At 34.3% G+C, this 144,179-nt stretch overlaps 4 protein-coding genes across 5 annotated transcripts; 1 reads left to right on the top strand and 3 right to left on the bottom strand.

The window, feature by feature from the left end:
* Nucleotides 1-47,974: 47,974 nt before the first annotated feature.
* Nucleotides 47,975-50,712, bottom strand: LOC149416922 (uncharacterized). The gene is made up of 4 exons (XM_089640686.1): nt 50,205-50,712; nt 49,720-49,854; nt 49,394-49,501; nt 47,975-49,285 (listed from the first exon to the last, which is right to left on the bottom strand). The coding sequence occupies exons 1-4, from the start codon at nt 50,257-50,259 to the stop codon at nt 49,146-49,148; spliced, it is 438 nt and encodes a 145-aa protein (XP_089496812.1). The 5' UTR covers nt 50,260-50,712; the 3' UTR covers nt 47,975-49,145.
* A 313-nt stretch (nt 50,713-51,025) lies between these two features.
* Nucleotides 51,026-52,526, bottom strand: LOC149416921 (uncharacterized). The gene is made up of 2 exons (XM_089641348.1): nt 52,303-52,526; nt 51,026-51,600 (listed from the first exon to the last, which is right to left on the bottom strand). The coding sequence occupies exons 1-2, from the start codon at nt 52,524-52,526 to the stop codon at nt 51,330-51,332; spliced, it is 495 nt and encodes a 164-aa protein (XP_089497474.1). The 3' UTR covers nt 51,026-51,329.
* Nucleotides 52,527-64,485: 11,959 nt separating this feature from the next.
* LOC149416920 (transmembrane protein 192) lies at nt 64,486-83,310 on the top strand. The gene is made up of 5 exons (XM_089641062.1): nt 64,486-64,932; nt 65,031-65,273; nt 70,119-70,398; nt 71,955-72,106; nt 80,551-83,310. Exons 1-5 carry the CDS (start codon nt 64,894-64,896, stop codon nt 80,671-80,673), a joined length of 837 nt encoding a protein of 278 aa, XP_089497188.1. The 5' UTR covers nt 64,486-64,893; the 3' UTR covers nt 80,674-83,310.
* A 3,789-nt stretch (nt 83,311-87,099) lies between these two features.
* On the bottom strand, nt 87,100-132,141 carry LOC149416919 (uncharacterized). 2 transcript variants are annotated; one of them, XM_089641060.1, is made up of 11 exons: nt 131,909-132,141; nt 124,180-124,215; nt 105,149-105,358; nt 104,225-104,337; nt 103,397-103,536; nt 99,119-99,280; nt 94,017-94,224; nt 93,320-93,473; nt 92,301-92,432; nt 91,229-91,537; nt 87,100-89,789 (listed from the first exon to the last, which is right to left on the bottom strand). In XM_089641060.1, exons 1-11 carry the CDS (start codon nt 131,975-131,977, stop codon nt 89,505-89,507), a joined length of 1,818 nt encoding a protein of 605 aa, XP_089497186.1. In that variant the 5' UTR covers nt 131,978-132,141; the 3' UTR covers nt 87,100-89,504. The 2 variants fall into 2 exon arrangements, with proteins under 2 accessions (XP_089497186.1, XP_089497187.1); XM_089641061.1 differs by lacking the exon at nt 92,301-92,432 and having other exon boundaries at nt 131,909-132,139.
* Between the last annotated feature and the right edge of the window lie 12,038 nt (nt 132,142-144,179).

Below are 144,179 nucleotides of genomic sequence, written 5' to 3'. Positions count from 1 at the left end.
ATCCAACAATAAATTCACTTTCCAAATATAGCGAAAACGATAAATTTAAATTTAAAAAACCCAAGATAGTCCTCCGGAAGGAAAAATAACCTGCCTACAGCCGCAGTATAGTTTTTAAGCTCTTTTTCAACACCACTATAATAATAAAAATAACAGTAAAGTATCTAAAGATAATCAATTATAATTATGTTAGAGTCAGTAAACTCATGTTTAGGAACTCTGTAAAATAAAGTAAATCAAAAGTCAAAAGTCAAAGTGTAGGTCATTCCCTATCCGACCGTTGAAGAGGACACGCGTGAATAATTAGAGCTAGAAAACCACCCCTCAAAATGGACACCACTGCTGACGAAGCCCGCAAGTGGTTGCATTACTATAATCACATGGATGCGACAGTGTGATGTTGCTCGGCAGCTAAACTTAAGACGTGTTTCCATTTGATGGGTTTTCCAAAGTTTTCGAGAGACCAGTGGCTTCACCCGGAGGCGTGGTTAGGGGGACGACGCTGCACATCCAAAAGAGACGATCGCTTTATTATCTTATAATATTTTGCCATAGGCGCAATTTTTCGATACCATGTAATTTTTTAACGGCCGTAAAACTACTAAATTTCCGCAAATTTCAATATTTATTATTATTATTAAATTTGGTATTCGATTCTACATGTCTAGTAAAAAACATTTTAAATTGGAAAATCTAACTAAATTAAAATGAAATAAAACTGGCCTCGCAGTCATTGGACCCTTTTCGTCCAAATTACTTTCAATGAACTTTTTTATTTATGGATTTTGTTTTTAGTCTGTAGTAATCCGTAGTACTAAAGATTTATTAATTAAATTAAGAATATATTCCCGTAATGTTTAGTATTTTGAATCAGATATTATTTAACATTAATTGGAAATGATATTGGTTCTAAAAGTTCCGGTAAAATTTTGGCTGTTCATTTTCTAAAAGTTTATAAATAAACATACTAGCATGAAATAAACTAGCATACTCTGGTTGTGAAGAGAAAAATATATGGGAACAATATAAACAGCAATGAAAAAAGACAAATAAACAAAGAAACAGCTTAGAAAAATCTTTCCGAAAAGTAAAAAATACTATCATCATTCGTTTTAACAACAAATTATCGAATAAAATATAATTTCAACCTATTTTGTTTACAAATAGCGTAGATCAATTAGTCCAATGACTCGGATGACACACATATCGTGCAGGCGGTGGATGGAAAGATGGCAAGGTCGGATCGGTGTGAATACGCGCTTCAATAACATCTTCGTCACGGTACAGATATTTTGTTATTCCAACATGACCGCGAACCTCGAATCGAGAGATGTCGAGCGGGAATCACACAATGACGATATATTGAAATACATACATATGACAGATTTACAGAAGAAAAACATATGGTTCTAAAAACTAATTACAATAAAATATTTTCTTTTTAACGTAACTACCCAATTCATTATTGATTGGTAGAAATAATTTGTATTAGGCGATTTAATGTGTAAGTTCATTGTTATTGTATAAATTAAGGTCTAAGTTGTAATATGTAAAAAGTTGTAATAAAAATCCTGTTTGACAAACTACTTAACTGTAGTTTAACGGGATATATATGAAATAAATAAAAATAAAAATAAAAAATAAAGAAAAACGTTTCTCGTGTTTGAATTGGGGAGAAGTGCCATTACAGTATACATAAGGTAAAGAAAAGAAAGAAAGTTTTTTATTTATAAAGTAAGAAATAAACAAATTTATATAGAATGATAAAAAAAGTATAGATAATGAAATGGACTAATATAGCAGTTACTAAATTAGATACACAGTAAATGTAAATAAATTTGAGAATATAGATGTAGTAAAATAAAAATAATATTTTTACATTTCGATTAATAAGTAAGTGGTAAGTACATGAAGTTATTCTATTCAGTTGGAATAAAGAGGAGCTGATAATATGATTTTCACGGCCAAAAGTATTTTTGTTATTTGTTTTTGGGGTATTATGCCGTGTTGCGCTAACTCCTTCTTTAGCCAACGTTTCGGACAGCATTGCAGTGTCCATCATCAGGGCAGATGTCTTATTTGAGGTTGTGTTAAAATGTGAGCTTAAGTATGAGGTTGTGATACCGTGTTGCCAGCTCCAACCCTCTGAGCTAACATTAACGTATCATTTTTTTTATTTAAAGTGGTTTTCTTCGTTTAGCTCTGGTGTATCCGTCAATTACCGGATACCAAGAACTATTACTATACACGCTGATTCGCACCACCACCCAGCGCAGAAGAGAGGACTTATCCATACATTGGTGACCCGAGCGACCAGAATATGCGAAGAACATAAAATCGGAGCGGAACTTACGAAGCTGACCGATGCACTGGAGCGTAACGGCTACCCAGCAAGTCAGACAAGGCAAATCATAAGAGCCAAATCTGCACCAAACGAAGACAGAGTTGAACAAGAGTCGAAAGGCTGTGCCTTCCTGCCTTATGTGCACAATGTGACAGACAAAATTGCCAAGCTTTTGAGAAAGGAAAATATCAAGACTGTCTTCGGAACAACAACAAAGATACAGGACTTACTGAGGTCTGCAAAGACTAAGTTTCCTCTGGAAACAGATGGAGTGTATAAACTCAGCTGTTCCGGATGTGACAAGGTCTATGTAGGCCAGACAGAGCGGACTATCTCCAAAAGAATTTCGGAACACTTCAGAGCTTGTAAACTCGGCCACCCTGACAAATCGGCAATTGCCGAGCATTTGATTGACACCGGGCATTACTTTGGATTTGTTCCTGAAATCCTGGGGAGACCGAAAACTTATAGAGCACGGCTGATTACGGAGGCCATTGAAATTCATAAAAGACATCTGCCCTGATGATGGACACTGCAATGCTGTCCGAAACGTTGGCTAAAGAAGGAGTTAGCGCAACACGGCATAATACCCCAAAAACAAATAACAAAAAAAGGAGCTGATAATATTGCAAGAGTAGGTACATAATAAATTGCGACAGTAAGCTATTAGTAGTTCAAATGCTTATATAATATTATGTTAAAAAAGAAAAATATACATATTTTTTTTGTAAATAATTGATAAAATCAAATAATTGATTATATTACTGTATGTAATATTAAAATTTGCATTTGATCAATTACTACTAATATGTACATGTAATCAAAAGATACGTAAAAATTCGTTCTATGAAATTAAAACTTATAATTATTATTGGGTTGATCGAGTAGTTGTTTTATTTGTGATTTAAAGGCTATACATTTTAAGGCTACAACGATATATGACGTTGATCACCACCGAGTCCCTCATTATAATATTATATTTATATATATATTGTTTGTTTTTGGGGTGTTATGCACACATCTTCGGATCAACCGGATCTGCCCTGATGATGGACACTGCAACGCTGTCCGAAACGTCGGCTAAAGAAGGAGTTAGCGCAACACGGCATAACAACCCAAAAACAAACAACAAAAATGGGGAGGACAGATAATAAAAAAACTCGGTAAGCTCAGTGGCCTAAAAAAAACCACGCTGGAATATTTGGGTAAGTTCATATAATTTTTTTCATAATTAGGTACCTAGAAACAATAACGGAAGAAATTTTTCTTCATTTTATGTTATTATGTTTAGAAATCAAACAGATATACATAAAGAATAATAACAAATTTACATTGCAAAATGAACGCACGATAAAATAATAATAATTTATTTAATTTAGTCGATTTATATAATAATACCATTTGAAAAACAACCATGCATTAATTTCTTTGCCAAATTTTTTTGAATAACGCAGCTGAACAAAAAAAAACGAGTGTAAAACCAATTTCAAATATCGCGCGCTTTTGCGTACCGAAGCGACGCACAGTGGTAAAATTTAACGAAATTTGGGACGTAGTTGGTCTTAAAAGGTTCCAAGGGTTAAGTTTTCCATTGTTTTATATGTTTATTACTAGGATTCTTATAAAGTGATCAGTTATTGTCAGTTCACGCATTAAAAATTGCTTGTGTCTTATATGTTTATTACTAGGATTGTTATAAAGTGATCAGTTATTGTCAGTTCACGCATTACAGATTTCTTGTGTTTTATGTTTTATTATAAATGGTCAATGCAGGTTTTGGAATTGTTCATTTTTCGAGTGAGTTCATTAATAAGGCTTAAAAAAAGGCCATGAGAGTCCTTATATATATTTTTTAGGGATGACTATTATCCAGAATAATGATGTAAATCTCCAATAAGTCAAACTTTTGATCGATAGATTGATACCATAGTTGATTCCTTTCCAAATAAAATGTCGAGACAATTTGCATTTATTATTGCGATTTACTTCACCTCGGCTTTTATTTCATTTTTATGTTTATAATTTGTCTTTGCGTAGCATTTGGTTTATTTTAAATTAAATTTGAGTAAGTATTTCATCCAACAAATTTCCAGGCGTGGAGATTTTTAGTTTATTAAGTTAAAACACGGCTTCGCTACATTCCGTCCATTATTTAACTGTTAACAAAATGTTTGCATTAATGAACACTTCTCCTCCACCCAAAGCGAATGATTCTAATTCTGTATTGTAAAACATTACTGTGATGTTATTGGAATGTTATTCTTAATATTTTGGTATAGATAACCTACCTTATATATTTGGACCCACCTAAAAATTTACTTAATAAAAAATGATTTAAAAATTCAAAATCGTTGCATAATTTTATTACACAAACTGTACAAATTTTAAGTACATTTCCCCTTCATATATTCCGGACCTCTTCAAGACCCGCATTAGTAAAACCCTCCTTCAACCCTGCCCAACCGGTTGCGATATTTATATTTATCTAACTAAGAGTTTAAAACAGTTTTTTGTGCCTCTTGTAAAATTTACCGGATTTTTGACAAATTTTACCAGTGTGCGTTTATGGGCGTAATTGGGGAGATATACATCTGGCGTTCGGCTTTCTCTGATTGGTTCTCAAGTCTTGCCAAGTATTCTATAACCCATCCCAATAGGCCGCGCCTCTTCCAAATTCGAAGGTCACCTGGACTATGAGATCGCCTTAAAACAAGTTTTAAATATTACGACGGAAATTCCAAGTATCGAAGAGTACTGATTAGGGGTGACAGTAGATCAATTTTACTGATATTTTTACAGTCAAATTTCCACGTCAGTGTTGGACAAGCTTTCAACTAGTTTCAAAATAACTTTTAATGGATCTAGATTATAAAATAATGTATTTAGACCAATATTATTTCTATTCAAAGATTATCTTCGCTACTGTTTTTTTAGCAGATGGTTTTTGAGCTGCGATCGTAAAGTTTTTAGCGAATGTGGTTTTTTAATTTAAGATTTCGTTGAGTCAGCGTAAATCTGACTATTTGTGGACTTACGAATTCCTTCAGAGAAATAATATAAAAATACGATATTGACGACCGAGTAGATCATCGCATTAAAATACTAACTACTATTGATATGATATTCACAGAGACGGAGGATGTGCAGCGGATGTCAACCATAGGATAGGAGTGGGATGGATGAAATTTAGATCCGTAACAGGAATTTTGTGCGACACGAAAATGCCAATAAAACTTAAAGGAAAGACATACCAGACTATTGTTAGACCCGCGATAATGTATGGCTCCGAATGCTGGACTATGTACAACTCCTACTCTAGGCAACTCGTATCAGCAGAAATGCGAATACTTAGATGGACGGCAGGAGTATCATTAAAAGATAAAATTAAAAGCTCACGCATTCGTGGTAGCCTGGGTGTCACTGACATAAACAGTAAGCTAGAGGAACGACAGTTAAGATGGTATGGGCACATAAGACGGAGTACACCAGACCACACAGTGAAGCAGGCAATGTCTATAGAGCTTCAAAGACAGTCATCCAGAGGTAGACCAAAGAACTCCTGGATGACCCAATGCTCCAAAATCCTACAAAGAAACGGCCTAGATGAAAGCGACACTCAGAACCGAAGAAGCTATAACCTGAGAACGAGAAGAGCCGACCCCAACAGCCTACCTAGGCAATGAGTTGGGATAGTGCTAGGAAGAAGAAGATTGATTTGATATTTTTTATTAATTCTTGGAGGAATAATAGTATATTTAGCTGATTTATTTAGCGCCGTTTTCGTGATAAATCACCCCAAGGGCGCAAATACTATATGTATCGAATAATAAATATAACTGGCTTACAACTAGGATTCATAATAACTAGTAAATCGCGTCTAAGACTTATAGCTAGTAACTTACGACTAAAGCTTATAATTGTTGTATATCGGAAAGGCGCAGGAGCTTTGGCACAAAATTGTGTGATCTACAAATATAACTTCAATAACAACGTTACTCATCATTTGATTGGTATTGTTTTACATGCATGCAGAAAACAGAATATTAATCATTCTTAGAAATAATTACAATAGAGAAATATTTCATACATGCAGTTGTGGATACGCAATTCCGATTTTTAACCGGATTACAAATAATTTGCAGAGATTCTCAATAAATTAGCAATACCTAATTTTTCTCCGTGTAAACCTACTTCTTTCCCGTGGTTGTAAGCAGAATGTATTAATCTCTAAATAGTATAAAATAAAGTCGCTATCCGCGTCTGTCTGTTCGTGCGCTTAGTTCTCCTAAACTACTCAATGGATTTTTATAGGGTGTTAAGATTTCAGGTACTGAAATATTAATATTGGTGCTTGTCACCCTAATGGGTGTGGCAACATTTATTTTGTGTTAGCGATTGCCGGGGCAATTTCGTATTGCCACGGATTTTTAATCCTTCTTCTCTTGTTACCATCCGTCTTGGGCGGGTCGTTTTTTGCAAAACGGCAGAGCTGCCAGGTTTTCACTTACATGTGGTTTATAAAACCGCGGAGAGAGATAGCAATATTGGGCTCACCGTACATGAGCTGCCCTACGGGTCTTTTTTATTGTTTAAATAAAGACCAATATTCAAGAGCTGGAGTTATTATTGAAGAGTTACTCCAGTCATACTTCCTTTGGAATCTGGTGGTACCACGCCGGATTGCTCTGTCAGGAGAGTGAAGTTGAGATCCTGAACATTGATCCATCGAGCCGGATGATTATTATTTGGATTGATCCATTTGAGACGGAAGATCATTATTTGGAGTGGTCCAGTCGGGCCTCATCATCATCGGGAGTGGTCTAGTCGGCGTCCTCATCACCATCATTGGATTGATCAAGCGAGCCTCATCACGACGCTCGCATGCACAGCAAATCAGGTTGTAGCCTTCCTTTCATTGTCCTTTCAAATTCCATTTAAAAAAGCTAAAAATCTGTGTAGATGCCACATTATTTCGTATTGATTATATCGAATTATATTCGGGTGTTCATAATCAGATGCTTTCAAAATAGCATAAATTTGTTGGTGATAATAATTTTTATTGTTGTATTCTGCCGAATAACTTTGCATCTGCTTACCTACATTTCTAGCCACGCGTTTGCAAGCTTTGTCTTTGCATGCCATAGTATTGTAATTGGTTTCTCTATAATCCATAGTGATCCATAGTATTATTTTGTTTACGTCAAACTGCCGTTTCGAGTTGTGTATTAAGTTTTTATCAGGTTATTATTATTATTATTATTTATTGGATAATTTGTATAGCGCCGCTTTTGTGAGATATCACCTCAGGGGCGCTTTACAGTTGATGCAGGTATTACAGGAAATATAAATATTACAAAAATAGAGTGAAGTTAAGTTAAGTAAAATGAAATATAGGAACAGGTGACACGAAGATAGAAGATGGAGACTCTGCAGCAAGAATCCTAGGTGGTGAAGAAACTGGGCCAGCTGCTGCGGCGAAAGAGTCCACCGCGTCCACCAGTGCCAGCACGAGGTTCGTCATCCGTCCAGGTATGTGTCTGCTGCTAATTAAGCGCTGTGTGTCTGCTGCTAATAAAGCCCTGACACACTATCCTCTCACAGATACCAGACCTTGGTAGCACCGCTGTGACGTTCTACGAAGATAGAAGATGGAGACTCTGTAGCAAGAATCCTAGGTGGTGAAGGAACTGGACCAGTTGCTGCAGTAAGAGAGTCCACCCCGTCCAACAACAGCGCCCAGGTATGTATCTGCTGCTAATAAAGCGCTGACACCTCACATAGATAGGAGACCCTGGCAGCACCGCTGTGACGTTTGGCAAATCCATCATTTATCTCCATGTTATCCTGTTCCTGGTAATTGTTGAAGTGGTGCATTCTGCTCGCAATAAAAAGCGACGGTCGGGTAATAAATTACCCTGGACTTTGTAAAAAAACTTGCCAGGGTCAAAACTTGCCCAGTTTCCGAGAATATTGTTGAAAACATATGGTGTGCATTTACCGATCGCCGCTCGTTTCTTATGTCCAATATTTTTGAGAGAATTTCCGAATATTCACTTTAAAACACTGCACTCAAATCACATATTATAAAGTTCTAATAATTATTAAGTTTATTTTTATTTAAGTTCAAATGTTGATTGATTGATTTTAAAAATAATTTCAAAGGGATGTTGCCTCATTTCCCTTGAAAATACTAAAAAAACACAAAGCGGTTGGAGGAAGCGTTAGGACGCGTCGTGTTGTGTTATTCGTTTCTAAAAAATGGAACTCGACAAGTTGGTTAGACAGCGCGGGGTGTTGAAAGGTTCATTAACGAGATTTGAAACCTATTTAAGCAATGAGAATGATATTAGGGGTAAACTTCGGTTTATGGGCGAAATTCCTAAAAAATAAAACTAGATATTTTTATACTAACTTTGGGCCGGGGAATCCGAATCTGGAAGAATTAGGTTGCGGCAAGCAATATTAACTGAATTACACGACTTTAAAATTTCGACGCACAAACAATTTAACTGGCCATTTTGAACCCTTTCTGACAATAAAACTAGTTATCTTTATACATCTTTATACTAACTTTGGGCCGGGGAATCCGAATCCGAAAGAATTAGGTTGGAGCAAGCAATATAAACTGAAATACACGACTTTAAAATTTTAGATGCAAACATTATACAACGCCATTTTCGATGCGCATTTTGACAATAAATCCATAGAAAAATAACCAAAGATATATAAAATTAAGTGTTGCTAGTAAGCAATAATATCAATAACGTAAAATAACATGTTTATAATTTCAGTAATATTTCTTATTCAAACAGTTAGATTTAGGTTTATTATCACGAAAGGTGAGTTTTTATTTCGTGGGAGACGAAAAAATATGCATTTTATATTTTAATTTTGCTAACATTAATTCATTTACGTAAAGTATTCAGATACATTTTATTCACTTTTGTATCACAAATCATGTTACACAAACCTAGCGTAGCCGCTTAACTACTTGAAAACTGGGATGTTTTCTTGCCTTGACGCGAGTAGGCGCTACGAAGGGGGCACTTTCTTTTCTATCACAAACCATGTTACATAAACCTAGCGTAGACGCTAAACTACTTGATTGGTGGTTATTGTGCCTATGCTTACTGAAAATTCATATGTATGTTGATTGTTTAGTTGGAATTTATATACTGAAGCGTCAACAAATGGTAACACTGTATGTAATATCTTTGGTTATTTTTCTATGGATTTATTGTCAAAAAGCGCATCGAAGATGGCGTTGTATATTGTTTGCATTTAAAATTTTAAAGTCGTGTTTTTCAGTTTATATTGCTTGCCCCAACCTAATTCTTTCGGATTCGGATTCCCCGGCCCAAAGTTAGTATAAAGATAACTAGTTTTATTGTCAGAAAGCGTTCAAAATGGCCAGTTAAATTGTTTGTGCGTCGAAATTTTAAAGTCGTGTAATTCAGTTAATATTGCTTGCCGCAACCTAATTATTCCAGATTCGGATTCCCCGACCCAAAGTTAGTATAAAAATAACTAGTTTTATTTTTTAGGAATTTCGCCCATAAACCGAATTTTTTCCGATATTAGGCCCAGCGTATTGTCGTCGAGATTAGATGCCATCAAACCTTCTCTGATAGAATTCTCCAAAATTCAGCTGGAAATTGATTTATTGAATAAATCAGAAGATCATGACGCGAGGGATTATTTTGAAGGTACATATTTTAATGTAATTGCATTAGGACAGGAAATATTATCAAAATTTAAGAATTTAAGATTTTAAGATTGAAAATGTCCCGATTACATCAGTGAATTTACCGCCAATATCAATACCTATTTTTTCAGGAGACAATCATAAATGGTTGACTTTTAAAAACTCGTTCATTGCCCTAATTCATGATAACAGTAAATTAAATAATGTTCAGAAATTTCATTACCTTATTAGTTATGTGTCCGGAGACGCACTTGATTTGATTAGTTCTCTAGAAATAACCGGGGATAATTATAGTGCAGCCTGGACGATGCTTATTTCAAGATACGAAAATGTCAGACTTATAGCAAATAGACATTTGAATTTCTTATTTAATGTTACACCGTTAAAACGACAGAATCATCATGAATTGCGAAATTTAATTGATCAAGCAAACATTCATTTGAGAGCTTTACATAATTTAAAGCTTCCAACAGAACATTGGGACACATTAATTATACATATTCTAACCTCAAAGTTAGATAATCACACACGTGGCCTTTGGGAATCCATGGAGTGCGATAAAGTTTATCCTACGTTCGAGCAGTTTAGCAATTTTATTTCACAAAGGTCGCAGATCCTGGAAACTATCCAAGGTGATAATGGTGGAATGCAACAGAAAGCGGAACCAGTTGCAACAAAACCAAAGTTTTTTAATTTTAAGGAAAGGAATTCTACGAACAAGGTTACGTTAGCGTCAAGCAACGTTAATTGTATGCTGTGTAATGACAGCCATTTCATTTATTTTTGTAAAATATTTGTTAACAAAGAACCAGCGGCACGAAGAAAGTTCGTTTCAGAGAGCAATTTATGTTATAACTGCCTAAAACCGGGGCACCCTTCAAAGGTGTGCAGGTGGAAGGAAAAATGCAGTGTTTGTGATCGAAAACATCACACTCTGTTACATATCAATACTGATAATGTACAAGCGGGTACTTCAACTGGCAAGGGTCAGTCGGAGGCACCAGTAAATTTAGCATGTCATAGCGACATGAACGGGCGAGAAATTTTACTATCTACCGTAATAGTAAAAATAGAAGACGCGTACGGTGGAACACACAAAATACGCGCACTTTTGGATTCGGTTTCAATGTCTAATTTTATTACAAAGGATACTTGTAAAAGATTAAATTTGCATTGTACAAAATTGAACATACCTGTTTCAGGTTTGCATAATAATTTAATTCATGTAAAGGAAACAGTTGACATTAAATTTAAATCATTATGTTCTCAATACGAGGATGAAATATCTTGTTTGGTATTAGATGAGATTTCTTGCAATCTTCCACAGACCGTGATTAACCCAAAAATGTTGAACATTCCAGACGGTGTCCGGTTAGCTGATCCGCAGTTTTACCAGCCAGCTTCTATTGATATGCTGATCGGAGCAGAGATTTTCTGGCAGGTGCTTCGTACGGATCAGATACAGTTAGGAAAGGGTAAACCTACATTGCATCGAACGGAGCTAGGCTGGATAATATCAGGAGCTGTACAGAGTCGTCATAATACGAGGCCAGTTAAAGTTTGTCATATTTCATTAAATTCTTTGCAGAACCAAATAGAAAGGTTTTGGAAGGTTGAAGAAACCGAAAATAGTAAGCATCACTCTCTGGAAGATAGTGAATGTGAAAGGATTTTCAAAGGCACGCATAAACGCGATGCAAACAGTAGATTTGTAGTCAACTTACCGTTTAAATCTAACCTATCTCAATTAGGAGATTGATTTAGTATTGCTAAAGGTAGATTAGCGTCAATGGGAAGGAAATTCTTAAGACAACCTAGTTTAAAGGAACAATACTCGGAATTTATTGATGAGTATCTTGCGTTAGGTCACATGACTGAATGTGAACCTCCAAAACGCGATGAAATTACTTATTATTTACCACATCACGCTGTATTTAAAGAAGCAAGCACAACTACTAAAATTCGTGTTGTTTTTGACGGGTCGGCTAAACCCGCTCGAGGGATTTCTTTGAATCGCGCTCTAATGATTGGGCCCACCATTCAAAATGATATATTTTGTCACTTGGTATTTTTCAGAAAACATCAATATGCAGTCACCGCAGATATTGCAAAGATGTACCGCCAAATTAATATCAACCCGGAACACAGAAATTACCAACGTATATTATGGAAAAGGGATGCGGAGGATTGTTTGAAACATTATACGCTAAACACGGTGACATATGGTTTGGCTCCTTCGCCTTATTTAGCAATACGTTGTCTGCACCAGCTAGTTAATGACGTTTCATTTACTCATCCATTAGCTAGTAAATCCCTTAAGGAAAATTTTTACGTAGATGATTTTCTTTCTGGTAGTGATTCCATAGATACTTGTCACTTGCTTAAATCCCAAATCATTAATGCGCTTGCTACAGCAGGCATGGAGATTAGAAAATGGAGGTCTAATGCACCCTCAATTAATGATTCTAAAGATAATTTGGAATTATTGCCAAATGAATCCAATGAAGCTAAGATTCTAGGATTAATATGGGACACCAAACTTGATGAGTTTACTTATCAGGTAGAAAACATAGACTCAAAGTTAGAAGTAACAAAACGTCAAGTTTTATCATTAATTTCAAAAGTTTTTGACCCTTTAGGACTGGTAGGCCCAGTAATCATTGTCGGTAAGATAATTAAGCAAAGATTGTGGAAGCTAAAAACATCCTGGGATGACAAACTACCCAATGACCTTTTATTGGCCTGGCAGACTTACACGCTGAGTCTCAGTAAAGCAAATCATATTCGGGTACCGAGGAAAATTTTCTGCTTCAATAAAAAATCTTTTAGCTTACACGGTTTTTGCGATGCATCTCAAGTAGCATATGGCGCTTGTCTGTATTTAAGATCTACCGATGAACACGGCATTCACCAATCACAGTTAATATGCGCTAAATCTCGTGTAGCCCCACTAAAAAATTTATCGTTACCACGTCTTGAGTTATGTGGAGCACAATTATTAGTTAAATTAATGAAGCGGGTGACGGCAGCTCTCCAAGTAACTGTTGACACCACTTTGTGGTGTGATTCGTCAATAACATTGGCTTGGATTGCAGGAGAACCGTACCGTTGGACTACTTTTGTTGCTAACCGCGTATCAGAAATACAACGTGAAGGTGATGGCGCTGGTGATGTGGCGTCACATTTGTTCAACTGAAAACCCAGCTGACATAATTTCCAGAGGAATAACATCTCAGCAGTTGAAATCATCTTTATTATGGTGGTCAGGACCACCATGGCTCACGTCCGACGAGGATAAGTGGCCACATTCTACATTTGATACTCCCACGGAGTTGCCAAAAACGGCGAGGATAGTTTTGGTTACTAGTAGTCCTGTCGATTGGGAAATATTTAATAATTATTCTTCATTAAGACGACTGAGGCGCGTAGTTGCTTATATGTTACGTTTCATACATAACTGTTCTAAACGAAAACCGATGCGGGTCGACGAGCTTTCTGTGATAGAACTGGAACATGCCATGCATGTATTGATTTTGAACGCTCAGCGATTCGCATTTCGTGATGAAATAGCTTCTTTGAGTAATGGAAGATTTGTATCTAGGCAGAGCAAGGTAAAGGCACTAAATCCTTTTATGCAGGATGGGTTATTGTGTGTTGGAGGTCGACTATCACAATCTGATATTACCTCGGTCTCTCAAAAACATCCAATTTTGTTACCACAAAATCATAAGTTGACTGACTTAATAATAACCCATCTGCATTATGAGAATTTGCATTTAGGATATAATGCTCTGCTCGCATTACTGCGTTTACGGTTTTGGCCAATATTTGGTAAAAACGCAGTAAAGCGAGCACTGCATAAATGTATTGTATGTTTACGAGTTCGTCCGCGCGAGTGTCGTCAGCTCATGGGTGACCTTCCTGCTGACCGATTCCGAATCCAAAGACCATTTTATGTAACCGGCATAGATTATGCAGGTCCAATTTTAATTAAGTCTGGTTTAACCAGAAATGCTAAGAGTGTAAAATTTTACATATGTTTATTTATTTGTTTTTCAACGAAGGCAATTCACCTAGAATTAGTGACTAATTTAACTTCAATGGCATTTATGAATGCATTGAAAAGATTTATAGCTAGGAGGGGTAAACCCTCACGACTCTTTAGTGATAATGGAACTAACTTTACAGGTAGTTATAGGGAACTTACTGAACTATTTGATTTTTTGAAGGCATCTGATAAGGAAATCCATAATTTTTTAGCCCAGCAGAATATTAGCTGGAGTTTCTTGCCTCCCCGCTCACCGCATCACGGTGGACTTTGGGAAAGTGCAGTTAAAATGACCAAGTTACATTTAAAAAAAGCCATGCGGTCAACTGTTTTGACATACGAAGGCATGAATACCATACTAATACAGATTGAGGCTTGTTTAAATTCCCGTCCTCTGACTCCATTAACATCAGATCCAAATGATTTAAACGCACTCACTCCGTCACACTTCCTTATAGGCGACAACCTGTTAGCATTGCCTGAGCTTGATATCCATCATCTGCCTACAAACAGGCTTAATATTTACCAAAATATGTCAACCGTTGTTCAATCTTTTTGGCACAGATGGAGCCGGGAATACCTAGCAGAATTGCAGAACCGAGTCAAATGGCAAGAAGGACGTCAACGCAGTTTACAGCCTGGTGACATGGTCATCATCAAAGACAACCAACTACCTCCGCAGTACTGGAGGATGGCGCGAGTGACGGAGATCCACCCTGGTCAAGACGGACGCGTCCGCGTCGTCTCCTTGAGGACGGCCAGAGGTGTCACCAAAAGAGCCGTGACACAGCTCTGTCTACTTCCCATGGAGGATCCTTCCTCCAACCTGGATTAAGAACCAATTACAACACTAAAAGTGATGTTATGTGTGAATCAAAATGCCGTCAGGCTCAACACTTCCTTTGGAATCTGGTGGTACCGCGCCGGATTGCTCTGTCAGGAGAGTGAAGTTGAGATCCTGAACAAGGGTTTTCACTATCATTTAGAAAATTTCTTCAGGAGATTTATGTATATAATGCATCCATATTCTATTTATAGAAAGTAGAGAAAAACCGATGTTTTGAAATCAAGTCGTAAAAAAAGTATTTTCGGGCGCTTAAATTGCTACATCAAAATAATGTACACCGGATTGTATATCTTAAAAATGAATTACAAAAAAGTCCGCGATGGCATGTCTATCTCCCAACAAAACCCCCAACAACGAAGGGTACACGTTAGCTAGTGATATTACAAACGTATTAACAGAGGATACATGTAATGAGATGATTGTTCAGTCCGATATCCATCTATTCCAACGAAGAAAAAAAAATGTAAATTACGACTGTTATAAGATATTTTTATTCAGTTCAGATTATTCCTCAATAAATACCAAAGTGGTTCAATAGAAACCACAGATTAATGTTAATTCCAACAAATATAACAATAAAAATATGCCGAATTATTTTAGCTCATGAACATAAGTGGAAACTAATCTTACCCCCCACCCCATACAACATTTTATCTCTAATCTCATTTTAGTTGGTACTTCAGATCTATTTTTTCTAAATATATTCTTTAATTTTTTCTCTATTCTCTTTACTTCTGTTAAAACGTAAATTAATTTATAAATTCAATTTCCCTTTACCAAATTACACCGTACTCATACCTGTAGCTAGTAAATGTCAGCTTATAAAATATTTACTTAGATTTATCAAATCGTAGAGAGCCGGAAGATTGCAAAGGGGCCTCCAATATTCAGGAAACGGCGCATACGGGCAAGGCAGGAAGGGTTGGAAATAATGGTGAAAGATAAGGCCAGTCGGCTCACTTTGCGAATAAGGATAGTTTAGAACACAATGGAAAACACTTTTATATGTTGTGTGCAACGTTTTAGCTGCCAAAAGTAGACGATGCGTTGAAAACTGATAAAAAAAGGTTGTGAGAAAAAAAGTATCTTCTAGAGCAAGGCTGCCCAACCCCAGGCCCGCGGGCCATAATGTGGCCCGCGAACGAATTATAAGTGGCCCGCGTGAACCATTTTCAAAAAACCCGCCAATCCGCCAATTTGAAAAAGTATCGCTATTTGGGCTACTCAGACCGAGAATCAGCGACGAAAATCTAACCTGTTGAACTTACTTTTTATACAAAAATACACCGGTTTTGATATAGTATTTTTTGCGTCCGAAATGGAATCTTGTAGCCACCCCCCCCCACCATGGAATTCGAAAAATTGCTGTGGGGAATCACATATGATGTTTTTGGGTGCGCGGAATTTTTTCTCAGCGAAGTTCCGTAACAACCCCCCCCCCCCCCCCATGGATTTCAAATATTTGGTGGGGAGCACTCATTTTGAATTTTTTTTGTGAGGAATTATGTTTTATAGAAATTCTCTAACAACCCCCCCCCCCCATGGAAATAGGAACCGTCAGGTATTCAGTGGCCTGCCAGTGATTCAAAATCGTTAATTTGGCCCAACTGTCAAAAAGGTTGGGCAGCCTTGTTCTAGAGATACCCAGCGGTTGGGTACCACGAGTTGTACAGCGCCCTTGGGGTGATTTTTCACAAAACGGCGCTATACTTATTATCCAATTATTACCTGACCAGCCATATCCCGCCACGCGTTGCTGTGGCTTAGTCTGTCTGTGCAGATGGAGAAAAATAGCGCGTGTTGCTTTTACGTCCAACAGATGGCGCTGTTTTAAAAAAACATTTTTTACCTGTCACAGGTGATATCTGTATAATATATGTATATAAAAACATTTACGTATTCTAATGCAACGTTGTGTCAAAATGTCGATGCAATCGGTGAAGACCTTGAGAAGATTTTGAACAAACGCACATTTATATTTTTATTTATATAGATTAGTTTGTTACGTTTATCACTGCGTCACTTGTACTTCCACAACTTACTTGAACATTCCGCACTTCTACTCTAATGCTAAAGGGTATGCAAGAATAAGATATCGAATGCGGCCACCCGCGAAAGCCTTGCAATATTTAACTAGTGCTCTACACTCGCGGCGCGAACGGCCGCGAAGGCCGCGAAACGCGAGTGTGTATCTTGTTCACGCCTTCGCAATCTTCGCATTCGCGCTTCGCGCCATTCCCCGATTTTTGTCGGTTTTTTGGCCCGCGACAAAGGGTTTGCGGCGAACAAGACTGAAGCTTTGCGAGTGTGGATGGACACAGTTCACGCGCGGATCGCGGCGTATATTCACGGCGTGAATTCACGGCGCGACTTCGCGCGCGAATGTAGAGCCAGCTTAAGAGTGAGAACGTGAAGCTGTTTTGATGCAGGTAATTTTATATTAGCTGCCGGAAGTAATTATGCGGTCACGTCCGCTCACGGCAACGGCGAACACGAGAAATGCATAAATAACACAGGCCTGCGACCAAATTGCTTTCTTTAAAATAATGGGTGATTCTTATGTATTTTAGTGCGCTGAGTTCAGAAATGTCCCCAGTTTTTTTCCAGCACGTAAGCATTTTCCGCAAAATGCATTTTTCTTTTGCCTATCTTAAGGCCTACCTTAAAGCGTATATTTATGAATATGCCGAAAAAAGTTGTTTTTCCTATTCGGCTTTTTATAGTTTTATATCAGAAACTATGAAATATGATAAAAATTAGTATATTTAACAGTATTAGTTAAGATTTGGAACTTCACTCTCTTGGTACAGAAGCAGAGAAAAACAATTTGAGCCAAATTTTTCCCAAGATGACGAACTTGTATATTGTTCTGATTTTCCCAAGGTGATGTCAATGTTTAACATTCAAAATGTGTCAGATGATTAGAGGCTTTTTATTGACTCATCAAAAAGAAGTTTAAAGGCAGTTTTCCTACACAACGGCAATAAATACGCTTCTGTACCAGTGGGGCACTCTGTGCATCTAAAAGAAAAGTATGACAACATGGCTTTTATACTTGATAAATTGAAATATAAGGAGTTTGGATGGCCTATCTGTGGTGATCTCAAAGTCATCTCTATGGTGCTTGGACAACAAGATGGCTATACGAAATTCCCCTGTTTCCTATGTGAGTGGGATAGCCGGGCAAAAGCACAGCACTGGAGCCAAAAAGTGTGGCCAACGAGAACTTTGAAGGTTGGAGAAAAAAATGTTCACTTTGAGTCTTTGGTTGATCCCAAAAAAGTGCTTTTACCCCCACTTCACATCAAGCTTGGACTGATGAAGCAGTTTGTCAAGGCATTGCCAAAAGATGGCGAAACGTTCGAGTACCTTGAAAAGAAATTCCCGGGACTGTCTGAGGCAAAGTTAAAGGAGGGTGTTTTTGTTGGTCCGGACATTCGGAAACTAATGAAAGACAATCAGTTGTGATGGTGATGAAAGCTGAGAAAAAGACGTGGATATTATTTAAAGAAGTTGTGATTAAGTTTTTGGGGAACAATAAGGACCCGGATTATGAAGAAATTGTAAATAAAATGTTGAAATGTTTTAAAACCTTAGGGTGCTCCATGAGCTTGAAACTTCACTTTTTGAACTCCCATTTGAATTATTTCCCAGAAAACCTTAGTGCCGAAAGTGAAGAACAGGGCGAGAGGTTCTACCAAGACATCAAAGAAATGGAACGGAGGTACCAAGGACGATGGGATGTGATGTGATAGGAGACTACTGTTGGATGCTCCATAGAGAACTTTCAGACCTCCCACACAAACGGAAAAGCTCAAAACGGAGTTTTGAGGGAAAAAATGTAGATATTATAAAGAATTATAAATCCTTATTGTATATACATATTATTTTTATCAAATTGTATTTAAAAATGTAAATAAACCACCAGTAATATATATTTATTTTTCATTTCAAAATGCATTTTTACCTATATGTACTGCGGGTTTTGCATAACTTTCATTTCCATTTTGCGGAAAATCCCTACGTGCTGGAAAAAAACTGAGGGCATATTTGGACTGAGCGCACCAAAATACATACGATTCACCCATTACGGTGAAAAAAACTATCAAAAAGTGTCAATTTGCAGGCCTGTGTAATTAGGTCCACCTGAGCTAAGAAGCGGCAGCGATAAAATCTAAATTAGAATAGGTCACGTGACGCCAAATCTGTAAAAAAAAATACCTGATGGCTAGTAAAAATATTTTATGACATTTATTAATTAGAAAGGGCGCCGGTTAATAGGATCTCGTACTCGTGAGCAGATTAAGCGGCGACTCTAGAATCGTAAAACCAAATAAGCAGTAGGTACCTACACGTACACCTACAAATAATGTAATACCAGCAAATAAATATATTTATATATATAGAGCTTAATCGTCTGTAAAAAATGGGCAGATGTGCAAACCAGTAGGCTAATTGTATGCCATGTATATTTTCATTCCACCCTAGGAAAATCTGACCCCTAGTGTGCCAATAAATCCACCGTGGATTTCCTAATAGCTCACCGCACCTTCAAAATGTTCCCAGCATACTAAAATATATTTTATTCACTTGGAAAGTGTAATAATATATATTAATATTATTCTAGCATGACGTTTCGTCACTTGCAAGTATGTTCATTTTATCGGTGAAAGAGCGCATCGCAAAATTCCACGTCAAATAACATAATTCCGTGTTTTAAAAGTATAGAAGGTACTGTATTCATTTACATGAAATCGTCATACGACTTATTTTTATTGCGAAGAAAGCTAATTTAGCTTGAAAATACAATAAAACTATTTTCGTATTTGTCTTGCATAATATTTTGTTATAGCATTAGACAAGTAATTTTTTGCTCTGCATATAAGTAGCTATCCTGGGAAACTTTATAGGATAGATAATGTATATATTTTTTAATAAATATAAAAACACATGATAAGGCGGTACAATTTACAAGAACATTGATATGTAATTAGTGATATCCAAGAACTTGATGTAGATTTTGTGTCAATTTTTATATTATAAGAAACTTTTAGATGGCAATAATAACAAAAGTTTAATGGCTGAGAGTAATTGGTTCAATTCACATGTTTGACTTTATAATTGAAAAATAGAGCGCCAGGTGATTTTTCCAGAATCCACCGCCAAACATGGAACCAATACAATATGAGCTCTGGGTGGAACATAGATTCTCTCTCTCTCGCAAGATCGTGGAGACATAAAAGAGTGGAAGTGTGTAGGCCCCATTATCTCCATGTGGTAGGTAATGTTGAAAAGACTCCCAAGTCTTGATAAATAACGGCTTTAAGGTTGCTGATAAAGCAAGTGACAGTGTACTAATCATCCTCGTGGCCGCCATTATTAAATTTAAAATAACATATTTCATGATCTATATCTATTTAAATAGAAAACTAGCACAATCATAACTCGATCGGCCGTGCAATTAATATTGAATACTCACATTTACTTATTTTAAATCGAAATGACATCGTCCCCCGTCGGCGTCAAACCAAGAAGTGCCTAGCGGTGGTGTCGGTCTGTGTTGCCTACGGTAACATAGAGCGATCACAATAATATTTTAACGACCAGTTAATATTATAAATAATTAATTTTATAGGAGGACGGTTGGTTTAATTTATTTATTTATTTATTGGACAATTTGTATAGCGCCGCTTTCGTGAGATATCACCTCAGTGGCGCTTTACGTTAATAACGTTTAATTAACTTTTTGTTAGAAAATAATAATTATTTTATTCTTGAATAATGATTTCATAACAACATCATTTTGCAAAAAACAAGCAAGTTATTACGAAAATAGTGTCAGCCAGACGGTGGGCGACTGTCATTTTACCCTGGGCATTCCAAGGGTTAAGTGGCTGACTACAGGCATACATTGTAGACCAGTGATCACATTAACCATCACTTACCGAAATTTTATTTTGAAAAAATAAAATATATGTAATTTTTAATCTTTTTATAATAATACTCCGTAGAATACATCCCACCGAATTCAAGCAATGAAGTGTACAGGTGCCTTAGTCAGGAAGTGGAATTCATATTAAAAAGGAATATAACCTTCCAAATGTTAACTGGGTGAACACAGTGACAATAATATCAGTGTTGACCATTGATGTCTAATTTAGTCTATGGTGTTGACATTATTCCTGGGTCTGAATCAGGCAAATATTATACCAAAAATATATATAATCGCACTCTGGACTTATGTTTTTCATACTAAGAGTCACTAGTATTTGAAGAAAGTAGTGAACCGCTGGTGCCCACTGATGCTTATCATCCTCCTCTGGAAGTTATTATTTCTAATAATAAATACATTATTAGAAATAATAACACAAATACATGTTAATGCTTATAAATTGTCTTTCAGTTACCATTTTTTTTTCAAAGCTGATTATGAGAAAATTTGTAATTATGATCACACATATGATTGGTAATCTGTGCAATCTGGTGATATCAATACAATTACTGATATTTTTTATGCTGTTTTGGAAAATTTTCTATGCTGTATGGAATATACATGCTAAGACTATATAGCATGTATATTCCAACTATGAAGTGTAATCCTGTACACATACCGAAATGGTATTATAAAGAACTTATAAATCTCCTAATCACCAAAAATATAAATTAAATTTAAAAAAAAACTCTGATCAGAATGAATTTAAAGATTTAACCCTTAACTGCATAGTGTAACACATCTGATATATGTAATTAGCTTTTTTAAATTTTTTTTTCATTTTGACATCTGTTGGTGGGTTTTGGTATTACAGTATTGTTTTTACATTATTTCTGCATAATAATGTTGTCGAAAAATTACAATAGATTACACACAATAATTTGAAATTTTGATTTTAAACTTGAGAGTTGGAGGTTACAGATTATGTGCATTTTGATGTCCAGTATTATATCAAAATATAGTGTTTTTTCGACGTGTTGGATCGTAATTATATTATTTTACAAATAATAAGGTACGTTTATGTGTTTTAAATATAAATTTTATATTTCTATTTTTGAGACCGATAATTCGTGGTGGAATTCCATTATAATATATTATAATAAAACAAATAAAAAACTTTATTCCACTTAATTTTATTTTGACCGTAACCGGTTTCAGCTCGTCAAAGCCATCTTCAGACTGGTACACAAAATTCTTAGTCTACGGTTTATATACACAACATATGGGGGAGGGGGGAGAGGGGTAGTTTATAGGGTTTTAATCAATTTTATTTGTTACTAAGTCGTTTAAGATTGTTGAATTTCTAAATATTTGGTAATTCCAGTAAGCTAATTATCTTGGGTTTGTAGCTTATTTCAATATTTATTAGGGAAAAAACCTCACAGGTAATATGCATTATTAATGACCTAATTTTATTGTCAAATCATTATTTATGATGGGATTATATTTGCTTTTTGAAAAGATACATGTTTACATTTGAGAAATTATTATAAGAATTAAGAAAGTAGGGACTTAGCAACTGATACTAATAGCTTATTAATTACAAAGTTACTTATTGAATGGGTACATGTTTACATTGAAATAGGGATGGTCTAACCTAACTACTTATTTTAATGTCGAAATTATTATGAAATTATATATTGAAATTATTATGAAATTTCATAATAATTTCGACATTAAAATAAGTAGTTAGGTTAGACCATCCCTATTTCAATGTAAACATGTACCCATTCAATAAGTAACTTTGTAATTAATAAGCTATTAGTATCAGTTGCTAAGTCCCTACTTTCTTAATTCTTATAATAATTTCTCAAATGTAAACATGTATCTTTTCAAAAAGCAAATATAATCCCATCATAAATAATGATTTGACAATAAAATTAGGTCATTAATAATGCATATTACCTGTGAGGTTTTTTCCCTAATAAATATTGAAATAAGCTACAAACCCAAGGTAATTAGCTTACTGGAATTACCAAATATTTAGAAATTCAACAATCTTAAACGACTTAGTAACAAATAAAATTGATTAAAACCCTATAAACTACCCCTCTCCCCCCTCCCCCATATGTTGTGTATATAAACCGTAGACTAAGAATTTTGTGTACCAGTCTGAAGATGGCTTTGACGAGCTGAAACCGGTTACGGTCAAAATAAAATTAAGTGGAATAAAGTTTTTTATTTGTTTTATTATAATATATTATAAATTTTATGTGTATTATGTATTTTGACAGTCTAAATTTGACAAAACGTTATTATATCATATATGTAACACTATGCACTGAGACCATATTTTGATATTTGTATTTAGTCATTACTAATTATAGCATGACGTAGTTTCAAAATGGCAAAGAGGGGTTTATCCAAAAAGGAGTTGGACGAAATAATCGGCGTTGATGAACAAATGTGTTCAACTAAAGCAAGAAGTTATATGAAACAGTACATGCCCATGAAACCCCACAAATGGGGTTCTAAACTTTTTGTATTGAGTGGCGTATCTGGTTACGCTTATAATTTTGAATTTTATTCTGGAAAAGAGAATTGCTTGACAAGACTTGAAAGTGAACCAGACTTGGGAGCCTGTGGAAATATTGCTGTGCATCTATGTCGCGTAGTACCAAAAAACTTGAACCACAGACTTTATTTTGACAATTATTACACCTCAATTCAACTTGTAAGCCATTTGGCTTGCATAGGCATTCAATCTCTTGGGACAGTTAGGAGGAATAGAATCCCTGAAAAATACTCCACGAGGAACAAGCTCAGAATTTAATGGATCGTATCAAGGCGTTGAAATGTCTAATGTTGTTTGGAAGGATAACAAGGTGGTCACATTACTATCGTCTTTTGCAGGGGAACTTCCAATGAAAACTGTTGAACGTTATGACAAAAAAAAAGAAAACTAAGGTCACCGTTAACTGCCCATTTGCTATAATAGAGTACAACAGACATATGGGAGGTCTTACTAGACAGTGTCATGGGAAGATATAAAATTGCGATGAGAAGCAATAGATGGTATATGAGGGTGCTATACTACTTAGTTGATATGACTATAGTAAATTCTTGGTTTCTATATAGAAGAGTACAAGATCAAAAAAATGCCAATACAAAAAATATTATGCGTCTCGCCCAATTTAAAACCCTAATTGCTCGATTTTTATGCACCGTTGACTCTAAGTTTACCAACAAACGAACTGGTCCGCCAAGTGGAAGTTTAGAGCCCGTTTTACAAAAGAAGAAAAAAGGCCCATAATTAAATGTCCCACCAAAAGACATAAGAAGCGATGAGGTATCTCATTGGCCAACATGGCACGAAAAGAGGCAGAGGTGTCGACTTCCTACCTGCAATGGTCTGACGTACTGCCACTGCCAAAAGTACAAAGTACCTCTATGTTTTAATAAGAACAAAAACTGTTTTACGGCATTTCATTTAAATTAATACTTTCCCCTGTTTTTATTTGTCTTCATTTTATAAGTCATAAATTAGTTCGCTTTATTCACTGATAATTATTTTTGTAACATTAGGTAAGAGCATTTTTTAAGACATGGATGCATAGTGTTTCACATATGATATAATAACGTTTTTCTCAAAATAAACAGAATTTATGGATAAATATTTTTTTAATTATTTTTCCCTATTTTAAATTTATAAAAAGAATGCAAAAATATATATATTTTTTTTTAAATAAAAAAAGTCATGCATTTAAGGGTTAAGAACTCCTTGTAGTCATTTTTGGAAATACTCTAAATCACTTAAAGAAGATGATTCTGATTTCCTTAGCATTATGCACCTAAATGGAAGCCATTGCAATAGTACTGATGGAATTTTTAACTTGTTTGGAAAACTTTTCAAAAGGTTTATTCAGCTGACTCGAATAATGCACCTATACCAAAAACTCTGAATAAAACTCTTGATATTTCACAGTGTAACTTAAGTCTCTCTGATGTAATAACTAAAATTAAATCTCTGGATAACTTTAAATCTGCGGGACCGGATAATATCTCCACAATATTTATCAAAGAACGCATCAAAGTAATTGCTCTTCCATTAACTGAACTTTTTAATCTATCTTTATCTGGTGGATTTTTTTCTGACAAGTGGAAAATTGGTGACTCCATTTTTCAAAAAGGGTAACAAAAGTGATGTTTGTAATTACAGACGATGTGTATCCAATCCACCATACCTAAACTCTTTGTAAACCTAATACTAGACAAACTAATTACACAAATAAAACCTATAATTTCACCTCACCAGTTTGGATTTATGTCAGGTAGAAGAACTCTTTTCAATTTAAATATCTATTAAAAAAATATAACTAATGCTTTCAAAGAGAAAAAACAAGTGGCCCTGTTACTGAATGATACTGGTTTTAAAAAAGCCTTTGATATAGTTTCCCATAAATTTTTATTTGGAAACTAGAAAAGCTTGGTTTACGGGGCAACTTTTTGGCCTGGTTTAAGAGCTATCTTACCGGTAGACAAATTTTTGAAATAAAATCCTCTCAGTCAGAAAAAATTAATGCAACAAGTGGAGTCGCACAGGGTTCACACCTTCGCCCAAGGTTGTTTATAAATTATATTACAAAAATTATGTATTTATCTTACTTTTTGCTGATGACGTCAAAATTTTTAGAATTGTTCAAAATATTTATCATTGTAATATTATTCAAGATAATATCAACAAATTGTTAATTTGGTGCAATGAAAACAGACCTTACTTACTATCTTAAAATGTCAAATAGTCATTTTTTCGAATAAAAATCCAGTGATCTTTAATTACAACATTGATAACAATGCTCCTGAGAAATCTCTACACGCTTACAAATGTTGGGATTTATGACTAGGTAAACTACAAATTTCATCAATAAAGTGTATTAAACTGTAATATTTTGCCTTTGTTAGAAGTCACAAGTTTTGTGTTTTGTTACTGTCTGTTTTGTTGTCTGACAGAAGGATTTTCACTGACTTTCTATATAAAATTCTAAATGATGCATTTGATAGTCCAGAATTGCTTGCATTGATAAGCTTTCGGATTCCATTACGTAATACTAGAAGTCGAGATTTATTTCAGAATACTTAAGGAAGGAAATAATTATACCGAGTCGGTGGACATCTTTAATTTATCACTTAGCAAATAGAAAAGATTGGTACTTAGACAGTTTAGTTATGTACTGTATAAATATATAATTTTTACTATTCACATATGAAAGCTCCTAAAAAGGCGTTAATAAATTAATAAATAAAAACAATAAAACAAGCGTTACGTGTTAGATCCGAAGGTTAAAGGTCGTAGTAACTCATTTACCTTTATTGTGTGTAAATTTGGAACTGATTGTGGAACAATTCAGACGAGTGGTAGAGTAGTGATCAAAATTATTTGAATTAATTAATAATTCAATATTAGAAATGTGTTAAAATTTTTGACAGATGTCGTATTTTTCAAGTTTACTAACGGTGTTCATTCGAAAGGTAAAAATTAATGATCGTCTTTAAAATTGACAATGTTTGTTTTTGAAGTCAAATATTATATCCCGTGATCCTTCAGGGTCTGCGCTAGTATGTAATGAAAAAAAGATCTAAGCGAAATAATTGATTACCATTGTGATTTTTTTAAATCATAAAAATAACAGTTATAACAATGGATAAAATCTATCGCCATTATCTGACTATTTACAATGGCTGTATTATATTTTTCTTCGTGAACTTTCAACGGAATGGGGTCTAACGGTTTTAAGCCTGAAGTTAAAAAAAACAATTAACGCGCTAATTCGCGGGTTTAAAATGCGTACGCAATGTAATGAGTGCAGAGTTGTAATAAGTAAAGGTTTCAGGTTCAGGTTCTGACGATTACGCGCCTTCTTTTCGTGGAAAATCGGTTACTTTTCAATAGCTTAAAATAACATTATTCATAATTTCGTATCTCCTCCAATCCCTGCCAATCTCGATTATATGCTGGTGTTTTCTCTTTTTCTCTCTCTCTCGTTCTTTGAACCATGATATATTACATTTATTGTATTTCAACTATAGTTAATATTCCCAATATCATTAATTTTCCGTATTATTTTTGAAATATTCTTCTAAAAGGCACGATAAAAGGAATATTGGAATCAACTAATAAAACTACAAAATTAATGAAATAATCAACTATGGTTCCCACAAATTACAAAATAATACAGCAGAAATATAATCGATATAATACCATTTCGATAAAAAGAAGTTAATGACGGAAAGTGCAAAAATATTATTTTATTAAATCGATTAAATGTTAGTAATTTAGATGATTGTGAACAGGTAACATACATCTCGGATCAAGAATGCAAAATAATTATATCTTTACAAAACACGTGTTTTCACGATAGCGGAGCGGAACTGCATAATATTTAATCAAAGATTGAAAACACAGTGCTTTTATATGGCGTGCTAGGTAATGGAAGTCTATATAATATAATAGCGGTCCAGTGCAGTTCGCATTCAATCATTTATGATTCTTCTGAGAACGTGAACTAGATATCTGGGTTATGAAATGAAGAATGAGACGACTGCTGCAAAATTCTTAAAGTCTCTCACGTTGATTGTGTGCGTATTGCACCGAACGTGTAAGTTTTCACTGTGTGCAATATGAGGTTAGAAGAATGTGCCCCTTTTCTAGGGCTAGCAAAATCACACGGCTTCTCACTAAGCAAATATAAGCTCGTGGAAACGACACAGATTCTTTACTTACAGTATTTTATTATAGACGAATGGAAATATCAAAAATCACACGATTTATCAGAACGCAAATAAAGTTTGGTAGACACATCGCACACATAATATTAACATACGGTTTTACTTCATACCATATTATTATAATATCACATGACGACGAATGTTAAACAAAGCAACAAAAAAACAATAAAAAAACTAAACCGTATAATTGGACTAAAAACAACATTTCAGTTGCCAAAAGACTAGAAAAAGATGACACAATATTTTGTTTATATGACGAGAATTTCACAACAATTTGTTTGGAGGAAGAAAAAAACGAGAGCAAAGTAGTGACGGGCATAATTAATTGAAATATACATTTACGAAAGAATAAAAAAATACCGCATGTTTCGAATTCGGATAGGGTACGGCCGAAGTATTTAGTAGTCAAGCAATTCAGTTCGTTATGTTAGAGTGTTATGTGTATAAAATTGCGATAGACTACCCGACTATTTACGAATACGGTGCATGGTTACGAGTTATAAGAATCTTTAAGTTTATTGTAATTCCCGATCATCCGTACGATTATTCTTATACCCAATGATGCACTAGCAATTTCAGTGGTATGAAATGCGCACTTACAAAATGGTTTTATAGCCAGCGATAATTATAGTGTAATGTATCACATAAAACCGTACCACAACCAAGAAGGAAGTGCGGTAGCATCGATACTTGTGAACGTCAATCGTCAGAATCATCAATTCTGTTTTCTCGAAAATCGTTATCATAAACGAAAAGTAGTTAGGTATAAAGTAGACATGCACAACCGGAACCATAAACCAGGGTAGTGAATGAATGCACCGTCGAAAATGATAGTCTATGCCAAGTTCATTGCAACTTCCTTTGATTTAGTAATCTAAAAAATGCACGCTTGCCGACATAAAGGAAGCAGTTTGATCACAGACATAGGAATTAATAGACGAGAAGATAATGGCGAGGGGTAAAATCAACTGTTGAAGAACGAAGGGAGTAAGGCTGACTGTGATTCGTCAATAAATCAATCTGACAGTAAATAGGCATCTCGCATTATAATATCACCATTTACTTCTTAAAAGTAAAATCTGCTTTAGAATGAATAGACATTTTTACATGGGAGCGCAAATTACTCGCCACGTTATGAACAAATTTGCGAAGTCCAAATTCGGCAAAAAAAATCGGTTCCCTTTTCAGAGTCGAATATTTCGTTTAAGTATTTAGTTAAGACACTTTTATAAATGTTCATAATTTACTTCCCAGCAACCAACCAGCTTTGTGTTTCGCGTCCAGACGTTTCTCGATGTGATAGTAACAACTGATTCATATTATACGATGTGAATATGCTTAAAATAAAGTAAAATAATGCTTATATATGGAATGTAATACGACAATTGGGTTTATTCTCTTTTTCACATCTATTTTTACAAGTTTTCATAGTACAAGTCAACATTTTGCCGTGTTATTTCGTAAAATGAACCGATGATGCCTCGACCATAGTTCGCACAAGAATGATGACGTCACGTTTTCAAATTTCACTTGAGGCCATACGCGAGCACAGCCGGCTCCAATGGAACCGGTATGGGGAGTGGGGATAATACGCTTTTAATCATTTAGGGCAGGTCTACTAATATTCATATGTCTATGTATATCAATATTTTTCAAAATCATAAATGCAAAAAGTTGTTGTTTATTGTCATTAAGACTGACATCATCTCTGCCATGTAAATGCCCAAACATAGAAAAAGTTTACCAATATACATACCTTGGTCTTACAATAGATGCCAATTTTAACTGGTCAAATCACATTGAAAATGTATGTAATAGATTAAGATCCATATTAGGGAAATTTTATCACCTAAAAAACTTTGTCAATAAAAATATATTATACTGTATATACACGGTGTCCGGAAACTCGTAGTACAAGCGGGAAACTGGAGAATCTACACCACATGGGGAACCCAAAAAAACATAAAGTTTTTTGATTTGAGCATTTTCACAAAAAAAAAAAAAAAAAACAAAAAAAAATATTTTTCGGCTATTTTAGGGTTAAAGTTTTTTCTGGTGTTTAGGGTTGAACAACAGATGTTTCAACCCTGCAGAGCAGAAATATTTTATGATTACACCGGGTTAAATGAAGGGTGATTTCAAAATAATGCTTCAAATCCGAGTTTCTTCATTTGTTTTACTTTCAAATAGTTTTAATTAGTTGGGTACTTTGATCTTCAGTAATATTTTATAAGAATTTGATTAAAAAAAAAAAAAAAAAAAATCAACTTCAAACTCGATTTACTCGATAACGAAAGCTCAAATCATAAAAAAATTTCCTACAAAATCGACTCCAAATGTGATGTAGATTCACCAGTTTCCCGCTTGTACTACGAGTTTCCGGACACCCTGTATAATGCATTAGCGGAATCAATTATAGGATACGGAGTAAATAGTTACGGATTAACGTATAAAACGTACTTAAATAAAATAGAACAATTACAAATCCGTTTCCTAAAATTGATATCAGGCAAAAAAAAATACAATTATGTGAAGGCGATTATAAAAAAATGTTTTCTTTGTGTAATGTGCTCTCTATACATAGTAGGATAGATTACCAACTAACGCTAGATGAATTCTGGAATACAGAATTCAAAAAACCTGTAAACCATAACTACCCTACTAGGCATAGAGAAGCACAAATGTTTATTATTAAAATATCGCAAAATGTGTACGGAGATAGAACAAAAAGACATAAAATTCCGGAATTGTTTGACTCATTACCAGAAGATATTAAAAATGAGACATGTCATTCAAAAATAAAAAACGAAAATTAGATCGTTCTACCTCCGTCAAACATAAAAACAATTAATATTGTGGTACCAAGATATCAAGTTGAAATTAAATATATTGTTATAAGCTAATAAATAGAAAAAGTGAGAGATTTCTTACAATTAAACTGATTGATCAGTTTTGTAAGATCCAAGTAAGAGAAAATAATGTACAAATAAAAAAAAAACTGAATAAACACATATAAAAAGATGAATCAAATGATTGTTTATTTATGCGTGTAAAAAACGGTAGTCGTAGGTAAATATTTACCTATTTGATTGCATTTAGGAAATTTTTAATTACGTAAAATGAAAATTCGCTTTCGTTCTTTGGGATAATTTCTGTTGGTGACATTTTCTTTTATTGGTATTCATGGTGTTGTTAAGTGTTGTTTTTAAAGAGTCAAGTTTACCAAAAATCTCGAATCTACGGACATAATACAATTAATTTTAAAAATGAATTAAGAAAATATGTGTACCTCAATTGTTGATGTTATATTTGTGATTATTTTTGCCAAATAACCAAATTTTTTATGTTTGCCAAATACCAAATTTTTGACAAAACACACAACGATATTAGTTAACTACAGATTAATAAATAAATGAGGCAGTCAGCTAGTGTCGAAAATTATGTTTAAAAATAGAGCAAAAAATACGAAATTTAATAAATCCTGATTGAGAACTTTCCTAAGTTAATTTAGTTTTTTTTTATAATATATTAAGGCGATGCGTACGTACGTACTAATGCAAAATCATGTGTTTTAGGTTTGAAAATTTGGTTGCCTAGAAATGTTTCAGATGCTTTAATTAAATACTGCGAGTAGAATACATCTTGGCCTTTGCAATAATCGAGTAATTTTAGATAAGTCTTTTTATAAGACCAGAAAAAAATAATGTATAAGGCCCATGAAAACTGCTTTAAAGTTCTAAATCTCCTACTTACGAACCCATTTTGGGTAATTATTTTATTGTATAATGTGGGAAATTAAGTTATTTATAAAATTAAATATTTATGCCTGAACATCCACAAAATAAATTAAAAGGCACTTTTTGGCCATGTTTTTTCCTTGCATAAATCAAAACAGGCGGACGGTGTTAAGCGGGAATTTAAACCTTATCGCCATTTACGTAAGGGGTGTTATTGATAGCGGCTCGATTTAAAATATTACACGACGTAGTGCATCGCCTTAACCCCACTCAAGACCTATGACATCTTATTTCTTTTTTGGTTTGTTTGTTTTTTTATTTAGTTATAAAATTACATTTTTATGTCTAGTATAAACCCTTTTAACTTATTTCTATTACATTTAGCCTAAATGATTTAGGGCCAGTTTTATAAAAGTCCGTTCGTTACGCTTGATACCGTTTTTGGTTTACCGTAACAAATATTTGGTTAACCGCCTGATTTTTCCGTTTTATAAACGTTCGTCAGGTTATCCGTAGGCCAAGTTTCGGTTAATGCTTAACCGAGTGATTTTGGCCAGTACCGATTTGTTGGCGCTCAAATGTTTTTTGACAGCTGTCAGTAAGTTAGTTGCATTTGGTTGTTGCCCAACCCCAACGATCGCTTATTTGGAACCGTGCACTATTTTAATTAAGATACCGTATTATATTATTTGCATTTGTGATATGGATTCATCATCGAGCAGTGAAAGTGAGGATTGGGCGTTTGGCAATGCTTGAAGATAGGGTTGCCATCTCTAAAATTTGGCAACCCGGACAAGAGGCGTGAAAACCCCGGATTTTAGAGCCCATAACCCGGACATGTCAACAGGTTTTTTTAAACACAGTCAGTGTAATAAAAACAGTTTAAAATGTCATAAATCACCTTTTTATTTATTTTCAGACCTTAAAATTGAATTTTGTCATCTTTTATCATCATTTTACTTTTACTATTTACTTTTGTTACTTTTATCATCATACAACATTACCAACAAGTCTAGTGTTGACGTATTTCTATGTCTACATAAAATTATTAAAAATTACCTAACAAAACAATAGTAAACTAAGTTTAAAGTGCTCTTTTCTTCTAAATCGTAGACCGCGCGTTTAACCAGATAATTTTTATTAAGTGGAGTGGCTTGTTTTAGTGTTTTTTTTTACCTACTTTCCAAAACTGCCACGAAGTGTCAAACTCTACCTACTGGAAAAAAAATCAACATTATTTTTCTCTTATTCCGCTTCACGTGACGCAATAGTGAATACCGATTACTATCTTATCCACTTAAAAATAACTCTTTGTACGTAAAAATCGCATAAAATAACATAATCATGAATACAAAGTGCATTGTATGCGAAAAAAACATTGACACTCCGTCAGATTTTATATGCTGTAGTGTCTGTGAAATGAACTACCATCTTGGCTGTGCGGATATTACTGAAACCTCACGCCGTAGTGCAAGAAGTTTACAATGGAAATGCAAGAAATGTAATAGTAAAAATGCTAAAAATACCAAACCAAAACAGACTAATAACGACATACTATTGAACAACGAGCAAGAACCGCCATCTATCATCAAACAAGCAAAACAGTCTACTCAACTGCCGAAATCTGCAAACCAACCAAACGACACGTACAACTTAACAACCACAAATATAGATGGCGCTAATGGTCCATTAACTTCTCAACTGTTTATTAAAGTGCTGACTGATTTCAAAACATCCATTATGAAATTCGTGGAAGACAAATTTGATTCATATGTACGCAAATATGAAGCTCTCATCTCACAAAATAACGAAATAATAAAATCTATCCAATTTATGTCAGATCAACAAGATGACCTAAGAAAACGTATAAATGTTATCGAAAAAACTCAAGAAATAGCCAATGAGGAATTAATTACACAAAAAAATCATAATAATATGCTACTAAGTACTATCTCTAAACAAGATGAAAAAATCGATAAATTGGAGTATTTAAGCCAAATCTGTAATATCGAGATAAGAGGTGTTCCGGAGTCCGACATTGAAAATAATGCAGAAGTACTCAAAAAAATTTCTAAAATTATCAACTACGAAAATACCGGCGTGCATTCTGTATTTACAAAAATCTACAGGCTGGGACCGAAGTTCTCCGACAAAAATCCAAGACCTATCGTAGCGACGTTCAACACCACAACATCGCGGGATGACTTCCTATCCAAATTCAAAACTTACAAAAAATCCACAACCACTATGACAAATAAAATAAATACAAGGGATCTAGGATTATCACAAGCCGCCAAACACATCTATGTATCCGATCAATTAACTCAAAAAGGAAAATTTTTGCTATCTCAAACAAAAAATTTTGCCAGAGACAATAATTACAAACACTCTTGGTCCACCGGAGGGCGCATTCTTTTGAGACAAACGGATACTTCCAAGATAATTTCTATCAATAATATTGCTGATCTGGACCGTGTTAAACGTCAATTACTGTGACTGACGATACAAGCTACTATGCTGCTATATCACTCCATTATACCAGACATTCATGATTGTATTATAAAATGCTTCTACCCGATATTCTATTATACTCAATGTGTATTCTTACTTTCCCTAATGGCTATTAGTATGTCTTCTTATATTATATTACATTGCTTTCGAACATATATATATATCTCATCTATTGCGAAAATACATAAAGACATTCCAATAGCATTTAAAACTCATAAACAATCTTATTGCAAAATCATATGCATCTTTTCATTCGCATTGTGGTATGTTTCGCTTGTTAATTTAGTTGCATCCTCGATGATAAATTATTTTCCTCACCAAACTAGGTCCAACTAAAACAAAAATATTTACCTTACTATTATTCAGTATATTGTTTATATATATTTTAATATTGTTAATTCTGTAAACATAACTTTTTTCTCTGATTCTTCCATGAGCCATACCACGAATTTCGACAAACTAACACATTCTCAAAATAGTGTACTCTCCTTCTTCTTAGTATTATTATTATTTAAATCGATTGTTTTTTGTTTTTGTTTTATGAATCACACCACCACCAGGATACCCTACATGAGATATAATGTATTTTTCTTTAATCTATCAAGCTCATCCATTTTTAACACAATTAGTGAGTTTATATTATGTAATCCCATTCTTACAGAAAAACTATATCTAACCAATATAAAACATAGTTTCATCCAGCTTACTTATGTTGTAATTAGTATATATAACATCACTAGTGCTCTACTTATCACCAACAATTTTTTTTTTTCTTTTGTAACTTTTAACAAAAAGAAATTGAAGTATATTTACTTTAAATATTTCCATCAATATACTAACTATTCTAATTATTGCTCTCCTAGCTCTATCATAAAAACAACTAAAATATGTATTAAATATCTTATCTAACAGCTAAACCATTCTGAAACACACACAATTACTACCATCCTTATTCTAATCTCAAGTCTTTTAATATCTTTTGAGAATCAAGTATATAATCTAATTATCACTACTTTCCTGGCAACTTTTTATATGAGTCATAGCAATAATAATTATATGTGTACTCAATATAAATTCTTACACTCCGAACTAGATTCCTCTGCTTCTATCATAATAGCCTTAAAAAATGTCTTATTTCATATTGTATTGCTCAATATTATCACCATACAAAAAAATAAGAAAACAATTTTTGTCATAAAAAATGAGTGATATAGTGAATAAACAACTATGTACAAGTAGGCATGTGTATATGTGTGTATGTATGTATGCATACATATATATATATATATATATATATATATATATATATATATATATATATATATATGTGTATGTATGTATGTATACATATATATTTGTATATCTTTGTATGAATATGTATGCATCTATAAATATGAATAAGTGTGTGTGTGGATGTATGCGTGTACACGCGTATTTACGCGCTCATACATGCATGTACACTTACACAACCAGAAAAGAGAGTTATGTATTTGATCTTTTCCTGCATAATAGCATGTCTTAGACTTCTAAATTTTTTATTTTTTTGTTTTTCTTTTATTTTTATTTCTTCTTTATTCTTTTTATTTTCCTTTTTTTTGTCTTCTGCTTTCTACTTTAACATTTTTATATTTTCTATTTCCATTATAATTCATTCTAATATTATCTTTCATACTTTAAACATGTATAAATATTTAATTCATATGTTAACACTAGACCTCACATACAAACTATATACCATTGGTCGCCACGAGACAGGCAGTCGCCTAGTGTGGTGATTTAATGTATCACATGTAAGAAAATGTATTATTGTATTATCATGTATTCTATAAATAAATAAAATAAATAAATTTTAAATGTACCTAACAAAACAGAATCTTATTACAGTTTGTTACACATTGTTTTCATAATCAGTTAGAATTTTTTCATTCAAATAAAACAAAAATTATTAATATACTCTGTTATAAAAACTAAACCTTATTAAAATATTAAACTTAACAAAATTCAATTAAATTTTTAAACAAAAATCTTAAAAATACTGAGACCATTTTAGTATTCAGTCTTACAATTTTTGAGGTAACTCATTTAACTGAATAATAATTATCTTCTTTAAATTTGTATCAGCAGCCATTTACACAACAAAATACCTCTTAACATAATATGAACTAAATTCAGTCTTCTTAAATCTTAAGCAACAAAACTGACCCTTTTTAAAGTTTAGACTTACTGGAATGTAAGTTACATTATTAATTTTTTAAAACATAAAATATCCAAAACTATTCTCATTTATATCACCTTAAATTTTAATCAACAGCCATATTACATTAACACGGGCATTAGCCTAGTATGGTTGTAAAAAAAACATAACAATTGTAATTTCAAGAAATCTATGAAATAGTAAAAAATAAAAATAAAAATTATACGTATTTTAACGTAATAAAAACAATCATAACTTTAACTACAAAAATGAATAGAAATTATAGCACTTGTAAGTACATTATTTGATTATCTAGCTATTAAAGTTTTTCCTCAGCCTCTTGCCTTTTTACTTTTCAGTTTTTTTGTATTTATCACTCTTTCCGATAGCTTTTAGAATATCTTCCCTTTCTAAAAGGAATTTATAAAAATCAATACAGCTGTATTCTTGGAAATTGAATTTAATTTTAATTACTGACGAGATTGTTTCTACGTTTAGTAAATTTCTTTCTTTTGTCCATTCTTGTGAAATTAATGATAATATTCTCTCCACGTTGGCATTATGAGCCGGAATGCAAAAAAAATACTGTGCAATTTTCAGCAATTCCGAATATAAATTCGCATTTGGTGTTTTAAAAAATTGTACCCAAAGTTGATTTGAATTTAAAAGCTTATCTTGTTCAGTTAGGTTTTGACTAAAAGCCTTTAAATTCACCCACTCGTCAAATAATTTTGCGTCGTCAATATCTATGTTTTTGTCTTTTAAATAAAGAACAGTGTCTTGAATAAGAGTCCATTCTGTGTTGTTATTAATTTTTGGCAAAAACATCCAGTCAAATTTCTCAAATTGTTTTAACGGTTGCATCCATTCTTCAATGTACGTTTTGATTTCCTTGTAGAAGTCATGCGAGCATTTTGTAAACTCTTGTTTCGTGTTTTCATCTTTATTTATAATACTCTGAACATTCAACGGCACGAAACTTTCCTTAATTCGGTCATCTAAGCTTTTTGTTATGGATGCAAGTATGCTTCTGGTTTCAAGGACTGAATTATCACTTTTCTCTAATTTCTGTATTTTTGAGTGAACGGTGTGCATAATTGAGTGTATGAGAAATAAGTATGCCTCCGAGAGAGGATTTTCAAAAAACTGTTTAATTAAAACAGGTGGCCTTTCTATGCTTTCAAAATAATCTTTTAATGGACGGTAAAGCTTCAGGAGTCGCTCGACAGCTGGAAACAGGCTTAGCCAACGCGTCTTGGAATGATACAGAAGCTGTTTATATTCGACCTCAGCTGTTTCACAGAATTCTTTAAGAGCTTCGGTTCGTACTGTATAAGTGGCAAAAAAATTATAAATTTTTAAGATGATGGATTCCACGTCTACTGGCAGTAAATCACATCCGTGGTGCACTGCGTTGTTAATGACATGGGCAGAGCATCCCACACCAACCATGTTTGGGTTTAGATTTTCTTTCAGCTTGTGGAAAACATTGTTGGTTCCATTTCGTTCTATTCCACCGAAGTTTGTATTGCAATTATCTCCAGCAAAAGCAATACATTTAGTCAAGAGGTCATGCTGGCGAAGCTGTGTTATTATCAGTTCAGTGATTGTGTCAGATGTCTCATTCTTCGTGATTTCTATTTCGAGCACCTTTGTAGTGATTCCGTTTTTTTTTACATCAAAATATTGAATAATCAACGGGAATAATTTTGTGCTTCCGTGATTACTAGCATCAGTAGCCACGCTGATGAATGGTACATTTTGTAAATCACTCTTCAGTTCTTCAACAGACAAAGGGCTTAGCACTCCGGTGGCTATAGCAGCTGCTTTTGTTCGATTGCATGTAACTTTTTTTGCAGTATCTGACCCCGAAAATATTTCGCGGTTAAGAGCACAAGTGCAGTCTAATGAATTGAAAGACATATGATGGCTTACTGTATGATAGACGAGTGCGCCTTCCGCTGCTGGAATAAGGAGGTCCTCCGCCGATGTCGATCTCACAAAATATGTTGGTATATTTGAAGTACTTGCTTGATTTTTCAAATTTGTTTTGTGTTTCTGGGTATTTAAATGCTCATTTATGTCTGTAACACCTTTGTTGGCGATTGAAATAATCGTGGAACAAATGGTACAAAACGCTTCCCAGTCATATTTTCCTTTTTTTAACATTGGAAACTTAGTTTGCAAATCACTGTTAAATGAGCATTTTCGCTTAGGCATTTTGGTATCTAATCTGAAAAGAATAAAAAAGTAAAAATATAGTTACTAGTTTCTAAACATGGGGTTAAATTATAACTACTACAGACTAGCTGGTGCCCGCGACTTAGCATACTTGAAAATCTGTAAAAATAATCGAAAACTCTAAGCAAGAATCTCTGTAAACATTTAAAAAAGCAAAATGATACCGCATTTTGACCATATTTTCACCCCTCCATGATTATTTTTGAAAAAAGTAGTCTATGTCCTTCCCTGGGATACAAACATTAATTATGCCAAATTTCAGCCCAATATGTTCGCGTAAAAAGGTTACAAACAGACAGAGTTACTTTCACATTTATAATTGAAGTGTGGATAGGATTCAGAATATTAAGATGAGCAGTGTCACACTACTGTACAGAATTAAAACCACGATATGTAATAAAAATCTCATTTACTTACCACGTGTACGTATCTACAACCCGCTTAACTGTAACGACGTCCGGACGTCCACTACCAAGCCAGTGTCACTGCGGAGTGCGAAGTGCGACTGCGCGGGCAGCGAAGTCAAAGTGAACACCGTACAACTGCGATGGGAAGGTGCGGGGGGACGGTGAATTTGACGAGTTGGTTCGTCGCGGCACAGTCCGTGTGTGGCGGGCGGCCCAAGACTTTAAATTTTTAAACCCGGACAACAAATGAAACCCCGCCCGGACGCTCCCCGGACGCCTTCTAAACTAGGACAAATCCGGGGAAACCCGGACGGATGGCAACCCTACTTGAAGATGACACGCCATCGTCGTCATCTAATAGCAGCAGCAGTGAAGACGAAGCTGCGGGAATACGCAGACGTCCACGTGTTTTTATGCATAGACCGGATTATTTTAATTATTATGCGGACATCGATTTTAAAATGAGATTTCGGTTGTCAAAGAGAACCGTGGCTTATATTTTAAATAGAATTGAAGCTCAATTAGTGCCGGCGACACATCGAAACCAACCAGTTACGCCCGCACAGCAGTTGTTACTGACACTGCGATTCTACGCTTTGGGATCAATGCTGCTAGCTGCTGGCGACTTCACGGGAGTCTCCAAGTCGACGGCATGCATCGTTGAATGGAGAGTTACCAAAATAATCGCTTCCTTGAGAAACGAGATTCAGTCACCCGGAGGAGACCAAGCAAAAACTTACCGCAACCGCAAAGGTTATTTTTCTTTGAATGGTGTGTGATGCTAAACTCGTACTTAAATGTGATGGCCAGGTTCTGCTCATGATTGGGCTATATTTAATAACTCTTCACTTAAAGGCCGATTTGAACGAGGAGAATTTGGTGACAAGACCTTAGTAGGTGACGTTCGGCTATCCACGAATCAAATATTTAAGGAAACCATTGAGCAATCCCGTAACAGAAGTGGAACGATTTTATAATGAGTCCCAAATTAGAACCCGAAATTGCATTGAGCGTTGCTTTGGTGTGTGGAAACGTAGGTTCCCTGTGCTATTCTTGCCAATAAGGCTTTCCTTATGCCGCGTTGAGGGGGTTGTCGTGGCTACTGCAGTACTACATAACATTGCAAGGAAGGAGACTGAAGATGCACCCCAACCTCCGGACCAACAAGTTCCTGTCAATATTGCTGCATTGCACAGACTGTTTTTTTTTTTTTTTTTTTTTTTTTTTTTTATTAATATCAAAAATAATATACAAAAATCAAAAAGTCCCAATAAACTACTTTAAAGTAGTTTGTCATTGGGTGCTTTTAACTTAAACAGATTATATCAAATGTATACATTCATATCATGAGAGGTGTAATACAATAAAAATAAAAACAAAAAACAATTAAAGCGTATGCAGTTAGAAATAGTTTGTATTAGAGTCTAGTACAAACTATTTCTTTCAGCTAGCCAATTTTTCAACAAAAATTTTCTTTTTATATTTGTACATTTTTTGATTTCTGCAGGTAACATATTTAAACAATTTGGTATCATGTAGTCTAGCGTTCTTTTTCCATATTTGTTTACATGCTTTGGTACGATTAGTCCTTCATTTAATGTAAATCGAGTATTGTAAGTGTGTTCCAGTCTATTTATGTACATAGGGCTATTTATGTGCTGAAAAATTATTTTATACCACATAATTGCTCTTACCGAGAGGATTTTCAGATTTTGATAAAGGTGTGGAACATTATGCCTTTGTTCATATAAACTTTTATGAGCTAATAATTTAACAAGAGAATTTTGAACTGCTTGAACATGATTTATATTTGTTTTAGAGGAAAATCCCCAAGCTGTAATTCCATACCTTATGATAGATTCAGCTAGTGATAAATAAATTATTCGAAGTGTGCATATTGGAACATAAAATTTTAATTTATATAATCTACTAATAATAGATCTCAGTCGTTCACAGACTTTATTTATCTGTAAATCCCATTTGAAAAAACAATCAATAATAACACCTAAATAAACATATTTTTTAACCAGTTCAATATTTTCACATGTACACAACGCAGGGATACCAACATGTAGGCAATCTGAATTGTGTGTTTTAATTTCGGGTATAATAGTATTTACCTTGGCATTGGGTGATCTAATGTGTATCAATTTAGTTTTTTTTGCATTTATGATTAGGCCAGAGTCGTGAGACCATTTTAAAAGTTCAATGTAATCTTTTTGTAAAAGTTCAATACATAATTGCAAATCACTACAAGAAAACACCAATGCAGTATCATCCGCGTACACAAAGTGTTTTACATGTTTAAAAATAAATTTAATAAAAGATACATAAATTATATATAAAATAGGACCTAATATGGAACCTTGAGGAACACCTGCTAAGATTTTTCTTTTTTTACTTAAAGTGTTCAAAAGCTTTATTTGCATGCACCTGTTGTTCAAATAATTTTCAAATAGCTTTAGAAGTTTCCCTCTTATTCCTATGATTTCTAGTATTTTCAACAATTTTTTATGGTTAATAGTGTCAAATGCCTTGGAATAATCTATAAATAAGACTAATACATGATGTTTATTATTTAAATTATTATTTATCAAGCTGGCAAACTTTTGAAGTAGCACTTCAGTGCCCTTTTTTTTTTGGAATCCATATTGGTTAGTATCAATAATAGAAAAATCTTCCAAATATTTTATTAATTTAATTTGAATGTATTTTTCAAGAATTTTTTCGAGTGATGGCAAAATACTGATTGGTCTATAATTACCCAAAATGGTGTGATCACCTCCTTTATAAATGGGTCTGATAATACTACATTTTAAATCATCTGGAATTTTTGCTTCAAATAAGATTCTGTTTACAAAATGGGTTATAATTGGACCTAATGTTAATATATGTTTTTTAATATCGCTCATTCTGATATTATCGATTCCAGGAGAAGAGCTTTTAAGTTGCTTCACAATGTTTTCTATATCAGCAATTTTAGCCCTAGGTAGGTACATGCTTTGAGGCATCTCCTCTGGTTCAAACCCAGTTGTCCTGTGATTACATTTATGTAACATATTGCAAACATTGTCAGAGAAATAATCAACAAAGTCATTTGTTACGCTTTCTTCGGTCCGATCTTTCATCAAATATTTGGATGCAACTTGGTCACAATCATTTTTACATTTCTTTCCTAAAATTTGATTACATTCGTCCCATGTTTTTTTTGAGTCTTGAAATATATTTTTGAATTTATCATTATAGTATGAGGTTTTTAATTTTATTAACAATTTATTTAAAATATTTCGAAAACACTTATATTCTTTTTCATAGTATTTGTTCGTTGGAGCATTTCTCCAACGTTTGTATAAAAAATCTCTTTTTTTAATTTTATAAAGTGCATCAGTAGATATCCATTCATTTATGGCATGCGGTCGGTTTTTTGATTTTTTGCTTATTTCAATTGTGCTTTTTTTATACAAGTCATCAAAATAATTTTTAATTTTCAAATAAATAACAGAACATTCGGTTTCCTTTAGAAGCGATTTCCAATCATAATTACAAATATGTTTATCAACCAGTTTTTGCGAAAGAATTTTAACTTTATTATAATCATTTGAGTTTAAATTATCTACCGAGTTATAGCGTATACTTATAGCTGTTGTGTTGTGATCGGCAATGTTATAGTCACATACACATGCGAAGATTGTACTGGTTAATCCAGCGGGCAGTTTACCGCTTATTCGCACGTAGAAATGATCGATACATGAACTATTTATTTTCTGTTTAACAATTACTTCCCTAGTGACGCCATCTATACATTTTTTCAAATAGTTATTTGTAAGAATATTTTCATAATTTATTATGATAGGATCATTTTTGTTTAATAAATTTAAATTTATGTCGCCGAAAAATATTACACTTTCATTTGATTTAATATTGTTTTCAAACACAGAGGATATTTCTGACAAAAATGATAGCTTATTTAGATTCGGGGGTCGGTATATTGCTAAGACATTTAAAGTGCTCTTATTTGGAAGTGTCAATATTCCAAAAACGTTCTCAAAAAATTTGGTGTCCAGAAATATTTGCGAAAAGGAAAGGTTATTCTTTATATATAACAAGATGCCTCCACCGGATTTTTGTTTTCTACAATAGTGATACGAATTGTATCCGGGAATATCATAAAGATTAACAAGTTCCGAACGAATTGCCGTTTCGCAAAGCATGAGTACGTCAACGTGATTTAAACAGTCTTTAAAATAAACATGAAATAGGTCGAAATATTTACATATTGACCTAATGTTTAGTTGAACAAAATTAAGTTTACTTGTATCACATTTCCTTGAATCTTGCTTTTGAAACCATTCACGCAGGTTATTTACTTTACAAAAATTAATATCATTGTCATCATCTATGAAACTAAAAGACATAATGATTTAAATAAAATATTTCCAAAAACATTCATGGTTAGATTATAGTATTGTTCAGTATAAGGTAGGTTTAATAATTTGCACCAGTAAATACATACTGTACATTTTCTACATGAAATATATTTTTTTCGTTGATTGTATTTTAATTGATAACTAATTGATAATTGATAATTAATTGATAACATGATAATTAATGGATAACAATAATTTATTTGTTTCATTCTCCATTTGGTAACGATTTGTAAGTAAGATAGTGTGCGTGATTTTACGCCGCTAAAACAAGTATTGAAACAGTAGTGCAGATTTAAATGGGAATATTGGTATTGCGGTGTATATAAACTATTATACTCTTTATTTAAAATATAATAAAATATTACACTTATAACATTCCGTATAAAAGTAAAAAGTTGAAATACAGTATTTATTAATAGATAATTTAGATGCAAGGCAATGGACATAATAGTATATGTAGAGTAGGTGTATAGAACGTATTTAAATAGTGTAGGCCTATAAACAATGATTATAAAATGTATTTTAATATTCTGTATCTGGTAAAGAAAAGTGTGTAACTTTTGATGTGTTAATTTAATATTAACAAGCATCTTAAAAGAAGAAAACTTACATATCACATACGCATGTAAATAAAATTGATTATCTTCATTAATTATCAAAATACTACAATATAACAAAAGATTCTTATTTAAAATATATTGTTGCATTTTTTTTGATAAGTAAAAATTAATATTCAATATTTTGTTCAGCAATTGCGAGCATTTTTTTATATACCTTACAGTTGTTTTTGTCATTTGCCCTATGATTAACTGGAAATGTCATTTTATATTTTTCATTTTGAGTGCAACAGTTTCTGCAGTTTGGTTGTTTGTCCTTGTTCCCGCATTCGCTGTATGTGTGGTCGAGACCGCAGTAGCTGCAAACAGGCTTTTCTTCCTTCTCTCTCTGCAGACATCTTGCAGCACCGTGTCCGAAGCGTAAACAGTGGTAACATTGCATTACTGGATTTGCGTCTTCAACAAAGATTCTTTGGTATCCGATTTTAATTTTATCTTTGTTTAAGAGTATTTTCCGGGTTTCACTCTCTACTTCAACCACATAGTTAGATGTATCATTAAATTTATTTTTAATTATTTTCTTGACGTTGAACACAGGTTTATGTTCCTTATTTTCCGACATAATTTTAATTTCTTCATTTTGTTGGATGATGTCACAAGTGAAATCTTCTTTATCATAATCATTAAATATTCCCTTGAAAATTAAAGTAGGTTGTTTTTTTGTTAATTCCTTAGTATCGACATCATTTATTACTTTTGAGATCTCCATTTGTAATTTCTTCGCATCTTCTTTTTTTAAACACTCGATGATGATTCTGTTTCGGGATATTTTTTTGATGCCTTCAATACATATTCCCAGTTTACTAGTTTTAATATGTTTTTGTATTTTTTTTAGAATCGAGTCAGAAGAGTCACTGTTTGTTTTAGGACTAATCATTAGACAATATTTATTTTTTGTATTTTTTTGTTTATTTTGAGGGTAATCATATGTTTTTTCTCTGTTCGCGATTTCTATTTTATTTTTATCTTCCGACATTTCAATTGCCAGGTGCCCTAATAATGATAAAATGTTTGTGGCTTTATTTGTCACAATAATTTGTTGGTCTTTACTGAACTTTTTACTGGAATCTTGCACTGCGAGAAGTAGTTCACTAACTACCTCCTTTGCTTCTTCCATGAATTTGTGTAGATTGGCCATATTTATTTTTTCACAAACTTACTCCACTTTACACTTTTACAACCAGTAGTACTGTACAAATATTGTTGTCACCAGTTTGACAGTTTCAGAATGTTTAAAATATTTATTTATTTTCAAATGTGGTTTGTAGAAGATATGTTACTAATTGATTATTATTTTTTATTCCAATCGATAGTGCGCACTTTGTTTAATTTAATCATCAGCTTCACTGTTTGTTTTTGCCAAAAATAAACACTTTGCGGAGCACTTAAATTGGGAGCAGAAAAATATGCAGCCTGTCACTAAATGAATGTATAATACCATGATAACCAACTACACAACTTCATTAATACATATTTTACTTGAGTAGTGCATCTGTCTGTACCTGTACTACTGGGAGAGTCTCGTTGGTATGAATGACACCAAATGTTTCCAAACACCGAAGCACTGAAACTGGTGTAGGTACTCGCACTTGCTGTAACACTGCCAATAATAACAGGGATCTTATTTTATACTTACCTATTACCACTCATTTTGACAATACATGCTGCAAATTATTATGCAGCCCATGTTTTTATTTAAAAAATACATTGTTACAGAACATAAAGGAAAATTCTCTACATACATGTTGCAAACTATTATGCAGCCCATGTTTTTATTTAAAAATACATTGTTACAGAACATAAAGGAAAATTCTCTACATACATGTTGCAAACTATTATGCAGCCCATGTTTTTATTTAAAAAATACATTGTTACAGAACATAAAGGAAAATTCTCTACATACATGTTGCAAACTATTATGCAGCCCATGTTTTTATTTGAAAAATACATTATTACAGAACATAGTTTTATTGAAAGAAAAATTCTCTACCTCAAGTACCCGTCGATAACCTTAAAAAAATTGGACATATTATATTTGAAACTTACTTCAAACCCATCTCCTCGTGGAGGTAGGTACTAATATTTTTATGTATTAAAATAAATCATCTTCAATAAACATATTTTTATTTTTAAAATACAGATGTGCAAGCAATAATACTATACAATGCTCTACCAATTCAAACAAAAAAATAACAGAAATTAATAATTATATAAAACAAAAGTAAAAACATGGCTGAGACAACGAATTGATATAAATATTGATTACACACATTGTGAAGATGATGTAAAATAACTTGAAACTAAATACAAATGTTAAAAAACTACTGTATTTAGTTTATTATTTCTTTGATGGGCGGACATAAGAGTATAACTGCAAAAGTGTAACTTTTCAGGAGAGCAAAAAAACATTATTATGAACCCAATTATTTTGCTACAGAACTCATATTTTGAGAAATGGGTTATTATTTACAGATTATTTAATCCATTTAAACACATTGGTGTTATTTATACAAATAATAAAGATATTCAACATATACTATTTGAACCATTGAAGATGGAACATAAATGTGTCCACTTATACTACTAGAACTAACTTATACTATGTGTACCACTCAATTATACAAATATACCTCAATAGAAAACACATGTAGTGACAAGGAACAAGTATCCTACGGAGTACCACAAGGCAGCGTACTTGGCCCAATCCTATTTCTTATTTATATTAACGATCTTTGTCACCTCGAAATAGACGGGGAAATTATAAGCTTTGCTGATGACACTGTGTTACTTTTTAAGGCCACTGACTGGAACACACTAATCACAAAAGCTGAAGTTGGCCTAAATATTACAAAAAAATGGCTTGACTCTAACTTATTAACTTTAAATATAGATAAGACTAAATTCATAACCTTTAGCATAAACTCGAGAGGCCAACCCGCCAAAAACATCTACCTTAAAATACATTCCTGTCACTCAGCGAGCACCCCATGCAATTGTCCTCCAATCACACAAACCGAAAATATCAAATATCTGGGTATATACTTCGACCGATATTTAAAATGGGACAGACATATTGAATCGGTTAAAGGAAAGATAAACAAGTTGATTTACTTTTTCAAAAACGTGAGAAATATACTGAACATATTTGATATTAAGAATATATACCTCGCAATAGCACAATCTATAATGGAATACGGCATTATTGCCTGGGGCTATGCCAGTAAAAAATACATAGACACACTATTTAAAGCTCAGAAAACCTTAATAAAAGTAATACTTAAAGTACCAATACTAACACCCACTTCAACCATATTTAAACAATTCCCAGTGTTGAAGATTCAAAAACTATATTCAAAACAAATACTTACTTTCCTTTACAAGAACCTAAACACATTTAAAACTTCTCAAACTTCTCGCAATACCAGAACAAGACATGCACACCAACTACTAATACCAAAAACCAACACATCCTTTGGACAAAAACACTACAGATTCCAGGCTATAAAACTATTCAATTCACTTCCAACACAATATAAAACATCTAATCTTACAGAATACAAAAAACACATATGGAACTGGCTACAATCCTGTTAATATTTAACTTTTTATATTTCACTTTTTTGGAATAACTATGGAAAAACTACTGTTATAACTATGGAAAAATCGATTTTATATTTTAATTTTTAATGTTTCTATGTGTAACCAACTCCACTGTATTGTTTTAGAATTATATAACTTTACAATTGAAAAAGTCCTCCACAACACAGGTGAACTCCTAGCGTGGAGGACAATATACTATACCATTGTTTAACAAATATATTAAAGAATAAATAAAAAAAAAATAAAAAAAAAATTAATGATATTAATTGGTCTACTTATATTACTGAGACCATCTTGTACTGTTTGTACCACTGAAAATATGACAGAAATGCGCATATTTATCTTATTAAAACCACTATTAAAAAAATATTTATTATTATTTTGTGAAATAAAAGTACAAGTATATTTGCATTTTAGTTTGTATATTTGTACATTTATATTTGTATATTTGCATTTGCAAAAATGTATTTTAGCACAGACATTACACAAAAGTATTATTCGAATTGTTCAATATCCGGCAATGGACATCACCATCCTTAAGATTGATACACGGGATGAATTAATGGTAAAAGTGCCAAAATATCCTTCTTCTTTTCTTTTGATATTATCATTATAACACTTGCCTGGCTTAAGTGTATGATTTCTATTTACTCGTAGATATGGTGTTGGCAAACACTGCTGCAAATCAAATGTGTAACTGACTACAGTACTGTCATTCTGGGCCCTCTCTTTGTCTGCTTGTTTGGAGACAAATGCAGAATCTGCTAAAATATGGTGATTTTTTTGCTCATTTTCAATATTTTTTTTCTCATTTGAATCCGCAGTTGTCTCAATTTTCATTTTGAGAACATCGCATAGATGGCATGTGTCAACTTTTGGCAACTTAAATTTCAATTTCAACTTATGAAATTCTTGAGAATATGTTTTGCGTGAGACAGGTTTTGCTGTCACGCTTTCACGATACGCATTGTACATTAATTGTATGTTTAAATGCGCAGGTAAATATTTTTTGTCGTTAGTTCTTCTGGTGTAGTGTGATTCGTAAGAGGGAAATGAATTTATGTGTTTTCTAACATTCTCCAGTTCTTCATCACAGTGTTTGTGGATTGGCACAATACTCCCTCTCTTGTCACCCTCAGTCAAGCCTGTCAAAGATTTATTTTTATTTTGGATGACTGTTGTAACAAACATTTGACTTTCATCTAATATTTTCATAAAGCAACCTCGGCAAACATTCCCCCTTTTCCATTTATTTTGAAAAAAAAACCATTTGAATATTTTCGATTTTTTATAATAACTTCATTGGTAGTTCGCTTTATTGGTCGAACAGTTTCCATAGAATCAATAAGACTTCCTACATATGCTACTCTTTTTGAGTATTCTCCAAGAGCGCAATATTCAGTAAAAAATTCTTCTCTGATAAATTCTGGGATGCGTTCATTACATTTCATACGACAATTAGGTAATTTTTTCACGCATCTTTTTCTCACAGTTTTACTCTTAAGGGTGGTATAAGATAGACCGGTATTCCTTTTTGTTTTCTTGTCTGATCTATATTTTCTGGTATTCATAACCGCCTTTGTATTACTATCAGTTTTATTTCCATTTTCTGGGGTGTTACAAATACTGATAACTGGTGGTAGTAGTAGATTTTGTGGTTCCGTGTGGGTACCTAATAAATCTTCACAGTGTGGGACATAGTTAGGGTCTTTATCAGTGTCGTCGCTACTAAAATCGCTATCATGACTTTCAAAAATGTTTTCGCTTACAATCATTTCCATTTGCTAAAGGGCATTCATTCATGAGAATGTCGTTTGAAGAGATAACTTCTACTAGAATGTCAGTTTCATTATTTAATGCGAGCTCCAAAACAGTCTGATGGTGTCCATCTAGAAAATAGTTTGTGAAAATTATAATCATTATGTATAACTAGAAACATACCCAAACAATTATATCGTACAATATCATGAGAAATACAAAATGTATTCACAACATACCTAAAACTTGTAAAAAATTATTGTCAGACAAAGGCATGACGTCATAGCTTGTTGAAGGAATATTCATAGCTTGTCGAGTGGGCTCCAAAGCAACCTGACCGTACGTTCCTATAAAAAAATAAGTTTATATAAATTAATATAATGTTATAATAAAACAGATCAAGCAAAATGAAAAATAAAATAATTCATAATAATTATGTTAAACTTATCCAGTATCACAATAACTAACATTTGATTTCCAATTAAAGATTTACGTATTTTATATTTCAATAAAAAAAATATATATGTATACAATTGGTATATTATAATATGTACATTGTACATACCTATAACTTGTAAAACACTATCGTCTGACAATGATTGCATTTTCTCATTGCTTGATGAAAGTATATGCATTGGCACATTGTTAGATTCAATTTTATTATTTAATGAGGAATCCAAAACACCTTCATCAGGAGCTCCTATAGAATATAAATTTACGATACATTAACATTAATCTCAGATAAAGAATAAGGCACCATCATAATATTATTTAAGGATAAAATACCATCATATAGGTACATAGGTTAGGTATAGAACAGTTAGGTATATAGATAAAACAGGTATTTCTCTATTTTATTATAAACATTGATATAAAAACGATCTAAAGTTGGAGAAAGCCATACATGAAATTAATTTAATCTCTATTTGGTATCTATATGATTAAATGTATTCCTAGGTATTCTACTTTTTTGGGGTTAGAATTTGTAAACTTTTGTTATTAAATTTACTGATATAAATAGGAAATATTATCCAAAATTTATATACTTACCACAAGCCTTGTTTAAATTTTTCATCATTTCCATAAAACGCCGAGATCTTTTCATTTTGTAATAATAATTAATTGAGTTAAGTAAATAAATAATCCACAGAACACTTGATGGTCACAATAGTACAAGTTCATAGGCACGCCTAGCGACATAAATCATTTAGAAGTATTATCGGTGGATGTAACAGTATAAGGTACACTTATACTTATGAAGCAGAAGAAATGTGTCGAATTACTTTTTGCACGTGTGTACCATCTAGTACAAGTACTTTTATTCTGTTTGAACCGAATCTTTGAGCTAAAGAGGTGATTGTCATTACGAGTATAAGTGATCTTATACTTATGAGCTCAAGTATTTTAAGTTAGTTTAATAGGCACAAAGTTGTTTATTTATGTTTTGAGTACTGGTGGAACAATACTGTTAATACCATTGATGCCGGCATACACAAGACACATTTTCTCATATAAATCGTTAAATGGTCAAAAATGCAGTTATACTGTTATGTCCGCCCATCAAAGATTTAGTATCAAGTTATCTTAACGTTAAATTTTAATTATTAATAATTTAATGTTAAAAAACTACCGCCTCAAAATAGGGAACCTTAGTGATGACGAAAAAAAAAAATTATATGTATATTATACTTACAATAATAATGCTTACAGAATTTTCGGAAAGTCATCGACTTATGTTGGATTCAGATTATGTTGCATTAGACGCGCCATACCAAACTCAAGATCCAATACTGGATAGGGTTATTGCCTATTATTAGACGCACAACATAAAACTAAGGTAGAAACTCTTCAAGTAGAAGATGATCCTCATTCATCACAAAAGTCATCAAGAGCAACAGGGGGTGACTGCACTTGTTCAAGACAGTTAAATGGGATTGTTGGTTTGTTACAATTACATGTATTGGAACCCTTATTCTTTAATTTATCTTGATAGTATGAAGCGATGGCATTATTTTTTGAAGCAATGGAATTATTTTTTTCTGATTTTAGATTCTACTAATTGTTCTTGTAAGGTTTTCCTGTTTTTTGACTTCAATTTTGTATTTACCGGAGTCTTTAGAAGTGTAGGATTCCAACAATTCCACTTACTGTTTCCAACAACCGATTCCACCGCTGCTATTGCTGTTGTTGCTTCGCCATTTGATGTTTGTCTACCTGGAGAGTTTCTACTGGAATCGTTTCTACCTTACTTTTATGTTGTGTGTCTAATGCAACTCCTGCATCTAACACAAGTCCTTGATCTTCGCTAAATTCCACCACCACATGGCCGGCGTCGTCATCCAAGTAACTCCTAGGGCCAACACAATTAAATAGTTTAATCATGCCAATAACCCTATCCAGTATTGGATCTGGGACGATTTTGGCTCCTTCCCCCCCGCCAGTAGCTCTAGAAAATAAAACAAACATATATAAATAATACAAAGGAGACTTTTAAATGATCCAAAAAACCCTACGCATAACAATGACGATGTAAATAGTGGGAAAAGTTATTATTGTTATTAGCAGTCATGAAAGAGTATTATGTGATGGACGGAAACAGAATGAACAGTTAGTTTCTTCCACAATATGTTAATTATCCGCCTTACATAGCAGCCATACCGTATGTCGAGAGATACGGTTACCGGTAGGGCTCCATTCTCCCGCAGTACTTGTGTTAGCATACGCATCCTTTACAAGTCGAGGATCGAGATGTCGTCTACGTAGACATCTCTCCCGCGTATTAGACTTTTTTACTAGCAGTCCGATCCATTTTTCCTAGTATTAACTAGATTCAGTCAGCGCACTGGCTAGTTTTACAGGTAAGCGGCACGCGGTCTACTCAGGGCAGCATACGTTCATAGAATTTCTAGTGACCTGGAACGCGGCTCCGAAATTTGAGACGGCTCCCTCCGCTTACAGCGATTGTCCTCGCACGGGATTAGAGGGTCGCTTTCGAGGTGTATCTCACATCCACTAACACCTCTACTGAATCTATACCACGTACTTAGGTTGGTGAGCACATAACACAAAATAAAATAAACAGTCCGTTTATCGGCACTGAAACTGAATACATTATTCAAAGAAAATCATATAAAAATAACATACACACCTGTTATTGGAATTTATTAAAGTTGCCCGTTTTTTGGCCGCCTTCTTTAGGTTGTCCCATTTTAATTTTAATTGGGAGACATCCCTGTGGATGCCCCCGTTTTCCGAATTAAACTTCTCCGCCACTTGGCTCCAAGTTGCTTCCTTCGAAGCATTTGTTATTGGGTCAATCCGCACCAAATCATCCAGGCCAGAGGTCGGCAAAGTGCGGCTCCGGAGCCGCATGCGGCTCTTTAGCCTCTTAAGTGCGGCTTCCGCGCAAAAGTTTACGGACAGGCGCGCAAAGCGCGCTCTACACTCGCGGCGCGAACGGCCGCGAAGGCCACGAAACGCGAGTGTGGATCTTGTTCACGCCTTCACAATCTTCGCATTCGCGTTTCGCACCATTCCCCGATTTTTGTCGGTTTTTTGGCCCGCGACAAAGGGTTTGCGGTTTGAAGTCGCGAACAAGACTGAAGCTTTGCGAGTGTGGATGGACACAGTTCACGCGCGGATCACGGCGTATATTCACGGCTTGAATTCACGGCGCGACTTCGCGCGCGAGTGTAGAGCCAGCTCAAGACGCGCCGATGGTATCGGCGGGTGACGACTGCGGGGTGCGCGGTGTGAGGGAGACTCTTCTCGCGTTTCAATAAGTCTGGTTGACGTTGGATAGCAGTCACCTCGCCAGTCGCGTTGCTACGGTCACTGTGGTCGGTGCTTGTCGTGTTTGTCGCGCACGTGTTACAAGGGTTTTTATTCCATCCAGCGGCACATTCTACAGGTATTTACATCATTAATTTAATATTTATTTGATATATGTATATGATAATAATTTATATTATAATGATATTTATTTAGTGTTGGCGGCGGAAAAAAATTATATTATAATATGATAGTTATTTAGTATTGGTGACGGAAAAAAATATTTTTGGGATTTTTTATAGGTCCCCATTTCACATGGCTACCAAAAAGAAGCAAAGAAAAACGTAAGATGAAAACCGTGAATTTAGAGTTGAGTGGACCGAGACTTTTGCGTTTATTCAAAACTTAGATGGCCTTCCGACATGTCTTATTTGTAAGGAAAAATTGGCGCATAGCAAGAAGTCAAATTTGGAGAGACTTTAAAAATAAACACACTTCATTTATCAATAAATATCCTGTCGGTAATGCAAGGAAGAAAGCAGTTGAAGAACTCCAGAAGACTCAAGAGACATCAACTTCTGTATTTAACAACTGGATGCAATCTTTCAGTAATGTTAATATGGCAAGTTTTGTTGTTAGTCAAGAGATTGCCAAGAGAGGGAAACCGTACACAGACGGCGAATACATTAAGAGTTGTTTTGTAAAGGCATCCGAAGAACTATTTCGGGATTTTAAGAACAAGGCAGAAATTTTAAAAAAAATTAAAGAGTTACCGTTGTCTGCCAAAACAATGAAAGATAGAACACTTAAAATGTCTTCGAATATAACCATCCAGCAAATCGAAGATCTAAAATTGGTTTCGGCTTTATCAATAGCAGTTGACGAGTCTTATGACATAAATGATACAGCGCAAATTTCGCTTTTTGTAAGATTTATTTCTCATACAGGTCCTAAAGAAGAACTTTTAGGATTATTGCCACTCAAAGGTCAGACGCGTGGAGAGGATATCGCAAACGCTGTAATTGGATGTATGGATAAACATCAAATTTCTCTCGAAAAAATTGTGTCGATTTCAACAGACGGGGCCAAAAGTATGACTGGCCATAGAAAGGGGTTTGTTGCTCTTTTGAAAGAAAAAATTAATCACGAGATACTTGCTTACCATTGCATCATTCATCAAGAAGCGCTTTGTGCACAGACATTTCCAAAAGAAATTTGTAAAGTTATGGAATTGGTAATTACGATTGTTAACTCCATTTTAGCTAAAGCTCTTAATCATCGCCAATTCAAAGAATTTTTAGTTGAAATGGAGAGTGAGTACGGTGATTTTCTGCTTCATAACAAGGTACGTTGGTTATCAAGAGGGAACGTTTTAAAGCGTTTCGAATCGCTGTTTCCAGAAATCAAAGCATTTCTCCTCGAGAAGGGTGTTAACTATCCAGAACTAACAGACGATAAGTGGATTCAAAACTTTTATTTCATGGTAGACGTTACGTCTCATCTAAATCAACTTAATCATAAACTACAAGGGTAAGGAAATACAATTTTTTCGATGTTAGAAGAAGTCGTTTCATTTGAAAAGAAATTATCCCTCTTTGCTGAAGATTTTGCAAGGGAAACATTGTTTCACTTTCCGAGTCTGCTGAAGCATCGCCAAGAAAATAATTCTTTCATTGACAAGCACTACTTCAAAACAACCATCTTAAATATGAGGGAAGCATTTCTCAGCAGGTTTCAGGAATTTAAAAACAGCAGAGCGACCTTAGCATTCGTCAAACATCCTCTTAATGCTTCGATAACAGATTTGAATTTTTCTCCTTTTGGCATTGACGTTGGTAACTTTGAAATACAATTGCTGGATTTAAAAAACAAGGAATTATGGAGCTCTAAATTTGAACGTCTTTGTGTTGATTTAGAAATACTGGAGAAGAAAAAATGTGAGCTTAGTTCACAACACAAGTAGTCTACCTTGAAAGACCTAGAGAAGGAAGACATGATAATATTCAACGCTTGGAATAGTATTCCCAACTCTTATGACCAGCTGAAAAAACTCGCTTTTTCTGTACTATCCCTTTTTGGTTCTACATATTCATGCGAACAATCTTTTTCAAGCATGAATTTCATCAAAAGTAAACTGAGAAGTCGTCTTATTGATGACAACCTGGAATCGTGCCTAAAATTAAGAACAACAACATACAAACCTGACTTACTCAAACTTTCGAAGGAGATGCAAGGGCATGGTTCGCATTAAGTACTTATTATGATTGTCATTGTCATGGTTTAATATATATTATTTTTAATCTGTTTTTTTAATTTTTCTTTGTACAATATTTTACGTTACTTAAATCTTACAAAACTGATGAATCAGTTTGATTGTAAGACATTTCTCATTTTTCTTGTTTATTTGTTTGTAATAAAATAATTATATCTCAACTTAATATTTTAATATGTAATACATCATAATTATGTAAAAGTGTAATACTAAATATTAAAATATTTTACTTATTCTTATAATGCTTTTGATAATAATATTCATAATGTACGATAGTAATTATTTTATTTTTAACAATGGTTAACAGATCTAGGTGTTTGGCCATAATATTATTGGTTTTGGATATTATTTGTATTTCACAGATATAGGTATTTGTTATAGTTCTAGATATTTGTTTTCATGTTCCACGGAGGTAGAATGACCTAACTTTTGTTTTGATTTTTGAATGAGATGCCTCATTATGAATTCCTTAATTATATATTATTTTTTTATCAACGAATAAAATGTTTATTAAATATGATATCAAGTTTTATTCAGTGTAGGTACCCGTAATTTAATAAAGTGCTGAAATTATAATAAATGATTGCTAAATCAAAAAAAAAAATTGGCTCTTATTTTTTTTTTTAAATCGTTGTAATGTACATATTTGGCTCTTTGGCAAATAAGTTTGCCGACCTCTGATCCAGGCCATGTCACCCACCATCTCAGATTTTGATGAAACTTTAAATTTTTAATCCTTCCATAGAGATAAGAAAATATACCAAATTTTACCTTCCTACCTCAACTCGTTTTTTTTTTATGGGTAGTTGAAGTTTGGGCAAAATAAGCGTTTTTACATATTCTGAGCACTCCGGAAGAGCTTGTACCTTCAATGAAAAAAAATTGTATCTTTGTCATTTATAGTGCAAATGCAATGAAAATTTTCAATATTATCAAGAAAACTATGCTGATTGCAGAAAAAAATAAATAAACCCTTTACATTTATCTACTTGACTTTAAAAAATTACCAAAAGTAATTTTTTAAGTAATTTTTGGGACGGAAAAGGTACTTTACAAAAAAGCAATATCTCGGGAAGGTACAGTGTTAATGAAGTAATTTTTTTTTTATTCATATCTACAAATAGCATAGAATCACATACAAAAATAAAATTCATGGCATTTTACTTGCTTCAATAAATAAAATCCATTTTAAACTTTTTTCAAACTTTTTGTAATTTTTTTTTATTCTTATCTAAATAAACATAGTACAACCTAAAAAAATAAAACTCCTGGTATTTTGTGTGCTTCACAGTGTAGAAACGTTTTTAAAATAAGAAATCTTTATCATACAGAATTGTTCTAGGTTTTTTTAAATCTAGATACAAAAATAAATAAAATCCATTTTAAACTTTTTTCAAACTTTTTGTGATTTTTTTAATATCTATTTTTAGTTTGTAATTGGGCAAGTTATAGTTTAGGTATATAGCTAGTAATATAGGTTGAATGAATGGACTAATATCAAAGAAACAGTCCTAGAGACAAGTCACTACATGGAAATGATGTATCTGCAACAAGAACAAGACAGAACATGAAAATTACTATCTGCCTCATCACTAAGTTTGCAGGATACTACATGCTTTGTTTCCTCTGACATGCTTAGTTCTGAGTCAGCTTCAAAGCAGTGATCATCTATATAAATACAGTAGTTGTTTCATGTTATGGTGTACGTTGTTAAAATGTCTCTAATCGAAACAAGTTTAGTTAAATGTAGTGTGGGACAACATAATGGTACTGAATGTCACAAAAAAAGTTATACTAAGTCAGAGAAATTAACGAGTGTGGATTTGTTAAGTGAATTTGAAAAAAAGCTTATTCAACAAAGAAGTTTTGTATCTACAGACTTGGTTTTCAACATTTGTGAGCACCACAGAATATTTAACTTAAATAAATATGAAACATTTCAAAAAGCTTGTTTTGACCCGTTCCAAAGCCACAAAAGGAAAATTACAAAAACTTTAAGAACAGTATCCTTGGAATTTTCAGAGAACATTAATACCATTCTAAAAGTAACTAATAAAGCAATCCCTGGACAAAAAATTTGTAATGCATGCAGAGCAAAAATTAGTAAGAGCCAAAACCTTAACAATGAAATTGAAGAGCTTAACACTTTTCAAGAAGACATAAGTGAAGTTGAAAATGTTTTAAACAAAGAATTTTTTTTACAAGAAATCAACACTTCTTTAACTGACATTGGAGAATCTCCATTTAAACTACATGCAATACCATCCCACAGTAAGTCTAGTTACGCTAAACGGAAGTTAGATTCTGCTTGTTCAACCTTAAAGAAAAAAGTAAGTAAAGTTTTAGAAAAAGAATTTTCCCCAGTAAAATGTGATGCAAAAATACCAAGATGTATTCAAGAAAAAGCTAATGACATGGACAAGCTTGTTGAGTTGGTTAAAAAAAAATTGGAAACACAAGTTACACGCCGTGAGAGAATTCAGCTTCTAACTCTCGCTCCAACTTCGTGGAGTAGAAAAAAGGTTGCTGAAGAATTCAGTGTTGGTGAATACTCAGTTCGTAAAGCACGAGAGCTACTAAATGAAAATGGTATCATTGCTTTACCTGATCCAAAAAAAGGAAAACCATTAGACCAAGGAACAGTTACTTTGGTTAAAAATTTCTACCAAAACGATGAATTTTCTCGTGTTATGCCAGGGAAAAAAGATAAAGTTAGCATAACCAAAAATGTTTATGAACAACAAAAGACTATTGCTTTGTAACCTGAATGAACTTTATGCTACCTTCAAGTTTGAATACCCTGCTTCAAAAATTGGGATTTCGAAATTTTGTTGGTTGCGTCCCAAATGGTGTGTGCCAGTAGGTTCTCCAGGCTCTCATTCTGTCTGCGTTTGTGCAATTCATCAAAATGTAGTGTTGCTTCTTAATGCTTGTGACAGTGAAGAAACGTACAATGATTTAATGGACTACTTAGTGTGCTCAAAGAACAATAGAGACTGTATGCTTCGACATTGCGATAAGTGTTCAACATCTAGTGAAAATCTTAAGAAACATTTGTTAGAAAAATTTGAAGAATGGGACCAAGAAGATGAAATTACATACAGTGCATGGGTAACTACTGATAGAACACAGCAGGTTTCAGTTACAGTTCCCTTTCATGAATATGTAGAACATCTTGTGAAGAGTCTTGTAAAACTTCTTCCTCATTCTTTTATAACAAAGTCTCAATCAAAATATCTCAAAGAGTCCCTAAAAGCACAGCTTCAGATAAATGAAGCTGTTGTGTTATTAGACTTCAGTGAAAACTTCTCCTATGTTATCCAGAATGAAGTCCAGGGTTACCACTGGACGCAAGACAGTTGTTCACTCCACCCAGTGGTAATTTACACTTGTGAAGAGCCTGGCAAAGATCTCACAGTGTCAAGCTTGTGTGTAATTTCAGATGACTTGGAACATGATGTAAGTTTCGTTTACGAAACTCAAAAAATTGTTGCTCAATTTTTAAATCAAAAATTTCCCCAAATTCAAAGTGTTCATTATTTTACTGATGGTTGCGCAGCGCAATATAAAAACTGCAAAAACTTTTTAAATCTGTGTCACCATCAAAAAGACTTCAACTTGAAAGCATGTTGGTCGTTTTTTGCTACGAGTAATGGGAAATCTCCCTGTGATGGAATAGGTGGAACAGTAAAACGTCTTCTAACTAGAGAAAGTTTGCAACTTGGCCCTGGCAACACTATCACAACTGTAGACAAAACTTTTAAGTTTTGTCAGTCGAGAGTAGAAAATATATATTTTTACTTGCTGAGAAAAGAAAGCTTATTCACTTGCAGGCAACAATTACAGCAGCGTTTTTCACAAGCTAAAACAATACCAGGCACTCGAGGTTTCCACTGCTTTGTTCCTCTGTCTGAAAATGAAGTTGGCACAAAAAGGATACGTTCAGATTCAGATTATGCTTTGATTTTTAACTTCAGTGGGGAACGAAATCGCTCTGAGCAACTAAGTATGGTACAAATTTGTACAAACTCTTATGTAGCTTGCGTATATGACAACCATTGGTTTTTTGGACTTGTGGTTTCCAAAGATGAAGACGAGTGTGATGTATCAATCAAGTTTATGCATCCTTTTGGCCCAGCTCCATCCTTTTACTGGCCACATCAAAAAGAAGATATTTGTTTTGTTCCACTACAAAATATTTTTAATATCGTTGACCCTCCCACAGCAAAAGGTTCAGGAAGAGCTTACTACTTTCTTGAAAAAGACGTTCATCATGCTGATCAAAAGTTCAACCATCTTATGGGTCAGATCAAGAATAAAAGTAAAAAATGAACTTGAACATTTATTTGTAAACAATATTATTGTATTGTACTTTCATTTAACCTAATCCTACATTGCCTGTTTTATTTTTATTGTATTTGTTTTTTAAAGAGTTAACTTTGTATTGAAAAGAGTTAAAAAGTTGATCTTGTTATAAAATATTGCTATGGTGTATGCATTCAGGGTAAGGAACAAGGTACATTATTTTGTTGGTGCCTTAAGCTTACATTGCAAGCTTACCAGCATGTTGTAAAGGACCGAATAAGTTTGACTTTTTTTATTTGCAAATACAGTATCTAGATTTTAAAAAACTTGGAACAATTCTGTATGATTAAGATTTCTCATTTTAAAAACGTTTCTACACTGTGAAGCACACAAAATACCAGGAGTTTTATTTTTTTAGGTTGTACTATGTTTATTGTAGATAAGAATAAAAAAAAAATTACAAAAAGTTTGAAAAAAGTTTAAAATGGATTTTATTTATTGAAGCAAGTAAAATGCCATGAATTTTATTTTTGTATGTGATTCTATGCTATTTGTAGATATGAATAAAAAAAAAATTACTTCATTAACACTGTACCTTCCCGAGATATTGCTTTTTTGTAAAGTACCTTTTCCGTCCCAAAAATTACTTAAAAAATTACTTTTGGTAATTTTTTAAAGTCAAGTAGATAAATGTAAAGGGTTTATTTATTTTTTTCTGCAATCAGCATAGTTTTCTTGATAATATTGAAAATTTTCATTGCATTTGCACTATAAATGACAAAGATACAATTCTTTTTCATTGAAGGTACAAGCTCTTCCGGAGTGCTCGGAATATGTAAAAACGCTTATTTTGCCCAAACTTCAACTGCCCATAAACAAAAAACGAGTTGAGGTAGGAAGGTAAAATTTGGTATATTTTCTTATCTATATGGAAGGATTAAAAATTTAAAGTTTCATCAAAATCTGAGATGGTGGGTGACAAATCCAAAATTTTCTGGATGATTTGGTGCGGATTGACCCTATTGTGTTCGTTACATCCCTGTGGATGCCCCCGTTTTCCGAATTAAACTTCTCCGCCACTTGGCTCCGAGTTGCTTCCTTCGAAGCATTTGTTATTGTGTTCGTTACATCCCTGTGGATGCCCCCGTTTTCCGAATTAAACTTCTCCGCCACTTGGCTCCGAGTTGCTTCCTTCGAAGCATTTGTTATTGTGTTCGTTACATCCCTGTGGATGCCCCCGTTTTCCGAATTAAACTTCTCCGCCACTTGGCTCCAAGTTGCTTCCTTCGAAGCATTTGTTGTTGCGTCCATTTTCTTTTAAGTCAGACCTGGCATTTTCTCAACTAGAGATATTAATCCATATAATTCCTCTGGGAAGAAATTCTTGCTTTTAATTCGTTTGTTCATTTTGGTATCTGAAAAATTACAATAATTACATTAAAACCTCATCAAAATAACTTAGGTTATGTGAAGACACAACGCGTATGATAAAATAATAATAAACATAATAATCGTGACCAATCCACTGATAATTTATATGATTATTAAATATAAACTTACATATTTTTAAGTATGTTTTAGAAATACGTTGAAAATCGTATCAGCAAGCACTCGCAGGCATTTTAAAAAAAGAATTAATTTTGACAGCTATAGCTAAAACCCATAGATGAAAACAATATCAGAGACAATTATTTACCAAAAACATTGCCAGTAAAAAAACTTTCGGACCAAACGTAACCGTTGACCGCTAGTAACTTTTTAACCTTTTCGTCCCGGAGCGAAAAAAATCACATAAGATCCGAAGGGGGGTCACTAGGGTCTCCCAATTTGTTTTGCTTATTAAAGGATGTTAATGGCATAATATTGCGTAATTTGTTTTAGTAATAATTAGAGGGGAGTATATTCAACGTGTTTCAGAAGTCATTATCTAAATAATTCCATAAATAAAGTCGTAGTTAATATTCTAATGAATTTAGATAATAATGCGCCTTTTCCCATACAAAACAGGGAAGGCGGGCCGATAACGAGCATAACTCCTCGATTCTGAATCTCGACTGGCGATTGGCGATTACAACGTAGCTTGTTTGTTGCACAGGATGGTCCGTAAATGATGGATATATTTATAAATATATATTTTTTAAGTTTTAAAAACCTACCACTACTAAACCAGATACGGATGTTATTTCGAATATTATGGAATTTTTAGATGTAAGTGAAGGTTATAATTCCTAATTTATGATTTTATAAAGTACATTTACATTTAGGGTTAAATCATAGTGTTTGCCTTACCATAAATGATGGGTTCGTTTGTATGTGAAGGGGTTCTAAATAAAACGAATTTTTGGAAAATAGGGAAAAAAAGGTATTTTTAAAACTTAAACGTGGAGTAAATTATTTTTAATATTAACCTCAGATATTCCTGTTTTTGATTTTTCTATGTAAATACACCACAACAGTCTCAACTGCTCCTAATCATCTGGAACCAGTGCGACTATGGCATTCCCAAATGGGGGATGTTGGAGTGGCGGCTCGTAACTTTTAGGTGTACTAGAGTGATAATATTTCAATTAATAGTAGACCCAAAAGTCACGAGCCGCTACTGGTATGTTGTAAGGCTAAAGGTAGTGGGGAGGATAATGAGATGGGGAAGAGGAAGGCTATTCAGATCTGGTCACCAAACAAGGTAAAAGTCATTTCAAGCCACATTCGAAATGAATTCTGGTCAGTAAATTGTGAAATATCACAAAGTAATCTATTAAAATTTACTTGCGCACACCGGGATTGGAACCCGCGACCTCCGGTTTACTAGTCTAGAGTCTTACCTCTCGACAACAGATGCTGTAATATTTATGATAAAATATATATAATATCAAGTTGCAGGGCGGTAGATGCTTTCAGTATTGCCCTAGTAAAAGACCACCATGTAGAATCCAAACGTTGCTTGAAATGACTTAAGCCTATATGGTAATTAAATTTGATTATTCATGTACTTTCACCTAATTCTTTCCCATATCCTTTCCCTCCCCAACCCCAATATCTTCAGCCTCACAAAATACCCCAATTGGGGATGCCATATTTCCACTGGATAGGACTGTTGGGGCTCTTGTGCGGTTTTCACACAAATGAATTAAAACCATAGAATTTTATGATCTAATTTAAAACATTGGTAAATATGCCGTAAGAAACTGCAATAAATACATGCCGACTGATTACATAAATTCTAATATTAAAAGTACAGAATAAATATTTTACAACCCTGAAAAAGATATTAATTTATAAACACCATTTCACAAGTATGAATGAACTACTTACCAGTCTGAAGATGCCCATAGCAGGGCGAAACTAGTCCGGTTTTGCAGAGAATTATTTACCACGAAAATTTAGAGAATTAGCAACTAAAACCTCAAGGAACATAGACTTTTTAACCATATAGTACTCTGTTTTTATTCAAGTTCCTTCAAATTACTTAAAAATGTAAACAAAATATGTGTCTCTTTCTGACCGATTTCTTTTCCATGTGAGAAACAGAGACAGACATAATTTTAATGTTGTCTCTAAACATGAAACATTTACCGGATGCACGCCAGACAGGCCGATCTTAGTCCGGCAAGTGAACATTTTAGCATCGCAAAAGGAAACACCAGTAGTGCAGTGTACGCGACCGGGAGTTAGCCCTTTCCATAAAATGCAACTTTAACGGTCCAGTTCGCAGCTCGCTGGATCGTTCTCGGTGGAGAGCGGAGAGTGGGGATGGGGACGGGGGAATTTAAGCCGATGCTACGAAGCTGAGGTGCGGGGCAGGGGACAGGAATTTTGCCGGAATTTTGTACAAATTATTTAATATCTAAGAAACTAGAAATAACATATATATTTTTTAAATGCAGATCGATAACCAAATAGTTTTTTTAGGATTACCTAAATTACAGAGTATGTGGTGTAAAAAACAACTTAGATATAGCATACAACTCTCGTTAGTGTAAGTGTGTTCCCCCCGTCCGGTACGGGAGTGAGCGGAGTTATACCCCCCTCATATAGCGACTCCCTGAAATGTGCCATAAATAATGTGCACATGATAAACTTTTATCTGTGGAAGAGAAAACGACCTGTCAAAAGTAATTCCATGGAGAAAATTGAACAATATTCTTTTTTTAAATAGATTTTTCCCTTTACCCCGAAGGAGTGTTTTAATCGAACAATATTCATACAGCGAATATTCCAAACACAAGAGGTGAGGGATTAATAGTTTTTACATTAATCCTAAAAGCATTTTTTTTAAATAATGCTTTAGTACATTTTTTTTACTTTGCTCATTTCATTTTATAGATATTCCTCATAAAAAAATATGTTTGCATTTTAACAATTTGCAAACTTCGATACTTCTGACTGTTTCTCCGGACTTTGATTTTCACGGCATCTCTTACTTGGGCAGATGGGGCTCTTGCGTGGTTGCGATGTTCACTTTTTTTTGCAAGACAGATTGGAAAGTATGCCTTAAAACCGCTTACTTACTATACGATTTGCAGGACATAATGTTGACCGCCAACCGAATTATTTTCATTCCGACGACCCGACAAAAGTAATAATAATAATTTGGCTGGCGGTTTTGCCTACTTACGCTACTTACCATTCGATTTGCAAAACTCCCGCACGCTGTACCAGCACTCCAGCAAGTGGTTCTGCAAAACGAATCGTGTTTTCAGCTATTATGCTACATAATATACGTATACGCGAGCTGAACTGTCGAAATGAACCTCAACTTAAGGGAAAAGAACTAAGCAACCCCAAATAGCGCGAAACGCCGATTGCAGTTTTTTTTGTTCCTTTGTTCCTTACCCGTAATTCAAGGCTCGGTCGTTTAAAGGTTCGCAAATGTATACCATTATGATCCAAAAAGCACAGTGCGCATGTATTTTGACAATCTGGTCATTATTACTCAGCGCACCTAGCGTCAAAACTCAAAATTAAAAAAAATGACCTTTGATTTTCTGAAATTGTACAATAATAACAATAAAGCAATATAAAGGACAAGAAAGAAGTTTTAAATAAGTTATTAGTGTTGATTTGTGGAAATGGGCTCTAAACTTGTTCGTAATTTTGTGAGTGGTTTATTTATGGGATTTGGATCAGTGAACTTTTTGTTTTGACGAAACTTTGATTTTGTGCAACATTTTTATCAAACAAAAAGAAAGAGACAGTTGCGTTTCTTGTGTATCGCGTGAACGCGCAAAATACAGTCTTGTTTAAAAAAAACGTACAGTCGCTACATCATTTCCATTTCAATTTGCTCGTGTTTCCGTCTCGTTATCACGTACCCGCGAGGTGTTGTTCCGTTGTCGGAATGTGAATTATTATCACGCTTTTCAGATGTAATTTACTACGATAAGCGGCAACATGGTCAGCATCAACAAAAACTTCAACACGAGCCAACCGGTAAGAAAAAATCTGTCAGATACCGGATAGATTTTCTCTCTGTCATGCTACTAGATACGTGCTTTGAAAATAAATAAAGTTATTCGTTTTATTTTTAGGGTGCGACATTTTTCAATTCGTCGACCGACGAAGATGGAAGATTGGTCAATCAAACGTCAAATCAGCCTCATCACTTTGAACCTCTGAACACCATCCCTTATTCTACAATTCACATTATAGTGTCCGCTATCATATCCATTGTGGGAATAGTTCTAGCTGTAGAGGAGCCCGATACGAAACACAAATGCCGTTCTTACTTTATAATGCTCTACCTACATGCCGCATTCTGGTTCTTCACATTGGTATGTAAAACTTGTTTTATTTTATGTTCTCCATCTGCATATATTATTATTATTCCAGTTTTAGTCATTCTGAACACAACACGCAACGACTTCTCTGTTTATTAATATGTCCCTTATTCTAAAACAATACAATATACTTTTTTCAGTATGTAACAATTACTCATTCATGTAGGTAGGTATATTTTTTGGAATTTTGTTTAAAGTGACAAATTCTTTTTGGGATAATTTATTATTTCATCAAACTGCAATAACTCGATACTTGGAAAAAAACAGAAAATTCATTGTATTGTATCTTGTGAATACCACTCAAGAGTCGCAACTGTCCGAAGCCAGTGACACTATGGGGTATGTTTGTCTGAAGAGAGTGGTAAAGAGAAGGAGATGGGGAATACCTTGCTGTTCAGTTCTGGTAGCCAAACACTGCTAAAGCCATTATAAGCAAGCAATATTATGATTGTTACTATCTTATAGTACCTAATCATATTAGATTATCTTTGAGGAAAATACTTTTTATCTGATTTTGGTAAAGGTTACGAATTCCGCTTCACGGTAAATACGCAATATTTCACTTTCAAGTAAATGAATTTAGCTTTATTAATTCAAAACATGATTTATTATGCCGGGGGAGACGGAAAAATATGCACTTTTAATTTTAATTTCGTTTATTAAGTCACTTACGCGATATGTCACACGAGATTTCAAAGAAACAAAATAATGTGACATTTGCCGGAAATACCACAACTAGTTATTTACCTAGCCAGTGCGCGGGTTAGGTACAGTACCTACCTACGAACTTATTCAGTTAAAGAAAATAAAATCTTGAAAATATTAAATTAATATATATAACCTAACCTAATCTAACTGTGATTTTCTATAGCAAAAAAATGCCCCTTTAATAACGCCTGCTCGCGTCCCCTTTAGAGTTACATCCCAGTTTTCAAATAGTATGTGGGCTACGCTAGATTTGTATAGACTGGTTTGTGATTTAATTCTAATACCACAGACATAGGAATTAATAGACGAGAAGATAATGGCGAGGGGTAAAATCAACTGTTGAAGAACGAAGGGAGTAAGGCTGACTGTGATTCGTCAATAAATCAATCTGACAGTAAATAGGCATCTCGCATTATAATATCACCATTTACTTCTTAAAAGTAAAATCTGCTTTAGAATGAATAGACATTTTTACATGGGAGCGCAAATTACTCGCCACGTTATGAACAAATTTGCGAAGTCCAAATTCGGCAAAAAAATTCGGTTCCCTTTTCAGAGTCGAATATTTCGTTTAAGTATTTAGTTAAGACACTTTTATAAATGTTCATAATTTACTTCCCAGCAACCAACCAGCTTTGTGTTTCGCGTCCAGACGTTTCTCGATGTGATAGTATATGTTTCTAAAACTGATCTATATTATACGATGTGAATATGCTTAAAATATGGTAAAATAATGCTTATATATGGAATGTAATACGACAATTGGGTTTATTCTCTTTTTCACATCTATTTTTACAAGTTTTCATAGTACAAGTGAACATTTTGCCGTGTTATTTCGTAAAATGAACCGATGATGCCTCGACCATAGTTCGCACAAGAATGATGACGTCACGTTTTCAAATTTCACTTGAGGCCATATGCGAGCCCAGCCGGCTCAATGGAACCGGTATGGGGAGTGGGTATAATACGCTTTTAATCACTTAGGGCAGGTCTACTAATATTCATATGTCTATGTCTAATACCTATTTTCCATGTTCTAACCTAACCTAACCTAACCTAAACTACCTAAACGGAATACGTTTAATCACATTTTATTCTATTTGTTTGTTATTCGGGTTATTTTATTTAATTATATTTTGATTATTTGTTATAAATAATACATTGACTTACATATTAATATGGATTAATTATACACGATGATATTATTTATTTTATATGGCAATACTAAATTTTTTTTGGTTGGCAGCAGTGTCTATGAAATATTTTGTAGGTATGAATTACGATATTATGAATATAATCCAACTCTTGATATGAATATAGTCGCCGTCGGCGGCGCCGCATACTAATTGACATATCGCGTAAGTGACTTAATAAACTAAATTAAAATTAAAAGTGCGTATATTTCCGTCTCCCCCGACATAATAAATCATGTTTTGAATTAATAAAGCTAAATCCATTTATTGCGTATTAAGAGTGAAGCGGAATAAGAGAAAATTAATCTGATTTTTTTTTGTCAATAAACCTTTTCTAATCAATCAATTGACAAACATAACATTCTTCAGCATTAAATTTGTCACTGATTGGAGATCTCAAGGCATTATTTAACTCTTAAACCCTACCACTCTGGGAATATAATTATTCCTACCACGGGGTACTGAAGTACCCCGCGCAAAAAAAATTAATAAAATAAAAGTATTTGATATTTTTTTAAATATTATTTTTATTATGGCAAAGTAATAAGAAAAGACAATTAAATTTATTAATAAAAACTAATAGACATTTTTGTCGTCACATGAAGGACAGATTTTGTATTGATGGTCAACACAAATATGGCGGCGACAAGTGTTACAGACAGATCGAGATTTTCTGTCCTTTGTGCGCGGACAAAAGCAGCAGCGACCAGGTTTGGGATTATCAGGGACCGGCCTATGATCTTCACTATGAATATTCAAGACTGCACATACAGTTTCTCTGATATCCCGGGGTAAACTTGGCCATTGTAATTTTGCTCTCATATGAGGCTTTATGAGTGCCATTAACAAAATCTTAAGAAATTAATGCCACTTGATTATTTTCTCTTTATCAATGTTAGTTGACAGCTTAAATAAGACCCAAGAGTTGACACCAGCGGCATTTCGCAACCTGTAGAAGAGACACATGGGCCACTTTTTGGTCTTCCTGGACGTCGAGTACTTCTTACAAAGTTGGTCGAACACATCCACAACTCATTTGGTTTTATTATAGAAATGTGTTATTTCTGGAAGCTTCACTTCATTATCCTTGTCAGGGCTGTCATGCATGGTGTACAGCATGATTTGAACTTTTTTCTTAGCTGTCTTCAGAGGACAATACGACAAAAGTGTGAGAGGTCCGTCGTAGGCAAACATTGATGTGCATCTCTCTCGATTTTTAGTGTCCAAGAAAACAGGAGGAATTTCTCGTTTATTCTTCTTTAGAGTTCCAATTAATGTTATCCCTTCTTCCAGTTTAATGTTATCAACTTCTTGGCTATGGGTATAGACGTGAACCAATTGTTACATGTCTGACCTTGTACGGGAGCAGTCAGTTCCATGACATTATTATGACCTTTTCCGTAAAGAACTAATGGAGAATCTAGCACACGAACCAAGCGCCTACCTTCTTAATTTATACCAGCCCCGTCTTTGTCAGGTACTAAATACTCTTCAGCTCCTTCTCTACACTATCTTGATCACCGTCTTCTTGAGATGCGACTTCAGAATGGTCCCGAAAATATTCGATAACACCGTCGGGCTCATCTTCTGAATCTTCTCTTAGGTTTAGCTCTTCGTCGTCATAAACCAACAAAGCAGCTGCAATTTCACCCCCCCAAGACATCGAGTCTGGGATGCCATATCTGAAAACAATACAGACACCTCATTACACTGGATACACTGTCATTATATTCATAACACATTATTAGTCCATGAATGTCTCGTTATTGGGCGCAGGCCCTCCCTATCAACACTGTACTCTAACCATTATCACAAAGTAAAGTAAATCATAAATAATGTGTAAACTTACCAGAGATATGTCGAAAAACGACTTCAGTATTTCAAGTATAACTGGAAGGAAGAACTAACACTATTCCTACCACGGGGTACTGGGGTACCCCGGAACACCTGTAGACGCGACTGCACTTGCCGGGCGGTCACGGCTTACGGACGTACTTATGCGCCAACTATCGAGAGTAGATTAGCTAGAGCGATTTTTGCAACAGTGCAATATTGTTAAAATTGTTGGTATTTTAAACACCAGGGGGGTACTCCAGTACCCCAGGTAGGGTTTAAGAGTTAATAAATAACTTTACACTTTTATACTACATAACTACATTTCCATCCAGATGGATACATTCTCTCAGTATCGCCCTGGTGAAAGATCATTTAGAATCGAAACATTGCTTGAAATGATGATAGCTATATTTAATGACCAGATCTGAATATTCAGGTACTTACAAACCTTCCTCTTCCCATCTCCTTCCCTTCCCTAATGCCTTTAGCCTCACAGCATATCCCAAAATAGTATAAAACAAATTCACTATCCGCGTCTGTCTGTTCGCTTAGTTCTTCTGAACTACGCAACGGATTTTGAAAGGGTTTTCAGAAGGTTTATACATAATACATGCGTATTATGTTTATAATATTATATATTAAGTAGAGTTTATGTTTTGTAATCAAGTCATAAAACAATATTTTCGTGCGCTTACATTGCTAACGCTGGCTAAACCTTATGAGATGCATCAAAATAATGTACTACGGAATTGTATATCTGTATATAGGCCTACAGAAAAATTCTTGATGGTATATATCTATCTCATAAGGACACAGACATAGGAATTAATAGACGAGAAGATAATGGCGAGGGGTAAAATCAACTGTTGAAGAACGAAGGGCGTAAGGCTGACTGTGATTCGTCAATAAATCAATCTGACAGTAAATAGGCATCTCGCATTATAATATCACCATATACTGAAAACCTATTTGGTGTATGTTTACCTAAACCCTCGACTCAAATAGTTTTCTCCATTAGATATAGTTATATAATTGAAATCAAATGTTGTTTTGCAAAGTTAGGTTAAATATGTCGGTATTGATATTATCGCTTTTGCCCCAGGTCATAGACTACATCCTAAAAAAGACCCACCATAGTCTGCGTGTGCGCGGCTACCTGGAATTCTACCAGAAGACATACACCCTCCACAGGGCGCCCATCTACATGGTGTCCCTGTGGAATGCTTTCCTGCTACTTATACAAACTGTCTCCCAGCACTGCTATCCTGATAACTTCACTGACCAGTGTATAAAGCCTGGCTTGGCAACACCCATCGCTTACATCACCGGGTTCATTTGGCTGGAGACTCTGCTGCTGGCTATTACGCATGGGCAATACATAAGTAAGTACTGAACACTTTTATATTAGCTCCACACTAAAGAGACCCATGTTGTACGAGGAAGAAAACACAAAGGCTGGCAAATAACTCTATAGCTGTTGGAACACAAGAATGACTCGTAGAAATGACCATTCTAATGTTACAAATACCAACCGGTGCAATTGGAGCAGTCTGCTCCGGGCGCCTGATCGCCAAGAAGTCAAGGCGCTTATTTTTATTTTAAGGCCCTTGAGATTATTTTTCATGAAAACGGCGGTACTCAAAAATACAAATCATTCGGATATTATTGATTACAATGATCACCTACACACCTAGGCGTCTACTGGTTTTGACAAGGAGGTGACAAAATTTTACTTTTCCGGGCACCAACTTTCTGGTACGGCTCAGGGCCGGCTCTGGGCGGGTGCCAACATTTTAGTGCAATAGAACCATTATTTTAAAAGAAATTGCAAAAACCAAAAGAGAAAGGGTCAGAGAACCTACTTCAAAGCACATAATTGACAATGCTGCAGCTTTTGTTTATAATTCGGGTAGAAAACCAATCAGAGTATTTCGTGTTCATTATTTATGCATTAAATTTTTAATTATTATGATAATAATATTTTATCTCTGTCAACTACCTACATACGGTTTTTATATAGTTCTTATAATCAATCTATTAACGCTGTATGAGTTCATCTCCTCAATTCTCTACCGTATTTACATATATTTTTATTGATACATACAGTCATTAAAAGTCCAACTTTAGCGAAAGTGTGAAGTAAAATGAGATCATGATTTTTTATTGCATATGTATAATTGTAGTACAGCGTAATTATTAAGTATGAATGATTCATTGCAGCAATGCAGACAATATTTCCCTGTAGCTTTATTGCTTGTTAAGTTGACATTAATACGTGATTTTATGAAGAAATTCTTAGATAAAAAATGAAGCGTAAAAATACTTAATAAACACAGTATAGAATTCCCAGGCAGAGCTCGTATGCACGTCATCACGTCAGCATTCATTATCAATCGAAATAAAAACTCGAATTAGTAAAAGAATTTTATCAATTTATATGCACATATTATTTAATTGTTCAGTTGAAAATGTATGTCTGAAGAAATAATTGTGAATATTTAGAAAAATAAAGCTGTATGGAAATAAAATTTTATTACTTACATTTTACAATAATAAACAAAAAATTGTTAAATATCATTTTTACAAAAAGAAAACAAGAGATATATTAATATGCAATATAATTTTTCAAGTGTTCTGAAAATTCCATTACCATTTCATTACGATGAAATTGGCTACTAGCCTGCCCAACAACTACATCAAAAACTAAAAATAGATATATTCTTGTAAATTTATTTTTATTTTTTAGAGGTTGATTTTTAAAAATTAAAAACAAAAATCTATTAATGTGGCCGACAAGAACCTAATGTCAGCACTCTTGTACCATGTGATATGCATTATCCCTTACTATCCAATGCTGTGGGAAAGGGATGGTATTTTTGAGTAAATGTATTTATTCAACCTTTTGACCCAAAAAAATAATTTCCAAATTCTTGTGCAGAGAAAGTGTCAGACTTTAACAAGTCCCAGCACCGGCCGGACGTGCAGCGCGACCACCTGGTGGAGGCCCCCGGGGGTGCCAGCGGCGGCTCGCAGGCCCCGGCCCCACTCAGCCAGACCCTGACGCAGACGGCCGACCTGCTCGCTCGACAGGTCAGACCATGTTTATTATTAAATAAGCTTTTATGTATAAAAAGTTTGGTTTTCAGTAACTTTTTAATTTTTTAAATATTAATTCATCGTCCACCAGTTTATTCTATTTTCGTAACGACTTATTTGTTTTTTGCAAATTATGTTTTCGTAAATTGTACTGTCTTACCTGATACATAATGTGTTTATACAGGGTTTTCCAATAAGAGGTGTTATTTTGAATAGCTCGCTATTTTGGTAGGTGTTACTTTTGAAGCTGTCATTTTTTGACATTTGACAAGTAGAAACTACGCCATTAATAAAAATGGAACGATACACGCTTCAACAACGCATTGAAATTAATTATTAAAATTCACTTGAGTGAATCAAATGCAAATCATGTTGAGTGATGAGGCCCGTTTCCACCTCGGTAGCTTCGTCAACAAGTAAAATTGTCGCATCTGGGGCTCGGAAAACCCAAGAGTTATTGTTGAAAAGCCTCTCTATCCTCAACGTGTGACTGTTTGGTGCGGTTTATGGTCCGGTGGAGTCATTGGACCTTACTTTTTCGAAAATGAGGCTGGCTCAACAGTTACGGTGAATGGATTGCGCTATCAAGAGATGATTAATGATTTTTTATGGCCGGAATTGGATGGTATTGATCTGGACTTTACTTTCAACAAGACGGCGCTACGTGCCACACAAGCAACGAAACCATTGATCTTTTACGATTGAATATCAAAATAACACCTCTTATTGGAAAACCCTGTATATTGATGAAAATAGTATATTGTCTACCATAAGTAGTTGCCCCAGAATAGCTCAGAGAAGTTTTTTTTTATTGTGACGCCGTATCCATGTGGTTAAGTGGTCGGCGCTCAAGTGATTAAAAGAGTTTCACGTTTGAAATATATCATCTGCAGTACCCATACCGTGATATAAATATATCATTTTTATTGTTAGTGTAAGGTACCGAGTGAACATAACTAAAAAATAAAAACACAGAAATGAATAGAAAATGTATTTACTTATGTAAATTTTCGATTTTTTACAATTTATAGCTTAGATCTTGATTGGTGTTAGTACTCTCGTAATATATTATGGGCGCTTGTGTGCGATTAGCATTAATCTTAGAATACTTCATACAAGAATTTGGTTGCTTGTGCGCAGGGTCGTTAAGTTTTTGTCTATCTGAAAATACTTAAAAGTAAGCTATCCGCAGTGGTATACAAGATTGCCAGATATTTTTTCTTCCGCAATCTTTCTGAAATTAATCACACCGTAAACAACTTGCTATTTTTTAGTTTAACAAATTATTTATCATTGATAAGAAAAATTATTTGTGTATTAGTATATTATACTAAAAATAAATTTAAGAGGAACGGCTGCGCAGCCTGTTTCAAATAAAACTTAAATTTGGTTTTGAGGCCATACCCCAGAAAACTGAAAAAAAAATTATACAAAGGATTAGCAAATTTTTAGTATGGATATGTGCTATTTTATTTATTTGTGTTTTAAATATTGAAATATGGGCACATGTTTTTAGACACAACTTTGGAATTTTTTTGTGAGTTAATTGTAATTATGTATTTAAAAAATAATCTCTCACAACTTACACAGTTAATATAATGATAAATAAAATTAAAAAAATAAATCTTCTTAAAAATAGGCAGAAATTTAAATTTATATCCAACAAATTTGTGTTTTAACATAAAACGTTCGTTTGTGTTTTAAATTTACGCCCATCAAAATGTATTTTTTATTTTATATTTGATTACATTAATAGAGTAAACAGAGCAAAATTATTTTTTTAAATAATCATAAATAACTCACAAATAATTGCCTCTAAAATCATGAAAAATGTAATTCTTTAATGGCCTATATGCAATAATTTAAAACCCAAATAAAGAAGGCAGCACATATTTACTAGATATTTGCTATAACTTTGGATTAAAAAAAATAATTTTCAGTTTTTTTGGGTATTTTGACCTCAAATCCAAATTTCAATTTTGTATAAAAAGGGCTGCGCAGTTGTTCCCCTTAAGAAACCCTACATTGCTCTATAGCCAAAGGTAGACTGCGTGCAGTTTTCAAGTTCAAATTTTATTTAATTTAATTTTTTTTTCTTAGGGTAGGTATGTATCAGGCGCGATCGGTCCATACATGCTGTGGATGCTCCGCATCCCTTGCATTTTAGAGTAAAAAGATTTGAACTTCTAGCCATAATCAGCAATACTGCAATTTAAATATTTTAATATTTCTACAGCGACCTCAATGTGATTTTTTTTACAAAAACGGTTATGTAAAAAATCATACAAATATTATTTTTATATTATTAAGACATCGTGCATATTATCGTCCTGTTTCTGTGTACGCACAACGAACGACACGATACAAACAGCGCGGGTGAGTCTAAATACACATACATTCTCAAATACTGTGAAACGTGTAAAACACAAGTATACAAGCAATAATACGGGGGTGTGGAAGCGATCTGTAAACCGTATCCAAAATGCTAGAACTTACATTCTTTCCGCGCATGCGCACTGAGACCCGCAAGCCAATATCTTCCTCAACTTTATACGTTATTTATTTATTTATTTTATTTATTTATTTATATTTTACATGTATATTTACAGAATAAAAATATCCATTAACAAAGATACATTATACAATCATAATTGCCTAATTAGCAATTTAAATTTAGTGATGCGCAGGTGGAAAATGTCGATGTCAGAGGCTAGTGAGTTAAGAAGGCCTATCATTCTTCCGAGAGGCATTGCTGATGGTAAGTTAGTCCTACATCTCGGAAGAATGAATGGTTTGTGTCTACGCGCTCTTGCGAAGTTATCAGGGACGTAAAATAAAATTTTATTCAAAATTTCTGGATTGTTGATGTGACCGTTCAACAAGTTATAGGCCATCATCAGCAACGCAGCTTTCCGCCTGTTGACAAGACTATCGATACCTAGCATTCCGGAAAGGAAGGCTGATGGGTATAAATAGGGATTAATGATGGTATCAAACGTACAAAAGCCATCTTTAATGCTAATATGTATAATGCACAGAATCGTATACTCTATTACTAATCCATTGTATGTGCGCGCTGCTTTGACAGTTTGCTTTGAGCTTGAATACTGAAGTCGAATTCTCATTGAATATTATTTATCTGCGATTTACTTTTTAATCACAATTTAAATAAATAAAAATGAATACCCAAAATAAGATGGATAACTTCGCCAATGTATTCTTACGCTGTAAATGATATAAGTGAATTGTGTGGTTGTATAATTGAATCATTAATGCGAAAAAGTATTGTGTCTCGGCTATTTGCGGAAAAAAAAAACTTATTCTCTACTGGAAATATGAGTTATGGAGATATTTTTAGACGGTACCTAATTGTATCTTGTTCGTAGGCTAGCGTCTAGATGTGCATATTTGATATCAAGTACGTAGTAAGTACGAGTATAAACATTTGATGTCCAGCATCCCTTCTACAAAAAGTCACCGACCGCTACTGTATTGCTTTTCAGCCTTTATGGACTTCCCACCACTGCCTAGATATTATTTATATTTATTTAGTCGATAACAGGCCACAATTCAGATTAACAGATTCGCGTTATCAGTCCTAATCCTTTTTTACCTTAAATAATTACATATGTAGTTAACAATATGTTTTCCTTTATACATAATATTATCCGCATTTGCTCACAATTTGATGACATTTGAATTAATAAATAATATGGATGATGTTTGTGCTAGTGACTGCTTTTGTATGTTGTATGTTTTATGTTCATCCTTGTTTAGGAATTAAGAGTTTGCATAATAGTGTGACATGTTTTGTTCAACATCCAGATGATAAATATTATGACTCTTAACACTTTGGCAACTATGATCATTAAGAATCACAAAACTGATAAAAAGACCGTTAAAATAAACTAATATCCATTGATACTCTTTAAATAAATTATAGCAGTCATGTGTTTGTTTTGTTTTTAAATACAAGCATTACTTGACAATATTTGAATTCCTCCTACTTTCATCAATATAAGCGGAAAAGGTTGCTTGTGCAATGATAAAAGACTTAGTAGAGTGGCCTGTCTCATTGGGAATTCAATCGGAGATTAAAAAAGAGAGAAAAATATCCTATGGTGGTCTTTTCCGTACTATACAGGGAGTCCGGAAACTCGTAGTACAAGCGGGAAACTGGTGAATCTACATCACATTTGGAGTCGATTTTGTAGTATATTTTTTTTTGATTTGAGCTTTCGTTATCGAGTAAATCGAGTTAGAAGTTTCTTATAAATTATTACTGAAGATCAAAGTACCCAACTAATTAAAACTATTTGAAAGTAAAACAAATGAAGAAACTCGGATTTGAAGCATTATTTTGAAATCACCCTTCATTTAATCCGGTGTAATCATAAAATATTTCTGCTCTGCACGGTTAAAACATCTGTTGTTCAACCCTAAACACCAGAAAAAACTTTAACCCTAAAATAGCTGAAAAATATTTTTTTTTGGTTTTTTTTTTTTTTGTGAAAATGCTCATATCAAAAAACTTTATGTTTTTTTGGGTTCCCCATGTGGTGTAGATTTTCCAGTTTTCCGCTTGTACTACGAGTTTCCGGACACCGTGTATAGATATAATATTTTTCCCTACATTTAAATGAATTTCACATCACTGCACCTAGAGATTAACGACGTAGCAACCAGATAAAATTCAGCATTTCATTAAAATGTCAGTGGTTAAAGAATATAACTGTCGTAGGTTACAAAAAATAGTTTTACACCTGAAAATAGTAATTAATTTATATTTTAATGACAGCTTAAAACACAATATCACAGAGAACAATCTGTTGATTCTTGCAAAATACTATTCTGTATAAATTTGGTGTTAGCAAATCTCTTCGTCGCTGCGCAGCTAGTTGCTAGCTAGTAGATTCCTAAGGTTTGCAAGTCTGCCGCTCCGGTGCTTCTAGTATGTTTTGTATGAACCTAAGATATATGACAGATGTTCCCATGTGTGCTGATATCCATAACACACTATGGGATTCTTTTCGAATCGCTCTTAAGAACAAGATTTTTTAACACGGACTTTGAATGGCGCACTGTTCAAAGTGTGATAAAATAATTCATTAATTAACGCCTTACAAATGAAGAAATATACATTACTTTTGGTAAGAAATATACATTATTTATTTTACATAACTGAATTGCTTAATTAACAACATTTTAAATTTGTTTAAAGATAAATTGAAGATGTCCACTGAGTTGGTATAATTGTTTCCCTCCATTAGTATTCTGGGCAAAGAGGAATACATATGGTAGTTGGTCCCAGAATTTCTGCACTGAAATAAATCCTGACTTCTAGTATTACGTTGTGGAATCCGGAAGCTTATCAATTCTAGCAATACCGGACTGTCAACTAAATCATTTAGAATTTTATATAGAAATACCAAGTCAGTGAAAATTCTTCTGTCTGGCAATTTAAGCATATTCATATAATTTAACAGAGTGTTGTAGTTCAACATAATTGCTGGAATACCCTTTTAAAATTTATAAAACATAAGAATTTGTTTTATATTCTTTCAACAGCTTGTACATGTATATTATAATGTGGGTTACAGACAGGAGAATTGTACTCAAGTTGACTTCTTACGTAGGCAAAATATAACAATTTAATTCAATTTATATTGTTAAAATTTCTGGTTAGCCTAGCTATAAATCCCAACATTTTTAAGTCCTTATTAGAGATTTCTGTTATGTGGTTAACAAATGAAAGATTTTATTGAAACGTGATGCCTAAGTCTTCGATTTGTGTTAATGTCTCATGAGCATTGTTATCAATGTTGTAATCAAAAATCACTGGATTTTTTATTCGAGAAAAACTAACTATTTGACATTTTGAGATATTTAAGTAAAGTCTATTTTCATTACACCAAATTAATAATTTGTTGATATTGTCTTGAAGAATGTTGCAATGGTAAATATTTTGAATAGTTCTATAAATTTTGAGGTCATCAGCAAAAAATAAGATAGATAAGATGGAAATCATGAAAAAATTTTGTAAGATCATTTATAAATAAGATTGGCCAAGGTGTGAACCCTGTGGAATTCCACTTGTTGCATTAATTTTTTTCCAACAGAGAGGATTTTATTCTAAAAATTTGTTGTCTTCCAGTAAGATAGCTTTCAAAACAGGCGAATATATTATGTTATGTTACAAGTTTGTCTTATCTTTTTACTACTACTGTTATGCTTTCTCTTTTCTTCTGTATGGCATGAAAATCTGGACAGTAAATCATGCATTGACATGGTTTTAAATGTGACACATCCTAACAATGCCCTGGACCTAATGTGGAGGTTCTTCATCGATTGTGGGAAAATTTCATCTTTCCTATGATGGCCTTCAATTTTTCGCACCAAGTACCAGTCACCTTTATACTAAACATATTTACATTGACTTGTGTTTTTGCTTTTGTAAATGACGACAGCTGGTTTTTCAAACATAATTAAATTTCTTCAATTTTAGTTCTTTGGCCAGGTGTTGAAAACTACTTAAATAAATGTACTCAATGCACAACAATAATGACTAGAATTGCTTACACCATTTTCGTTTTAATTAGCAGTTAAGAACTAGGTACCCTCTTTAACCTTGTGGGCATATCAAGGTGATTTCACATCTGCTATGCAACGACCGGCGATATAATAAACAAAAATTATTATACTAACTAAATCGACGAATCAATATTCATGGAGGTAGTTGATGACCTGTAGGTAGGTCATCCAATCCGATAATCCTATAGCAAAGGTCTGTACTATAAATGTTATGGTTTACACTCTCGGTGCGACTATCTGGGGCAATCTGAATGCTAGAACAGGGGTTCCCATCTTCTTTCAGGTTGCCACCCTGTGGGGATTTTCTTCTGTTGGAGATTCTGAAATTTATAACCTGCTCAAAATTTTTCCCCAGTTTAATGATATTTGTAGGTGTAAAGGAAACATCAAAATATATTTTTCAATTATGAAGACGAGGTAAAGACAACTTGAAACTAAATACAAAAGTTTAAAAACTACACGCCGCCTCAGAACAGAAAACCCTATTTATCTAACCCTAGTTAGACTGTGAAAAAAAAAATACTTACATAATAATACCCTACATCATGTACAAACTTTGAAATTGCAAATAGTAAAAAAAAAAAAAAAAATGAAAATGAAAAACCGGAAAACCTTAAGTCTGCCCCAATTGAAAAATTCAAGATGTTGTGTAGAAGCCACATAAAACAAGAAAAAACATAGAATATTAATATGTAAAAAATAATTAGTCATTTGTAAACAATGTACAAATTGCTAAAATAAAATTAATAAATAAATAAATTAAACTTATTAAATTTAAATTATATTTAAACAATTAATGCAGGTTTTGACATTTTATCTTCTTAACAAGCTTAAAAATTCGTGAACAGCAGGTTATATGTGAATATAAAATTTTAAATTATTTATTTTTGGGGTGTTATGCCGTGTTGCGTTAACTCCTTCTTTAGCCGACGTTTCGGACAGCGTTGCAGTGTCCATCATCAGGGCAGATCCGGTAGATCTACACATCTTCGGATCTACCGGATCTGCCCTGATGATGGACACTGCAACGCTGTCCGAAACGTCGGCTAAAGAAGGAGTTAGCGCAACACGGCATAACACCTCAAAAACAAACAATAAAAATATTTATATTGATTATTTTCAAGATGAAATATATCTCCCAGCTCAGAGGATTTATTTCCGAGTCTGTGAAGTCTTTGAATCGGGGAATTTTGATAAGACAGTGTCCTGGTGTTGTAAAAATAAAAGGGTAGTAAATTTCGGCAAGATCTTTTGGGTATGTGGATGCTGATTTATTATTTTTAAGATTTATTTTATGATGCCATTCAAACTGTTTCGGGTGGCAACCCCAGAGAAAACCCTTTGTGACACCATTTGGGATCACAATTCATTAGTTGGGAATCTATGTGCTAGAATTTAGTTGATGCACTCGCATTAAGTACGCTCCGTCCCATGTCCGTTTTTGTGCCCGAGTGAAAGGATGCAAGGTGAACCATTACCTTGAAAGAGGTGAATAATAATGGGCAAACGCATCTACCACACAACCAATAATAATCTAAGCGACGACTGCACAATACGATATTGAAAATATAACTCTCGGACCCCTGCTTATTCAATCTATACATGGTGTACAAGAACTGAAAGGTGTGGGCTTGGGTGCAAAAATGAGCAATCTGAAAGTATGTTGCATATTGTATGTGAATGAAGCAAGGAGTGTGAGCCAAGACAGAGTTGTTTAACATTTCAACATTGCCCATTCCTGCAGTGAAACGGCATAATGGTTAGTTCTATATTTATGAATTGGACTTCTGGGTAATCTACAGAATAGAGATATTTCTGCTGCTTGCTCAATGATTTGTTTGTTGCAGGCCGATCTTATTCGTCATTTGAGGGAGCACAATGAGAAGTTGAGTAACAAACTGTCCACCACCACCGCCCAACTCAGGACTCTCCAACATCAGCAATCCGGCGACAAGGCAGCATCATCTTGAAAGGTTTTAAATCGGATCACTTAAAATTATGTTATAACTCAGTGATTTATTTTCATTGCATTTTATCAAAGGCTGAAGTTACATTGATTGATAGATTTGGTTTTATTATAACGATATAAACTAAAAATTATAGGGTCATTACGGGAAGATATTGTAAAATTAAATAGCATTTTATTATTTAATTTAGTGTCATACTTGTTCGTACTAAATATTAAAACATTGTCACTAAAATACTTTTATTTGAACCCTGTGAAAACTTGAATTCAGATTACGTCATAGACTGGTTCTCAAGCCGAAAAACTTGTGCCCGTATTAACTTGCATCGCCTGTCCGGAACTTACTTTTTATTTCACAGTGGGGCTACTTATTATTTTTGAATAATCTACCCTGTCTGTATGATTTTAATTATCTATGAGTCTTAACTTCAAGTCGGACGGGTTGTTTCAAGAAATTTGAACAATTCATCAAATTTCAAAGTAAATTTTCTAGTTCAGTGAAAGTTCTATTACAAATATTTTATTATTTCAGTTCTGTGAAGCATCTCGCCCATAAAGATATATTAACAGAACTTGAAAAGGACTTTCACAGAACATGAAAATTAACTTTGAAATTTGATGAATTGTTCAAATTCTGCAAAACAACCAGTCCTAAATGTCCGTGATTTGTAATCTGTCTGTCTCATATCAATAAATGTATTTGCCACTCTATTTCTGTCACAGCTTTGTGATTTAGCGTGCTCAAAGGTGAAACATAATGTTTTGTAAATACAATTTCTGTAATAATATCCGAGTTGTGTGCTGTCAAATCTCATTAATACAGTTTAAGTACACGGCTTTAGATTTTACGTCAGGAATACTAGCACAATTTACTAAGTCTGAATTATTGGTGATATAAAAAAGGTAACTGTACTTTGGTACTTATTATGTAAAAAAAATTGTTAACAGTTTGTTTGTCCCAGTGAAATAATTCCATTTTATCGTTAGTTAGAGTTTGTGTACTTTTATAAACCTGTGTTTGATTATATTATTATGTATACTGGACTTGCAATTGTATTACGTCAAATACTATACACAGGGAGTTCACAAACTTAGAAGCGCAACCCTTTTTAAAAGTTTTTGCTAGTCGCTGTTTGCAAACCTCTAGTATTTGTGGAGTTATCGTTTTGGTTAATTACAAAGCCAGGAGGTGTGATTTTAGTTACAATAGAAAGACACTCAGTTTTGTTTTATGGAATTCCTCAACTAAACTGATTTGATTTGAGATTGATAATTTTTTTACGTTAATTGCATAATATTATGTATGTGTTTCATTTTTTATTCTTAATTATGTATGTGACTTGTGTGTGTTATTCCAATGATTTATTATTTAGAATTATTTGGCCATTCAACTGTGTTGAAAGTAGAAATAGACTGAGTTAAATTGATTCAAAACAATCCATGTATAATCAATATTATTAAATTAATAAAAAAAAATATCTTAATCTTCATTTCCTGTTTATAAAACAAATATATGAACTTGTTTTGAATTTTTACGAAAATTGTTTAAAATAATCTGTAAATCTTTTAAGCGATTGTATGCATTCGATCACCTTGTTTGAGAAAAAAGTAATTATTTTCAATTTTAATATTATGTGAAATCATTGATTGAATTGTCCGTACTATAAACCTAGCTAAATTCAGATTCTATAGCTATATTTCTATTTTTTCATGTGTTTGCAAACTTTAATCTTTTTGAACCAATATTGAAACAATATTAATCATCTGCATTAGAAAAACACCAGAAAACGTTTATTTCTATTTCAGCAATCACTTTCGTTGTGTTTAAATAGGTATGTAATTATTAACCTTTACAATGCTGGCTATTTCAACCTGATCTATCCCATCAAGCGGCGTATTTTGACACAATGTATAACACATATGCAACATCCACGTATGGGGCCAAATCAAATACAGGCGACAGCCAGGTATACCTGGTTAATGCTCTTTTATGTGAGTGGATTTATTTTAAATAAATGCGCTATATTATTTTGCAATCAGTTTGCCCAACTTAAAAATTGCAATTTGTGATTGCAGTCTAAATTATTTAACACAAATTATAGATGGGTAAAAGTAATTTAAAAACAAAAATTATTTACATGAAACATTTTGACCTTTTTGAGAAGAATTTATTACTGGCCAGAATTCTCATACAAATTCCCCCCATTTGGTTTTAATATATATATTTTTTTAATTAAACTCTTAAAAGAATTACAGGCAAAAAAATATTTTATTAGGTGGGTGTATATTTTTATATCCAATATATTTACATAATGTCATAATATGAATTACAAAATGGCTACTTATATTTGTTAATATCGTAATTTCTAAAACATATCTACGAAGTCAATTTATTTTAATAAATGTTATTTTTTTGAATACTTATCATAGTTTATAAAATAAAAGACTTATAGTATATTTGTAAGTTAATTATTTAGTCATTATAATATAATATTTTTTACCCATATTTTTATAAGATGGTCTATGCACCTTTAAAAACATACTATGTAATTGTACGAAAAATATATTTTGTAAAATTTATAATATCCACAAATAATATTAATTATATGTTATAATAATAATAAATTGTTGTACCATTTTTATGAATAAAAATTCTCAATTTGATAAAAAAAATAGTCTCATTTCATAGAGGTGCCCTATTTACTTAATATAAATGAATGTTAAGAATAATAATATTTGATAATCTACTGCCACAATTAAAAGCGGTAAATGTTGCTTGTGCAATGATGGAAGAGCTTGCGACTACTGGGTGGGAATCTGATAAATTACTCAATTCCGCTACTAGCCTGTCCATTGTTTATTGATTCGCTGATCAAGACTCCATACTCCCTTTATTCCTGAATCTGCAAAGTGTTTTAAAACCCATTCCTCTTTATTTATTTAAAACGATTATCACAAAATATTTGTGTTAAATGTGTATGTAACTTCCTACCTAAACACTATCTTGAATTTGGGCAGTGAGTATGACCTCACGTACAACGATGTCAAACTTTTATCACCCGTTATCCCTGCGTAATTAAATACCGGTAATGCAATACTTAATTATTGTCAAAAATTACTTTTTAAATGTCGGTACTGACAACTTTTATCTGGTAAATTGACAATACTGTATTTATATATCCCCGAGATAATATAATCTAACAGTTAAAAAATAACATTTATCCCGTTTGATAGCAGGTGAAGAGTTCATATTTAACTGCAAAATTAAATAAGAATGCACAAATTAAATAAGATTTAATCTTAATTTTAAATAATTTTTTTTAATCAGTAAAATAGAAATCTTTCCTCATAAATGATGGTCTCCCTAAACAACCAAATTTATTATAATAATACATACTAGATACTAGCTGACGTGTACGCGGAATTGCTTGGAGACTTTTCTCTACTTTCTATAAATATAATATGCATGTATTATATATATGTATTATCCTTCCGGAAGAAATTCTCTAAATGATGGTGAAAAACCTAACAAAAGTCGTTGCATTGTTTAGAGCGCACAAACAGACAGACGCGGATAGGGACTTTGTTTTTGTTTTATACTATTTAGAGATTTCTGTTTTTGATACTGACACTTCTTGGTGGAATTTCATTAAAATGGTAAATTGAAACAATTTTAAACTTTTTTTCACTTATTAGTTTTAGACCGTTAACGGTTCAGCTATTGCCATCTTCAGATTTGTACAACTGTTTTTTAAACTATGGTTTATACCATAGAGGAATAATATGTTAGTTATAAATTAGTTGAGGATAATATTTAATTCTGAATTCGACAAAAATGACATAAAATAATTAGGTCCCAATGGCCGAGTTACAGGCGTTGTCCCGGTAAGACAAAGATCCTGGGTTCAACTCCCAGTTTAGACTTACCTTTTTATATTTCTGTGTCTTGTTCTGTTTCATGTCTCGTTTAGGTTTATTACTATTACCTTCTTCTTCAATTGAATCTTTTTAGTTAGAATGCGTTTTCTAGTTATACCGCTTTTAACGGAAACATTAATACATACATTCAGTATAAAAAAGTTTTAACTGGAGAAAACGCTTTAATAATCTAGTTTTAACTAGTAAGAACGCGTTATAACTAAAAATAGGTTTTCACTGTAAGAAATATGAACCATAGTTTAAGGAATAATTTTACCACTCTGAAGATGGGCTATATTAAACTGAAACCGGTAATGGTAAAAAAATAAATTAAGTGATAATAGATTAAAAATATTTTATTACAAGATAATACTACAGTGGTGCCTCACACAACGAACGCCTCGCACAGCGAATGCTGCACACAACGAACTTCCTTTTCGTTCATTTCACGATTCATACAACGAACTTCGCTTCACACAACGAACTTCGCTTCACACAACGAAGTCGCCCGATCTTCTACGATCACTGCCGATTAATTGCATCCTCCCGCGCAGGCAGTCGTTAGACTCGTTAGTCACTGCGTAGTACGCTTAACTTACGCACGTATCGCAGCAATCGTTCTTCATTACGAATTAAATCGCACACGTATCACGGCAGTCGTCCTTTTAAGATAAACTCAACATTTTTTTTATATGATGGGTTCTAAAAAAAGCAGGAAGGTGATTTCTCTTTTGCGCACCATCGGCGGAAAATGGATGAAGATGTGCAAGATTCGATTATTTCTTAAAATTAAAAAATGTGTGTTTTTTTCATTATGTTTTTAGATGTATCTAAATAAAAATAATAACAAAAAATTTATCTTTTTTTTATGTCATCTTACCATATTTTATGCTACAGAACGAATTATTTTTTTTAACATGTATTGTTATGGGAAAACGCGTTTCACATAACGAACTTTTCGCATAACGAACTTGCTCCTGGAACGAATTAAGTTCGTTGTGTGAGGCACCACTGTATTTTCTTTCCAGCTGTTTTTTTTTGAAAATAATATGGTATGGCCAAAAGTATTAATGCGTTTTGAAGGATGAAGCATTTTGAGCGGAAGATACTCTCAGTATCGCCCTGTTGAAAGACCAGCATTCAGAATTGAAACGCTGCTAAATGGCTTTAGCTATGTTTGGTGACCAGATCTGAATAGCTTGGTACTTCCCAACCTTCCCTACTCTCGTCAGCCTCACAGCGTACCCCAATTGGGGTTGCAATAGTCCCACTGGGTCTGGAGAATTACAATATAGTCTAATGCAGTATTCACGTATGGATGGCATGGATACAAATTTGTAAACACAGTTTTGTGTTTTAAGTTTAGTTATGTCCGCTTTTCTATTGTTTCCTCTGTGTTCACACTCCTACCAGACATACATTATAGTGGTTTGTTTGGCATTTGAATCGATGAATAATGAAGGTGTTAGTACTCTCATCCTCACCTGTGTCATCAATATGCCTTTGAATGAAGTTTTATTGTAGTTTGAACGTATTCACGTTTAACGGATGTGAAGTCAAATGTTTAATCCATTTAATTTCATTGTGTCAATAGTATACACTTAATGAACTCCTTAGTTAAACAAAGTAGAGCCATTAATGCTAAGTGTGAAGCCTAATGCTAAGATAGAATGCTAATTGTATTTATTAAGTGTATTATATCTGACGGAGTTCACATTTTTTATACTGAAAGAATTGTTGCCAATTTCTGGAAGTATTTTTATAAATATTAATTCCACATAGGAGGCTCTGAGGTTTCCCCTATGCGGTACGGTATGCCAATATATCGGTATGACACTTTATGCCTCTCGAGTGCGACATGCCTAGGGAATGCAATCCCGCAAGAAAATGTCAATCCAGGTATTTGCGGGACTGAACAGTCTTAGTCCCGCTGGATCCAGGTATTTGCGGGACTGAACAGTCTTAGTCCCGCTGGATCCAGGTATTTGCGGGACTGAACAGTCTTAGTCCCGCTGGATCCAGGTATTTGCGGGACTGAACAGTCTTAGTCCCGCTGGATCCAGGTATTTGCGGGACTGAACAGTCTTAGTCCCGCTGGATCCAGGTATTTGCGGGACTGAACAGTCTTAGTCCCGCTGGATCCAGGTATTTGCGGGACTGAACAGTCTTAGTCCCGCTGGATCCAGGTATTTGCGGGACTGAACAGTCTTAGTCCCGCTGGATCCAGGTATTTGCGGGACTGAACAGTCTTAGTCCCGCTGGATCCAGGTATTTGCGGGACTGAACAGTCTTAGTCCCGCTGGATCCAGGTATTTGCGGGACTGAACAGTCTTAGTCCCGCTGGATCCAGGTATTTGCGGGACTGAACAGTCTTAGTCCCGCTGGATCCAGGTATTTGCGGGATCCAGCAGAGTGGACTTAGATATCTAATCAATCGTATAATAAAGACCTGATACCTCGATCTACCAACCTTGTTTTTAGAGTTTTAAATTTATACCTATAATAAAACAAGTTCTTTGGGACATTTTAAATGATTTATTAATAGGTATACCTTTAGCTCTAACTAGACATAGGTAAAGTTTAAGTCATAAATTGGCAAAGAATAAGATAAGACATAAATTTACATAACATACCCGCCTCGGAACAGACTTTGTCTAGTGAGGTGGGTAAAAGAAATCTATGTACACAAATGAAAATAAAATAAACGCCCGGATTGCCGGCACTGAAACTGAACTGAAACTTAAATTTAAATAATAACGTTCACACGATAAACAATATTCTTGCACAATGAGCATCATAAGTTTAATTAAACATTATTTTGGAAATAGCTTCGTAAAAAAGTTAAAGTATTAATTGTGTCATCTGATAAACGGCTTCTGATAATGGACACAAGGTAGCCAGCAGCTGAAAAAGCTCGTTCAGCTTCCACGCTGGTTGGCACAATAGTCATTAGCGCATTGTAAGTGAATTGAAAGTCTGTAATCCCGCCAGTCCAGCGGGATCCCGCAAAATTTTCGACCGAGATTAGTCCCGCTAAATGTCTGCGGGATCTCGGTATTTCGGGATCCCGGTATACCGGGATTGCATTCCCTAGACATGCCCATTGAATATGGAATAACAGGCTTGTCGATGTACAGGCTGGGCCATAAAAAACGCCTGGCAAACTTGGTGACAGGTTGGGAACACATTTCTCTGTCACCTGCTCATTCACTATTGGAAATATTGGCAATTACTTTTCATTTAGCAAACAAAGACGTTATAGTAATCAAATCTATCTATCTATTTACATAAAGAAGAATGTCTGTGGCGGGCGGCTTGGGTTTGATTTTTATACAAATCCACAGTTTTATTCAGAGATTGATGAAATTTTTCACACTTGACCTTCAAAATAAGAGGAAGGTCACTGTCTATAACTGATTTAATAAAACTCTGTGTAAAAACTTCAGGGGACTTCAGCTTATTTTTAATGTCTTAAAAATAACAATTACTATTAGGTGCTTTATTTTTCCATGGATATAAACAAAGATTCACCGAAATCCAATTAACCAACCTAAGGGTTAAGGAAATTAAGAAGTTAAGGTACCTATGCTGTAGAAGGGAGGAAACGCAAAAGCCTGTTAAACATTCCACAGCCGAGCCACAAAAACTAATCAAACATAGACATGTCACAAGTTCTTGTGACATGTCTATCTGTACAGGTACGATTAGATTAGTTCTTAGACCCTAGTTCTTTGGTGCACCTTCGGTTGAAATACTGGTAAAACGTCTATGTTCCAAAGACTGCAATCCATTTGTTAAGATAGGGGAATCTTTCAAACGCATTGCCAGTTTCTGGTCAGAGTGCAAGGGGTTTTTCACAGGGTTTCAACTAGGGTTCCAAACCGAAAGTGGCTGCCGAACTCAACTGTGGGATGCACTTACTATTTACACAGGGTCAGCACGTATGTACATACCTACTATTTGCGCCTTTTTTCAGTAATTCATAAAACACGTTTTTGTGGGGAGATTTTTTTGTGAAAAGTTGAAATAAGAACACATGCAAATTTTTCCCAAATTTATTTTCGAGATTTTTAATGATAGTTTGTTTCCAGGCGAATTTTTGACTGTCATTTTTGGGTTTTATTAATTATTCAACGATTTTGGTATTCATAAAAAATAAATAAATTTTAACAATAGTTGCCTAAATCAATATTGAAGACAGATTAATTAACATTGTTTTTCAAAATACAATTTCATTTGAGATGCAATGAATGGTCATGGAATTATCATAGATTAAGGAAGAAAGGGTGTTATTATTGAATGTTAAAAAATCTAAATGTTGGTAACTCTATTATTACACAAATCAACAAAATGTCTTTTATTAAATTACACCAAGAAAAGTTTCACCGAACACTCTTACTTCTTTATAGAAATTTAGAGAACGGTGCGGGGTGTTAATGTTGATATGTTTATTATTCTTTAATTTCCTTAAGTCTTCACTTAAGTAACAAGACAAATTAAAATTATAAAACATAATGTGGGATAAAACATGACAACACACATAATGAATAAAAAAAAATATCTTGACAAAAGGAGTGTTGAAATATGTGAACAAAATAATGTCAAATATTAAAATACGTACCTAGACAAAATTTTATATTGTTTGTCCCATGTGTGCATAATTTTAGGCAATACATATTCAATGATTAGTTGTCGGTTATGAAGAAATTGCGCCATTGATGCAACCATTTCACTGGGATGTTTAGTGTTAATAGTAGTTAATCAGAACAAATTTGGTTTCCCACTTAAAATAAAATAAATAATAAATGCAGATAGGTCTAGGCCTCTCGTATCGCATCGCGATGCAGGAGATAAACATCTAACAAATCAACAAGATAAATACAGTATGTACACAATAACTTATTTTTCTTCGTCCACTTATTCTTCTTCGTCTTCTGTGACTTCCGCCTCGGCTGCGTCTTGGGATTCGCTGGCTTCCTCGACTTCGGGAGCGGCATCTTCGATGATTTCGGGGGTTTCCGGCTCTTCGATGGTGGGTTCGGGATCCACGACGTCCTCGGCTGCCTCCTCAGCTGCGGGGGCCTCGGCCTCCTGGGCAGCCAGCTCGGCCTCCTGCCTCTCTAGTTCAGCGAGCTCCTCCTCCTGCTTGGCGAGGGCGGCCAGTTCGGATTCTTGTCTGGCGATCTCGGCTAATTCAGCAGCCTGGAAAGAGAACAAATATGTGTAAACATAGTTTATTGCCTTCAATAATAAGTCCTACCTTGCTATTCTTTTTTCCCTTTGGTAATTAAGTTTTGTGCAAACAGCTTGACAACTATATTATTCCAAGTAATAATTAACTAACCAAGAGGGAACTCAGTATATCTCTAGGAACACACTGTACCGTGTTTCAAGCTGAGATGGAAGCCATCTTGGCCTGCGCACAGGAGAATATACGTATCGGGTACAGGAATAAGAACATAAGCATATTTTCTGCCTGGCAGCACTAATGGCACTGAGAAGTAACCGGTGCGACTCCAGACTGGTGATGGAATGCAGGACTGTTCTTACAGAACTCGCTACCATCAATAAAATAACCCTAATCTGGGTATCAGGACATAAAGGTATTGAGGGCAACGAGCGGGCTGACGAACTAGCAAGGAAAGAGGCGAAAGCACCACTTGTAGGATCCGATCCGGCCGTAGGAGTAGCAGCTTGCCACACAAAATTACATATTGATAGGTGGGTCAAATCCCAGCACTGAAAATAATGGGAGAGGGCACCTGGAATGAGACAATCCAAAGTACTCATAAAAGGACTAGACCCTAGACGAACCAAGAAACTACTCGATATGGACAGAAACTCGCTGAGGGAACTGGTAGGACTACTAACGAGACACTGCCATCTCAAGAGACACATGCAGATATTGGGAGTGGAAAACACCAATAGATGCAGGAAATGTGAAGAGGATGAAGAGACTCCAATTAACCTATGGTGCCAATATCCTGCCCTGGTGGGAACTATGCTCAGATACCTGGGGAGAGATACAGTAGAAGCCACGTACCCAATAACAACCCTGGTGAACTTTATTAAAGGGACTGGGTTGTTGTTAGATCTCACATTTTACCTTAAAGGATTAAGGTAAAATGTGAGATAGCACAATGGGCCTATGGCCTAAGTGCTCACGGGAACTATATGTAAACCATCTATGCCCTTCAAAAAAAAAAAAACTAACTAACTAATCATCACGCCATTTTCTGCAGCGATATGCAGAGAGCATGGAAAGCCATACAACTCTGTATTGGAAACATTCCCTGATTACAAATAACCTGACAATATTTGAAAATCTCCTACTACCATCATTAAAAATGGAATATTTTGCTTGAGCAATGATGGAGAACTTAGCCCACCGAGGAATTGAACCAACGACGCCTTGATGGTAACACGACGCATTAGTCAACTCAGCCACCGATCGGTCAAAAACTGTTATGCCAAATTTGATATAACTATATGCAAGTAATTATTTGATTCCATTTCTTTCTGCGTAATCCCCAACTACTTCCATTCACTTCTACTTTATATTATAATATCCTGACACTCTCCTCTCTCTCCATTCCCTCCACGCTCACATGAGTTACATGAAATTATCAGAGAATTTGTACCTGCTTTGCAATTTCAGATTCCTTGTCTTCAGCGGCCTGCTTCTCGATTTCTTCTAACCTGGCGAGTTCCTTCTGTCTTTCTTCTTCTTGGCGGGCTTCTTCTGCTTTCCTGGCTTCATCGGCCAGCTTAGCTTCCTCCGCTAATCTGGCTTCCTCGGCCTTCTTGGCTTCCTCTGCTTTCTTGGCTAACTTGGCTAACTTGGCTTCCTCCACTAGCCTGGCTTCCTCTGCGATGCGATCTTCTTCAGCCTTCTTGGCTTCCTCAATAAGTCTCGCAGCATCAGCAGCGGCCTGTTCTTCAGCATCAGCCTTGAAATGAAATGCAGTATTATAATAGACAAACATAATATGACATCTGTAGCGAGTTGATAGAGACCAGGCATGTAAAACTCACAGCACTCCACCAATTATTATTATTGCACTAGAGATTTCATTTCCAAAATGGGCATCACAATCTCTGGAAATTTTAACAACATTAATTAAATTTTTGATTGGCTTTTCAGTCGGAAAAGCTGGGAAATTAATTCCATATACAAACAAGATAATACATATTAATTTGTTGTGCGAATGATGATTTAATTTCTCCTTTTGCTGATTCTCCTCCCTTTATAGAGAAGAATTCAGATGACAACAAGAGATGTGTTCCGTTCTGCTAAAAATGTAAACAGGTAGTTTACCTACTTCTATTTATGACACAAGGCTTTACCGCTAATAGACCCATTTTAACCTCCTTCATATTAATGATGGGTGTAACAGAAACAGAGGTTACAATGGTACCGTTACATGCTGATTCATGAGAAGGAGATGATTTAACAGAGCTTTCAGCGGCAAACCATAAAACAAGTCTAAAAACTTCACCTGTGAGCATTCCTTATCCGAAAGGGTAAAACGGGTCTTAGGAAAAAACATATCCACTCACAAAGTAAAATATAATATGTACACAATATATAAAACAGGAGACCCCTCGGCACCCCAATCAACAGCATGCTATATTTTTTTCAGCAATCTTTGCAAACATGAACACGGGGCCAAGTGAGTCTTACATGCCTGATTAAGTAGGTGTTACATTTACCCCGGCTCGTAACTTTGGCTTGGTGACGATTGGCGTGGGTGCATAGGCACCCGTGTCACACACATAGGGCTGTTCTTTGCTAAGTTCCCGATTCCCACTTAACGTGACCCAATGGCTTATGAATGAATCTACCTAGAGGAAGGAAAGGTTGTTAAGGTTGGATTAATGGCTCGGCAAGATTAAAATTATACGACTCCATCAACAGTAAGTTATTGTTTTAGAGTCTGAAAATGCATGAAGCAATGTTATATATTAAGGTTTTAAGATTTAAATACTAAGGGAGGTTTGTTTTATAGAAATTATTACAATACATAAATATGGTTTATGATATATTATGGTACTCAAGATACTGTAAGATCTACCAAATTATAAATGATTTATCATAACAATAATATCGATATTTATTTTTTAAACGATAAAGTTTTTGCATCCATTTGGTGAAACACTAACATTTGGAATTTTCTGTTAGCTCACATAAATGCAATTTGGAAGTATTGCTTTTATGTGTGTTAAAGAAAAAGATGATAAGTTTTGTTAAAGATCTAATGAAACGATAAGGCATGTTACACCTTTTTCCTTGAAGTGTTTTTCATTTTTTTTTTTTTTTTTTTTTTTTTTTTTTTCTTTTTCGTAAAATATATTTGAATACAGTTTTTAACATGCTTTTTGACTACCACACTAGACACATGTCCGTATTATTTACTTGATGTCATTATAATATACACAGTGTGTGGAAACTTTTACTACAAGCAGGAAACTGGTGAATCTACATTGGTACCGTGTTCCTTTGAGCACACAGTTTTTTTTACTTTAATATAAAAGTTCTATGTAAATCAACCTCTTTATAAATCCTAATGTGATTTTTGAAGTATGTACCTACTGACGTAATAATAACGACACCAAATTTGTGTTTACATCTCGTATTGGAAACTGACATTACCGTAAGAGATACATAAATATTATGTGATACATATGAGAATATTACAAGAAGCATCGGGTATACATATAATAGATATTACCTGTCTGGCAATCTCAGCCTTTCTCTCGAGTTCGGCGGCCCTCTGTGCGGCGGCCTGGGCAGCGAGTTCCTCCTGGCGCGCCAGCTCGGCGGCACGGGTAGCCTCCTCCTTCTTCGCCAGCTCCTTCTTCTTGGCGAGCTCTTCGGCTAGAGCCCTAAAGGTGATATGTTCTTGGTTATGTGTGGGGAAGAGGACATTTTGTGTGTCAATGAACTTATACAGGGATTATTGTCACAGGCAAGGGGGCTGGTGGATTTGGAAAAGTGTATTGTTGCTTCCATTCTACTCTATTTTGGTTTTTAATGTGTATTGTTATGCACTTTGCAGACAATGATTTGAACTATACAAAGCTACACAAATGTGTGAATAAACTGAACTACAGGTGTACATGTTTTCATTTTCATAGAAAATGTATGAATGCCACAAAAAGTGCCACACTTACCCCACTATCCAATCTTCACCGGGAATGCTATGAAAAGATTAATACTACATAACATGTGATCACAAAAAAGTGTATTCTCAATTGTACACTTTTATTCAATTTGTTGGGATTTATTTTCTTTCTTCTTTTCTCCGGACATGGGCAGTATTGCACAGTTTTAGTCATTTCGGAGTGAACGCCCCCCTACTTACTGTTGTATTACTAACTAAATTGCTTAAAATAATATTAGTTTGAATAGGTTAATAAATCATGAACCTTTCTTCGAGCTGCTTGGCCTCTTCCTGCCTCTTCTTCTTCCTCTCGGCCAGGCGCTCGGCCTCGGCGGCATTGTCGATGGGAGCGGGCTCGATGGAACGGAACCTCTCCATACGCTCGGCCTTGGAGGCCTTCAGCTCCAGAGCCGGGTCCTCCAGGACGGAAGGCGCCTGGAACCTCCTGCTGGGCCTGGTTGGCAGCAGCTTCACTACATCGTGCGGCAGAAATACTACATCAACCCTTTGGCCCACATGCTCAATAAAAGGTAACTAACGAGACTATGGTATCTCAGTGAATTCTGTTTTTATACGATTTTGATGTAACACGGTCAACAAAGCCTAATGGTAATATCCATTCTTATTAGAATCCTGGCTTTTCCCTATCCCGTTCATACACTACCTTCCTGGAGTGATTTTCATATAACAGAACCTATCTCTCATTTTCCTATAGATTATGTAGGTATTGTAATTTTTACACAATTGTTTTGGAATGTGTGTCCCCCATGTAAAAACAGAATTAAATGTGCAACATATTGTCAAGTGAAAGCGATTCCGCTGTAACAGTCAAAAAATTTATAAGTCGGACAACTTTTACTGATTTGATTTGAAATTGAATCAGGTGGTAATAGAATCTTTTCGTATGATAGTGTTCTTGTGGGTGATGACAGTTATAACGGTAACGCTTTCCTGCGATTAATAATCATTATGGTGGTGTTTTTTCAGCTTCAATCCAATTACACTAATTTATCTGGCCCGAAATGTGCAACTATTAAAATCATTATTATATTTCACTGAAACCATAATATTGTCAAAGTCATCTAATTTTAATAATGGACATTGTTTAGATTCATCAAAATAATTTCAATTTAAGTAAGATATTCATGCCATGTTCATTATGCATTTCAGGTCAAATCTGTTTTACATGCGGTTTATATATTTTTTTAAATCTTTTTTATTTTGTTTTTATGTTGCTTAACAACTCTCATTTCTAAACAGTGGATAGTAAGTCAAAAAGCTAATAGAACTGTCTCCGATAGTCACTACTGGATAATTTGAGATACTTCGTGAATGCATGCTTTTGACAGGCATTTGTGAAATGTACAGAAAAGTACCTTGCATGCTGTGAAGTAAATTTTATTTGTTTCTGTCAGGTTGCAATCGCCAAGGCTTAAATGCTAACACATTTTTAGAAAAATCAAAAAGATTTGCGTAAAAGTAATTGAAAACCGCAACAAAACACAGTGCTTACAAAGTTTTTGAATATTTCTAAATAAACCAAATATGAAATTTCATCACTTACATAATAAGTTTGAAGATCTTCTTGAAATTACAGAGCCCCTTAATCCAGTGAGCTAATGTATTTGTGTTTCGTTATTTCCAGCCATATTTACACTTTATCATGCTAATACCGTGATTTCCATGGAATAACGCCTGTTTATAATGTAACCAAACAGTTTTTCTCTTTCAATTGGTTTTAGTATCATTGCATTCATATTATTTTAATGAATTTTGAGAAATGGCACCAAAATCATCTGATTTAAGAGCAGGTTTTATTATTAACTGAAAAGCAATGAAATTGTTAAAAGTACCTACTTGGAGTTTATGTGACTAACTATTAAAATGTTACTAAATGTTTACTCATGTTTACTAAATGCTTTTTTTAAAACTGCTACCCAGAAATATGTAGTAACTTTCAAAAGATGTGAAATAAAATCCATTCTGAAATAAGCACACCATTTTCACTTATTTTCTCCAATGTGCAATGCAAAATGAGACAAGCAAAATTTGCATTAAATTCTAAGGCATCACTTAGTAAAAGTGTGCTCCGGAAACTATCCCAACCATTCAATAATTATTTGTAAGTAACAATAAATTATCTTAATTAAAAGTGTATCCAGTGAACCAGTGGTGGTGAGCTAGATTGGTAACATTGAAAAATATAACATTATTTATGTTATTGTAGCTGAAAAAATATATTTTTTACAAATCAATACATTTTCAGCTACAACAACATCAATAATGTCGTATTTTTGTCAATCTTACCCCTCTAAATCACTGACTGCCACTGCGGTGAACCATCGAGGATCGATGCCGGTGAACAGAAATTATCTTATGAGAGTAGCAAGTTATGTAAGTATTCCATATTTCTAAGTGAAAATGAGAAACTGTTGTGAATTACATACAATGTATAATTATAAACAGTTTTATTCCACAGCTGCATTAAAGTAGTTATTAAGGTGAAATTTTGAAGTTGTGCCAAAATGATTTTAAGTTGTATTTATATGAAGAACATCCCATCTCTTTGATATACCTACACATGGATATTGTGTATATGGCGACAACAGGTGAACACGTCTATTTATGTCAGACTTGTTTGTCTACTATGTAATTTTATTACTTTTAATACACACTTTTTATTACATTCATTTATAGTTGTATTTTTAAAAGCATTAGAAAACAATGACATTGTGAATAAAGATTATTTTTGGAAATCGACACCTCCTCCGTAAACTATTGTAACCCACAAACTGGCAATTTTGAGTTTTTAATGTATCTAGTTTGGATGCTGTACAAATTTTATGAGGGAATCAACAAAAAAATATTAAAATATCTGAAAGGATTTTTTTACACTAACATTTATTGTACCTCCTTTGTGCTGTATGACCAAAAAAAACCTTAAACTGCTCTCCTCAGCAATCAGGATTTTGAACATACAATAGTTTACGTTGGAGAGTTCGAAATAATAAACTATAAGCGTTTTTGTTATTTTTTGCCAATTTTACATGCTGTGATGAACTTGGTATTGGGAAGAGAAAATATTGCCTGAAGATATTTTTGATTCTTTTATTTGATTTCGGTTAAAAATTTTACATATAAAAATATATCAATGTAATTTGATTCGTATCGTTTAGTTATTTTCATGTCTTGTCATGTGTTTTAGAGTATTTTTGATTCTGTTAGATTCGAAGAATTATAATTTTTGTTATTCGTGAGAGTTGATTTGTGAGTTTTTTCTTTGTAGGTAAATGAATCTTTCCTTTGCCCTTTGGACATAATAATTTAATAATGTTTTTGTAAAATCATTTAGAAAAAATAACACTAAAAAACTGTGTACACGCCTGTCACAAAAATGTGGCTACTGAAAAACTTTAAATTAATATAAAAACTATATTTTATTTTGTTCAACGATAATATAGAGGTAAGTATTCATTATAAATAATAGCATTTATGAATGTGTTTTGACTTGTAAAATTTTCAAAATAAGTTTTAAAAATTACATAATAAATCTCCTCTTAATGATTTTCAAGATGCTTGATATTATGTGATTTTTTTAATTGCTTTGAAAAAATATTATCGATAAATATAATATACCACTAATTAATATAACACCTCATTGAATGAGCGTGTAAAAAAAAAAAATAAAAAAATAGAATTAACTTTAAAATTATTAGATTGTTTGTGAAAATGTGGGGTAAATAATGAAGAAGAAAGTTCAAGAATCGGTAGATGTATTGTAGAAGCTTGCGTTATGGTTATAGCGTGTTGATGGTTAACTATTGGGTTGTTGTTTGGTTGGTTGGTTGGCTGCGTGTGTGTGGTAATGAGGTAGTGGAGGTAATGGTGTGTTATGGTTAGGCGCATTCCACCAAGGCTGGTTGTTTCCTGACGTCCGGTGCCGCTGCAAGAGACACGGTCACACACACGGTTAGCAACATTGTTTATCTTCACTCCTTAACACCGTACGGCACACAAGACCCACACAGTACAACTACCTGGACTCAAAAAAGAGAACTCCGTAGACCTAAGAGTGATCTAAGCAGACCCAAAAGAGATCTAATAAGACCTTACTGAGATCTGAGGGGATTCAAATAGAAATCTAATAAGAAATTTCAGAGATCGAAGGAAACCAAAAAGAGATCTAAAAAGACCTATAGAGATCTAAGAAGTCTCTAAAGAGACTTAAGGAGATCTTTAGAGACCCAAGAGATTTCTAACAGACCTCACTGTGATATAAAGAGACCTAAAAGAGATCTAAGAAGTCCTTAAGGATATCTAAAGAAACTTAGGAAGATCTTTAGAGACCGAAGAGATTTCTAACAGTCCTCACTGTGATATAAAGATACCTAAAGAGATCTAAGATCTTAGGGAAATCTTTGGAGACCTTAAGAAGTTCTCAAGCCTCTAGAATATGCTTAGGTACTGTGCAGCAAGAATCAATCAAACCTAATGCTTGACCATTCTTTCTAAGTAAGAATGCTGCAGAATTGACAGATTCCCTACTAGAATGGAAATATTGTGGTTGGTAAGCAATTTAATGTTTTAGGGATATGTTCCCTGCCCCATTTAAAGTAAATGTGGCTCTTCTGTGCTGTACGGTCGTCATTCACCCCATTCGGAACTCCTATAATATTTCCTTCGTGCAAAAGTTCAAGGAAATGCTATTTTAGTGCGAGATGTTGTAAATGGTTAGGGAGGGATGTTTAATATCAAATATATTTTATTTGTGAAACGTTCCTTTAATCTAAATCTGAATATCTGTCTGTCAGATACAAGTTACTCGACTGCCGTTCATGATTGACGTTTCCTTTAATATTCATTGATTGTAATTATTACAAGTTTTGTTAATTTTATCTTGGGAATTCTTGATTTTTTAATATTAATTCCACACAGAGGCACTGAGACAAATCTCACGGATGCAGAAAATCTATGTCTTGAAGAGATAATGTAAGTGTATTATAACTAAATAACTTGGATACCCTTAAAACAGGTTATCTGTTATGAGATGTCCATGTGATTTTAGATAAAAGAAACATTTCAATATCGCGTCCATCCAACAAAGATGTAGATCAAAGCGATACATTATTAAATATTTATTTGCTGTTTAATTCCAACGTTATTTATTATCCAGGAAATTAAAAACAGAATAAGATAGGGCAAAGATTTATCTATTTATAACAACAACAGCGACTATAGAAGTGTGAGAAATGCTGGGGAACTCACAACTTATTTTGTGTTGCTAAGCTTTGTACTGCCGGGAGGAATGGAATTCATTAAGCAATTAGCAGTCCTATGGAAAAGGGTTTAAGGTTGAGTAATGTTTACCTGTGACGGCATCGTATCCCAAGCCGCAAGCCGCAAGCCGGTTTTTGGCGTAAAAGGAGAGAAGTGTGACGTCGTCCTTGACGGATAAATCGTGCGTCATGGACCTACGGTTGGGGAAGGCCTTGGCGCCCGAATATCTGACACAAGCCAGGTGGCCACGGCCTGTTAGAGATTGGTTAAAGAGGACACACAAAGTAGATCAGTGAGAAAAGTTGCCAGTCCATCTTTTGAATAATTTTATATAAAGACACATATTTAACATTAATTCATCCATTGAACATAGGTAAAAATAACTATGATTTATATTTTAAAAAAACTAATTCAATATTAATTGTATACCGTGTTCCACGCTGGTACTGCCAAACTTCAGGGGCACTGATGATATTTCATGAATAAATTCTTCCTGAAGTTTCACAGTATGAAAAAAGTGGTAATAAAGTACCTACCCTTTAGGTAAGCAGGTAAGAACCAGTGTTTCAAATTAAAGCTAATTATTAAAGTAATTTCAAGATAAGAGTAGTATTAACCGTTTGGGTGCCAATCGTCGATTTTCGTCAATTCGTGTTTTAGCGAAGATTGCCGGTCGTCGATTTCCGTCGATTGCGTCAGTCGTGTTCTGATTCGCACGTACGTCTGTACGTAAAATTCTCATTTTTTCGAAACGCCTGGACTTCGGGATCCTCCTCCGCGTGATTCTAAACCAATATTCTTTAATGAAACACCGAAAAAATCATCGAAATCCTTGAAAATTCAAAGAATTTATGGGGTTTTAAAAAAATATATTGTTTCATAAAAAAGTAATGTTTTGGTGGCATTTTACAAGCAACTGTATGAATTTTTTTGGCACTCAAACGGTTAAAACCAATTAATTCTTCAGGAGAAGTTTTTAAAGGATTGTATCTGTACTCAAAAACATATGTTTGTAAATAAATAAAAAAATATGTTGTAAACCTGTAGTTATAAAATATAAACAAATAAAAATGTCAAACAATGATTTCAATGATATGTATATTTACAATGATTGAAGTATGAATGTTGGATCTGTGCTTTTTTCTCAGTGATCAAAGAAATGGTTTTCTTGTTTAAAATAATGTTATTTACAACACCACAGAAATATTATGTTTTAAAACATTTAAAGATCTGCCCAAGATTTTTATTTTATTATTTTATGGTAAAAGAATGTTATTGCAATATTTTTTAGACGTTTTATAAAAACCATTGAAATTTTAGAACAATTCTCACGAGTTTTAACATCACCAGAACTGCAATAATTACTTATTTAAAATAGATTAATGTTTTATTCATATTTTATTTGATTGAGTGGTTGAATTTTTAAAGACATAAAGTTAAATCACATTGTAAATACTCAAAAATACTACTCTACTTTCCAGTCTTAGTGGATTGTAAAAATGTTATAAACGGAAAACAAATAAACAGCGTGTTGCGAAACCACAATATTAAATACATTGAAAACACTGATTAAGGTTAAACGCAAGGTATGTTATAATTTACGCATTCGTAAATGACATTAATTTAATCATTTTATTAAATTACAGTTTTTGCAAGTTAAACTTTAAAATATTAAGTCGAATTATTTGTTACCCGCACATAAATATTATGAATATGAATAAGTAGTTTTGTCAGCATAAAAATTCAATTCTAAGAAGAAAGGCACACAATTGATGATTCAATCCAATTATGTATTTGTATCCTTTCTTGGAAGAATTGAGTTTTTATATGGATAAAACTATTTATTCATATTCACAATATGTATGGGCGCAAACAAATAATTAATCTTAAAATTTTAAAGCATAAATTGCAAAAAGTGTATTTTAATTTAAAAAATTAATTAGCGCCATCTACGAAAGAGTATACAAGGTGTCCGGAAACTCGTAGTACAAGCGGGAAACTGGAGAATCTACACCACATGGGGAACCCAAAAAAACATAAAGTTTTTTGATTTGAGCATTTTCAAAAAAAAAAAAAAAACCAAAAAAAAATATTTTTCGGCTATTTTAGGGTTAAAGTTTTTTCTGGTGTTTAGGGTTGAATAACAGATGTTTTAACCCTGCAGAGCAGAAATATTTTATGATTACACCGGGTTAAATGAAGGGTGATTTCAAAATAATGCTTCAAATCCGAGTTTCTTCATTTGTTTTACTTTCAAATAGTTTTAATTAGTTGGGTACTTTGATCTTCAGTAATAATTTATAAGAATTTGATTAAAAAAAAAAAAAAAAAATCAACTTCAAACTCGATTTACTCGATAACGAAAGCTCAAATAAAAAAAAAATATACTACAAAATCGACTCCAAATGTGATGTAGATTCACCAGTTTCCCGCTTGTACTACGAGTTTCCGGACACCCTGTATTATGAATTCTTTAAATTTACCCATTCAATAAATATCTCATTACAGTGGTGCCTCACACAACGAACGCCTCGCACAGCGAATGCTGCACACAACGAACTTCCTTTTCGTTCATTTCACGATTCATACAACGAACTTCGCTTCACACAACGAACTTCGCTTCACACAACGAAGTCGCCCGATCTTCTACGATCACTGCCGATTAATTGCATCCTCCCGCGCAGGCAGTCGTTAGACTCGTTAGTCACTGCGTAGTACGCTTAACTTACGCACGTATCGCAGCAATCGTTCTTCATTACGAATTAAATCGCACACGTATCACGGCAGTCGTCCTTTTAAGATAAACTCAACATTTTTTTTATATGATATATGATATGAGCAACAATCAAACAATCAACCAATTCCAACTGCTGACATCAAGAACATCCTGGTCAAATGGAAAGCAGTTCAGGAGTTTACCAATGCCCACTATCCGGATTCCGCTGAAGCAAACAGGATCAACGACCTGTACTCCGATACTCTTGTCCGTTATTTCCGGCAGATGTTGAAGAAAAGAGAGAAACAAACGACTTTGGACAGGTTTTTCACTGCACCATCGGCGGAAAATGGATGAAGATGTGCAAGATTCGATTATTTCTTAAAATTAAAAAATGTGTGTTTTTTTCATTATGTTTTTAGATGTATCTAAATAAAAATAATAACAAAAAATTTATCTTTTTTTATGTCATCTTACCATATTTTATGCTACAGAACGAATTATTTTTTTTAACATGTATTGTTATGGGAAAACGCGTTTCACATAACGAACTTTTCGCATAACGAACTTGCTCCTGGAACGAATTAAGTTCGTTGTGTGAGGCACCACTGTATATTGATATTTGGGATGTTGGTTATTGTATTGAATTCATAGATGTCTCTGATCACAATGACAACCATAGTGTCAGAGTAAAGGAACTGACAGGATGGTGGAGGTAGGAAGGTGGATGGTGGATGATACCAATGATACTTGGTTTGTGAAATATGACGTTTCTTACTTGTCATGGTTTTGGCAGGAGGAGAATACTGGGCCCTGCTTTCGATGTCTCTTTTAACATTCCTCATGGACAAACGGTTGTCGTAGCTATCAATCATTAAAGTCACCTTCATCAACTGAGGCTCAACGTAACTGGAAATGCAATTTGAAGTGATTTTCAGTTATGGTCACATCGATACATAAATTATCAGAACAATAACTCTGATGGTACCAATACCAGAAAATATTTCTAGTCCTTACCTAGTTCATCGATATTATTGTTCATCGATATGTTTGTATTGTTCTTGATATTACTAAGCCATCCCATCCCATGAAATTAACAAGTAATATTTATTAAAATAAAATTTCTCTTTTCTGTAGACTTATCTTAACTATAAAGCAGAAAATCTGTGTGAAAATCAGCAAAACCTAACTCTTTTCTAAATAAGAACAAATAGTGTTGAAACTCGGGCAAAGCTTTATAGTGTACTCATTGTGTATTTATGAAATACAGAGGTTCCACATTCTCAAAATAAAGACCCAAAATACATAGATTACAGACATGCCTACAAAATGCACGGATATTAACATAAGTTTTTAAACGGGGCATGATGCAGGATTTAGGAATCGTAATAATATGTGATCAAATTGACATTATTCTACTTTGGTTGCATTTCCACTTACTGTTGCATTTCCACCTCTCTTTCAGTTTTCCCATCAACAATGCATATGTCAGAAAGAGAGGTTACAGCGGAGCTCTCAGCTGCAGGATATTTACTTAATCATCTTTTCACGAGGAATGTAGATTCTGAAATCATCGAAGGCAGGACTAGTATCCATCACAGCTGGCAGGTTGAAGGTGGTGAAGCTACAGGTCGATTGGTGAAAGCTCTTACCTTGGAACCTCTTGGCGGGCTCGGCGTAGTAGGACCTGCTCTCAATATCGCGGGCAACATTCCTAATGGCAACGCGGTTGTAGTAACTGTCGAACAACTTGTCGGCAACACGAGAATGGTAGGAAGGCTCGTACTCGTAACTGAAAACGCATTCAGGAGAAATATGTAGTATCATGGTCTCATGGATAAGGTTCTTGTTATGAACGTAATGTGAATATGTCTGGATGCTTCAATGATTGATAAACAAATAGGATATTTTTAACCAATCGACAAACTAGCATAAGTTACATATGAACTCATTGAGTTCCCTATGATATACATGTTATTGGAAGTAATTTTGGATTCTGATGGCCAATTTCATTAATAAATATGTAAGTTAAAGATTAATAAATAATAATATGCTGTGTGAATCTAGAGATAATGAGACATATTGTGCCACCTCTTCATTATTAAGTTAACTTTTCGGATAGCCCTACAGTGTCCATCATCAGATGTCACACCCGTTCTGATGTGGGATAAGATATATTGAAAATTTATCACCAGCGACTATCTCGCATTCATCTTTTTCTCAGTGTCCTTATCAGCCTTCCTGTCTCGTGAGAACATACCCGAATTTAGAATCCTTCATAAATTCAACTATTTATATACTTGCTCCATGATTCACAATTCACAATTATATCACACAGTGCATTGTTTTAACTCCAATAAAACAGTTAAATATCACAAGGATGTTTCAAATTTTGGAAAATTGCTGATTAGATACACAAGTACAATATACAAACAACAGACTGTTGACATCCAAATAAACAGAATTTGGATTATATTAACCTTGCCATGGTGCTGTAGGGAACCACGCTGGTTGCTCTGGGGACGTTTAGGTGAATCTTCTGCAGCAGAGAGGCAGTTTGGGCGCGGATCTTCCTGCTCTCATCTTCCCAGGTCTAGAAAAACATATCATTTGATGAATTTGCTTGAGAACAAGTATGATTTTAATCACATCACACTTTTATCCAAAATATCCAATGGCTTAGCATAGGTACCTATAGTTCTGGGAAAGGATTAGCGTAGCAATGATTGTAAATTGTAATAGAAGGTTTTCCCGGATGATAACGGAGTAGCTTTTTTATGTTAGGTCCATGTAGGAGGCCTTGAGGCCTACCTTAGGGCTTATGTAATCTTTGGAAATGCTGCGTGGGAGGAAGGAATGACGAGATCCATGTTGGGATCCACAAAATTCAGCAAGTCACTACACTATATGCCAAGTTGGCAAAAACGTTTCATTTTTGTCATAATGTGCCAAATTTATAGAACCTAAAAATATGGGATGAACGGCGAAATGTAGGTGAATTTATTGGGTTTAAATTGCAGTAAAGAGTTCAGATGTTTCAATGTTAATATTTTGAGGAATGATATTAATTAAATAATATGGTAAATGTATATACATATACAACCAATCGCTCGAGCTGAATGAGTGGAAAACCCCCTTCTCGTGCCCTTTCGTGGCCCATCTCCTGGCTGCGAAGGAATCAATAATCTTAGTTCCTTAAAAACAACAGCTTCCATTGAGATACCTACTCTTAGATTAAATACAGTACTCCCAGCAAAGATTATGTTCCAAAGATTGTAAAAATTGTAGGTAATCTTTCAAACAGAAATAGATTGCCCAATTTAGCACAGCATTGAGAGTTGTTGCCGGCCAGGGGTAGAAGGCAAACTCCAAGTGAGGGATTAGTTGTTTTTTTGTTTTGTTACCTTGGCAGTGTTGGAGCAGAGGAAGTCCTCGCTGGCGGACCAACCCACGTGGGGGCGGGAGCGGTGTTCAATGCGGTCCAGCTCGCGGATGACGACGGAGGGACGCATGCGCACCGTGACAACAGAGAAAGGAGCCGCGCGGGAGATCAGCCTGCGCTGGCCGGCCAGGGGACTGCGCGCCGGATAGAAGGCCGAAATCATGTGAGGGATCTGTAAACAATACACAATTATTTATAGTAGGTATTAAGTATGAACCAAGACAAAAGGCTTTTCCTAGCTTCGTACAGTGAAGTATTTTACAGAGTGAGTAAAAAGGTATTTTAAAGTCACTTTCTGTTGATTGTGGTTTAGCTATATAACAAGATTTATATGTATTATACCTAATGTAAATTATATTAAATTGACCGATTAGGGACTGAATGGCCCAAATCCTCGGGTTCCTTTGCCAATTATGCCAAGTACTCCGTGATAATTTGAATTCATCAACATGAATGTTCAAAAATATTTTTTCACAGAGACGTAAAATTTCATTGTTGTATCGAAACATAAATATCTTGCTTGTGCAGGCCTTACTATGGGACAAAATATGAATTCAGCATATATTTGACTCTGTATATAAAAATAAATTGGAACATGAACACAGCACTCGGTTCACAAAAAATCAAGGCATGCTTGTTCCAAAATGTATATAAATAAACATGTTCGTTTGTTTAAAATCTTAAATCTCTATATATATCTAAGATTGCTTTAGCTCGGGATATAATATCGTTTAATACCGATGCCAAAAATCATAACTAATTATTTTCACAATTTTAAGAGGTTTCGTGTTTTTGGGGAAAAGCTTTTATATTTATAGATGAGTTAATTGGACTAATCTTGTAAGGTTTAATGGTTTATTTATCTCGAAATATACACTCATTCGTAGTCTTAACGTAAATATCCGCTTTCTGTTGATCGTTCTCCAGATTCCTTTGTACTTTGAAACCAGGACCAATTAATACTAATAATGTACAATTGGACAGCAGCACTATAACAACAAATCAATAAATTATGTCACTTAAATATGGATTATTATTTAACTTATAATATTTGAGGAGCTGGATGCAATAACAACTTAAGCCTGTGACAGACCACGTTATATTCTCGTGGCTTGACCTATTTCAGCATATCACTAACCATACGTTCCTGCTGGTAGAGTATGGCAAGCGATGAAATAGGCCAAGCCATGACCATACGTGTAACATGGGCAGTTCTTCTCTTACGTCAATGGATGTTCAACCCCCCAAAATTATAAGATAACAATAATAATAAATTATGTGCATCGAAACAACTGCTCTTATTCTTAATTTATTTGAAATGTACCATGGAAATGGCGAGTAATGAGCAGTGACATCTATTGTCTCTAATAGAAGCTTTTATTCACAAGCTCACATGATTCGCTGGGTCAATTTAAGGAATGTTCCCGGCTTTGGCATCTTCTGTCTCTATACGCGCATTAAATTAACAGAGATAGCACTATGTCTTTCGTCAAAGTAAAAATTAGGTACCGAAGAAAGCTTAGGTACGCTTAGGTCATAGCCAGCCACACAACACACCCCAATTGGCGATGCTATAGTCTCATGAGCTGTTGAGATTCGTGTGCGGTATTCACAAATAATGCATAAACCGTAAAATAATATTTTATGCAATGTTTTTCCTTTATTTCAAGTAAGGCATTATTATGCAATAATTTGTATAATACCATAATATGGAAAAGCTCATTCACAGTTAGCCATCTAGTCAAAGTGTTCTTGCTTGAATAATAAAGTGGGTGCAACAGATTTTTGAAACCGGAAACGGAATGTACAAACAAATTTACAGAATTTTATATCCCTTCTCACTACTTGTGGCTTGTCGCAGGACCTGAACTGGGTAAGGTCTGAGTGGCCCGAACCCTTCCGATTTGGTACTTTGATCTGAGGTTGAATAGATACTTTAATTTTTTTTTTTTTTAATAACATTTGAAGTTTATTCCTAACAATGTAATATATAATTGAAGAAGAAGATAATGCTAATACATCTAAACGAAACATGAAACAGAATAATACAAAAAAATAAAAAAATAACGATATGGATATTCTATATCAACTCAAGATGTCCCATATAAATAAAAATCGGATATGTTTATCCAAGACACTATCTAGGTTACAAACCAATTCTCTTGAGCTTTGTAATCATTCAAAAGACAGCTGCCAAAATATGTAACAAATTTTAAATATAAGATCGACAAAAATGACGTATATTAATTAGGTCCCAATGGCCGAGTGGTTAGAGACCTTTTGTTACCTTTTTATTTTTCTGTCTTGTTCTGTATCATGTTACGTTTAGATTTATTAGTATTATCTTCTTCTTCATTCTTAATATTTTTGCTTATGGCGATGCAATGCAAAAGCATGTTTTTAAATTTGATCATCTGAAAAATATATATATCTAAAAAACAGTATAAAAACACTAAACATAAATCGTCGCAACTAACGGGAAAGATCTGTTCTATTATCAGTATTTATCTCCTTATTCCTCTCTTATAAAGGGTTTTCCAACAAGAGGTGTTATTTTGAATAGCCCGCTATTTCGGTAGATGTTACTTTTGAAGCTGTCATTTTGTGAGATTTGACAAGTAGAAACTACGCCATTAATAAACATGGAACGATACACGCTTCAACAACGCAATGAAATTATTAAAATTCACTTGAGTGAATCAAATGCAAATCATCTTGAGTGATGAGGCCCATTTCCACCTCGGTGGCTTCGTCAACAAGCAAAATTGTCGCATCTGGGGCTCGGAAAACCCAAGAGTTATTGTTGAAAAGCCTCTCTATCCTCAACGTGTGACTGTTTGGTGCGGTTTATGGTCCGGCGGAGTCATTGGACCTTACTTTTTCGAAAATGAGGCTGGAGCAACAGTTACGGTGAATGGATTGCGCTATCGAGAGATGATTAATGATTTTTTATGGCCGGAATTGGATGGTATTGATCTGGACAACGTTTACTTTCAACAAGACGGCGCTACGTGCCACACAAGCACTTTGTCTTGGCCTTTGGTTTATCCCGGCATATGTATACCTATAGATTATTAAATTAGCCCAAGTTTTGAAATGGTTCCAGGTCAATCCGCATTATACAGGGAAACAAAATCCGAAGTTCTTCAGTCGTAAATAGTAGGTCGACACTTCGTAGCGTTTTTTTAACATCGATATTTAATATTTTTCAAGCCTAAGGGCGGCTTGAACCAACTATCGCAAATTTAATCTTAAATTTTATTTAACTAAACGAATTGGTAAATTTTGGATAGGGCCTGACACGCTTATTACGAATAATTTTTAGAAAAAAACTTTATATTCGCCTTAATTACAATAAAAGAAAACTTTTTGCATTTCGGGCGGCGGAAAATTATGCATTATGATTTTCAATTGCGTAAAACCAAAATTCACTCCGCGAATCGATGTGGCGACATTAGGAACGCACTGTTATGTTGGTATCACTGATGCATTAACAAGAGCTAAATACGACCGTTGCTATCTTCGTGGGATACCTAGGTTTGTGTAACATGGTTTGTGATACAAAGGAAAGTGCCCCTTAATAACGCCTGCTCGCGTCAAGGCAAGAAAAACATCCCAGTTTTCAACTAGTTTACCGGCTACGCTAGGTTTGTGTAACATGGTTTGTGATACAAATCCATTTGTCTTCCACGAAGTTAGCCATAGTCGTATCTACGCAATGTATCAGGGATACCAACATAACAGTGACGTACCTTATGGCAGCTGATTGCCGCCGCATCGATTCGCGAAGTGAATTTTGGTTAACGCAATTGAAAATTTAAATTCATAATTTTCCGCCGCCCGAAATGCAAAAAGTTTTCTTTTATAGTAATTAAGGCGAATATAAAGTTTTTTTCTAAAAAATATTCGTAATAAGCGTGTCAGGCCCTATCCAAAAATTACCAACGAATTTAAGACCCTTACTTAAATGCGTTTAGTTGCGTCCTGCACCACGCAGTTGGGTGGCGATCATAAATAAACCAATCAGATTTTAGGAGAGTGGTATATTTATGGTTAAACGTCATTAATGCGGCGGTTACAACAGTTACCGCGTGGTTACCGCCAAACGCGTAAATAAAACAGTTACGATGTTTCATTTTACTTGAAGTGTCAAAATATTTTGCGATTGTGTGTGTGGTTTAATAGTGTGTTCATTTATTTTATGAAGAAAAAGTTAAAACAAATAGACATAATGATGAAATAAGACAAAAAGAGCTTCTGTTGTTGGAATTAAAAATAAAACAATTTTTTTTTTTTTTTCTTTCACATATTATATTGTTTTAAAGTATTATAAGAATGCTGTAGGTATGATTAGAAGTCTACAACCTTGCAAAGTACTCCTCGATAGCATCGATGACACGGGGCTAGTTTACGAGCTGCTAGTCGACGAGTCTATAAGCTAGCGAGTTAGCGAGTGTCGATGACACAAAACTTCCCACTCGCTCAAAGCCAAAGGATCTTCGGCCTTGAACTCCCTCAATAAACGGCTGGAAGCACCATATTCATCGCGTTTTTCTATCCTTGATCTTGCCCATTTTCTTTTCTGCTTCAAGTTTTTCTTTAGTTTTCGTTGTAAATCCTTCTTGATAGCATAAGCTAAGATAATTACTGCCGCGCGAACTACTTCCGTTGACATTTTTGCTGACTGCCAAACAGCGTTGCCAGGTCCAGATTGCAATATTTCCCTAGATTGGGAGTCGAAATTTCCCTAGATTCCGGGGGTACCACCTTGGCAAGTTAAAAACGTCTGTCCGGTCGGGGGGGGGGAGCTTTGAAAAAAGTACTTGGTTTTTGTTGATAACTTTCATATATTATTTATAGTAATAAAAATACACGAATACCCAAATACGCCACATATACACCAGTACGTAGTCACTGTTTTTTTTTATTCTCTTTCTTATATGGCAATTATTTTTCTTATATGGCAACAGTGGCCGACAGTGGCAACACTCACAACACTGACACAACAAATTTGACATTGACATTTCAAATAATAATTTTAAATACTTATCATTTCAAATGATGATTATAGAATACATAACATTTACATGATATTTACAAAGATCAGGTAATTATGGACTATTCCGACACACAAAATACCTACTATTTAATATGAATTTATTCACTATCCCATTCACATATTCATTATTTCTTAATTCAATTGAATCGAAGTATTGTTTTCGATAAGTGTGACGGAATAGGCAATATTTACGAAAATACATGTGCATGGAGTAAATTGTTAAGGTCAAATAATAGCAATACATAACATAGCGATGCCTTAATCTGATATTTTGTGTTTTACCGGGTAATTAGAAGATTACAACGCCAGTAATAATTTGTCAAATAACATATTTTAATGATAATAACGAGGCAGAGACTTCTGTCGCCCTTTGCCGTATTGCTGGCATTTCGAGTATTGTAGGCTGAAAAGCAGCAGCTCGGATATTATCAGCATGTTTAGCCCCCTTTGCATGCTTCTGTATCTCCGACTTTCCGCACACAAAATCTTTCCTACAGGTATTGCAAAAAAAAAATTAGGTCCTTTATTGCTCTTCTTGAGCCAGCCTTCAAAAACCTCTTCGCTCTCCCATTTCTCCTGGTACTTCTGCGCGTACATTTTTTTAGCCTTTTGGCCGAAGTTGAATTATCCTCATCCGGAAGGTTCCTCCTTGCGCCAGAAGTCGAAGGTATATCCACCGTGTTGACCTATAATAAATACTATATTATAAATTCAGGGTGTACTTATACCAAACACATAATAGTATAAGTTGTGTTAAACTAAACACTGAATATATTGGAAAGTAGCTTATAAAAAATTTAAACTTAGTAGCTGAACGCTGAACTTTGTGTTACACTAACCCTGTTTTACATGTTAATTAATTGGAAAGAGATAATAATAATTTCAAAGTACTTACCACTGAATTCAAAACAGAAATCTTAATAAAAATCACTGTAAACCAACCGAAATTGCCGAAAGTGGAACGCCAAAAGTGAAAAGCTGAGAGAAGATAATTTCTTATTGTAATGATCATAGACAAAGTCGTAATCTGAAACTTTTAAGAAGTCCCCGGTTTTAATATTTTTAGGAACATAAATATAATTTTGAGTTGTCAGTGTTAAAAATAACATTGCTTCATTTATGTACATCAATATTATTTACGATTCCTGGAAATCCCAAAAATAAAAATACATTTATGTTCACTGGCAATCCCAATAATATTGTCATGTAAAAATTTTTTTTGGCAAAGAACGAAATTTCCCTAGATTTGTGCTGATTTCGTGAAAATTTCCCTTTTCCCTAGATTTTTTTTTCTCCCCTAGATCTAGGGAAATTTCCCTAGACCTGGCAACGCTGCTGCCAAAACGCAAAGATACTCGCAACTAGTTCACTAGCAGCGATGATGACATACGGCTAGTAGTGGTATATTTATGCGGCTAATTAACTAGCTTATAAGCCAACACGCCAGCGAATGGCGAGTAAATTAGCCCGTCTTTTTATTTTACTCACTGCTTTTTTACAATCGGATAGTCAACTAGCAGATTGTAAAAAAGCCGATGACACGGGGCCAGTTTACAAGCTGCTAGCGAACTCGCTGGCTTGTAGCTTGTAAACTAGCCCCGTATCGATGCTTTAAGGTTAAACGCAACGCTCGTTGTATTCTACGTGTTCACAGATGGCGTTAATTAATTAATTTTGTTTAAATACGCTTTTGCAAGGTATTGCTTTACAGTATTAAGACAAATTATTTGTTTGCGCCCTCATATACGCAATATGAATATGAATAAATAGTTTTGTCCATATAAAAACTCAATTCTATCGAGAAAGGCATACAAATACAATATTGGATTGAATCATCGGTAAAATATTGTATTTGTGTGCCTTTCTCGAAAGAATTAAGTCTTTAAACGAACAAAACTATTGATTCATATTCATATTGCGTATATACGGGCGCAAACAAATGATTTGTCTTAATACTGTAAAGCAATACCTTGCAAAAGCGTATTTAAACAAAATTAATTAATTAACGCCATCTGTGAACACGTAGAATACAACGAGCGTTGCGTTTAACCTTAAGCATCGATGACATTGCATTCTATCGTTTATTTTTTTAAGTTGAAAAATGAAGTGGAACACGCGTGATATTACAGAGTTTCTCAACATCTACGAACAATACCCTATTTTATGGAATATAAAAGACAAAGAGTATTGTAACACAAAAGTAAAGGATGAAATTTTCAAATACCTCTTAATTAAACTTAACGAAAAACAACTAACTGTCGGTATGGATGTGAAGCAACTGAAGACAAACATAAAATCAATAAAAGACGTATACAGACAAGAAATAAATAAAATTTAAAAATCCAAGTTTTCGTTGTAAATCCTTTTTGATAGCATAAGCTAAGATAACTACTGCCGCGCGAACTACTTCCGTTGACATTTTTTGCTGACTGCCAAAACGCAAAGATACTCGCAACTAGTTACTAGCAGCGATGAAGACACACGGCTAGTTAACTAGCTTATAAGCCAACACGCCAGCGAATGGCGAGTAAATTAACCCGTCTTTCTATTTTACTCGCTGCTTTTTTACGATCGGATAGTCAACTAGCAGATTGTAAAAAAGCCGACGACACGGGGCTAGTTTACAAGCTGCTAGCGAACTCGCTGGCTTGTAGCTTGTAAACTAGCCCGTGTCATCGATGCTTTAGCTCCAAGTTACGAGCACCTCGCTGAAGTTTTTATTGGTGTTGAATTTTAACTGAGGTTCAATTTCTTGCACTAATAATGATGTCGTTTCTTTACTGAGACGAAATCTTCTTTGAAACTTCTTGGCACTGAGTGTTTCAAATAAATTTGTTCTTGTACCTATACCTAAGTATAATTTATTTATAATTTCCATAATTTTATAATTTCTCCATCATCGTGAGAAAACAAATCCCAAATGTTCATTGGGAATACAAATTAAAATGAGATTTTAACCACAATCAGAAAGCGAAGGGATAAACTAAAAAAATTGACATTACTGCTTTATGAGTAGGTAGGGCTAAACACGTTTAACTCGGTTAAACAGCCCATTTTGGGTATTTAACTTTGACAGTTCTTTAAACGCATTTAACGAATTAAACTTTGTGGTGCAAGACGCCAAGTCGACAATGTGTTTAAAATTATATTTAAACCAAATTTAACTTATGGTGCAAGCCGCCCTTAGTATAAAACCACTAAACATAAATCGTCGCAACGAACTTAAGGGAAAGATCTGTTCTATTATCAGTATTTAACTCCTTACTCCTCTCTTATATATATTATTATTATATCTCTTATATACGGTACCGCCGCCCCGCGAACCATTTATTGGATAACCAACACCTCTGCCATAGGTCACCCAAAGTGGTTCACTACGTTTGGTGATTCAACAGGGTTGTCCGGCTTCATCGAGTGAGGTGTGTTCAGGATGCGCCAGCCCACCACCTGCATGGCGTGCCAGATCGGGAGAGGCTGCTTTGGGGAGACCCTTCAACCTCTCCAAAATTGGTCTCTCGACCCTTCGCCTTGCAGACCCATAGCACCGCAGCTGGAGGAATATATTTAAAGATCACTCCTGGACACGCTGATTACTAAATTCCTACCCGCCCCTCATTCCTTTGCTTCCAAGAACTTCCTTTCCTTAAAAATACTATCCACACAGCATTCACAAAGATGAATATTCCTTAAAAAAAACTGAATTTCTGCCTGTTACTATTCCTATTTTAGTTAATACATTTTCCATATTCCAATGAAATATACAAAGTCTATGAGAAATTCTCATTTCTCCATAATCATTATTATGAAACACGGCGTGTTGTTAGTTAAAGTGGCATAACATTAAAGTGTAGTGAGCATTGGAAGTTCTGCCAAACACTTCAAGGTGCGACTCACGCCCGCCATTTATACCGGTCTAACTTTAGAACGGCCAGAGGAATCATACTTGAGGAATTTCTCGACCATTCCTTCGGGGGCGAATCAGACTCGCAATTCGTAAACACACAACACCCAATACCCAACACACAACACCTAACACCCAACTACCTAAAATCCAAACACACCAAACGTGTCCGACACCTGAATGTTTTCGCATCGAAACGCAAATGAAATGGAAGTTAGAAAAAAAATTTGGAGCCAGCCGTTGAGATGTTGATTTCTTCCACATCTTCAAAAATATCAATCGTTAGAAATTTTAATAAATAACTTATTTTATCCATAGCTGTACGCCACGCCACGCGTTGTTGTGGCTTAGTCTGTCTGTGCAGATAGAGAAACAATACCGCGTGTTGCTTTTATGTCCAACAGATGTCACTATTTAAAAAAAAAATATCTGTCAAAGGTGACATCTATATAATATAGGTATATAAAAACATACGCGTATTCGAATGCAACGTTGTGTGAAAATTTCAAAGCAATCGGTGAAGAATTTTCTGAGATTTAAGATTTTGAACAAATGAACATTTAATTGAAATTAGAAACCGAAAAGACAGAAAAGATTCAGTCACATCTAGGAATTGAACCCAGGACTCTTCCTTGCCGGGGAAGTGTTCTGACCGCTGACTTACGTCGTTTTAAACTTATTATGCTTTGACTGAGAACTTCCAACATTGTCTTAATTTTTTAACGCATATAATCTATATTATTTTTGCTGTTTTCTTTATTGTGATATCCCGGGTTCGATTCCTATATGCAACTGAATATTTTTTTCTGTCTTTTTAGCTTCACATCTTTCGTTTGAGAGTCGTTAATGTCGTTTTCAATGATTAAATAATACAACTTGAGGTTTTACTCATTAATTTATTCCACTACTTCACATTATGACATTACTTTTGCCTGCTTTTGTCCAAATTTTACGAGTTTTACGATAAAATAAAATTCCCTTTTGGCAGCTTTTCTATGCTTAATTCGAGACAGGTGGTCGAGGTGACTCCCACATTTCAAGGTCATTTTAGAAATTACATTACCTTGCATATGTTTGTATTTTTATCAAGTATTTGATAGCAAAATTGACCCTAGCAGAGCCAATCCAAACAATCTGCGTAATTTATGTATAACATATTTAATTCAAAGAGGATAAAAACGTTTTCCAAGACATTTTCCAATATTGTATAATAAAAAAATAACTAGCAATAATGTTGAAAGTCGGATCAAGATTAACTTAACACTAACTAATACACTACTTCTATTAACCTAGCGTTGCTAACCTAGCGTTATTTTGATGCCATGCGTTTTTGACATGCCATGATCTTATTTGCCTTTAGCAGATCTAGTTAATATAGTAAATCCTATTAGGTATATACGTATACCACCATCAATCAGCTATTCTTAAATCATGTCTGATTGTCCGATTGAGAAAGCTTTTATTTTCAGAACATTTTCGATTTGTGGAGCCGCGTGCAAAATTCGCTTAGTTTATTGACAAAAGTTTTTGCATTCAATTGATGTATAATATTATCAAGTACCTACTGTTTTTTCTATGCACATGGTTCAAAATTGTCGGAAATGACATAATTACGAATATGATATAAAAGCCCTACCATCTAATTAATAATTAGATTTTAACTAAAATAATTGTATTCAGTGATCGCGATGGGTATACTAATAATTTGATATTGTCAGCCTTTCTTTGAACCATTAAATTGTTATTAAATTGCCCCTGGCGGCCACGTGCATATATGCATTAAATTAATAATATATTATAAATAAACGTGTGCCAATTTTATTTGGCACTATCTGACCGAGGATTCACGGCTCATGAATGAATTGACGGTAAAATAGGGCAAGTTAATTTATCAAGTCACTCGCAGATAATTCTAATATCATTATCGTTTCCAAGATGTTGGAAACTAACAAATTATCCGTTTATTCCCCGGAGTTAAGAAATCACAGGAGTAAAATGGGACCACTTAATTTGTTCGTCGGCCACAAATTAGATAGATATTACTAACGGCAATGTTTCCAACTATTGGGAAACTAACAAAAATTGATGCATTTTCCCCGAAGTGCAGGAAGAAGTGAAATCACAGGAGTAAAATTGGACAAATTAATTTGTTTGTTAGGCTAGCTTTAGACTTGTAAGTTTTTTCGTAAATTTACGACTTCTAGCCAATGGGCATATTGCATTTTGAAAATCCAATATGCCCATTGGCTAGAAGTCGTAAATTTACGAAAAAACTTACAAGTCTAAAGCTAGCCTTAGTCTTATTTGGGTACTAGCTAACGTGTACCCGGCGTTGGGGATAGACATGCACCATCGATGACATTTCTGTAGGCCTTCGATATATAATTCCGTAGTACATTATTTTGATGTATCTCATAAGTAGAGACCGGATTATATGCATTTGCATATTTGCATATGCAAATGCATATTTAGACCCTTTTCAGTGGTAGTTGCATATTTTAGCAAATAATTTGAGATCTTGCATATTTACGCTTGATATCGTTCAGATGCCTCACATAGCGACACTATAGACGTCAGATAGCAAGGCGCGCGGCCAGCGAAGCTGAGCGAAGAACTGATAACTGATCTTACTGATCGCTACGGCCGGCGGCCGGAGCGGGGGGGGGGGCGAACCTCTCTCATCTTCGCCTGCGCTCGCGCCTACTCGGCTTAATTCGGCTAATTGCCGAAAACAATTCATTCATTCGTATGAGGGGTGATTTGGTATATTTTTATGGTAATTCAGTGAATTGCGAATTTTGTTTATGACTGGTCGCACGCGCTGTTCTTTAGAGTTTCGTTTAGTGTTTTGTTTGTTTGCACGAAGTTGTACATTGTGAAAATGAACCATGCCCCCTGATAAAAAAGTACCCATACGTGGATAGCTGAATATCCTGGAATATTTACATACGACGGAAAAGTTTTATACTGCCGAGTTTGCGAGAAAAACATTTCTAGCACAAAAAAGTTCCAAATAGACCAGAATGTCAAAACCAGTGTTCATATCGCAGGAGTGCAGAAGAAGGGCCCACGACAACAAGTTTTTACAGTGGCAAGTAGCAGTAACAGTGAAGTAACCTCCAAAGGTAAACAACAAAATCACTTTAGCATGGATCTATGTGAAGCATTTCTTGCAAGCAATATCCCTCTATACAAATTGACAAATCCTGCCTTGAAGGATTTTCTCAGAAAATATTGCATAAATCAAAATATACCGGATGAATCTACTTTACGTAAAAATTACATATCATCAATTTATCTACATGTGCTGGAAGAAATACGCAATGAACCCAAGGATAACATCATATGGATTTCAGCTGACAAAACCACCGACACTTTCGGCCGTTACATTGCAAATTTGATTGTTGGTGCATTAAAACTTAAACCTTCACCTTCCTATTTGGTGGCCTGCAGAGAACTTGAAAAGGCAAATCATTCTACGATCGCCAGATTTGTGAATGAGGGTATAAAAAAAAATATTTCCTGAATCTTCTGCGGATGAAAATGTGTATATGTTGCTCTCAGATGCTGCCCCCTATACGATCAAAGCAGGCAAAGCCCTCCAAGTATTTTATCCCAATTTGATTCATGTGACGTGTTTTGCTCACGGAATTCACAGACTCGCCGAAGAAGTGAGATCCACGTTTGCGAATGTAAATAACCTGATTTCATCAGCAAAGAAAGTGTTTCTTAAGGCGCCTGCTCTTACAAAGGTCTACAAAGAAAAACTGCCAAATATCCCTTTACCTCCTGAGCCAGTAATAACACGTTGGGGTACATGGATCGAAGCTGCGATGTTTTACCATGAACATTTTGAAGCCATCAAGGGTGTTATCAATGACTTCGATAGTGCAGAGGCTTTGGCAGTTTTCCAGTGCAAATAATCGTTTGCACTGGACGACGCCAGTATTAAAAAAACCTAGCTATGATTACCACTCATTTCGCCTACATACCTGCAAGTATAAAAACGCTTAAAACTCATGGATTGGCGTTGAATGCATCTATTCAGGTTATGAAGGAAATTCGCCTTATGAATTCCTCGTTGCCAAAGCTATTCCCGAGTAAACTCAAAGAAAAATTTGAAAACATACTGAATAATAACCCAGGGTTTGAACCTTTGTGCCAAATTGATAACTTCATCAACGGGGCAGGTGAAATTTTGCCCGGAACAATAAGTTCAAAAATCGCACCCAAATTTAAATTCTGTCTAGCCACATCAGTAGAAGTAGAACGTTCCTTTTCCGCTTACAAAAATATATTAAGCGATCGTAGACACAATTTGTCTACAGAACATTTAGAACAGTACTTAGTCATATACGTTTTTAAAGGTAAATTCTAAATTTTATTGTTAAATACATTTTATAATTGATATTTTCGAAAATATAATTGTTATCCTTGAGAACTAATAGCTTACTAAAATAAAAATAAAATATGACTTCCTGTATTATTTCATGTTGCATATTTTGACCCTTTTTATCGATTTTCGTGCATATTTTAGCTATTTTTATTGCATATTTGCATGCATATTTTGGGCTATTTTTGTTGCATATAATCCGGTCTCTACTCATAAGGTTCAGCAAGCGTTAGCAATGTAAGCGCCCGAAAAAATATTTTTTTCGACTTGATTAAAAATCATCGATTTTTCTCTACTTTCTATAAATTTAAAAAGCATATATTATGTATATATAAACAATCCGAAATAAATTCTCTAAATGATAGTGAAAACCCTATCAAAATCCGTTGCGTAGTTTAGAAGAACTAAGCGTACAAATAGACATGCGCGTATAGCAATGGATAGCAACTTCATTTTATACTATTTACAGATACCTTAGACCTTGGAGGAAATTTTATTCCTTCAAGGGGTATACATATACATTGCAAATATATGTACAGGTAGGTAGGTACCTATCGTTTCCAAGAACTGAGAAACTGGCAAATGATTAGTTTACTCCCCGGAGTGCAGAAAGCACTCGAGTGAAATTGACAACTTAATTTGAGAACTCGTCGCACAAAAATAAAATTACTATTAGTTCATGTGAATTTTTACCATCGAAATGTCAGAATCGTTAGCAAATGATTCCTAAGTGGAGATACACGGGAGTAAAATGGGGCAAGTTAATTTGTGAAGTCAGTCATAGATAATGAACTTGTATTACGTATTAGATTGGTAGTATGTACCAACTTAATTAAACTCAATCTTTTCTAAAATGTGGGAAACTGGAAAATGATTAATTTATTCCCCGGATAGCGGAAAGCAGAAAAGTAAAGTGGTGAAAGTAAATTTGTCAAGTCAATCGCATAATATTAGGTTATGTACCTACTCCAAGATGTGTGAAGCTAATTAATATAAAAATAAAGAGATAAAATCACCCCAGGGGGGCAGACATTTACACTATAAAATATGGGACACTGACAAAAACTATTCGTGTAATTACTCTGTGCAAAAAGCACGAGATAATAGGGCAAGATAAAGTCTGGATTAAATAATACGCCATTAGGTAGGTATCCTTACCAAGATGTGGGAAACTAGCAAATGATTCGTTTACTCCCGGAGTGCATAAAACTCAGGATCCTGCTGAAGCATTTATAACCTCTACTCGAATGCAAATATAACGATTCGTAGCGTTATATCTGCGAGATTATTTCGAAATATGCTTTGGCAGCGAGCCATTGAGTGCTCTCTGCTGCCATTAGTATGCATTCTGATTTACTGGCGAAAATTGCTCGTTTCTGACATTTTGGAATTATGGATATAATCAAATATACCATGCATGTCTAAGAACTGAACTAGTCAAGAAATTACTCAATTTACTCAATGGTTACATGTATATTATATAAAAGAAACTGACAACCAAGATCTTGTTCAAACATAATCTTTACGTGGTATACGTTTATATGTTTACTCAATAATAAGTGACGAACACATAAAAACCAACAATTTTTAAACAAAGGAAGACATCTAACGCTTCATATCCCCTACTTCACTCTAACGTAAAAACTTCAATTCAAAACAAACTTCTAATCTACAAATCACAGGTACGCCCCATCATGACTTACGCCTCACCAATATGGGGCACGGGGAACACAGATCGTCTTGCATCATTCCAGAATGCCACACTTAGAAGATACACCAAAAACCCTTGGTTTGATCAAAAGTTCCCCCACTGATAACCCACATGGTAGAATTAGCCAAATCCTTCTATTCGAAACTTCCTATGCATCCAAACACGAGCAAAGCATGTCTCGGGCGTTCAAGCCCCGATGATAATCCCACATATCCATTCCCAGTCTCTATTATATTCCCCCCTTGATGAGTGGACTCTGGACTTGAAAAAATCCTTATTTCTTTTTAAATTAAATTAAAAATATACATAAATATACCTACAGTAAAAAAAATACAAAATAGATGGTATTTTAGCCCTATAAGTTGCGATAGGCAACACTCATCGGGTAGAAAAAACCATCCCTCAGGTACTTATCTCACCTCAGTTCCTGAGACATAGGAATTGATTTCCCCGAAACTCACATTGCACAATAATATATTATTACAAATCAGTTTGAGAGCTATAAAATTTTAAGAATACCATTTCGATATATAATATATCATTTTGGATTTTTTTTAGGCAAATGTATAGTTTTATTTATACTCAACATGTAGCGAAGCTAATTGATCTATAAATTGTTTTATTTACCTACAAAACATTTTTTAATATTTTTGGCGCATCCATAAATTGCTAAATATACCACCCATTTTATCCCCTGAGACCAAATTTAAACCACTTGGCGTAACAATAACAAAAACATGATCAACAACATCATAGTATTTTTAGAAATCTTGGGAAATTATTTAAGAATAGCTCACATTGCTTCTACGAAGTAATGTTTTCGTTATTGTAAAATTCCACGGAGTGTAAACATAACGGAAAAAACTTAATAGATGCTTTCAGCTCTGAAACTAAAATAATTATTCATCAGTTTCAAATAAGGTTTGCATTGTGAAATGATTACTTGAAAGAAAATTCTCTAAAATGAAACTGGGCTGTGAAGAGCTTTTATATTGTACATTAATAAAGCTTAAATTTCATGTTTTTTTTTTCTTCTCAAAAATGTGAAATATATCACGACCAGCTAGCTTTCGTCAGATCATTTGACCTCTGAAAGAAATTTATTTACATCTTTCTAAATCTTTTGAAGCAATTTCTGATTTTACGAGTTTTTCTTGTTTTCACGGAATTTGTGGTTTAAAAGTAGAATATATTTTTATATTGTTATATTCGAGAGTTTCAAACGGTTCAAATAACAATTAACTAAATGAATCCCGGATCTCCACCATCTGTTGGTCGTAAATTTTTGCTATGTTAAACATATTATTTAAGCTGGTATGAAAAACAACCACATCCGACAGTGTGAAGCGAAAATAAAGAGGATCAATTTCAATTCGATTTATTATGAGCTAAATCATTATTTCAATCGGTTCTTAAATGGCATGCATAATCAAAATGTTGAAGTGCCACTCCTTTGTGGATAGTCTCTGACAGCATCTGATAAGATTCGGGTCAGATATATAAATATTAAATACTAGTTTAGTATTTAATATTTAGTAGTTTAGAAGAACTAAGCGCACAAACAGACAAACGCGGATGACGACTTTATTTTATACTATTTAGAGATTCCCATTATCAAAGCATACCCCAATCGGGGACGCCATAGTCTGACGGGCTGAGTCTAGCAGAGAGCGGTTGGGACTCTTGTGCGGTTTAACATATTCAAAAAAATTAAAATAAATTCTTAATTATCTTTGATTTAGGTACATTGCCTTCATGAATACTATCTATTAATAATTTGCTTTAAAATTATCTGTCCTACATTTTAGCTGCAGTTTTGTAAGCGTAACTTTTTCATAATTTAATCTATATTAAAGAATGAATAATAAAACATTTTTAAAAGTTCTAGTATTTTTTGCGGGTTTTTCCATTCTGCTTTCACAGTTTTTTTTAAGTTTCCTACGCGAATTGCTAATTATCCAATTGCTTGTTGAAGTGACGGAGACGTGGTCTGCCAATCACAGTTTTTTTTTTTATATTTCAATGCTTCAAAATTCTTCAGGTTTTCAACAGCAAATCTCTTTTCGCGGATATTTTTAGAAATATATATAATTGTATTTTTAACACGGCTGAAATTTAACACTTTAACAAAAACACTTTAGTGTTAATGTGAACCTTCGTGGATTTTGTAATATTTAGTGGTATATACAGAAATATATAACCATCGCTGGAGGACAACATCAAGATCTAAGAATTCTTGGAAACAAATTCTAACTGTGTTGACATCATCTATTAATTCTCTGGTAAGCAATCAATATTCGCAGTTTAACTTCGAATTTTAAAATGTATTGTTTCGCATCTAATGATGCCTACACAACAGATTTTCTATCAGAAATTTATTTTTAGAACACCACAATGTTTGAAAACCATTAAATCGACAATCAGTGCAATTTTTAATTTTTAACATTGTAAACGGAACGGTCTTAAACAGGCCGAAAATCGGTGACGGTTCGAATTTCAAAAATTAAATATGGCTCTGATCGTTGACTTTTTATGGTTATCAAATAATTTCAAATGAAATGGAGTTTGAAACATTCCAAGCAAGTAGGATAAAATGTGTTACCAAAACCATATAAGACATGGTCTAATCCAGAGGTTCCCAAACTCTTTTGCCCCGTAGACCACTTGCCAAATATTTTCTTTCCGTAGACCCCCTGCCTGCCGAATATTGAATTTGCCTAAAACTATTAACGTCCCATGTGATAATCATTTATTTTTTTTGTAAAAATATTCCCTTCCCTTGCCTTCCCAATAATCGGATGGCGGTATAGTTGCTATGTCTTTACATTATGCTGACAGGGGCACCCTTGTGAGGTATTAGGTACACCAAATGAAAATGAAGCAGGGTAAGCAACGGGAATTTCTTTCTGTAGGTAGCCCTACAGAACTGCCCCTTAAGTTCTTTGTCAGTGCTTATTCCGGTCAGTTCTTCTTGTCACATGATATCCGATTCTTCAACGTTGCATTTCCATAGTCAAAATGTCCTCAAACTTAGTTTTGAAGTCTGTGTGAAGTACATTTAAATGTTGAACGCCATTATTACCCTGAACGTTTTTCAAAAACAAGTTGGGGAACTAGGAAAATTCGCGGCTTCCAATGTGCAATGTTTTGCTTGAATATATTAATTAGACTCTTAAGTAGACTCTATTTATATACCTCAATTAACAACTTTTCGAAACATAAAAAATACAAATATCAAATGAGTAATTTCTCAGTCTATTATATTTGTGTTAGGTCTATTGTGTCATTTACGGAACTCCTAAATGTTGACTTGAGGTAAATGGGGGTCCGCTCGTATGTACCCCGATTTGAATCTCGTGGACCCCCAAATTTTTTTCTCGCTGACATAGACCCCCAGCATGCCGATATCGACCCCTGGGGGTCCATATAGACCACTTTGGGAACCTCTGGTCTAATCAAAGCAACGTTCCCATTTAGTATCCTTTTCTTTTCTTCTTCACTACATTGTTACTATTGTTGCTTTGACTATATACTATTATGATGTGTTTTAACTGCTACTAATCTAATATAAGTAACCTTTATCTAAAACAAGCGAACACCTCAGCACAGGTTCTCCTAGTGAGGTGTTCACATACCATAGATTTATTAGAGATTATTTTACACTCTACTACCATGTTTTATATTAGGAACATTTTTTGTATTACTCGCACTTATCATTTATTTATCTGTAAACTGTATGTACGAGTATAGAAATAAAATAGCTGAAACTTGATTTCAAATAACGGAAGTAGGTACGAGAGAGTTGAGTCTAATTAAATATTTTATTTATTAAATGCTAACATCAAGTCAACTTGTCGTGGTCCAAGTATATGGTTCCAATACCTACCTTAATTACAACCTTACAACTTTATTATCTCAAAATAGCTTACCTTTCCATAGGAAGGAATGTATCTCAGCGGCACAGCCTGTAGAGGTTTATGTCAGCGGCAGGTCAGGTCAGGCAGGTCAGGAGTCAGGTTTCAAGTTTTGTGTAAAGTTGGGCGGCATCCATTGGGAAATAATAATCATATCCTTATTAGCTTGATTGCATTGTTCTTCAACGCCTCAACACATTTATTTTTTTCTTTAAAATAGTAACTTAAATATCATATTTTAATATTTTTAATTGCTTTGAATGTGTGTTTACTTTTTATTATTACTCTGATTCTAAGATATATTATAAGTAAAGCCATCCATCGAGGAAATGTTTGTTTTATCCTCATGTTAATCCTATGATTAAAGATAGTCAACAGCATACTTAGAGGTGGTGAAATACTACCTATATTAATAATTGTGTTGCAGGTATCGTAAACATTCACAGATAGGAGAGTTGTTGAAAGCTTTTTAAAACGCTTTTATAACCAATTCTTGTGATTTATGTGCTATCTTAGTTCTTAGTACAGACTCGTTATTTTCATTCCATAATCATTAATTTAATCGATACTATTGAATTAAATTTTACTGTTGTTGCCAGATCAAAAGCTTACGGCAGTTGTCTTATTGGTACAGGTAGGTACATAATTATAGTTGCCTACACCATAATTATACATTTTTTTCGACAGTTCTTTGATTTTTTTCCTTTCTGATTTCTTAAAATTGTTTTTAGAAAAATAAACAACCAATATTTATATCCTTTCCATTCAGATGGCATTCATTAAATATTTACGTTTAAGCGTATAAATATTGAGTTATTTCATCACAAATCTGACATTCCCTATGCCAGAAACGTATTATATGCTAATAATAATGGTGCTGTATCAATTATCAATTATACTTAAGAAGATGCGGCATCGTACAGCTACGAAAAAAAAAAATCTTGGATACTGATGTTTGGTTGTCTTCAATCAAACAGCAATCAAAATCTTATCATAATTCTTAATCACAGATAATGTTTATCAAATTAAAGTTGTATTGACTGTGACTGGTAAAGTTAATTTTGACCAATTTCCAAATCTTCAGTGGTATACGGTGCACTCTTGTGTGAAAAAGTACCATAATATTGGTAACCGGACCAAACAGAACAGTGACAAAACGAAATGCAAATTGATAAACACAAAAACTACGTTAAGTAATTTAGGTTACGTCTTAGGATAGATTTTTCATCACTTTTAATGACCAAATAACTTTTCAAAAGTGTTCTGATTTTTCACTGTTTTATGTTCAGTCATAGAACCCGTACCATTTTATCGTGTAGATATATTTTTATATTTTTATTTGTTTTTTTAAACATTTCTTTTACCTTTACATATAAGTAAATGAACACAGCAAAAGCAACTTATTCTCACAATAAGTTTATTTGATTAGTGATGGGGGGAGGGGGATTAGTACATTGATATATTCTTGTGTTTCAGTTTGTTCATGAGGTAAAAATATAAATAAAACACATAATTGCAGCTTGCAGCTAAATATCAAAAAAAGTTTATTAGAAAATTTGTTCTTGTTAAAAGCGTTGTTTTTTGTAACTTAACGTAACGTTATAAAAATCATAATATTATTATGAAATAATTCGTAAGAAATAATAATAATATTTAATTAAAGATTGAGAAAAGCAGTCGGCCTATAAGTATTATATTATTAATATGATGACTCTTGTGTTAAATTTTAATTTAAAGAGTCTTAAAGCTTTGTTTAAACGCATGTTGTTCTGTATGTTGTAAAATTATACGCGGTAAGAGTAGTGGCGGTAGTTGGTTCCGTATGGCAGACGTCCAGAGGTGGTGGAACTATAGCTGTATCCTCCTGGGCCGTCTCCAGCTGTGGAAGTGCGTTCCGTCGTGTAGTTGTACGCTCCGGGGCCCGTTCCGGAGCGACGCTCCGTCGTGCTGGAGTAGTTGCTGGAACGCGGCAGACCGCGGTCTCCCAGAGCAGTCTGGTTGCTGGTGTAGGAGTAGGAGTACTGCTCCTCGGCCCTGCGAGGTACCCCAGGAGTGTCCAACACCACGTAATGGCGCGGCGTCTGCAAATATACGCTCACTTCAAACTCTTGAACTTCGAGTGTGACTCACAGATCTCGCGCTCAGTTTGAATAGAACTTCTGAATCCATTAATTCAGAGGCTGTATTTGAAAATTAAACTAGGGGCTAGCGTCTTCAAACATTTGAAATTCGAGCGTGACTCACAGTTCTCGCACTCAGTTTGAATAGAACTTCTGAATCCATTAATTCAGAGGCTGTATTTGAAAATTATCAAACATTTGAAATTTAGGCGTGACTCACAGATCTCGCACTCAGTTTTGCATAGAACTGCTGAATACATAAATTCAGAGTCCCTGTTTGAACATGAAACTTCTTAAGGCTAGCATCTTTAATCTCGGCGTGAGTCACAAATCTCGCACTCAATTTGAATAGAACCTCTGGATCCATAAATTCAGAGTAAATTTAAAATTTTAACTACTGGCGTCATTGAAATTTTGAACTAGAAGCATGATTTCGACTTCAGTTTTAATAGAATTTTGAATTCATAGATTTAAAGAAAGTCTCGACTTGAAAATGGACTACTAGCGTCTTCAAACATTTTTGACTTCGAGCGTGATCAATAGATCTCGTACTCAAATGAATAGAACTTCTGAATACATATATTCAGAAATTTTACCTCACTTTTGAACTTCGAGCGAGAATTGAACTCGATATTTACAGCCGATTCATAATATATTTACAGAGAGTATCGATTTTAAAATTCCATTTTCAACTAGGATACGAATAAGTTCGTGCATAATCCCAAAACTCTCAATAGATACACTTTTTTAATGTAAGTAGTTGTTGCATAATAAATTTCAAACTCCGTTTGAAGTGGTAGGACAACTAGGAGATGTTTTTTCGCACTTAGAAGAGAACTACCGATTCACATTTGTCGAGTCATTTTAAAATTACAAACGTCACATCCTAGCATCCGGTGAGTAACCCTTTCACGACTTTTGGGTGAAAATTTTCCGTCCGATTTTTGTGTGTCCGTATGGGCGAGTATCGCGAAAGCGGACATTAGCAATGTTGTGTAAGAATCGATCTTTTCATATAAATATAACTTTATACAAACTGAAACATAAGATTATGTGTGTGGAGGGAATTAAGCGGGTGAAGTGGGTAAATTTGAGTGTTGGCGGAAAATTATTCCGGCCCGTCGTTAAAGGGTTAGTTACCAGATGGTAAACTCGAAACAAAACGGTAGTTTTCCAGCTAAGCGACTTTCACAAACATGCAGACATAAAAATATAATCTTATAAAAATAAACATAATGAAAATCTTTGTTGGTATATCACTTACCGATTATTTATTCGTTTCTATCTTCAATTAGAGAATTAAATAACGAAATATGTTATTTTTTAACTTTATTTATTTTAACGAAAAATTGTTATTTCGCAAACATTTTATGCGAATAATATTGAAATCAAGAATAAATGCTGAAACTAATCCAATAAAGCAACTAAATAGTTAAAATAAACAGTGCAAAAAATGTTTTTGTGTCCCATAGTTGTAGTACAAAAATCTTAATGAAAATAAGCGTTTGCGGAGGATAAAAAAATAAATCGCATTTAGTAAAATGATAAGAAAATGGAATAAGCAATATCACATTATTGTCGTGAGAAGCGTTAAAAATTCGATCGTCGAGTTCGTTGTTAACTTAAAAGCTTTAAAAGTTTTCATTACAATACTAAAATAGTATAATATCTACAAATATATAGATCACCGAATTGAGCAGGTTTGCAAACTAAAAAAATAAGCGTTTTTAATGATTGGGGGGGTTCAAAGCTTTCAGCGCGTACAGATTTTTTTTTTGTTTTTTTTTGTGTGTTTTATTATATAAAAATGAATGTTTCGTTGTTTGAGGTGCGTTGTTTGTTAATACGATGCATAGTTGCTGTAGAAGGCTCTAGTCTTGGGCTCGGTGCGCGCCATAGTCCTGTGGATCTGCGGGAGTAGGACATCCATGTGCTGCTTGTCTGTGAGGGCAGACACTTCTCCCCCTGCCTCGACGATGAGGTCGTGCCTCCTGACGGCGCTGAGCACGCGCTCCTTGGTCTTGTCCCTGGGGGAGACGTACTCCTTCAGCGGGGTGCTGAGGACCTTCTGGCTGGGTTTGATAGAGGCGCGGCCCTGCGGGGTCAAGATGTACAGCGTGGACGAGCGTGGGGCCGCGGGCTGGCGCCGGCCGAACGCCGTGATGGGGTCTGCCACGAGGCTGGGGCGGGGCACGAAGGGAACCTTCTCCCAGTCCACGGCGGTGTGCCTCTGGAATGCCCAGAATCGCTCATTAGGCGGTGCCACGGCCGGGTAACAAACCCAAGGAAGAAATCATACCACAGAACGCTGCATTAACCGAGACTTATCAGGCAACCAGACATTTAGAAAATCTTATTTTATAATGGAACTACTACTGGCTCTGGAAAACATAAACTTCCTTTCAAACTCTTGAACTTCATGCGCGAAACACAGATCTCGCAATCAGATTCAATATAATTTTAGATCCATGAAAGTTACCATATAAATCTGACTGCAACTTTAGCCCGTGAATCCATTGATAATTGTATAGATAACTGTTTAGAATTCTATTTGAAAATCGAATGAATGCCTAGACACTGACTCTAGATTCTTCGAATTTGCACAGTTAGATTTTGTTACTTCTTTTTTAGTTTTTCAGTGATGTTTTCATACATTTCCCAATGTATTGAAACACTACTGAATTTCCATATTTGCTTTTTTATATTGATAATAGTTTGTTTAAATAAATAAACATTCACCGTACATCATAACAACATTAATATTGGCGGCCATCTTGGCTGTCAGGGTCGCGGCGCATTTATATGTGAAGCGTTTTGGTTGCCTGGAAAGTCTTACCGATAAAGCTCAAATGTTCGCATAGAGAAAAAATAAGTCTACGATTGAAAGTTACCAGAATGGTTCGAACTCTGCCAAGCATGTTCTTCATTGCACGCAAAACTTTTGTGATACTTACAAAATTATTTAAACTTAATCTGTTCGGTACACAGTGTATTTGCGAATTATAAAGGAAAAGTTCTGTTTGTGTTCTGATTTTGCATGGTAGTGACAAAAGTCAATGAATTTTGAATTATCTAATTGTAAAAACAAAAAAGCAAACATTGCTGTAAAGAGCAAAAGCAATAAGGTTCTAACTACGGGAAATTTATCTAAAGAGAAAGTTTATAAAAATAATTGCATAAAAAAATATTAGAAAAAAATCAATATTTAAGGGTTCAACGATGTACCTACTAGAGGTGAAATGACAAAAATCATGAGATGATGTTGTTAAACTTTTCGTTTGACAGATTTATGGGCTACATCACCAGACTCAGTAATCTGTTCAAAAGCGCTATTCGCAGAGAAACGTACTTCATTAAGCAATAAAATACTAATGAAGTTATTCTACGAGTAGCGCTATTACTTACAGCTTACCTATTGAAAATGTGTGAAATAACCCCTTAAAGTTACTGTGAATGTTAGGTAGGATAAAATAGAATTGTGTTCGTATTTATGAATAAAGTCAGTAGTAATATTTTTTCTGTGTTTTTTCCGAAAAGCCAGAAATATAACCCTAATTTATGTTCAATAAGTTATATTTGTGCCTTTCCCTTGATAATTCGTTATTTTCTGTACCCAGTACCAGTATCTTTTAATGTCAATGCGTTTTTTTTTAAATATTTTCATTCAATGAAAATTTATGCACCAACGAGATTAAAAAAATATGTGTTTGTTTTGAAGTTCTTGTTTAAGACAATCCGTTAATGAAATGTATTTTTAAGTCATTTGTAATAATTTCAAAACTGAGTCAATGGCAGGAATTTACTTCCCACCTTAAATATTATTGTGTAGTACGTCATAACGTCACCCCACCTTGTTAAATGGCCTGACCAAAATGATAAATGAACTAATTTCTCTCCACAACTCTGGTAAAGAGAATTAAAATTATAAATTGCGTGGCTCAGCGGAGCGCGCCAAAATAAAACTTCTAATTATGAAATACACTTGAAAACTTTCCAAAATATTACGCGCACGGCACGTTGACTACTAGATATAAACATTACACACCCAATAGCCTAATAATATTTTCATGCTCGCGTACTGCGTAATACTTCTAGGGTTTACTGCCCGCTGATGAAAATTACTCAATTAAAAAATGTTGACTTCATTAGCAAGGTGAAACATAAATTTGGATACCTGCCATTATTCATACAGTTAGATTGGCTAAAAATAAAATCATGTGAACGAGAGTAGTACCTGCTTATTTTCAGTCTGATATTTTCAATGATAGCAAAATGTTGCCATAGCTTGGTTACATTTTTATAGCCAGATTGCTACATAGTTACCTACATATTATATCTAACATAAAATATGAGAGTTGTAACTACGCCCCCTCGTCATGTCGTATTAAGATTGTATCACAAAATTGTTTCGTAAACATTGTTGACAGTTTGATGAAAACTGCACGGAGAGGTTTCCGAGTTTTACGGATTCCGTTTACATTTCCCGCCTCGTTTCCCGCGTCGTTTTCCCGCCCGGCCGCGGCGCGCGCCGCCTCCCATCTCCTGTCTAAATTTGGCGCGCTGGACGCCAAAATGTTTCCGAGATTGTAATCTTAGTAGCCGCTTACACCATCCTTTTTTTATATTTGCCTGAAGAGAGGAGCCGGGTTATTTCAATACTTAAAACGAGCCGTGCTAAAATCCGGCTCATTTGCAAACAACGAGAATGTTTACACGAATGTCAAATTGTTGACGGTATCCGAGGGAGGCGCACCGTGCGAACATTTCGAAATTCGAATCATTTCTAGAATTTAAAATAATAATAATTCAAGATAACGATTGAAAAACATAAGGTCTGTATCTATTGTAATTTTATTTTAACATTTCTTAGTGCTGTCTAGACACGTCTAGATAAATGGCCGACAATTAATAATAGAAAATTTGTTTCGCAAGAATAATAGTTTACATAGTTAACCATCTCAAAGGACTTGGTAAAGTTCCAAGAAAAGCGATCGTTTCCTATTACATCGAAGACTGGGTGTAAAATAATAATGGACGGCAAAAGCAGGAATGAACGGCAGGAATTTTAGACAATTTATCAACGGAAATAAATTGTTTCGTAATGAAGGTTCTGTAATTATTAATTTTCCAATACAGGGTCCTGCATACTTATAAAAGTTATTATGGTGGTTTGTGTACGATCAATTTTCATTATTTTTGGATTTAGCTGAAAGCACAAAAGAATTTTCCATTTGAAAACCTTTGATTAGGATTGCAAGCAACAGCTCAGATTAGCGATTAAGACGACACATTTAAAAACACATCTTCATCATAATAATAATCATATTTACATTCACTTTGAGACACAAAATACTTTGATCAGAATCTAACACGTTTGATTTCATTATTATTTTTCGTCGATTCACAACATATAATAACTTCTATCAGAATTGGAGGCATTACAAAATGACACATTTTTGCACAAATTGAATTTTAGAATCACTTTTAGAGCACGGCGAGTACCTATACCAACAAAGATTTTCGGGATTTCCATCGAGAACACTTGAACATTAATAGTTTTCCATTGTTTTAAAAACGGATATGAGATAATAATTGCACATCAAGAAGATAAAATGTCGACTTACCGTCGATGTGTAGGCAGACGGGCGCGTGTAGGGCCTGCGGGTCGTGTAGAAGTCGCTTTCGTACACCATTGTGGCGGATTGGGTGTTGTTTGTTCACTAAAGACTAGTTACTGGTCGTTTAATCAACAACGGGCGGTTGTTGGATGGTTTCGGCGCGGCGTCTCCCTGTGTTGTGAAGATGCTGGTGGCTGGGGACCCTTTTAGCTGCTACTGCTTCTGCTTGCCGCTCGCTTCCATGCGAATCATTCTGGATGGCGTGACGACACGAAGAGGACGCCAACCTTTCCGATTCAAATACTATAAGTTGTCAGTGTATGTATTGTAAGCCGGAAAACGATAGTTTTCCATGTGAGTTCCTTTCCGATCAACAAATTCAACAACTGTTTTCTTTCTTCTGCCCGAAAACTAGTGAACTTCTACACTTTTATATTTTTTTAGTTCCACGTGGCCACTGATCTTACACCACTTCAGCTTCTGCCTAACAACACATAAAAAGCAAACGGAAACAATGACGACGAAGAATAGGATTTGGAATTGTTGGTAGGTAGAAGTGGTGTAGGCTATGTGCATTTTTTCAAGTTCTGGTATGAATTTATTGTGCATTGAATATTTGAAAACCACCATTTATCATCTTTGCTGACAATTGGTCCAAATGAATTATTGAGCTACGAATTATTCTTAGGTATAAAACAGATAAGTTTTCGAAGAATTCTACCATAATCACAAATTAGTTCACTTTTGAAATTTACTAATTCGATATTTATAATATTTCTTACGTAAGAACAATTCAGTCCTGGTTATCTTTTTTCTGTAAATTTAAACATGGTATATTATATTCAAAGGTTGACCACACCGTTCATCTTGAAATTGTATTTTGGTTATATTTAAAGATCGTTGGTAAGGCGTCAAAAATTTATTTATATCCTATTGACAGATCCAAAATATATATTTTTAATCCGAATTTATAATTTATTATTAAAAGGCCCTTAGTGAAATACGCCTCGATCTAATTCTAGGAAACCGACAGTAATTTTAATTAAATAAGAACGGTTAGATGTATCCGTATTACTTATAATAATTCCGCTGTGTACTTACATATATAATTTACGCAATTGACTTTAGATTATGTTTAAATGTTAAAGTTTCTGATTCGGTCTCCGTCTCAGAGCAAGAATATTTTGATAATGTTTGTTTTTAAAATTGAGGGACACCACCGATAGCTCTATTGTAACCTTTTTCCACTTCTCTAAACTTTACGAAGTGTCGTGAGTGATTTTATGTGGTTGTATGGTGTTAAAAATAGGTTTACAACTCTCAAGGGATGTTTTATTCGGTTCCATAATAACTCAACACAGTGACAATTCAACACACCTTTAAAAAGTAATATAAAGGTGTAACTAACCTAACCTAACCTACTTAACCCAGTTAATAACATTTTTTGTTTCATAACTTTCCATGACTTTATATAACTTTTTAAAGATGTGATGAATTATCATTTTGATGATTTATCCGTTCACCATTTTATTCAGCTATAAGCGTAGGAATTTGTTTCCTAGTATGTATTTAGTTCCATATGCCTCCGATGTCATTGAATTCTGTTTCTAGCAAACGTTTGATTGTGACTATGAAAAATACGTAAGTTTTAACCTTAAAAACTCGTCACTTGTAATAATTATTAATTATACTAATTAGCTACCAATCCTAAATAATAGATGACAATTAACATCGAAGAATTATGTAAAAGTTAATAGCTTTGTTATCAACCTATCTAGTGTCATGTTGAAGTTTGTGAGAAGGTTACCATAAAGAATCAATTCTGAAAATTTAGGACGAAAACATATTTGGGGCAAGGTGATGAATCAGCAAGAAATCGTCATCAAAGGTTAAATCTGGACACCAAATTTTCATCAACTGCGAGAACATGTTGTTTTCAACTTGATGACTATTGATTTCAGCGCTGAAAGATAACCCAATTTCGGAGAAAACCTTAAAATGTGGCAAACATATTATAAAGACATCGTAATTACAATGGCATTGCGTGCAAAACGTGCACTTCTGTTTAAATTCAAGTATCATTACAGCGTTACAATGTATTGCATCGCACTTCCCCTAGATAACTTTTGGAATAAGTCATTATTATTATCGAAGTAGAAGATAATACAAAATCTAAATGAAACATGAAATAAAACACAGAAAAATAAAGAGATAACGGTCACAGCTAGGAATCAAACCCAGGAAATCTGTCTTACCGGAACGATCTTAAACCACTCGACCATTTTGACTTTGATTGTGACCTATTTATTGAATATCATTTTTTCAATATCATATTTCAAACTCACAATTAACAATATTATTTTGCAACAAATTTTTCCCACATATTTGGCAGCTACCTTTTTTTAAATGATTACAAAGTTTCTAATGAAATTTGTCTGTAACCTAGATAGTGTCTTAGATAAACATATAGAATTTTTATTTATGTGGGTTACCTATTGATTTTGTTATTTAAAAAGTCTAAATGAATATTCGGGAACAACTTTTTCTTTAAACTTAATTTGAGGGTTATACCCATCAATGTAGTAGGTACATCATTCAAGAAGAAGATAATACTAGAAAATCTTAACGAATCATGAAATATAGAAGAAGACTCTAAAAAATAAAAAAAAGATTACGGTCACAACTACAAGGAATCGAACCCAGGATCTATTGTCTTACTTGGACAGGTGACTTTAACCGTTCATTGTTATTAGTTTACATTATAAACCTTCTTACTTAATTCACGAATGAAGTGAATGATCTCGCATTAAACCTCATATTAAACTTTTAAGATGAATTTTGAGTAAAAGATCGGAGAAGTACGTATAAGTTATAAATCGCAAAAGATCGACAATGTGGCTCTACTTAGAACTACCTTGACATAAACATTTTGTATTGGTTTCCATGTTTTCCGTGATTTAAGATGTTCATTTTAAGTGTATGAATGTGAATGAAGCAAGAAGAGTGTGCCAATACCGAGTTGTTTGGCGGTCCTCCTACCCCTGCGAGGATGGATTAACGTGATGGTTAATTAGTTAGTTAGAAGGGATTTAGCGAACATAAATTAGAATTTAAAACAATGAAATCGATAGAAAAGTCTAGCTTAAATCTTCGATTTTATCTCAGAATTCGTCAATTTTTTTCAAGAATTTTGACGCTAGTCAAACAATAATAATTTTTCTATTTTGCCACTTTTCGTCAAGGAAAGCAGTTGATTTAATGTCGCTTCTCTATATTAAACGTTAATGTTGAATTATCACGTCGCATTTGACAATTTGACACTTTACACACTATATCATCGAAAACGTTTCGTTGAATTTGTTTTTTATAGCTTCAATGCTTCAGTTGCCAATAAATCAATCGTTTAATAATTACAGGTGAATCACTTCATAAAATTTGTGACGTTTCCTGTATGTAGTTTTTTTCTTACGAATATCGGATAATCTGCCAAGAAGTGCCTATGACAACAATCCCTGATGAATAGATAGTGACGTGGTCCCCCAAGTATTCTCTCTCTGGATGTATAAATAAGACGGTATTATAGTATAGCGTGGGTTGAATATGAAAGATGGCCGGAGTTTGGCAGCTTCTTCCTTCGCGTCAGATGAAAATGGCGTCGTCAGTCGTGAGATAAACATCTTGAACAGTTTTCCGAGCGCCTTTTTTGCCGCATGAAAACAAGTCAGAAGTCGATTGAGCGTTCCCGTTTGTGTAAACATTGGGAAAACATGCAAGAGAATCCAGTGGCGATGTAAATATTTCAGAAAGATATCGGCAATTGAAATAAATCTATTCTTAAATTTGACGAGAGCTTTCTTCGATAAATGCTGTAGGAGTAGCATAAAATAATATTTATATGAGAAGATGGTAATCTCAAATAAATATTTAATTTGAATTGATTATTGAATTGAGAACTTTAGTCTTCAGATTAATATGGTGCTAGTTTAATGTCCAGAATAAAACATTGGTTATTATTTACAATATCATAATAAATTGGTTGATTCGTTCATTTGAAAAAGACTCAAATCTAACACCATGAGTCATAAGAAGCGATAAATGGGTTCAATAAATCCAGGGTAAGATGAATAGAGTAGATACTATACCTAGACTAAATTAGTATAATACATCAATGGTAGATAGAGAAGAATTCCACCCGTAATGGCTTTCAAATCTACGTGACCGGTACAAGTGCAGTTCCACTGAGTTGTTCCAGGCCATAGATAGCAGGGTGAAGATTGCTCAGATAAATGAGTAATGCTCATTTATTAAAATCTTCTAAATTCTATCTCGAATCCCGCGAAATTTGCTTACTTGCATAGTAAACATATAACACTCTGCTCTAAACTTCCGTAAGTTAAATATAATATCAAAGTGGAACAATGGACTTTGGAAGTTTGGTGTCTTCACTAAGGGCGTATATAGACGGGGTTTAGGGGATTCAACATAAAGATACAACTACAACAAATACGGTTATATTATGATTGTGTAGGTATTAGGTACAATTTGAATGTTTGAATTATAATAATGTGAAATTTAATCATTGAAAACAACAAGCTAACACTCTTAAACGAAAAATGTGAAACGGAAAATATTTGGTCGCTTACTCAATAAGTTATTACAACACAAAACGTAAAAAGTTTAAATAATATATTCATTTTTATCAAGACACTATCTGGGTTGCAATTCAATTCGGAAGAGCAGCCAAAAATATGCGGTAAAATAAAATTAAGATAGTGTTGGTATTCTCAGCCGTATTATGGATACAGTTAAAAATGATGAAAGCTGAAATGGTCAAATCCCCGGCAAGGCAGAGATCCTGGGTTCATTTCCCAGATGTTACCGAATCTTTCTCTGTTTCACATCTTTCTTTGGTAATCGTTAGGTAATACTGTCTTCAATGATTATATGTTACAATTTGAGGTAACACCTACTCAATAAGTTATTCAACTATAAAAATATTGAATAATAATGCAATTAGTAATGTAATATTTAGAGTCCTAAATAGATAAATCCACTACTTTAGTCCATTATTCAGAACCCTATCGCATGCATAAGTCATGTTTAATTTTAAGACTAGGATGGAATAGTTAAATACATCCTAACCCATCCTTCCTCTCCTTGATCTCCCGACTTTCTCCAGCCTCACAAGATTCCTCAGATAGGGGATGCTATCAATTGGCATTATCCCACAAGCTCCGGGAAATTGGGACATTTTGTTTTCCTAGTTGGAGGCCAAGAAGCCTAAAGATAAAGAGACTGCCACGAAGGTCGTCAAATAATAAAGTATGTACTTCTATTACTCTACATCCGATTAGTATATAATATATAATTATGATAATTAATAGAGGATGTCGCAAACAATCATATTATGATTGAATTCGTGTTATTCACCAAGTTATAAATGTCAGCAAACAGCAACAAACATCACTCAGATCTCAGTGGGCGCTAAATGGTTTTCAAAATAACTTCAAAGTCAACTTCAATGAATTTGCACATTTTGAGACTAGACAAAGAAACAGTTCCATGATAACTCCTCAAAATGACAATTCAACACACCTTTAAAAGGTGATGTAAAGTCATTAAAAGTGATGAAACAAAACCTAGATTAAATAGAAACATATGTAACTATTTAACCTAGTTTTTAACACTTTTTATAGGTGTGTTGAACTGCCATTTTGATGAGTTATCCGGTCAACCAAAATCCAAAATGTAAGTCTAGGTACCCATGACGAAACCAGCTAATTTTACAAAAATAGTGCACTTGTTGAAAACGCTTCAAATTTTATAATCGTCGAAACTAGCAGTAATTTTTCATGTTTCCGTATGATAGATAGGTAGTTATCTAATATTTCTATCAACTTTTATACGATTAAAAATAATTCACCTGGTTATTTACAACATATACGGGTATTTTACTCTCCACCTACATAAAAAAATATTCTTTTCGTGGGAAGGTATTTATCTCTCTGCTGTAGGTTCAGATTATTAGATTCCACTAAGAATTTCAGAATTCCTGTCACCTCTACGAGGTGCCATTAATCAAACATGCACCACTGCACGGAGAGCGATATTTATTTTTATATATTTCTGTCGTGTCTTTTTACAAGATGTGTTCAGACCTTTGATAGTAGAGCTAACATTTTTTTATTAAAAACATCTAATTTCGATACAGAAAAGCTGCTTACATCATTTTAAGTCAACAGGTTGAATTACCTAACAAAGAGAAGCAAGGAAAGGTTAAAAAAAACTACGTAGTTACTTACCTAGGTGAAAACTATCCTTTAGGAGGCCCTAAGGAAAATAATTTCCGAGGCCGGCAAATTGTTCCATAGGCGAGATGTTGAACTCAAAAACGAATCTTAGAATCGACCAGTTCTCACAAGTGTTAACAGCTTTTGTACAAATATTGGGCGCGTGTTTCCCGACTATGCACCTTTTCCAACAACCATAATTTAAACTCATGATGAAAGAGAAAGGGGCATTTTGGCCCGGAGATCTGTATGCCTCTATATCAAAAAGACAAAAAAGTCTACGCACCGGTGCCGAAGGGATCAATTATACAAGTTCATAGGAGCATATTCCATTGAAATGCCGGTAGAACAATGACAGCATTCCCACCTGACACCTGCGCTCTCAAGTTTGTGAATTATAGTATCTCGCCAATGTGGAATTATTAATAATACCTAGTGTTGTAAATGTGTTTTGAAAATAAAGGAGAAAACATACTACGGTGACATTTCCCGAGTGTCAGTCTGCTTGGTAGAGTGGGAGTGAGGTCGTATTGAGAAAGGACGAATAGTAAACATGTATACCTTCCTAATAAGATTCTTTATTATTACTGTATATTTGTTATAAAAAATATATTCAACTGCTACGAGGTGTTTTAAATACAGTGAAAATGCTCTAAAAATACAAACTTTTAAATAAGTCTTTTCGTGTAAATAATGCACAAATATACAATGAAGCAAGGAGTGAAGATTGGCAGAACTTCATAATATTATTATTTAGCCCAATCAAATGCAATATGATGCATTGCACAGTTGTCAGCTTCAAAATTATATATTTGTAGGTGTTCCAGAAGAACAACTAAACGCATAAATAAACCACACACATTAAAGTCGTCATTTTTTGTAATTGGACCGTCAATAGTTATATAAATTTATATTATTATTATTTATTTTGACCTGCACCCATTAAGGGTGGCCATACACAATTTACTTTTTTCTTATAAACAAATACAGCAAATGCCCGAATACAAGTATTCAGATGATTGTGCAACATAAACATAACATAACGTAACATAAATAAACCTAACATATACATAATTTAATTTACTTAAAAACGTACCTATATAATATAAATATAAACGGTAGAGAGCTGGTAACAGTAGATAATTACAAAATTATAAAAATAAGAACCTGTGTACAATAATAGTGGACATTTTTCGTTATTTAACAAAACAGATTTTTCCAAATTTGTAGTATTTTTTTTGAAACAGAACTATGAAATAGATAATAAATAAACAAATACAACAATTGGCTGAAGAAAAATATACAGATGGTTATAGAATAGTGTTTTAACTCAAACAGTGAAATTATACGGAGTTGGATTAGTTAATAAATGTAAATAGGAACCTGAACAACTGAACAAATGTATACAAATCAAAGTGAGAGAAATGTGATTAATAGTCAGTGGCTAAGTTTTACAAATTCATGCATGAAGTTTGGAAATTAGTCATTGAAGGACACTCAAAAAAATTATGGTCCAGAGTATCTTCTGACCCACAATCACAGTACAGCGAACTGACTATGTGGGGCCTGGCATGATGGCTAAGACAACAAGTGTGACCCAGCCGCATTCGGGCTATGGAAGAAATATATTTTTTTAGGCATGACTGTGTATTTGTGAAACCAGGGCCTAACAGGAATAGATGGTTGAATTTATGAGTACTGGTGACCTTTTATCAGAGAGGATTTTTTTCCAATCAGAGGACCATTGGAGTTGGTACTTAGTTTTTAGAATATTGAAATGGTCTCTAACCTGAATAGGGATATCACTTAGGACCATTGGCAGTGGCTTCCTTAGCAAAATAATCAGCCATGTCGTTTCTAGTAATACCGAGGTGTCCCAGAATCCAGGCCAGGACCACTGACGCATGAGCCAGCGACATGGAATGCAGTAGGCCCCTGATCGAGCAGATTAGACACTCGCTACCGGAATTGAGTGGGGATGCGCTTATTTTTTGTAGTGAACTAAGCGAGTCTGAAAGGATTAGTGCGTTTTAAATTTTTAATGATTTGACGAGTTGAAGAGCTTCTATGATAGCTATGCATTCAGCAGAGAAAATGGAGCATTCCTTGGGAAGTTTGTGCGAGAAACACAATTTTCTGTGAGGCACATAGACACTGGCTCCGCAATGGGAGTCCTGACTGAGTTTGAAACCATCTGTGAATTTTTTATACAATTTTCAGTTGTTTTCAATAATTTTGTTAAATTCTGCTTTTTTTGATTGAGCTGAGTTTTTAATGTTTTTTTACTTATTCCAATAAACTGACGGACCTTCGGATAGAAAGTAAGGCTTTCATGGGGACATGAGTATAAGGGAAGAGATTCTTTGAGATAGGTGTTTGTAGATAAATCCATGAAAGAGTTCTAGCAATCATAGAAAAGGGGAGGGAGATTTTCCTGAAAGGATTCGAATTAACCTCATACTTTAAGACGAAATAAGATCCTAAAAAAATATCAGTTATGGGCGTGAACGCGATTTAAGTGGGCGAAGCAAATTAGTTTCACACGCGCTCCGCTCGAATTAAATATTATAATATTTCGGGGTGCAGGGGAATGAAGTACGTTGCAATGGGGAACACCCGACACAACGAACAGTTCGAAGTCAGAGCAGCGATGAAATCCACTAGATGGTACCCATGAGTAAGGTTTGAACATGAAATGCTTAATAATGGGCGTCTTTCAAACTATGTGAATAGTAATATTAAGTTGAATGTGCATGTTTTAGGCAAATTTCGATAGAAACGTTACCTATTGCAGAAGGAGCTCATGATTTTATGATTCTTATCAGATTTCTGTAACCATACTGCTAGACGGTAGGCAGTAACTTATGACTCGTAACCGACGTGTTCTTCATTGACAGATGTCAAAGCAATACGGTATTCAATCACGAATCATTTTCATAATATCTGATCATAATTATATCTGAATATATTGACAAGATAAATAAAATATCAGTCATTTTCAATATTTATTATTATCGTTTACAAAAAGTTACATAAAACAAATAATTATGTAATGTAAAAAGCATAAGATGCAACTTTTTTTTGTATAAAGGCCATCATTTATTATAATATAAGTTAGAAATAGTAAAAATAATTTTATATAAAAAACGAAAATAATTATTCAATAAATAGCATTTCGTCGAAATCTAAACGACGATTTCCAAATTGACGTTCTTTACATACAATATCTAAGATATGTGGAGGATCACGAACATTCATAGACCTTGTGACTCCAGGATCGATAAGCTCGACAAGAATGCAATCCATTTAAAAATTAGTTAATTTAATAAGCATTTTTTCTTCCCAGAACTTGTCATCTCGAAGTATACGCTCAACTATCTCTAAGTTAGATAATTACAATCATAAAAAGAGTCGTGCTGCGAAATTCTATTTAATACAGTTAAAGAAAAAATATGTCTTCTATTCTCCTTCCTTCCAGAATAACGGGTTTCTTCTCGTCCTGTGTAAACAAAACTTTTACTTTATTTACGTCAATTTTTTTTTTTTTTTTAATTTTTTTTATTAAAAGTATACAATACAGAATATAGTATATTATATAAAGCATTGTACTCCCAGGAGTTAATAAACTCATTGCGGGAATGATACGCATTACATGAAACATATAGCTGTATGTATTAAATGGACACATGATGGGACATACACAACATTATTATTTCAGATAGTCATTAATAAGATGAAGTTTGAGCATGTTACTTTGGGTCTTTTTACATTGACTTGCACATTTGATCTCGTTGGGTAGTTGATTATATTTTGTGTGAGCTATGTATTCCAGGGATCTTAGTCCATATTTTGTTGATTTGATTTTTGGTATATGTAGTTTGTTGTGATTTCTTGTGTTGTGTTGGTGTACGTCGTAATTGTAATAGAGTGTAGTGTTGGAATGTGCCGAGTGTTGAATTACTTTTAATATAGTTTTCGTTATTTCAAAAGTGGGAATGGTATTAAAATGAAGTATTTGGGTGTTTCTGTAGATGTCTTTGACATGTGTGTCCCAAGGTAAACTGAAAATATTTCGCAGGGCTCTATTTTGGACGACTTGGACTTCTGAAATCATTTTTTTTGTAGCAAATCCCCAGATTCCGGCGAGATATATTAGATGTGAGTGAATCATAGCATGGTAAATCGATTTTAATAGAGAGGGAGGAAGTAACCCGCGAAGTCTATATAAAACACCAGTTATATGAGTAATTTTGGATAGAACATGTTTAAATTGGTGATTCCATGTGAGTTGTGAATCAATGAAAAGGCCAAGATATTTTGTAACATCAGCCCTTTCAAGGCGGTTATTATCAAGACTTATATTAAGACATACATTTTTTTATTTGCAAACAGTATGTAATGTGTTTTTTTTATGTTTAGGCTAAGTTTGTTTAATCGCAGCCAGTTTGCCAGGCAAGCTACATCACTTTCCATTTCCTTTTCAAATTCGTTTAAATCATTATTGTGATAAAGAATCACTGTATCATCTGCATAGAGTTGTATTGTACCCTTAAGTCCCCATTTAGCAATATCATTTATATATATTAAAAATAGTAATGGTCCAAGTACGGAGCCCTGAGGCACGCCACATTTCATCGTTCCCATGCTGCTTGTCCCCTTTCCAACAAAGGTCTGACAGTGTCGGTTAGAGAGGTAGCTACACAGTAACTTCAGGGGAGTGCCTACTATGCCTAGGTGTTCTAGCTTCTTTAGTAGTATCCCATGGTCAACCGTATCGAAAGCCTTTTTTAAATCTATAAATAAGCCTGCAGCATGCTTACCCTGGTCTATATGCTTTTGGAGGGCGTATACAAAATCGAAGGCAGCACATTTTGTGTTAGATTGGTTTCTGAATCCATACTGTTGGGATGCGAGTAAATTGTTTGATAGGAGATATTTAGTGAGCCTAAGCTTAATAACCTTTTCAAAAACTTTAGAGACGACAAAGAGGATGGATATAGGACGGTAATTAGAAGGATTTTTTTTGCAATCATCTTTGTAAATCGGAATTATTTTTGCTATCTTTAGTTGATCTGGGAAGATTCCACTATTCAGGGATTGATTAATAAGAAAAACAAGGTGGTCAGCTAATATATCTTTGCAAAAGTTCAGGTACACTGGTGTAATTCCATCTAAACCTGGAGATGCATTAGACTTTAGTTGAGAGATGATACTGAGAACTTCTGTTTTATTTGTTTTGGCCATGTATAAGGACTGGATTGCTTTTTGATCCGTGTTTATAGTGATAGAATCATCTGGATATGATGCAATTGTAGCTGCTAAGTTTTCCCCAACTGATATAAAGAAGTTGTTAAAAGTTGAAGCTATCTGTGTTGGGCATGTTATTTCTTCATTCTTAATGAGAAGACATTCAATTTCATCTTTCTGGGGTGTCGAGCTATTTGTTAGAATTGCATTTATTATTTTCCATGTCTGTCGCGGATAACGCAGGTTTTCTTTAAATATAGTCGTGTAGTATTTGGTTTTAGCATATCTTCTATAGTTGGTAACTTGATTTCTTGTTTTATTTCTCAGTGCTGTGAATATATCACTTTGCTGATTTTTTTTCCAGATTTTAAACGCATTGTTGCGCTGTTTGATAAGTGCATTTAATTTTGCATCAAATCATGGAGTATTACCCCTCCGTTGGTCTCCTATGCGTAACTCAGATTTATGTTGGGATGATTTTATTGCTGTTTTGATGTATTCATTAAAATTATTATAGATTTCATTGGCATTACTGGTGGTTTCGTGTGGAAAGTTGTGGGATTCTACATATGTTTTTAACATGTTTTTATCGGTTTTGGCGTTGTTTGAAAAAGAATGTATTCTATTATTAGTGTGATGTTTCAAGCTGTTTTGGTAATCTAATATCAAAATGTTATGATCACTTAGGTAGGCATCTATATTTGCAGTAGTTGAGGAAATATTTTGTCTGTTTGAGATGA

Source organism: Hesperophylax consimilis, chromosome 16, assembly GCF_061612785.1.
Source record: "Hesperophylax consimilis isolate HC1 chromosome 16, BYU_Hcon_1.0, whole genome shotgun sequence".
NCBI lineage: Eukaryota > Metazoa > Arthropoda > Insecta > Trichoptera > Limnephilidae > Hesperophylax > Hesperophylax consimilis.
This window is presented reverse-complemented; position numbering and strand designations above follow the sequence as displayed.

Excerpts from the sequence above, each read along its gene's own strand:
- LOC149416919 (XM_089641060.1), bottom strand. The coding sequence starts at position 131,977 with ATGGTGTACGAAAGCGACTTCTACACGACCCGCAGGCCCTACACGCGC. Across the intron at positions 104,338-105,148 it reads TCTGCTCCAACACTGCCAAG|ACCTGGGAAGATGAGAGCAG; the intron begins GTAACAAAACAA and ends ATGTTTTTCTAG. Across the intron at positions 99,281-103,396 it reads GCCCGCCAAGAGGTTCCAAG|GCCGTGGCCACCTGGCTTGT; the intron begins GTAAGAGCTTTC and ends AATCTCTAACAG.
- LOC149416922 (XM_089640686.1), bottom strand. The coding sequence starts at position 50,259 with ATGAAAAGATCTCGGCGTTTTATGGAAATGATGAAAAATTTAAACAAG. Across the intron at positions 49,855-50,204 it reads AAATTTAAACAAGGCTTGTG|GAGCTCCTGATGAAGGTGTT; the intron begins GTAAGTATATAA and ends TATATTCTATAG. Across the intron at positions 49,502-49,719 it reads TAGTGTTTTACAAGTTATAG|GAACGTACGGTCAGGTTGCT; the intron begins GTATGTACAATG and ends ATTTTTTTATAG.
- LOC149416921 (XM_089641348.1), bottom strand. The coding sequence starts at position 52,526 with ATGCGGCTCCGGAGCCGCACTTTGCCGACCTCTGGCCTGGATGATTTG. Across the intron at positions 51,601-52,302 it reads TTAATAAATTCCAATAACAG|AGCTACTGGCGGGGGGGAAG; the intron begins GTGTGTATGTTA and ends TTTATTTTCTAG.
- LOC149416920 (XM_089641062.1), top strand. The coding sequence starts at position 64,894 with ATGGTCAGCATCAACAAAAACTTCAACACGAGCCAACCG. Across the intron at positions 64,933-65,030 it reads ACTTCAACACGAGCCAACCG|GGTGCGACATTTTTCAATTC; the intron begins GTAAGAAAAAAT and ends TTTTATTTTTAG. Across the intron at positions 72,107-80,550 it reads CCGACCTGCTCGCTCGACAG|GCCGATCTTATTCGTCATTT; the intron begins GTCAGACCATGT and ends TGTTTGTTGCAG.